Source organism: Scyliorhinus canicula, chromosome 2 (assembly GCF_902713615.1).
Source record: "Scyliorhinus canicula chromosome 2, sScyCan1.1, whole genome shotgun sequence".
NCBI classification, from domain to species: domain Eukaryota; kingdom Metazoa; phylum Chordata; class Chondrichthyes; order Carcharhiniformes; family Scyliorhinidae; genus Scyliorhinus; species Scyliorhinus canicula.
Window position 1 is genome coordinate 163,932,615 of NC_052147.1, and position 114,450 is coordinate 164,047,064.

A 114,450-nucleotide genomic window follows, 5' to 3' on the forward strand; every position below is an offset into this window, starting at 1 on the left:
TTTCCATTGATTTCAATTTTGACAAGGTCCATTATGCCAAATTTGAACAATTGCTGCCTTTATCCAAGGACAGTCACGCCCATCTCACCTCTGAAATTCAGCTCTTTTGTCCATATTTGTACAAAGGCTGTAATGAGGTCAGCATTCACATGGCCCTTGTGGAACCCAATCTGGGCCTCAGATAGCAGGCCCTTGCTGTGTAAGTGCTATTTGATAGCACTGTTGACAAGGCCTTACGTCACTTTGATGATCAAGAGGAGGTTGATGGGGCAGTAATTGGCTGGCTTGGAGTTGTCGTGTGGACAAATTGTGTGAACAAAACATACCTGGGCAATTTTCAGCACTGTTGATTCGATGCTGGTATTGTAGTTTGGCAAGGAGCATGGCTAGTTCTGGAGATAAGCGGCTGGATTTCAGCCAGCAGGATTTCTCATTGTGCCGGCAGCCCATGGGTTTCCTGGCGGCATGGTAACAATGGCTGATGGTGGGAACGCCGAATCCTGCTGCCAGCGAGGGTGCAAGAAAATGTGGACCGGAAAATCCCACCCGAGGTTTTTAGTACCTCAGTGTAGATCCCTCGAACCAATACCAGGACTCAAAAGATTTAAATTATGGAACTTGTTGCTAAATCTGGCCTGCATTCCTTTGAGTTTAAAGATTGTGTGGTTATCTGAGATTTTTTACATATAAACATAGGTAGATAAAAAAGCTCTTTCCCATCGTAGGAAAATTCAGAACAAGGAGCCAGTCTTAAAATTGGAGATAGGCCATTCAGGAGTGAAATGAGGAAGTGCATTTTTAGAAAGGCAGTGGAAATCAGGAACTCGTTCCACTAAAAGGCAACTGAACCCGGTACTGGGTAGCCGACATTGGTATTCTTTTTTTTCCAATTGAAAATTCTTATTATTTGTGTTTAAATCTCTTCATGGTCTCACCCCTCCTTTCACCCAATTTACAGTTGTCCTTCAGCTATTAAAGTTCTATGCTTTTCCACCTTCATAAAATTAACATCTTTGACTGAGCTTTTGGTCACCCTCCAAGAGTTCCTTCTTTATTTCAGCAATCATCTGATCTGTTTAAACCTCTGTGAAGTAGCTTGAAATTTTCTTTCTACATTAAAGGTAATGCATAAATGTAACAAAAGCAGAAAATGCTGTAAAATCTCAGCAGGTCTGACAGCATCTGTGTAGAGAAAACAGAGATAATGTTTTGAGTTTGGATAACTCTTCGTCAACATTTAATCCTTTGTTACATGTAAGTTGTTGTTGGAAGTATTGTGCTCATTTATATCTTTAATCAATGCTGTATGATTGATTGTCCTTTTCATTATTATTTGGTCTTGAACCCATCTGTTATCCAGATTATGTCTCAAAATGTATTGAAGTAGCTGTTGAAATTATTAGGCAACATATCTCTTCTGATTTTTTAATTGTAATTTTAAAAAGTGCTATCAAACAGCACTTACACAGCAAGGGCCTGCTCTCCGAGGCCCAGATTGGGTTCCACAAGGGCCACGTGATAATTGTTTATTAATGTCAATCCAATGGTAATCAGCCCGTAGCATCCAGAATCTGTCCCCAGTAAGAATTGTGTTTTAATTTTTTATTTATTAAATTGTTCCATTTCCTCACATTGTCAAGCTCAGTCAACATGGCAAACACTCGCTGTTGGAGACGATATGCCTGTCAAGTTGGCTCCCTTACATTACTCAACTCAACAATTCCGTCAATTACGTTATCAACTTCATCACCATTAATCAATAATAAAGCAAGAAATGGAAAAATATTGTAGTTTTGATTCTTAACATCAGTCAGCAACGTGACAGTATTGAAAGGGGAGTGTTTCTGGAGCAGTTCAATATGGACAAAACATTATTATTCCCATACTGGTGCATACTAGATAACTGAGACCTGCTTGGTTCTGTTGCATTTTTGACATGAATGTTTTTCCCTCGACTACTTAAGTCAGATCCAGCTGCAATGCTGATGTTACAGATTTTATGGCCTCAAAATTCAATTTGCAGCATATTTGTATCTCCCCGGAGACACAGCTACGAATCCAGCCCAGGCTCTCATGAAGGATTTAATATATTTTCTGGTGGCTACAATGTATTAACTGAAATGAGTTTTCCGTGTTTTCAACTCATCTACACCAATGCTTGGAGGTACAGGATTCGGCCAGTTAACCACACAGAACAAAATATCCTCCCACAATTCACCTGAGAATGATATCGGTGACATCGGAAATCGCTGTTCTGAGTGAACTGGTAAGCTTTCAAGTCACAATTTAGCAGCAGAAATTGGTAATCTTTCAGGGGAACGGTGATACTGAGTATTTGCCCAGTTTAGACACCAAGGGTTGTGATGATATGCACAAGCAATCTTGTATATAATGATGTACATGACCTCCGACCAGCAGGTAGCAGTGTAAATCTACCATGTGACTGTACCTCAAGGAGTTGGGAGGTAGCTGTGTTGGTGGATAGTCATACTTGCAGTACAGTAAGAAGTCTTACAACACCAGGTTAAAGTCCAACAGGTTTGTTTCAAACACTAGCTTTTGGAGCACTGCTCCTTCCTCAGGTGAATGAACCACCTGAGGAAGGAGCAGTGCTCCGAAAGCTAGTGTTTGAAACAAACCTATTGGACTTTAACCTGGCGTTGTAAGACTTTATTCACCAGTTCATTCACCTGAGGAAGGAGCAGTGCTCCAAAAGCTAGTGTTTGAAACAAACCTGTTGGACTTTAACCTGGTGTTGTAAGACTTCTTACTGTGCTCACCCCAGTCAATGCCACCATCTCCACATCATACTTGCAGTAGTTCTAGGATAATTTATTTGTGTTAGTAGTTTGTTATACATTTCTTCTAGTTATCTTTACCACGCATTTGTTTTAGAATAAATTACTTTAACTAGTGAAGGACTAGATGTTCTATTGTGCATCATTGCTATTGACCATGGCACAAGAATATGGCAAGTGGCTCAATATGGCGCTGCAAACAACGCTCAGGAAAGATGTCGTTCTTCCGCTCTTCACAGCAAAGCAACCAAGTTTGCTCCGCCAGCTGGCCTTATTTCCTCAAGATTAATGAACCCATCCGTGTTTATCACTCGGTCGGTGGAAAATAAGCTCACCGAGTAGCCACTGATGATTGGCCCCTGCCCGGCGGCGCTGCGCGCGCCCGGTGGGGGCAGACCGGGGTTTGAGCGGGCGCTGCAGGCCGGCCTGAGGACCGCGCATGCGGCGTGCCGGCGCCGGGGCTGGGCGGGCGGCGCATGCGCGGTGTCGGCGGGCCGGCTCTCCATGGCGGATGTGTTGGAATGAAGACGAGGTTGAGTAGACTCGTTCCGGTGTTTTCCTCGCTGTCTGTCTGTCCGGCCGGCCTCTGTCCCGCGCTCTCGCTGCCTTTCAGCCTCTGGGACCCGCTGCACCCGGGAGGATGGGGGAAAAGGGAGAGGAGACGCGGACCTCAGACGAGCCCTCACTAAGCGCTCGTTTAATCAAAGCTGCAGCGCGACAAAATGGCGAGAATTTGCTGCAGGCTGTCAAATGGGCGGGGGGGAGAAACCCACCTGGTCGAGTGACGGAGCATGCAGTATACAGAGTAATAGTGCTACATGTTAAAAAAGCAACATTTTTAACATTGATTGTAATACATTAATATTCAAATAAGCATTCGTGCAAAATGTGTCCCCCTCCACAGCAGGCGGTGTGGATTTTCACTATTGAGCCTCTGGGTACTGTGGGATGGTGACTTGCTGTTCGGTTGGATATTTGCAAAAGCTTAATCCATGGTTTATTTTAAAGAATGTCAATAGTGGGTGACTGTAGAAAAGCTTTAACCCTGAAACTTGCAGGATGACTCATTTCTGTTTCTCTCGTCCTCGTCAGTGCAGCTTTTACGAAAAATGTGCAGAATAGTAAAATGCAAATCCAAACGCACTGGTAAATTTACATTTTGTGATAGCAGTTTAATTTGTATTTCCCCGTAAAACCAGTTAGGCTGTCCAAACTGACCGTCCGTCTTCTCCCCAAAGGGAGTTTGTATTGAAATACTTGAATAATTTTGACCTACCTAAATAATTCCATTGAATGAATTTAATTTGACCAGGATTAACAAAAGTCCTTGCAATATTTTTTTACCAATATGAGCACTGGGGAGAGATCTATAAAATGTATCGGAGCATATGCCGGGAGGGTTTTATCTGAACCAATGTTTTACTTATCAGTTACTGAATTACATTTAATTACATTAATGTCAGGTGTAGGTCAAGTAATTTTGCATTTATTTATTTTGTGTGTTTATAAATAAATGTGAGAATAGTTAATGGTTTTTCTGTAAAGCTAAAGTTGCAGGAAGTAAGTGACATTGCACAAGAACTTTCCGGCAGCAAGTTTGTTTGCATAAGGGGTTCCAATTATCTTTTACATATTTGAAAAGCTTTATGATAAATCACCAAGTACAAGTTGTTTTATGTTGGTCTATATTACACCTGAATGCAGTTATCATTGTTAATAGTTAATCTTGAATTACGTTTTTTAAAGGTAGCACTTGCAAATTCAGCTATGAGCTGGATGAAACTAATACAGGGAGACTGTCTCTTGATTTACTCTTTAGAGAAATACCTAGTTTTCACTATCCCCACACATTGTCATGGTTGTGATCAGAAACTCAACATGTGAAGAATTATATATTTGCATCAGGCATGTATTTTTGTACTTGTGTCCAAACACCTTGAGGCAGTGTGTGTTGAGACTGACATATTTGTAGGTTTTTGGCGTATGGTTGTCAAAGTGCTAATCAGAAATACGTAAAATGAACCATACCATCAAAGCTTTCCATCTTGCGCTCAACAGGCAGCTACGAAAGATAAAACAGCAGTAAAGGAAACAACTTTTACTGCATGAGAAGAGAAGTCTGCTTGGTTGGCAAGTGGACTCTTGTAAAGACATTGACATTGACATGGAGCAAAGAACAGTTAACTACCAAGCAATTGTTTCAGATTCAAACCAGGCAGGTTGGCACTAATTGGTCAAGGCATAGCCTTTGGGAATGAACCAGGAAGTGGCAGTCCTCTGAACTTTTGCTTAGTTGGAAAATACATAATGTGTGGGTGCACTCCTGGTTGCAAAGGTCAGTGCCCTGTGTTTGAATGTATGACATCTAGCACCTGTAAGTGAGCCACACTTGCTAACCAATGAGCACTCCCTCCTTGTGCAGTATAAATTGTTGTTCCCTTTGCTGTTGGCTTATCTTGCGTAGCTATCCTGATGAGTGCAAAATGAAAAATTCAATAATATCTTTTTCAAGCAATACTCAAATTCCATGCTCCCACACGACTTTCAAATGAAGCACTTGTGTTAAATGTCTTTGCTCTCAAAATGGCATTGTGGATCTGAAATTCTGATATCTGCACGAAACACCAACACTAGTAATGAAAGAAGCTTTGAAATGAGGATCAACTTTAAGAATGAGTGCTAAATAATGAGCACATAATACTGTGTCAAAAGTTTTACAGGCACCACCTTTTCTTCATTGTTAATGTTATTCCAGCTGAGAAGCCAGTGGCCTGCTTATACATGACTTGGTGGTAAATCCCATGAGAGAAGGGAGTTAATTCCCAGCAGAGGTGGCTGAGTTTCAGATCTCTGAAGTTGTGAACCAACTTCTCGAGGGCTCTGTTTTATCTCCGCTTGTTGGTATTCTCACCAATTTTTGTCCCACTACCTAAACAAATTTTTTTAATGTATGTCAATAAATTTCACGCCAGTGCAGTCTCACACCACAGTGAAAATGTACAACAGTTTGATGAAATATGTGCCAGTTTACAAACTATTAAAAATGAAATAAAAGTTATTTTTTTATAACAAATCATTACAGTGAGCTATCATGAACATAGTTCTTGTTTGTCATGGTCTTTTTTGTGATCTTTTTTGTTTTAACCAGAGTGCCGTGAGCAGTGTGAGAACTGGTTGAGACCCAGTGGTTTCAGGGAACTGAATTAGCATAAGTAGAGATACAATTATAGACACATGTTGGTTGGGAGAAGTTACTTAAAAAGGTGTGGCAACTAAAGTGACATTAAGAAGTGCACATAAACCTTGGGCTTTGATTTGTGTAGGGTGAAACAACATTTGTGTTTATTTAACACAGCTTAATTTTAAAACAAAAATTCTTCGGGGGGATTGTTATTCATGGGAATATTTTAAAATACCTTGGCGAATGAGATGCGTTGTTAGAAATGACTATCATATCACCATAAATTCTAATCAGACTGAAAAATAGCTCTGGTTGCAAATCCAAAAGAATAATGTATTTTTATATTACAATTGGAGTATATTTGATTTTAAAAATATTTTTGTCTCTCATCATTGTCTCATACGTGTTTGCTTGGGAGGTATGGTAGTGAACTTTATCATGTCTATCCTTGTTCCACATGCACCCAGGCAAGTGAGATCAGAGGGCCAATGCTAATCTAATGCACTGGTTAGTATGGGTGATAAGGTGGTAATATCAATGCAGTCTAAAATCAGAAAAACTGATCTATGCTTAATATGTTCACGTGATGTGTTTCCAGTGCTGGTCTTTAAGCTGTTGGGAATGCTCTTGAGGGAAAATTAGATTGAAAGTGACTAGAACTGTTCTTGCCTACTTCCCAATGGCCAATTTCAGAGCAATATTCACTATTGCCTAGGATCATGTTGGCTGCCATCTTGGCCATAATGGTACATTGTAATCAAAGAGCTTGAAGGAGAAAACAAAGATTCACTCTCCATAAAACAAATTACTGGGCTCCTATCTACAGTTGGTGTGGATTTTTTAAGGACCTTTGAAAGAATGATATCTCTTTTCCTCGTCACATCTGTTTCAAGTCCGAATGTAGCATAAGGGGATGCTTGATTTTGCTTCTGGTTGTAAACTTATTTCCTCAGCGTAATTAGAGCAGATGTTAATTCTAGTTTTGCAGACCGCCTGCATGGAGAACTTTTGCCCATGAGTAATTAAACTGTGTATTTGGGCTGTACTTCACTTATCATTTTTTGGAAGGGTAAGATTAAATCTTCTGCATGACAATATGGCATTAAGGTGGGGAAGGAAATAAAATATTTTTAAGAACATGTCTGCGTGGGTTTCCTCCGGGTGCTCCGGTTTCCTCCCACAGTCCAAAGATGTGCGGGTTAGGTGGATTGGCCATGCTAAATTGCCCGTAGTGTCCTAAAAAGTAAGGTTAAGGGGTAGGGGGTTGTTGGGTTACGGGTATAGGGTGGATATGTGGGTTTGAGTAGGGTGATCATGGCTCGGCACAACATCGAGGGCCGAAGGGCCTGTTCTGTGCTGTACTGTTCTATGGATTTCCAGAAGTAGTTTTACGATTTCATATGATCTTAAAAAAAGTTGGCCAGCTGTTGGCAATGCTACCTATTGAAAAGCATCATATGGTAGTTTAATAGTGACAATACCTTTGTTTGCCACTTTGTTCCAGTTTGTTTCTCTTCTCTTTATAAACATCCTCATTCATTTTAATGGATACTTCATTAGGAGTAATAAAATACACTTGGGTCAAGCAGCAGCTGTAGAGAAAAAAAAAGTTAAGATGCTTCCGGTTGTTGACTTTCATCAGAGATACCAGTTGCCTTCTGGAACTCTTTCCATGTGGCCAATCTTCTTAAGTATGTTTGGACAGTGAGTATTGGTAATTTATTCAGCCACTGAAGACACAAGTTAAGGTTCACTATTTTAATCTGGAAACCACATATGAACCTTCCAGAATAATCTTTAGATAAAAGTGCAAACATATCCCTCCCCTCCTTTACTCCGAGTTACTGTGTCCAGCCTATCTATCAATTAATTCAGCACAAACCAGGAATTGAACTTGTTTGTGATTGTGGCTTAAGTTCATATTGGACATTGAATTTAGAAATGGAGCTGTCAAGAGGTGCCATAGTGAGAAAGTGCTGCTTTTTGCCTCTACCCACCTCTAGGAGAGTTGACATTATAATTAAGAGAGGAAATTAACAGCTTGAATGATGCTTCAAGTGTAACAGCAATTTTAAAAAAGTTAATAAATTTCAGGCAACACATTTTGTTGCTATTACTGGAGTAAAAATGCAGTATATACTGTTGAATTTAGAATTTATGGCAAAACACGTCAAGAGCAAATACAAATGTTCAGCAACATTGCATACTGTATTTATTCAATTTATAGATAACTTTTTTGTGCAAAGTTAAAAAGAACTTAATGCATTTTGATAAAATGTAGGTTGCTTCATCAGTTGGCATTTGGTTGTTGAAGATGAAGTGATTAAGTACAAGTGAGCGGGGTTTTAGGAAGGGAATGCTGTGATGAAACATGAATGGTGGTTGTAGGAAGAGAATACAGTGCAGTTATTCATGTGCTTTTAGTTGCTAGTATACCGGTTGGAAGGCTTGTTTGTTTGATTCATTTATTTAGGCAGCATGGAAAGAGAGGCCCTTCTGCTCATTGTGTCTGTGCCCGCCATCACGCACCAATTTACTCTAATCCTATCTAACCCCTGTGCTTATGAGTGTAAGTTTTCTCATAAGTTAATTTTTATACTGTTATTTTAAAATACAGTCACAATAGAAGTCAGATAATAAGAATTAGTTTAAAACTGTGAAATAAAGTTATCTTCTTGGTCAGTTATCTCAAAGAGGTTAAATTCGTCCAAGCTACAGGCAGTTAAACCTTTGTATCACACTCTACTCTTCAGTCATGCTTCATTAGTCATGAAAATGAACCTTTTACAGGATACTATTGATTTTCATTGAAAGAATATATGCACATACGGTAACAGAAGAAGTAGGTTATGATTTATCAATTTTCTAGATTTTGAGAAGATAATTTGCAGTATAGTTATAATACTTCTATAATATGTTGCCTAGGAGAAAGCTCTGTGCAATGTGCTTGCATATGTATGCTCCAAACACCAGGCAGTTGATAGAATCTATGGCATGGAGACAGGGCCTTCGGCCCTAACTGGCCCATGCCAACCAAAAAGCCCATCTAAGCTAACCCCATTTGCCTGCATTTGGCCCATATCCCTCTAAACCTTTCCTATCCACGTATCTGTCCAAATGCTTTATAGAATCATAGAAGCTACGAAAATGCAATTGGTGGGATACATAAATGTTGCAGGATATGAGACATTTGCACCATCGGAACTTCAAAATAATATTCCAAGGTCCGCTGAGCATCTTTTACAGGCAGGTTGACACAACACTTGTAAATTGCCACATACAAAGTTAAACCCAAGCAGTATAAAATTGCCTTTTCTCTGGTGCTTGACTTTGGAGTAATGCAGAATTTGTTTAGTAATGACACAATGTCATCCAAACACATTAATAGGCTTACAGTGAATATGCATACAGTCGGACATTCATAAGATACAGTCCTTCACTGAGTGAATGAGCTAATTGAATTGAACATTAGATGGGAGGGAAAAATTGATGAATGATTGTTGAATAGCAATTGCTTAGAACCCTGTGCTTAACTTATAAATAATAAGGGGAAGAGTATTTGTTACAATTTAATGTTTTATAATGTAGGTTACCATACAAAGAAGATTCAGGACGTTGCAAGGGAATTAAGTGGATTGGCTAACGAATAGTGAATGGATTTTAGTGTAAGTAAAATGCACATTGGTACAGGACATTGAAAAAAATGCACATTGGTATAGGACACATGGACACATCTGAAGGAGTGTCCATTTATGATATACAAAAGCATGAACAAAGAACCTTTTTCAAATGACCTCAATCGTACCTTTCACACATCATGTATATTCCATTCTATCTCGGACTCTTGTGTAATCTCTTGAAGAAAGGTTGTGCAAACTTTGTTTCACTTGCCAAAAAGATGAATCCATTTCAAATTTATTTAGACTAACTCATTCAACTATTCAGACCAAATTATTTTGAAAGCTATCTTTTATCTTTCGGTTATTCTGTATGCTGGACATAACTTACTGCTATCAGCCAGGTTTATGATATTTCAACTCTGGTCCATGTTTAATGAATTAAACAGAAAAAAAAATTAATGTCTCTATGTCTGACCTTTTAACTTGTGATTTTAAGGAAACCAACAGCCCCAAAGTACCTTGCCTGTTTAATCATTCACATATATGTGAGCCTTGATGGTGAATGTCAGCAAGCAGTTCCAACATGAGCATTACAGCTAAACACAAACCAATCTTCATCCAGCTTTTTATGATGCACTCCTGACTGACCAAAGGGAAGCTCTGATTGTTTCTCTGTTCAGTCTCGGGGACGCTCGGGTCAACTGTATTGTCCTGATTGAGATCCACTAGCTTCCCATAAGCCTGAAAGTCAAAGCTAGGTTATTCTTCATCTTTGGGCTCAGTTCCATGCTGAATAGTACAATGAAATACATTCCCCTGATATTTCTACATAATTTTCCATTAGAAAAAATGCCCTCTCTCCTATGCCTCTTCTGTGTATAAAGCTAAAAATACTTTGAATCACTGTTTGCCTTCTTCAATCTGCCTTTCTTTTAAATTCTTGTATCTTATGCATTTTGGTATCATTTTTCTCTGACTTTTGCATGAATTCTAGTATAACTGTTTGTTTCTCTGTATCTTCAGGTATTTCCACTTGGCTCTGAGTCTTTTGATTTCTTTATTCAACCATTAAGTATCATTTTCATTCTATTATTTCAGTGGTTACTTCTGAGATGGCAGAAGATGTCACTGAGGATGAGATTGGTATTGAGAGAAACACTACATTATTGGGAACAGATGCTGACATAACTGAGGACTCTGAGGCAGAACGTCAAGTTTTCCAGGTAAGATCACAGCTATCAAGAAAACGTTTGATCAAAACAGAAAATGATGGAAATATTCAACAAGTCTGTCAGCATGTGTGGAGGGAGCAGACAGATTAATGTTTCTGCGACTGATCTTTCTTCACAAGCAGTATGTGAGCGAATGTTGAAACTCAAGAAGATAGAATAAATGCTCAGTTGCAGGTAACAGATATTTCATTGAATTCCTTTCATAGAATCCTCAAAGTGCAGAAAGGTCATTCGGCCCATCAAGTCTACATCAACCCCGCAAAAGAACCCTACATTGGTCAACTCCCCCATCCTATCCCCGTAACCCCCGGCATTGATCACGGTCAATCCACCTAACCTGCTCATCTTTGGACTGTGGGAGGAAACCCACGCAGACACGAGGAGAATGTGCAAACTCCACACACAGACAGTCACCCAAGGCTGGCACTGTGAGGCAGCAGTAATACCATTGTGCCAACGTGTCGCCCTTCCAATGCTGCTGTACATGTAACCACTTTGAGGTTTGTGAGAATGGCTTGCCTTTTCCTTTTCTGTGAGTCTATCTGAGGATTTGCTCATCTCCAATTAGTGGCTACCCTACCTCCTAATTAAGAGGTCTCAGTCTCAGCTCCTGGTTACTGTGCCACCATGCCCTCAGATAAAGCTAAATTAAAAATTGAATGTGTCTTCAGTTAACCCCTTTCAGCTTGCCATCCTGGTGATGTTGAGCTATCTCTGCATGCTGCTGCTCAAATGCAAAGTTGCTAAATTTAGCTTTTCTGTTTGTTTAACTTTCAAAGCAATTAGCCTGGATCGATGATGGAGAATCTGCATTTGGAAGTAATGATCCCATCACTGTCATTCCCATCACAGTACACATTACAGATGACTCTGCTACTTCTCAGAATCCTACGGTACAAGTGTCCCAACAAGCACAGACTCTATCCACTGAGCCATTCCAGTTGATGGATCAGAACGGGCAACCTATCCAGTATGAACTTCAATCACTGGGGGATGCAAATACACGTATGGTTAGTAACAAATCAAACTGTGAGAAAAATTATACAAACTTTATGTTTCTCATTGACGCATGCAAGAATCTAGTGATGCTAATTACTGGACTCCACAAAATTGGCAGCACTTCCATAAGTTGATAATATAATAACCCCAAAATGTAACAGCTTTATTCTCAGTTAAAATATCGGCAAAAAATAAAACCCAAATGTGAGTGCATTTAACATTGGAGTTGAATAACCCAGAACTTGACACTGTTTTAGGTTTGACTTCCCTTTCAGAAGGGTCTAGCGAGCCCTAGTTGACCTAGTGGAAGAGGGTTGGACCTTTGATTCAGACTTCCATTCTCTTCGATAAGAGACTTGCACCAGGTGCTAGATATAGGTTAGGTGACATGAGTCACATCTCACAGAAATACTTATCCCAATTGCTTGATCATCGATTTTCAAAAAATGACATGGAGAATACTATTATATAGACTACATATTAATGCCCCAATAAATTAATGGCCTAATGAGTTTAGGTGTCAACTGTTATGCAGTATACAGTATGAACCATATGCTTTCAGCAATAGTGTCAGTTCGGCATTTGGCCAGGCTGCTGCTTGATTACGATGTATGTGCACTCTGTACAGTTACACACTTGTAAATCTTGTGAAAATCTTTAGAAATACTTGTAAATTATTCAACCTGAAAATAAAGGAATTATAACCCATAGGGGAAAAGCACTTGAGGCATCATCCTTTTAACAAAACTGATGCATTGACAGGCTAAGGGAAGTTCTTACTGTATTGTATGATCAATCTGAGGTAGAACTTTTAAGAATTTTGGTGTTTTTAGACATGTATCTGTTACATATTAACATTTTTTATTTTTGGTGTTAAGATTTTAAATTCTCCTTTCCAGTATTTTTAAGGTATAAAGAATAACTTTCACCAAAGGTTTTGAGTTCTAGTATTTAAGCCTTCATTTTTGACTGAAAAAGTTTGCAACCACTCACTTGATACTGCCTTGAATTATGCCTTTGCAGGCATGCCTTGATCATGTAAGTCTAAGTCAAACTCTGCATTAACTACCACTGTTACTTTCCAATAAGGATACTTATCCAACTGTGTCTTAGCATGGATGTAGGTCCTCCCAGAGCAAGGGAAGAAAAAATATATTATATAATGCATGTGGGTGCACGATAGCACAGTGTGTAGCACAGTGTGTAGCACAGTTGCTTCACAGATCCAGGTTCAATTCGTGGTTTGGTTCACTGTCTGTGCCGAATCTGCATGTTCTCCCCGTGTCTGCGTGGGTTTCCCCCCGGGTGCTCCGGTTTCCTCCCACAGTCTAAAGATGTGCAGGTTAGGTGGATTGGCCATGCTAAATTGCCCTTAGTGTCCAAAATGGTTGGGTGGGGTTACTGGGTTATGGGGATAGGGTGGAGGTGTGGGCTTGGAAGGGTGCACTTTCCAAGGGCCAGTGCAGACTCGATGGGCTGAATGGCCTCCTTCTGCACTGTAAATTCTATGTTCATGTCTGAAAGGACAGGTTCAATGCAATTGAAAGGAAACCAAAAGTACTCAACAGGTCAGGCAGCAGGGACTGTTCCCTATCACCATCTTCTTTTGCCTTGTGTGATCTCCCCCTTTTGTCCTTTTCTCTCCTGCCCTTGACACAATCCTTTCCCTTTTGTTCTTCCTGGCCCCCTTTCTAGTCTCTGTATGAAAACCTGTTAATTCTTTAATTTTTTCCAGACCTGATGAATGGTCAACAACTTGAAACACTAATCGTTTCTCTGTCTTCAAATGCTGCCTGACCTATTAAGTAATTCCAGCATTTTCCATTCTTTTTTCTGATTTAAAGCTGTATTTTGCTTTTGTATTAGAGTAGTTTATTGAATTATTTTTGGAATCTTGGTCTTAAAAGCAATTAATTAATCTCCATTGATCTCGGGATCCATCTTGGTAAAGCACTCAGATCGGACAGAAATTGAATGCAAGCAGAAAATATGCACTTCATCCCAAAGATATACTGATAAATTATAATTTATTTCACATATCTGGCAAGAAAGCAAAGGAAGGGAGAGAGCTGCCACCGAATGATGGTCATGAGTAAGTGTCTGTTGGCGTCAAGAGAATTGTTACAAGTGCCATCTTTGGCACTACCTGGATTGGTTATCTTGTTGCTGAAATAGTACCGATCACTTTTCCACCATTAAGATGCTCCTAACTAGGGATGGATACCCTACTGCTAATATATTAATTCAGGATCCTCTTGCTTTGACCTGACTTCCAAGTGGTTCTGAGGTTGTAGTCATCATAATACTTACTCAGGGCAGCACGGTGGTGCAGTGGTTAGCACTGCCGCCTCACGGCGCCGAGGTCCCAGGTTCGATCCCGGCTCTGGGTCACTGTTCGTGTGGAGTTTGTACATTCTCCCCATGTTTGCGTGGGTTTCGCCCTCGCAACCCAAAAATGTGCAAGCTAGGTGGATTGGCCACGCTAAATTGCCCCTTCATTGGAAAAAATGAATTGGGTATTCTAAATTTAAAAAAAAAAATCATAGTACTTACTCCCTTGCAATTTTCCCCTTAAAAGCTGCATTCTTCCTTTTTGAATAGATCTCCTGTTTTTTCCATCAAAGTTAAGTTTCTTCATGTTTACAGGTTAGTAACCTCCAGGACAGGATAAAAGAATTTTAGTCAATCCATGCAGTTGTTTCGTCACTTCATTAAAATTCCCACCACTAAGGAACAGTTAATACACAATATATTAGAGTACTAGTATTAGAAAATCACAGTAAATCTAATGTTTTTGACCAACACAGCCCAGGCCAATGATATCTGGAGTCTCTCCACTCTGTGTTACTTGTTCAGGAAAAGTAGTTGCTTATTCTGCCTGATCAGTGGGCGCTTTCTGATTAACATGCAGGGATTTACCTCTGTGCCATTTACAAAGCAACTACTTGGTAGCAGCAGTATTATTTTAAATGATATAGTGGGCAGCACGGTGGCGCACTGCTGCCTCATGGCACCGGATCGATCCCGGCCCCTGGTCTCGGTCCGTGTTGAGTTTTCACATTCTCCCCCTGCCTGCGTAGGTCTCACCCCCACAACCCAAAAAGATGTGCAAGTTAGGTGGATTGACCACACTAAATTGCCCCTTAATTGGAAAAACAAATTGGGTACTCTTAAGTTTTTTTAAAAAATTGAAATAATACAAACAGCCATTATAAAGTATTTGTAGGTTGAACAAATGAAGATAAAAAGCATTATGCTGATCATAATATTTCTTTTTAAGATGCTCAAGTGTCTTCGTACAGTATTGTTCTCCCCCCCCCCCCCCCCCCCTCCAACAACCACCACCTGCCAGTCTATTCCTTGTTCTTTTCTAACTTTGTGCAGCATGGAGCTCTTTTTGACCAACAGTTTTACTGTATTATATGTCAGTGCATGTGCAGGTTCCTTTGGCCCCAGTACTGCAACCTCCAGGCAAACAATGAAAACCCTTTCTTGGACTTAGGCTGTGGTACTGTGAAAGTGGGGCAAATGTTATTCAATAAAATAGGAATGAGGCAGCCCTTTCTGATGCTTTTTTATCTACTGAATGGAAATGTGCAAATCTAACATGATCCATCCCATGTTGATGGTTATTTCTAGATGATTGTTACCAGCCAGTCAGAGAATGGCCAGGTGCTTCACGTGATTCCTTCCAACCCACCCGGTGTTGCACAGGTGCTGATTCCACAGGGACAGATTCTCGATGTCACAGACTCGCATGGTAAGGATGATTACCATATGTAATCTCCATAATTTGGCAATTCACTTTGTGTGGTTGAGTGTGCCAGTTGTTTAGCAAAAGATAATGAACTACTGTGACCTAGGTGTTCTTTTTCCATCCTTCAGAGTGAATTGTGCACTGATTGGGGCTATGGGTGAAAGTAACAAGATTTGTGGATGGGGAAAAGAGAAAAGAAAGTAGCTGTTATGCTTTGTTTCATAAGCAATTGGTTGTTCACACGTAAAATTGTGTACTTTCTAATTTTAATCATTCTTATGTTAAGTAAAATATATATTTGCATTGTTATCCATAAAAAAACAATGTAATGTCCAACTAGAATTTCCTTTGCTACAATTAATGTTTGATCAAAACTTTATCATGCTGGTGAATGGCTGGCTATCAGGCAAGATTTGTTCGATGACACATTCTCTCTGAAGCGCAGAGTGTTGTTATCTTTTGTTACAATCTATAAAGTATCTTGAGACTTGTATGAAACTATATGTTGAAATAATTGTCAGAATAGTTATTCTTAGTATTTTCAACAAGATTCATTTGTCTCTGCTCGTTTTAGATCAAAATTCTTTCAATAAAAATACAAAATGACTACCAAGACATAGCAATCAAATACTGGGATTGCGTACCTGATGATTATGGTTGCAATGCAACTTGTTTAGCAGAATAAAGGAGAGGACATGTAAATCAAATCACTACATTTCAAAAAAATCTAAATTTTGAAGATGGGATCTGGCTATCAGAATGTTCTCATTATTATAATATTTACCTTACTCCACTAGGTTTTGCTTTATTTACTGTCTGTTTATTATGCTCTGGTCATGCTGTAATTATTTAATTTCTTAAAAGTTAACTCTTATTTATTGCCAGATACAATAGATGGCAAACCGCTAAGTGATGAGCTTCAGACAGTGACCGTAGCTGCAATAACAGATAACACCGGTTATGTTTTGCCATCTTCATTAACACTGCCCAAAAAGGCTTCACTCAGGTATGTATGAAACACATTTTGTCATGAAATCTAACAGAAAATTGAGTGGTATCCAAGGAAGCGATGGTTTAGTTACAGGCGAGATACATTTCAACAGGGAAATTCAGAGAAACCAAAGCTCCTTTGATGATCAGGGCGAAAGATAAAGCTATGAATCAAAACATGCAGATGCATGGTGCACGTTAGGTGAAATCTTCATGCGAGAATCAGACCAAGTACCATAAGTTTGAGAGAAAAAGTGAAGCAAAAAATAAGACTGGCAAAGAGGGAATATAAGAACAGGCTAGTGGTTAACATAAGAGGAAACCTAAAAAACATAATCTGGCATGTAAATACAATGCAGCTAGTAAAAGACAGGGTGGGGTTTATAAGGGATAACAAAAGTGAAATATGCTTAGAGGGACAGAGCAAGGCTAGAATACTTAATGAGTAATAGAAACAGAAAATATTGTTAGACCTGAGTTTTTCCAGCATTTTCTGTTTTTATTTCAGATTTCCAATATCTACAATATTTTACTTTTCTACTTAGTGATTGTATCAGAGTTTACGAAGGAAGAAGATGCTTACAAAATATCAGTTGGCATGGTGGAGGTAGAGAAAATGGATGTGGTAAAAATTGATGGCTAGAATGTATTGGAAAGGCTGGCTATGCTAAGACTGGATATCTCATCTCTGGATCACTTGCATCCTAAGTTGCCTAAGTCAAGGAAGTGAGAGCGAAAATAGCAGAAGGGCTTGCCATGAATCTTCCTTAGATACGGGCAAGTGCCAGAGGATACGGGTGACACAGTGGTTAGCACTGCTGCTTCAGTGCCAGGGACCCAGGTTCAATTCCGGCCTTGGATGACTGTCCGTGTGGAGTTTGCACTTTCTCCCCGTGTCTACGCGGGTTCCTCCGAGTGCTCCTATTTCCTCCCACAGTCCAAAGATGTGCAGGGTAGATGAATTGGCCATGCTAAATTTCCCCTTAATTTAAAGTAAATGCAGCAAGTAATTAATATGTGTAACTTCTAGTACACATACATGTGCCACACTTCAAGAGGGCCCTGCTCTTTGCAAGCAGAAAGAACACATATGCACATTGCACTGTTTCAGCTAAACAAAATAAGTGATAGCTAGTTCATTCCTTAGGACCTCAGGACAACAGGGGCTGGTTTAGCACAGTCAGCTAAACAGCTGGCTTGTAATGCCAGCAACGCGGGTTCAATTCCTGTACCGGCCTCTCCGAACAGGTGCCGGAATGTGGCGACTTGGGGCTTTTCACAGTAACTACATTGAAGCCTACTGTGACAATAAACTATTATTATTATTATTATTGACCAATCAGAGTCAAGCTGTCTGGTTTAAATCTCCAACCAATGGTTGGCATTTAGCTGTCAGTCACCATTAATGATTTGTTGGACTCTACCTGATTGTGTCCAATTCTGGTTATTTAAACATAAAATAAAATTGCAAGGAAATGCAACCCATATATATGATTTGATGTACTGGAATTTAATGCAGGAGAAAGGTTAATGAAGCTTTAATAATGGGAGATTTCAAGCTAACATCATTAAAGGCAGGATTGTGAGTGACTTGGAGGGGAATTTCCAGGTGGTGGTGTTCCCATGTGTCTGCTACCTTTGTCCTTCTATATTGGTAGTAGTTGTGGGTTTGGATGGTGATGTCTAAGGGGCCTTGTGGTGAGTTCCTGCAGTACATTTTGTAGATGGTACACACTGCTGCTATGGTTTGTTGGTGGTGCAGGGAGTGAATGTTTGTGGATATGGTACCAATCAAGCGGATTACTTTGTCGCAGCAGCAGCCCTAGGGTTGCTGGCGCCCCGGGCAAGCTGATCTTCGGCGCCCTTGTAGTGATCCTACATAACAGCCCTTACAAGTGCCAATTTTAAAGGCCTCCAGCGCTGCGCTCCATCACCTTTCCCCGCTGCGGATAGCCTTTTCCTGCTCCCCTCGGCGGCCCTCCTCCCGCCGAGGACCCTCCGTGCAGCTACTGCCTCACACAGACACTGAGCAGCCGCCAGCGGCTGAACCAGACCGGCAGGCGGCCGAGGCCAATCAACATGGCGGCCGCACAGGGGCCGGGGCTGAAGGAGCACCCCACGTGACTCCGGGCTGCGCGTGGGCAGCTACTGAGCATGCGTAGCTGCCATCAAGCGGAGGCAACATGTTGCAAATGCGCAGATCGTCCTTAGAATCTTACAACCTCAGTACTGATGGCGCCCCCTAGCACATGGCGCCCCGGGCGACTGCCCGAGTTGCCGGTACCTTGAGCCGGCCCTGCTTTGTCGTGCATGCTGTCTAGGTTTTTTTTGGGAGCTGCATTCATCCAGGCAGGTGGATGGTATTCCTTCACACTCTGGACTTGTGCCTTGAGGCTGGTGGACAGACTTTAGGGAATCAAGAGGTGAGATGCTTGCTGTGGGATTCTTCGCCTCTGATCTGCTCTTGGAACCACAGTATTTATATGATTGAACCAGTTCAGTTTCTGGTAATTCCCAGGATGTTGAAAATGAAAAAATGAAATGATCCCCATGGGGGATCCAGTGATGGTAATGCAATTGAATGTCAAGGGTTGATGGGTGGATTCTCTTTTTTTGGAGATGGTTGTTGGTTGCCTGGCCCTTGTATGGCACAAATGTTACTTTTCACTTGTCAGTATTACAATTCCATTCACAGCAATTATGTAGAAAAATGCTTTAAATATTTTCTTTCCTTGTATTTCAGAATTGTTGAAGACAATTTTCCTGTTCCATTGCAGCCACTGCCCCACAACACCCCTGCCTGGGCTCGACGGCTTCGGAGTTGTGAGGTTGATTAATTGCTTACGTATCTGCTTTATTTAAGATATTGCTCCATGTTGATCTCTCTTTGAGTAGCATTGACTTTCAAATATTATTTATCAGTTGGTGCAATTTATACTCGGGTGCCAAATAAGCTGCACTGCTTAAATTTTTCAATACCGTTCAGGAGAGCACAGATTTTCATCAAAAGTTCCGAACAGTCGAGATACAATAAGAGCATACATCTGTGAAAGATGTAGGGTAGAAATTTAGGGATCAAGAAATAATCAAGTGCAAAAATTCTAAGGAAAGGTTAATATTTCTGGAGAGACCCATTTTTCTCTTTCAGATGCTGACTGAACTGTGTGCATTTCCTGCGACTTCTGTTTTTATTTCAGATTCGCAGGATTCATTTTTTATTACCTTTTGCAAATTTTCACACCAAGTGGAAGGAGGATTTATGTATTGGTTCGTGTTCATACAACAGGAGGCTGCATTCCCCTCTGGCCCTCCTGGACTATCCTGTAACTGGCCTAGTGTATTGATCTTAACCCCCTACTGGAGGATTTGCAGGAGCAACCCAAAGTTATCTTTCTTCCCTACCCTTCACTGAAAAGTAGCCAGAGATTATAGGTGATATACATGTATAGATGCTCCATAACCTTTATTGGGAGTGGATATGTGTTGTGCACTGAATTAGAATTTCACAGTAAGAACAAAGAACATTACGGCACAGGAACAGGGCCTTCAGCCCACCAAGCCTGCCCCGATCCAGATTCCATATTTAGACCTATTGCCCAAACGATCTGTATTCCTCCATTCCCCGCCCATTCATGTGTCTATCAAGAGACATATTAAATGTTGCTATCATGCCTGCCTCCACCACCTCCACTGGCAACATGTTCTAGGTACTCACCACCCTCTGCCTTAAAAACTTTCCCCCTCACACCTTGAACCTGTGACCCCTTGTAATTGAGTCTTCCACCCTGGGAAAAAGCTTCTGAGTATTCTCTGCCTGTCCCTCGTAATTCTGTCGACCTCAATCATATCTCCCCACAGCCTCTGTCTTTCCAACAAAAATAATCCGAGTTTATTCAACCTCTCCTCATAGTTAACATCCTCCAGACCAGGCAACATCTTGGTAAACCTTCTTTGCACTCTCTCCAAAGCATCTGCGTTCTTCTGGTAGTGTGGCGACCAAAACTGCATTCAATATTCAAAATGTGGCCTAACTAAAGTTTTATACAGCTGTAACATGACCTGCCAACTCTTGTACTCAATGCCCCAGCGAATGAAGGCAAGCATGCCATATGCCTTCTTGACCACCTTATCCACCTGCATTGCCACTTTCATGGAACAATGGACCTGATGGCCTAGATCCCTCTTTATGTCAATGCTCCGAATGGTTCTGCCATTTACTGTATAATTCACAACCGAATTTGATCTTCCAAAACGCATCGTCTCGCATTTGGCCGGATTGAACTCCATCTGCCATTTCTCTGCCCAACTCTCCAATCTATCTATATTCTGCTGTATTCTCTGACAGTCTCCTTCACTATCTGCAACTCCACCTATCTTTGTGTCATCTGTAAACTTGCTAATCAGACTATCTACATTTTCCTCCAGCTCATTTATATATTACAAACAACAGTGGTCCCAGCACTGATCCCTGTGGAACACCACTAGTTACAGATCTCCATTCTGAAAAACTCCCTTCCACTGTTACTCTAGCACACTCCAAATCCCATGCAGCTTTACCTTCTGTACCAGTCTGCCATGAGGGACTTTGTCAAACGCCTTATTGAAGTCCATGTAGACAACATCCACAGCCTTTCCATCATCAATGAATTTTGTCACCTCCTTGAAAAACTCTATCAAGTTGGTAAGACATGCCCTTCCCCACATGAAACCTCGATGCCTATAATTAACAAGTCCATTCGCTTCCAAATGTGAATAAATCCTGTCCCTCAGTATCTTCTCCAACAGCTTCCCCACCACTGACTAAGGTTCACCGGCCTGTAATTACCTGGATTATCCCTGATTCCCTTCTAAAACAAAGGAGCAACATTGGCTATTATCCAGTCCTCTGGAACCTCACCTGTGGTCAAAGATGATGCAGATATATTTTAAGGCCCCAGCTATTTCCTCTCTCGCCTCCCACAGTAACTTGGGATGTATCCCATCCAGCCCAGGGACCGGTCTATCTTAATGCATTTTATGATATCCAACACTTATTCTTTCATTATGTTGACATGTCCTAGAGTATTCATACATCCATCCCTAACCTCAACATCCGTCATGTTCCTCTCCTTGGTGAATACCGATGCAAAGTACTCATTAAGAATCTCACCTACTTCCTTTGACTCCACGCAAATCTTCCCTCCTTTGTCCTACTGAGACTTTGGTCACCTGGCTGGGCTCATTCCCCCCAATACTAAGTCCAGTAAGGCCCCCTTTCTGGTTGGACTATCAACATACTGTTTCAAAAAACCCTCTTGGACAAACCTAACAAATTGCTCTCCACCCAAACCTCTGGCACTAAGGGAGCCCCAGTCAATATGGGGGAAATTAAAATCACCCACCACGACACCCTGCTATTTTATAAAGCCAGTGCTAACTAGATCGTTAACATGATTACAATATTTTGTAATTTGTGTTTGAGCAGATTAGCTTTCCCAACATTCCCTGTATGAATGTAGGGGTTAAAGAGTTTTTATTCTAATTGGGCAAGCTAAAATGAACCCTCTCTTTAGAGTATTTCATGACAATTGCAAGGATAGAGTTGAGTGTGGACATTTTGTCCATCTATTTAATTTGTTGACAGAAGTCTAATCTTACCCCATAATGGCATCTAACCATTTCATGAAAGATTCAGGAGTTGTTGCTTCCATGAATGTAATTTGATTACTCTTTATTTGAGAAAAGTTTTTTGGTACCAGTCCATAAATTACCTTCTAGTTTTCTGCACTGAACTCATGACTTAAATTATAGTAATGCCTAAGATTAATTTTGTCTTCTGTAGTTAGCATTATACTTCGCTGTAAGGATTCCTCCGATTGTGTAACTGCAGATCAGAGTTTAGATCCATAGAATTTCTACTGTGCAGAAGGAAGCCATTTAGCCCATTGAGTCTGCATTGACTCTGAAAGAGCACCCACCTAGGCCCACTCCCCCGCCCTATCCACATAACCCCACCTGATCTGCACATTTTTGGACACCTAAGGGACAATTTTTTTAGCGTGGCCAATCCACAGCTGGGTTGCACAATACCACAGTGGTTACCATTGTTGCTTCACAATGCCAGGATCCCGGGTTCGATTCCCTCTTGGGTCACTGTCTGTGCAGAATCTGCACATTCTCCCCGTGTCTGCATGGGTTTCTGCCCACAGGTCCGGAAAGACGTGCTTGTTAGGTGAATTGGACATTCTGAATTCTCCCTCTGTGTACCCGAACTGGCGCCGGAGTGTGGTGAATAGGAGTTTTCACAGTAACTTCATTGCAGTGTTAATGTAAGCTTACTTGCGACAGTAATAAAGATTATTTTTATTTATCTGCACATTTTTGAATGTTTCTCTTGGGCATAATTTCAAAATTAGATGACAAATCCTGGCAATATAGTGATCTGTGAGGAGAGTGACAGGCTACAAGAATGTATGAACATATGACATAGAATAGAGGGCCACTCTACTCCTCGAGCCTGCACCACCATTCAATAAAATCATGGCTGATCTATTTGTGTTTTGAATTCCATAGTCCCATCAATGCCCGATAACCTTAGATTCTTGTTAAGCAAAGGAATCAATCTACTGCCTTAAAAATATTCAGTGACCCTGCTTCCTCCGCCTTGTGAGGCACAAAGTTACATAACACTCTTGAGAGAAAAAAATTATCCTCATCCCTGTCCTAAAAGGGCGACCCTAATTTTAAAACAGTGCCCCCTAGTTCTGGACTCATCCATAAGAGGAAACATCCTTTCTATGTCCACCTTGTCAAGACTGTCAGGATCTTATATACTTCAATCAAAAACCCCTCGGTCTTCTGGGAAACAAGCACAGTTTATCCAACCTAACACATAAGACAACCTACCCATTCCAGGTATCAAATCTAGTAAACCTCTGAACTGCCTCCAGTGGATAGTGACAGGCTGGTGGAATGTGCAGGCAGTGGCAGCTGAAATTTAATGAAAGAATGCGTAGGAATAGGACAGAGACAATATAAACTAAATTCTCAGGGTGGTGCAGGAATATATATGCACTCAAGTTGTTGAATAATAGCGCAGGTTGAGAAAATGGTTTAAAAAGTCATCTAGTGTCCTGGTCTTTCTAAATTTAGATGGAGTACAAAAGCAAGGAAATTATGATGAGCTTTGCAAGACACTGCTTCCATCTCTGCTGGAGTATTGTGTTCGATTCTGAGCACTGCACTTTTAGAACGATATGAAAGTTTTAGAGGGCAGAAAAGATTTTAGAGAATGATTCCACGGATGAGGGTCGTCTGTTACAAGGATAGATGGAGAAGCTATGGTTCGTAGATCAGAGAAGGTTGATAGATATGCTCAAAATCAAGAAGGAGTTAGAAGAATAGATAGGAAGAAACTTCCCATTTGCGGAAGGGCCTAGGACACAGATTTAAAGTTCTTTGCAACAGGATCAAAAGAGACGAGGAAAAACACTTTTAGCAATGCGGTTAAGATCTAGATTGCACTGAGTGTGTGATGCAGGCAACTTCAATCATGGATTTCATAAGGGAATTGGATATTCACCTGAAAGGAAAATAATTGCAGGGCTTCAGCGTAAAAAAAACTGAATGTACTATTGAAGGTGTGGATTGACCGGAATGTCACACCCTGCTTGATACCATCAAGCTGAAGCTATAAAGAGATAGTGGGGGTGAAAGGAACAGAGCAAGGCAAGAAGAAAGCAGGAACTTTAAAAGATGTCCAAACACATAATTGCCGTACTTGCTCATCTTTCTGTTCTTTGTTCATATTCCAGAAAATTGGAGACTCCTATCGTGGATACTGTGAGAGTGAAACCGAATTGGAAAATGTATTAACAGTTCATAAACAGCAAACACAAAGTGTCTGGGGAACACGGCAGTCTCCAAGCCCTGCTAAACCTGCTACACGACTGATGTGGAAATCTCAATATGTACCATATGATGGAATTCCATTCGTTAATGCAGGTCAGAATATGGTACTGGTTAGAAAATGGTTACCTTCCACCAGAGATATTTTGTTGGCAATTATTAGAGAAATATATTAACACCTTTCACACTTTAAAAAAAAAAAAAAAAATCCTTGACCCATTTAAAAATTCCCGCTCACAATAATAGAGTTCTTCTTGTTCCAACTTGGTTAATACACCTGAACAGTAGTACTGGGCCTTTGTCAATGTCACCATTGTCCGAGGTGAGTTAAAGTAGAGTGCAACAGGCTATTTTTTTTCCATCTTACATACTATTATAGGAAGCTATTCAGTTCATGGTGCTTGTGCTGGTTCTCTGAATGAACTATCTATTTAAAGTGATTACTTTTCAAGTATTTGTCTGCTTTCCTTAAAGTTATGTATTCTGCTTCCACAAATGTTTTTGGTTTGGCCATAATATTTGAATTAAAAAGAATCTCCTGAACCCTCCCTTCATTCTTTCATTGCTGATTTTAAATTTGTGCTCGCCACTCACCAACCAATAAAAAGTAGTTTCATTTTTTTACCCTCATCAAACCCTCTTAAAGAAAGACCCTATTAGATCGCCTTTAAACCTCTTCTATTGTATTGTGGGGGTGGAATCCAGTTTCTACAATCTCATAATTGAAGCTTCTCATTCAGGATCTTTTGGGACAGCACGGTAGCACAGTGGCTAGCACTGTTGCTTCACAGCTCCAGGGTCCCAGGTTTGATTCCCGGCTTGGGTCACTGTCTGCGAAGTCTGCAGGTTCTCCCCGTGTTTGTGTGGGTTTCCTCTGAGTGCTCTGGTTTCCTCCCACAATCCAATGATGTGCAGGTTGGGTGGATTGGCCATGCTAAAATTGCCCTTAGTGTCCAAAAAAAAAAATGTTAGGTGAGGTTACTGGGGTATGGGAATAGGGTGGCAGTGTGGGCTTAAGTAGACTCGATGGGCCGAATGGCCTCCTTCTGCACTGTAAATTCTATGATCCAAGTGAATCTTTTCAGTACTTTAGCCAATTTTCCTAAAATAATTGGATGCAGTTTTAAAATTGTTACCCTACATGTTTTCAGTAGGTTTGGCATTACTCTTTGTATTTGCATTCTAACCCATATTTATGAATTTTTTTTTAACAGCTTTACTACTTCCCATTCAAAATTTCTGTCTGAATCCCCAAGTATCTTCTTTGCTGTTTTATCCCATAAAGTTTACCATTTAGTGTACTTTTTTTCCTTTTTCTAAATCTTCACCAAATGTATCATAAAATTGAAATGTCATCTAAGATTTGGTTGCTCAACCTTCTACTAGGCACAGTCTTTCCCCCTTGAGTTGCTTCCCCTTTGATTCTGTAGCGCAGTATACGGAACAAGATAAATGAGCTTGTTGCGCACATTGAAATCGGCCTGTACGATGTTGTGGGCATCACAGGGATGTGACTGCAAGAAGATCGAGGCTGGGATCTAAATATCCAAGGTTATGTGTCCTATCGAAAGGACAGGCAGATGTCAAAGGGGGAGGGGTTGCATTGAAGTTAAATCGATAGGAAGAAACGATATAGGATCAGAAGGCATAGAATCTGTGTAGTTAGAGTTGAGGAATTGCAAAGGTAAAAAGACCCTGATAAGAGTTATGTACAGACCTTGGCAATGGTCAGGATGTGGGGCAGAAAATAAATCAGGAGATAGAAAGGGCATGTAAAAAGGCAATATCACAATAATCATGGGGGACTTCAATATGGGTGGCATGGTCGCACAGGGATTAGCACTGCTGCTTCACAGCGCCAGAGACCCGGGTTCGATTCCCGGCTTGGGTCACTATCTGTGCGGGGTCTGCACGTTCTCCTTGTGTCTGCGTGGGTTTCCTCCGAGTTCTCCGGTTTCCTTCCACAAGTCCCAAAAGACATGCTTGTTAGGTAAATTGGACAGTCTGAATTCTGTCTGTGTACACGAACAGGCGCAGGAGTGTGGCAACTAGGAATTTTCACAGTAACTCATTGCAGTCTTAATGCAAGCCTACTTGTGATAGGAACAAAGATTATTATTATATGCAGGTGAACTGGAAAAATCAGGTTCGCAGTGGATCCCAAGAAAAGGAATTTGTGGAATGTCTAAGATGTTTTTTTGCAGCAGCAGCTTGTGACAGAGCCTACTAGGGAACAGGCAATTCTGGATTTGGTGATTTGTAATGAGGCAGACTTGATTAGGGAACTTAAGGTGAAGGAACCCTTGGGGAGCAGTGACCACAATATGATAGAATTTACCCTGCAGTTTGAGAGGGAGAAGCTGGAACCAGATGTAATGGTACAGTATTACAATTAAATAAGGGTAACTACAAAGACATGAAGGAGGAGCTGGCCAGAGTTGATTGGAAAGGGAGCCCAGCAGGGAAGACCATGGAACAGCAATAGCAGGAGTTTTGGGTTATTCGGGAGGCACAAGAGAAATTCTTCCCAAGGAGGAGGAAACATGCTAAGGGGAGGGTGAGGCATCCATGGCTGACGAGGGAAGTCAAGGACAGCATAAAAGCAAACAAAAAAAGCATACAAAGTGGTGACAGTCAGTGGGAAGCCAGAGGATTGGGAAGCCTTTAAAAGCAACCAGAGGACAACTAAAAAGGGCCATAAGCGGGGAGAAGATGAAATGAGTGTAAGCTAGTTAGTAATATAAAAGAAGATAAGAGTTTTTTTCAATATATAAAAGGTAAGAGAGAGGCAAGTGGAAAATGAGGCTGAAGAAGTAATAGGAAATAAAGAAATGGCAGAGGAACTGAATAGTTACTTTGCATCGGTCTTCACAGTGGAAGACACCAGTGGGATGCCAGAGTTCCAGGAGAATCGGGGCACAGCTGATTGTAGTGGCCATCACGAAGGAGAAGGTTCTGGGGAAACTGAAAGGTCTGAAGGTGGGTAAATCACCTGGACCGGATGCACCAAGCCCTAGGGTTCTAAAAGAGATAGCTGAGGAGATTGTGGTGGCATCGGTGGTTATCTTTCAGGAATCACTGGAGGCAGGGACGGTCCCAGAAGACTGGAAAGTGGCTAATGTTACACCATTGTTTAAGAAGGGAGGGAGGCAGAAAACAGGAAATTATAGGCCGTTTAGCCTGACTTCGGTCATTGATAAAATTTTAGAGTCCATTATTAAAGATGAGATCGCGGCGTACTTGGAAGTGCATGGTAAAATAGGACTGAGTAAGTACGGCTTTGTCAAAGGGAGCTCATGTCTGACAAATCTGTTAGAGTTCTTTGAGGAGGTCACAAGGAAGTTAGACACAGGAGAACCAGTGGACGTGATTTATTTAAATTTCCAGAAGGCCTTTGACAAGGTGCCGCATAGTAGACTGTTAAATAAGTTAAGAGCCCATGGTGTTATGGGCAAGATCCTGGCATGGATAGAGGATTTACTGACTGGCAGAAGGCAGAGAATGGGGATAAAGGGGTCTTTTTCAGGATGGCAGCCGGTGACTAGTGGTGTGCCTCAGCGGTCGATGCTGGGAACACAACTTTTCACAATGTACATCAACGATCATCAACAATCTGGAAGAAGGAACTGAAGGCATTGGTGCTAGGTTTGCAGATGATACAAAGATATGTAGAGGGACAGGTAGTATTGAGGAAGCAGGGGGGGCTGCTGCAGAAGGACGTGGACAGGCTAGGAGAGTGGGCAAAGAAGTGGCAGATGGAATACAATGTGGAAAAGTGTGAGGTTATGCACTTTGGAAGGAGGAATGGAGACAGAGACTATTTTCTAAATGGGGAAATGCTTAGGAAATCAGAAGCACAAAGGGACTTGGGAGTCTTTGTTCAAGATTCTCTTAAGGTTAACGTGCAGGTTCAGTAGGCAGTTAGGAAGGCAAATGCAATGTTAGCATTCATGTCGAGAGGGCTAGAACACAAGAGCACGGATGTACGTCTGAGGCTCTGGTCAGACCCCATTTGGAGTATTGTGAACTGTTTTGGGCCCCGTATTTAAGGATGGATGTTCTGGCCTTGGAAAGGGCCCAGAGAAAGTTCACAAGAATGATTCCTGGAATGAAGAGCTTATTATATGAGGAACAGTTGAGGACTCTGGGTCTGTACTCATTGGAGCTTGGAAGGATGAGGGGGGTTCTTACTGAAACTTGCAGGATACCGCAAGGCCTGGTTAGAGTGGATGTGAAGAAGTTGTTTCCACTAGTTGGAAAAACTAGAATCAGAGGGCCCAAACTCAGACTAAAGGGACGATCCTTTAAAACAGCGATGGGGATGAATTTCTTCAGCCAGAGGGTGGTGAATCTGTGGAACTCTTCGCCGTAGAAGACTGGAGGCCAAATCAGTGTCTTTCAGACAGAGATAAGTAGGTTCTTGATTAATATGGGGATCAGGGGTTATGGGGAGAAGGCAAGAGAATGGGGTTGAGAAAATATCAGCCATGATTGAATGGCGGAGCAGACTCGATGGGCCGAGTTGCCTAATTCTGCTCCTATGTCTTGTGGTCTTATGGAGATAACCACACTCCTTAATCAAGCTGTTTATATGAGAGATTGTCAAACAGCTTTTGAGAATCATGAGTGCAATATTCATTAGGTTCCTAAAGAATTTTAATGTCAGCTATAACCTGACTTTACAAATCTCTGCTAACGGTCCTTAATCAACATCTTTTTTAGAGAGTATTTATTTCACACCACTACTAATATTGTTACTCTTTATTCCTTCTTGAATAGAAGTGTTGACCTCTAGTCCTGTAGAACAATTTCTATATGCATAAATGTTTGAAAGATTTGTGACCAGACCTACTGGTGTTTCGTTCTGATTTCATAAACATTTTATGATACATGCCCTTTTTGAAAGTGGTCTTGCTCCTCTTCCTGATTGAGATCTGGACCTAATTATGGATTTGGTTACATATCTTAATGTTCCTTGGGTTAGAGATATAACTGACACTGCAATAGCTACTAAATTTTCAGGTACATTCCTCACGGTGCATTAAAAACCTATCTGAATTTGCAATCTATTAGTGTTCATTTTTTTATAACTATCTTGTAGTTTGGGAAATTACTAGATTGACCAGTGAAGGCTACATGAATTATTATTAGAATTAGAACGCAGTTGTATCATGGTTATGATACTTGGCTAGCAACCTGCCGGTTCAAATCTCATACATGCAAGTTGTGAAATTAAATTTACCAAAGTAGAAAAATGATCATGAAATTGACTGGATTTTGGTAAACTCAGGGCAAATTGGGGGCCGCACGGTGGCGCAGTGGTTAGCACTGGTGCCTCACGGCGCCAAGGTCCCAGGTTCGATCCTGGCTCTGGGTGACTGTTTGCACATTCTCCCTGTGTTTGCGTGGGTTTTGCTCCCACAACCCAAAGATGTGCAGGGTAGGTGGATTGACCACGCTAAATTGCCCCTTAATTGGAAAAAATTAATTAGGTACTCCAAATTTATTTTTTAAAAAAGACTCGGGGCAACTCGTATTTAAGGGCAAGCTCGATAAGTACCTGATGGAGAAAGGAATAAAAACAGCAAATGCTGGAAGCGCTCAGCAGGTCTGACGATACCTGTGGAGGGAGAAACTGAGTTAATGTTTTAGGCCTTTGATCAGATGAAAGGTCATAAACCTGAAACGTTGACTGTATTTCTCTACTGATACTGCCAGACTTGCTGAGCATTCCTGGTATTTTATGCTTTTATTTTGGGTTTTCAGTATCCACACTTTTTGAGGGAATAAAAAGAATTATTGATCAGGTGCGATGTATGTGGGGGGACAAAACTCATATGGAGCATTAACACTGGCATAGACCAGTAGGGCCAAATGTTGTGGTTTCTGTTATTCCCTCAGTCTTATAACACATCCGTCATTCCTGGTACCCTTGGGGCAATATTTTTACATTGAAGCTCTTGCAGCTTCACGTTTACCCTTTCTGATGACACTGATTTTTGAACCAGTCGTTGTAAGCATTCAGTTTATGCCTATTTCATGAAAGTGTAATTTAGATGATTTATAACCACACTATGTACATATCCCCATTCAGGAAGTAGGGCCATTGTCATGGAATGCCAATTTGGACCAAGGCGAAAAGGAGTTCAACCTAAGAAAATAGAACAAGAGAACATTTCAAATCCGCATTATAAGGCAACTTGTGCTGCACGGTAAGTATCCCCTTGAATAATAGGGACAAGTAAGCAGTCATTTTGATATTGTCTGAAACTGATCCATTCCGTAATTTTTGTGGGCTTCCTGGTTCCATTTCACTGCATTCAGCACCAAGACTGGAAGCAACATTCTATCTAGCTGCTCTTTTGGAGTGCTGACATTAAAACTGCACACATAAAAACTGACAAGTTTGTTTAGATTCACTAGCTTTCGGAGCTCAGCTCCTTCAGGTGAGTCGTGATGAAGGAGCAGTGCTCTAAAAGCTAGTGAATCCAAACAAACTTGTTGGACTTTAACCTGGTGTTGTAAGACTTCTTACTGTGCCCACCCAGTCCAACGCTGGCATCTCCACGTTATCACATAAAAACTGCACACATACTCCCAAGTGCGGCCAACTTATCGGACTGTTTATTTGATAGCCAGTATGAAATGGAAATTGCTTATTGTCACAAATAGGCTTCAAATGAAGTTACTGTGAAAAGCCCCTAGTCGCCTGTTCGGGGAGGCTGGTACGGGAATTGAACCCTCGCTGCTGGCTTGCCTGGGTCTGCTTTAAAAGCCAGCTATTTAGCCCCGTGCTAAACCAGCCCCAGCACTGGGTGAACAGAAATTTCTTCCAATTAAATATTGGGAAGATTGAAACCATTGTTTCAGTCCTGGCTCCTAATTCCTTTCCCCAGCTAAAAATCCCATCCCTCTCCCTGGCAATCGTCTGAGGCTGAGTCAGGCTGCTCACCATTTATATGTCACACTTAACACTGTGATGAACTTCTAAACCATGGATTTGTGCCATGAGTAAGACCATCTGTTTCTACCTGTTCACCTTTGTAACATTGCCTAACTTTTCCCCGTCTCAGCTTATGCTGCTGAAACACTTGTTCATGGATTCTCATCCTTGTCCGATCCTTAAGAGTGTAAACTGTGGCTGAGTTGGTGGCACTCTCCACATCGAGAGTCGCAAGGTTCTGGATTCAAGTCTCATTCCATTGATCCCAGCTTCATCCATGAGTAGTTAACTTTGTTCTTTAAATGGAAATAACTTTCACTAGAATAGAGGACTGTGTGCCGGGGGTGATACATGAAGATCAGACGGGTTTTGTGAAGGGGAGGCAGCTGAACACTAACATGCGAAGGCTGCTAAATGTGATAATGATGCCGGCAGCAGAAGGAGAGGCAGAGATTGTGGTGGCATTGGATGCGGAGAAGGCCTTTGATAGGGTTGAGTGGGGGTACTTGTGGGCGGTGTTGGAGAGGTTCAGGTTTGGGGTGGGGTTTATTAAATGGGTGAGGTTGCTGTACGAGGCCCCGATGGCGAGTGTAGCGACAAATGGGAGGAGGTCCGAGTACTTCAGGCTCCACCGTGGGACGAGGCAGGGGTGCCCCCTGTCCCCCTTGCTTTTTGCGCTGGCAATAGAGCCTCTTGCCATGGCTCTCAGGGAGTCGAGGAGGTGGAGGGGTTTGGTGCGAGGTGGGGAGGAGCACCGAGTGTCGCTGTATGCGGACGACTTGCTGTTGTATGTAGCAGACCCGGTGGGGGGAATGCCGGAGGTGATGGAGATTCTTGCTGAGTTCGGGAGTTTCTCGGGATATAAATTGAACCTGGGCAAGAGTGAGCTGTTTGTCGTACACCCGGGAGATCAGGAGGAGGGGATTGGTAGGCTCCCGCTAAAGAGGGCAGTGAGGAGTTTTAGGTACCTGGGGGTTCAGGTGGCTAGGAGCTGGGGGACTCTGCACAAGCTCAATTTTACTAGGTTGGTGGAGCAGATGGAGGAGGAATTTAAAAGGTGGGACATGCTGCCGTTGTCGTTGGCGGGTAGAGTACAGTCCGTTAAAATGACGGTGCTCCCGAGGTTTTTGTTTTTGTTTCAGTGCCTCCCCATTTTCGTTCCAAGGGCCTTTTTTAGGAGGGTGAACAGCAGCATTCTGGGATTTGTTTGGGCGCATGGGACTCCGAGGGTAAGGAGGGTCTTTTTGGAGCAGGGCAGGGATAAAGCGGGGCTGGCGCTGCCCAGCCTATCTGGGTACTATTGGGCGGCTAATGTCTCGATGGTACGCAAGTGGGTAATGGAGGGGGAGGGGGCAGCATGGAAAAGGATGGAGATGGCGTCCTGCGAAGGCACGAGCCAGAAGGCACTGGTAACGGCACCGTTGCCGCTCCCTCCAACGAGGTACACCACGAGCCCGGTGGTGGCTGCCACCCTCAAAATTTGGGGGCAGTGGAGGCAACACGGGGGAAGTGGGGGGCTCGGTGGAGGCCCCGCTGCGGGGGAACCACCGGTTTGTCCCAGGGAACATGGATGGCGGGTTTCTGGGGTGGCACAGGGCGGGCATTAAGAAGTTGGGAGACCTGTTTATTGACGGGAGGTTCGCGTGCCTTGGTGAACTGGAGGAGAAGTTTGAGCTCCCCCCGGGGAATATGTTCAGGTACCTTCAGGTCAAGGCGTTTGCTAGGCGACAGGTGGAGGGGTTCCCTTTGCTGCCCCGCGGGGGGTAAGGGATAGGGTGCTTTCGGGGGTGTGGGTCGAGGATGGGAAGGTGTCTGACATCTACCAGGTAATGCAGGAGGTGGGAGAGGTGTCGGTAGAGGAGCTGAAGGCTAAGTGGGAGGTAGAGCTGGGGGAGCAGATTGAGGAGGGGACATGGGCGGACGCCCTGCAGAGGGTGAACTCCTCCTCTTCATGTGCGAGGCTTAGTCTCATCCAGTTCAAGGTGCTGCACCAGGCCCACATGTCCGGATCTAGGATGAGTAGGTTCTTTGGGTCGAAGACAGGTGCGTCAGGTGTTCGGGGAGTCCAGCGAACTATGCCCATATGTTCTGGGCATGCCTGGCACTGGAGGAGTTCTGGAAGAGGGTGGTGGGATCCAGGGTCAAGCCAGGCTGGGGACTCGCGATATTTGGGGTTGGGGTGGAGGAGGGAGGGGAAGGGAGGGGGGGAAAAGGGGAGGGGGGGGAAAGGGAGGGAGGGAGGGGGGGGGAAGAGGGGGGAGGGGGGGAAGGGAGGGAGGGGGGGAAGAGGGGGGAGGGAGGGAGGGGGGAAGAGGGGGGAGGGGGGGGAAGAGGGAGGGAGAGGGGAAGAGGGGGGAGGGAGGGAGGGGGGGAAGAGGGAGGGAGGGAGGGGGGGAAGAGGGGGGAGGGAGGGAGGGGGGGAAGAGGGGGGAGGGAGGGAGGGGGGGAAGAAGGGGGAGGGAGGGAGGGGGGGAAGAAGGGGGAGGGGGGGGAAGAGGGAGGGAGGGGGGGAGGGGGGGGAAGAGGGAGGGAGGGGGGGAAGAGGGGGGGAAGAGGGGGGAGGGAGGGGGGGAAGAGGGGGGGAGGGAGGGAGGGGGGGAAGAGGGGGGAGGGAGGGAGGGAGGGGGGGAAGAGGGGGGGAGGTAGGGAGGGGGGGAAGAGGGGGGGGGAGCGAGGGAGGGGAGGGAAAGGGGGAGGGGAGGGAGGGGTGGGGGGGAGAGAGGGGGGAAGGGGAGGGGGGGAAGAGGAGGGAGGGGGGAAAGGGGGGGAGAGGGAGGGGGCAAAGGGAGGGGGAGGGGGGAATGGGGAGGGGGAGGAGAAGAGAGGGGGGGGAGGAGAAGAGAGGGGGGGTTTAGGGAGATAGTGTTTAAGTTAATTTGCTTATTAATTTATTCTGTTGTTTATTGGGGTGGGGGGGGGGGGGGGGTTTGTTATATGCGTTGTTACGGGTGCCAGGGGGTGTTTATTGTTATTTTTGTTTTGATATATATTTTTCAAAAAATTTCAATAAAAATTATTTTTTTTTAAAATGGAAATAACTTTGCAACACTGTGTTTACTACCTTTTATTGTTTGATTTGAGACTGTGCTAGTGAACAGCCTTTCAAACCTCTGCAGCTATTGCGGTGATCATGTAAAGTAGGCATTTCAGTGACAACAAAAAGTGCAAGTAGAGATTTATGTATGATTGCAGGAGACCTTCAAGGAATGATATTTCCACAGTTATTGGATACAAAAATGTAAGGGTTATTGTACTGGATCAGCAATTCTGAGATCATAAGCTCAAATCCCACCATGGCAAGATTTGAATTTGCGGAAATGAGCCTGTTGTGATTATTTTGCCTTGCAATTCTGGGCATACATTGTGGTTGATTTTTAATGCCCTTTAAATTGACCTAACAAGCTACTCAGTTGTTACTCTTACTCAGTAAGTTGAGTAATGGCGCACAAGAGGGTCAACATTTTTCAACTTGTCTTGAATGCTCCACCCTATTTGTCTTATTTGAACCAAATTTGTGGGGTGTGAAGAAGCTGACAGTCTCATGTTTTGAACATGAACCTGATTTCTGACTTTCTGAGCGCTGCTACATGAATGAATCAAAGCTGTCAGCACAATTTGGTAGAACACATTTGAAATGAGAGTGGCTTACTTTGCCATGTACTCATTAGCAATTTCACACCGAATATATTTTCAGATTTTATCTGGTCAAGTGAATTTGCTCTATCTTTAGTTGAATGAAACTTACTGGGGCAGCATCCTGTGTTTGGCTGTCATGATTTAGGTTTGTGCACTGCCACACAACCATTGTGGTTTCCTGTAATACCTGACTTCAGCTTTGTGTTTTAAGAGCTTAAAATTTGATAAGTTGAATGTTTTGATTGTGATTTACTAGCATATGTGAGCCTATGCAGTTTGAAAGCTGCAAAAATAAACAGTATTTTATAGAAATTACAGTGCAGAAGGAGGTCATTCGGCCCATCGAGTCTGCACCAGCTCTTGGAAAGAGCACCCTACCTAAGCCCACACCCCCACCCTATCCCCATAACCCAGTAACCCCACCCAACACTAAGGGCAATTTAGCCTGGCCAATCCACCTAACCTGCACATCTTTGGACTGTGGGTGGAAACCGGGGCACCCGGAGGAAACCCACGCACACATGGGGAGAACATGCAGACTCCGCACAGACAGTGACCCAAGCCAGGAATCGAACCTGGGACCCTGGAGCTGTGAAGCAATTATGCTAACCACTATGCTACCGTGCTGCTTTCGTGCTAATACCGTGGTTATTGCAAGGCTGTTTTAGGATTCACATACTATTTATCGGCCTCAGCAGAACATTCGGCCTTAGCAGAACAATCTTTGAGGTTTACTAGTTGCCTTAAAGATATCTGCTATGAGAACTGATATTTTCATATTTTCAAGAGCCTTTTCATAGACAGGATGGGTTCAGACATGATTTAATGATTTCAAAAATAATTGACAGACTTTGTCCTCCATGAATTCCCTATCCTTATTCTGGGCTTGGTTTGAAGAAGATTTTGACGAACTATGTCAGCCTTGATTGAATGGCGGAGCATACTCGATGGGCTGAGTGGCCTAATTCTGTTCCTATGTCTTATATTATTATTACAAGAGAATGCACCTTGTCTGCTCTTTATTTTTTTGCAGAATCTACATTAAAAAAGTACGAAAATTCCCAGAATACAGGGTTCCCATAGATCCGAAGATTGATAAGAAGGTTATTCGACAAGAGCAGGAAAAGGCATTCAACATGTTGAAGAAGAATGGATTTGATATAGGAGGAGTTGTCAGGTAGGGATTTTAAATATAAGAAGATAAATAACTCATGATTAGCATGTTAGAACATACCATTAAAAACCTTAGCAGCAATCTGTTACTCCATGTGACTTATTAATTTATTTTCTCCTGACTTAAAACCTTTTCCTACTATTTAACAATTTGTATATGTATTAGGACTTCAGGTACAAAGCAAGATATTGTGTTTGACGGAAGATTGTGTTTTGATTTTCAGTTGCAGTTTTCTGAAACAAAGGGTATGATTTTCACTCATGGTTTCTGAACCTTGCTGTCATAGATAGATAGATACAACATACAGTGCAGAAGGAGGCCATTCAGCCCATCAAGTCTGCACCGACCCACTTAAGCCCTCACTTCCATCCTATCCCAATAACCCTTCCTAACCTTTTTTTGGTCACAAAAGGCAATTTATCATGGCCAATCCACCTAACCTGCACATCCTTGGACTGTGGGAGGAAACCGGAGCACCCGGAGGAAACCCACGCAGACACGGAGAGAACGTGCAGCTCCGCACAGACAGTGACCCAGCGGGGAATCGAACCTGGGACCCTGGCGCTGTGAAGCCACAGTGCTATCCATTTGTGCTACTGTGCTGCCAGGCTAAAATGGGGGACAGAAGCCCGCTCTGTGTGGGGAAACAACTCAGTGATTTTCCCAATTTAACCATCTAATTGCCATAGTGTGGGTTGCTAATTAAGGGTGGTTGGTAGGCTCTCAAAGTTCAGCAGTGTACATGACTCCGATATTAAAGCAATCTGTGCCCATATGCAACAAGACGGGGATAACTTTCAGGCATGGGCAGATAAATGGCAAGAAATATTTGTGCCATACAAGTGCCAGGAACTGACTATCTACAACAACAAAAAAAATTGAAAGGCATTGCTATCACTGAATTCCACAAGAGACCCAGATTACTGCTCTGGGGACCGAGGTTCAAATCCCGCCACTGCAAATGGTGAAATTTAAATTCAGTAAAAATCTAGAATTAGAAGTCTAATGTTAACCATGAAGCCATTGTCAATTGTCATAAAACCCCATCTGGTTCACTATTGTCCTTTAAGGACCTTCAACATCACCTACAACATCCATTCCCTACACCACCACATTGGTAGCAGTGTGCATCATCTACAAGATGCACTTCAGCAAGTCACCAAGGCTTCTTCGACAACACCTTCCAAACCTGCAACTTCTAGTAGGTCAAGAACAGCAGATGCATAGGAACACCACTACCTGCAAGTTCTTTTCCAAATCGCATACATATCACTGTTCCTTCGCTGTCCCCAGGTCAAAATTCTGGAAATCAGTCCCTCACAGCACTGTGGGTGTACATGCTCTACGTGGCCTGTAGTGGTTCAAGAAGGCAGCTCCTCGCCACCTACTCGAGAGCAATTGGGGATGGGCAATAAAAGTGCTAGCTTCGCCAGCGATGTCCACATCCACAAAAGAAAACTTGTACTTTAGGGAAGGAAATCTGCTGTCCTTGCCCGTCTGGCTTGCACATAACTCTAGATCCACAATAATATTGTTGACTCTTCACTGCCTTCTGAAATAGCCCGGTAAGCTACTCAGTTCAAAGAGAATTAGACAAGGACAACAAATGCTGGCCTTGCTGCAACACCTGCATCCCAGCAAGACCTGGACAAATGACCGAGAGACATGAGCTCAAATCCCGCCATGGCAGCTCGAGAATTTGAATTCAGTTCATTAAATTAAACTGGACTTAAAAAGTTAGTATCCCTAAAGTATTGTAAACTGCCAGATTATTGTAAAAACCCATTGGTCTGTTAATTTCCTGAAGGAAAGGAAAGCTGCTATCCTTGCGCAGTTTCCCATATGTAACGCCAGAGCCACAGCAATGTGTGTGACCCTTACCTGCCCTCTGGAATAGGTGAGCAAAGCCCCTCCGTTGTCTTTGAAAAGGCTCACTGTTACCTCCCCAAGAGAATTAAAGAATGTAAAATGAATGGCGTGCTTGTCAATGATGTCCATTTCCCATGAATTAATAATTAAAAAGAATGCCATTTTAGAGTTGGATCAGCTGACGGTGGACTGAATTGTCCAAGAATTCCCCAGTAAAGCTGAAGTTCTTGCCATTCAACAAGGCTGAGAGAAAGTATGGGGATCTTCCAGGGTCCACAAAATCCTTTATTGCACTGATCACAATATTCATCCTATGGAATGGTACTGTTCTGCTGTCAACCCAGCCATGATCCAAGCATAAAAATATTTTTGTCTCCCAGTATTGAAATCCAATGCAGCTTTGGTGCTGGACATATAAAGGTCAGGATATGAAGGAATGTTCCCTTTTCAAGAACCACATCGGTCAATATTTGACAGATCTAGTGATGCTGTTGAATTTATGAATCCAGTGCATTTTTGTTTAGGTTTTTGTACATTTCTGCTTCAGCCTATTGTCATTAATTTTTAAATCATTTAACTGATCTCAATTTAATATAATTGGTCATGATCAATGTTGGCTGGTTTGATTATATCAGTTGAAAACTGTCTCCACTCAATTTAGCTGTGTATCTCCCCTTGCACGATTTCTAATATTATGACAAGTGTAGATTCATTGAATTTGCCATTTTTATGTTCATCGATCATAAAATTTACAGTGCAGAAGGAGGCCATTCGGCCCATTGAGTCTGCACCAGCTCTTGCAAAGACCACCCTACCCTAGCCTACACCTCCACCCTATCCCCAGCAACCCCACCCAACACTAAGGGCAATTTAGCATGTCCACCTAACCTGCACAGATTTTACTGTTCGTGCTCTGATTTACAGCACCAGCAGTATTGAAAGTTATTTAAAAGTATCATTTGTTAACATTTAAAAATAAGATCAAGGGACACATAAAATGGCGTTCAGTGTCACCAGAGGTAACCAATTGTGTAATTTTACCACCTTTATCACCTTTCTCAACTCCCTTAAGCACATTCCTTTACCCTCCTGCAATCCCACTATTCTTACAATTTAGCTGTTGTGCTTCACTTGCCAAAGCCAAAACTGCCAGGGTTATCTGCTCTTTTTTTCCCAATCCCCTCATTTAGTCCCTCAAATCTTGTCAAGCAGCAATAGCAGATGGAATGCCAGATACCAAAACCATTTTTGCAGCTGCCTCTACTTCTTCCTCTTTCCTCTTGACTGCTGTTGCCACTCTTCGGAGTTCTCTCCTTGAACTTCTTCATCTCGCTCTTCCCCACTTAAAATCCTCAAGACATATCTCACTGTTCAACTTTCCAGCAATCGCTAATTTCTTCTCTTCTGGCTAGGACACCATTTTCCTTGCATTCATTTGTGATGTAAACTTGGGACCTTTATGTGAATGCATATATTTGTTTAAGTTATTTTCTCCAAATTATGCTTTGCCGCCAGAAATCCTTTGAAAATCCACAAAAGAGGTGGACGTTGATGCCTTTGGGGAGACTATCGTTATTAATTTATATTAAAGCAAAGTCTTCAATATATAATACAAATATGGCAGTGGTAGTCAAGCCCACCAATTTTTCAGTCATTTTTTCCTTTATAGACTTCAGCAAAGGTTAATTTGACAAATCTGTTTCAAAACAGTCTTGACAGACTTAGTCGCCAAGGAACCCTGTGTGTTTAAGGAGCTTTTCCATCAGGTTTACTTGTCTTTTAAGTTACCAGATATCAAAAATATTGTCACCTGTGATAAAGCCAAGCGTGCCCAGAAAAAAATAAAATTGTAACGGTTTGCCGTTAGCTCTTCAGAAAGGCATGTTGAAATTACTGAAAGAAGTCTTACAACACCAGGTTAAAGTCCAACAGGTTTGTTTCAAACACGAGCTTTCGGAGCACGGCTCCTTCTTCAGGAGCCGTGCTCCGAAAGCTCGTGTTTGAAACAAACCTGTTGGACTTTAACCTGGTGTTGTAAGACTTCTTACTGTGCTCACCCCAGTCCAACGCCGGCATCTCCACATCATCGAAATTACTGAAGATTTGTTTGACATGGGTAGGACACTTGCTTCAAAAAGCATCATTAGTCACACACTATTGTGAAAATCATTCTGAAATGCCTAGCTTTGGCAGTTAGAATACCTAGCTAGAACCTCAATCAGTAAACAATAGTCCTCTCAGATCAAAGGAGGGTCTGCCACATAAGGTGAACATTGAAACACCAGAAAGCTGGCCTTTATTCTCGCATTCTTTTCAGCAATGCAGCAATGACTGAATCACTGTCTGCCCTAGTGCTGAAGGAACCTCAATGGAGGATTGTATCTGATTATTTTTTTGAGAAATACTACCTAATATTGTCAGATACTTGGGTGAGAGAGACTGTTGAGAAATAGAAGGTTTAGCATTTCACAGTTGCCCCTCTAAAAAGAAAAGAGTCTTTGGGGCACTTGAGGAAGGGCATAGAAGTGACTACAGTATCTCTGGCATTGAAGATTATCATCAGGAACACTCAGGGTTCTACTTCCATGACTTTGTAGTTTTTTTAAGTATAAGAGTTGCTTGCCTAACTTGTATTTCAGGGCCTCTATTATCCTATCCATGCTTGGATAAGGACATTCCACACCCAATCTCTACTTTTTATTACAGGATTGAAGATGATGTACAAATCGTGTCTGTAGAGTAAATTACCTCTATTGAAGTTGCAATTGAAGCATCCAACAGGACATTGCAGTAACTGGTTCTTGCTTTGATGCTGCAACCCAGTTATAGAATCTATTCTTTTACATTAGAAATGTTGTTCTTGGCAAACTATTTTATTTAGCTACATCTGTGACATACTACAGCGTACAAAAAGCTTCATAATGACATGGTGCCCAATACAGTACACTGATAAATTTTAGAATTATAGAATCATAAAACAGTACAAAATAGAAGCAGTGCATTCAGTCTGTCAAATCCATGCAGCTCTTTTGTAGAGCAATTTTGTTAGTCCTACTACTTTGTTTTTCCCCATATCCCTGCATTTTATTCTTCAGTATTCCTTCAAGTATTTATCCAATTTCTATTTGAGATCTGTGACCGAATCTGTACCCGTCAATTTATCAGGCCATGCCTTCCAAATCTTCATCTCATGTGGCGTCTGGTTCTTTTGCCGATCATCTAAAATCTTTGGCCAGCAACCTTTGGAAGTTTATCTTTATTTACTCTTTCTAAACCCTTCATTATTTTAAACAGCTGTATCAAATCTTGTAATCGTCTCTGCTCTGAGGAGAACAGCCCCAGCAACACCAGTTTATCCATGTAACTGTAATCCCACATCCCTGGAACCATTCTGGAAGAACTCCTGGGAACCCTCCCTAGCGCCTTTATATCCTTCCTGACGTGTAGTGGCCCAAATTAGACACAGTACTCCAGCTGGGGCTGAAATAGCATTTACATAGGTTTTATATAATTTCCTAGCTCTTGTAATCTATGCCTCAATTTAGAATTGCATAGTTTAGGGATAGGAACTATTGCATTTTAATTACATTTGAGTACATGATTTTCTTGCAGCACAAGGTTCATTTTCTGTTGAGAATTTGAAAAGGTCATGCTTCGTTTTGCCTAATGATCATAATTGTTACCTCTTTCAATTTGCAGGTGAGCTGATGAAATATTTTGGGATTTATAGAAACTCGAGCGTGGGTCCTGGCTGGGAATTGTTTCCAGAATTGTATTCTGTCCACTGACAGGTTTTACCCACAATGTTAGTGACCATATTCATGTTGCCACAGGTGGTATGTCCAATTACCCACACCACAGGCTCACCAGTACCATGATCAAGACGGTTCCTATTTACCACCACTTCCGCCACCACCACCTCCGCCATTTGTTTCCATTGAAGAGGAAGATGTTGGAATGATGGATGAAAATGGGATATTGCCTTCTCGCCTGCACCCACGTGTCACTGAGAAGATTAGAGAACTGGTTGTTCAGGGAATTGACCAAGTCTACATGGTCCGGAAGCAGTTAAGGTACAACTTTGTTTTCCAGTGCTTCAAGAAAATTTAGACTGGTATAGAAAATATACTTGCAATGCAATGATGATAAAGTTATATATCAATACAGTATGTAAAGAATCCCACATTAATAATTCTCCTGATCTGTACAGAAGATTTGTATTATCAAATGGGAGTTCTTGGTCACAATACAAAAGCTCTAAACACGTTTCCAAAAGTGAAAGGTTAATGATTTTAATGTGAATTATGTCATATTTACTCTGTTATGTTTTACCTTCAGTGGAAATCCAGCATTCATATGTAGGAATTGAATTTATATTGCATGTTAAAGCGTGTTCTCCTGTCAGCAAGATTTATTTTGCAAATTTGGATGCCGAGATTTGTGATTAAAATCCATTTGCTTACTTTTGTTTTTTCTGAAGATTTTCATTTACAAAATGAATACTGGTGACATCAGGGAAAGTGTTTGGAAGAAAACACTGAGTCTGACATTGTGAGGCATGTGGATTAAAAACCATAAATTGTTTTTGTATTTCATTCCATAGAATAGAACAATATAATTCCTACAATGCAGCAGGAAGGCCATTTGGCCCATCAAGTCTGCACCGATTCTCTGAAAGAACACCCTACCTAGGTTCACACCCCCACCATATCCCCGTAACCCCATAACCTCACCTAACCTGCACATCCCTGGAAACTAAGGAGCAATTGATCATGGTCAATCCAACTAACCTGCATATCTTTGGACTGTGGGAGGAAACCGGAGCACCCGGAGAAAACTCACGCAGACACAGGGAGAACGTGCAAACTCCACACAGACAGTCACCCAAGACCGAAATTGAACCCAGGTGGATCCCTGGCGCTGTGAGGCAGCAGTGCTAACGACTGTGCCACCCATTCATGGGACGTGAGTGTTGCTGGCAAGACCAGCATTTATTGCCCATTCCTGATTTTCCTTGAGATGGTGATGGTGAACCTTTGCCTTCAACCGTGGCACAGCTCTGTCCAAAGTGCTGTTAGGGAGGGAGTTCCAGGATTTTGACCCAGTGACAAATAAAGTATTCAAAAAAAGTAAGAGTTAATGATTGTTGGCGACACTCTGTTTCCTCGCAATCCATTTTTTTTCGATATAAATGGATCAGAATGGGGAGAATTCACAACCATTCAAGCAAATCCAAACCCAACCAGTTATCATCCAATTTGTGGCTGGTTGCAAGCAGTCATTTGAACCTCAGATGTGTGTTTTATTTGGTTAAGACTTTCCCAGTTGGATCTTGCTTATTTCGTCTTTGTCACCAATGTGTGGCATGGACTGTATAAGGTTGTTTTATTTCCTGATGCTCAGTGGGCTAGGCCTTGTCCCATTGGATTTTGAAATGCTGGTCTGTAATTGATAACCTGTTTTCCTTTGTGCAGAAAATTTGTGGAAAGGGAATTATTTAAACCTGATGATGTTCCTGAGAGACACAACCTCTCCTTCTTTCCGACTGTCAATGACATCAAAAACCACATTCACGAAGCACAGTTAGCACTACAGAGAGGCGAGCTGGAGTACATATCTGGATCGATGACTGCAGCAGTAAGATATATGTTTGTTCTGATATGCAAGTAACTATTTGGTCTGAGGACATGGTGAAAGATTCTTCCTGATTTGTTCAACCTTCACACACAAGTTGGATTGTTATTGCATATGGAACAAATGGTCTTCTCCCTCTTTTCCCCACTCTATTGGATATGTCTGCAACAGGCCTTCCATTCCAGACATGTCATGAGTAGCAGACTTGTACTTTTCGCTCTCACGCAGAAGAAGTTCTATCCCTGGTTATAGTTTTTTCTGCGAATTAATACTTTTTTTTGTCATTTACTTCATTGAGATGTTTTGTTTAATTTTCTAGCTTAGGCAAAATATTGTTTGATACATTATAGTCGATGTAGGTATACAGCAGCAGCTGTAATTTTAGTTGCTTGAGTATTGTCAAAAAAGAGACATGCTGTCAAAGCTTTTCATCTTCCACTCATCGGGAGCTGATCAGTTGGCAAGTTGACTAGTTAAGGTGTTGCCAAGGAGGATGCACCCAGGAAGCTATTGTCTACCAAGCTTTTGTTTAATTCAAAAAAGGCGCAATGCTTGGACATATTCCTGTGGTGGCAGGGGACTGTTCCCTGCATGTGAATATATGTGGTTTCCAGCAAACGTGAGTGAGCCACATTGCAAACTCAGCTGACAAATTTAAATTGGTTGTTAATGTAATTCTTAGCACACTTGGTATTGGTTCCGTGAAAGCTGCCCAATTGTGGAATTGCATCTAATGTTCGACATTATGTTTGGAGCTTTGAAAACTCGGGTTGGATGAGTATAGTCAGTACTCTGCCTATTATAAATAACTGAAGGGACATGCTATTTGAAACGATCCACCAGTTGTTGAGAAATATGGCCTACATATCTGGTAACGCACCAACACTGAAATTCGTATACAACATAACTTATTTGTTTGGTAGGCATAACATCTTTTGGGCTTGACTGCAGCATTCTGTTTGTGGGAAAATCACTTGTGCTGTTACTGCATAGCCACAGCTTACCCCAAGTAACTTCACTTGTTGCTCAAATTTTAAAAATATTGTATGCTTCTGGGGTAATTTGAAGTATACTGGGCACTTCTCAGGCCCAAGTGTAATAGCATTCGGCCATCCCTGACTGAGTGATACACATCAAGCAGTGATCTGATCATGGTAGCCATCAGCCCACAGGATAGCTTTGATGGGCCTTACTTAATTTTTTTAAAATTCCTTAAATGGATATTGACTTTCTCCGACGAGGCCAGCATTTATTGCCCATCACTGATTTCCCTTGAGAAGGTGATCAACTGCCTTCTTGAACCGCTGCCGACCATGTGGTGTAGGTACACCAACAGTGATGCTACAGATGGAGTTCTGGGATTTTGACCCAGTGACAGTAAAGGAATGGTGATATACTTTCAAGTCAAAATGCTATGTGGCTTAAAGGGGAACTTTCAGGTGGTTGAGTTCAGGTGAGTTCCTGCAGTGCATCTTGTAGACGGTGCACTCTGCTGTCACTGTGCATTGGTGATGGAGGGAGCGAATATTGTGGTTGGGGATCCAATCAGGCCGACTGCTTTGTCCTGGATGATGAGCTTCTTGAGTGTTGTTGGAGCTGCAATTATCCAGGCAAATGGAGCCTATTTCATCACATACTTGACTTGTGCCTTGTAGATTGTGGGCAGGTTTTGGGGAGTAAGAAGGTGAGTTATTCACTGCAGGATTCCTAGCCTCTGACCGGCTTCTGTAGCTACAGTATTTAAATGGCTCGTCCAGTTATGTTTCTGGTCAGTGGTAACTCAGCATGTTGAAAGTGGGGAATTTAGCTATGGTAATGCTAGTGAATGTTAAAGAACAATGGTTTGGACCTCTCTTGTTGCAAATCGTCATTGGCCTATGTGGCGCAAATGTGTCTTGCCACCTGTCAGCCCAAGCCTGGATATTATCTGGGTACTTGCTGCATTTGGGCATAGGCTGCTTCAGCATCTGAGGAGTCGCAAATGGTGCTGAGCATTGTGCAATCGTCAGCAAACTTCTGACCTTATGATGGAGGGAAGATCATTGATGAAGGAACTGAATGTGGTTGGGCCTAGGACAGTGCCCTGAGGAACTCTTGTAGTGATGTCCTGGAGCTAAGATGACTGATCTCCAACAACTACAACCGCATTCCTTTGTGCGAGATATGACTCCAACCAGCGGAGCGTTTTCTCCGATTCCCATTGAGTCCTGTTCTGCTTGGGCTCCTTGATGCCATTCTCGGTCAAATGTAGCCTTGCATTCAAGGGTAGTTACTCACTGCACCTCTTAAGCTTTTTGCCAATATTTCAGCCAAGGCTGTAATGAGGTCAGGAGCTGAGTAGCCCTGGCAGAACCCAAGCTCAGCATCAGTGAGCAGGTTATTCTCACGCAAGTGCTGCTAGTATGTTGCCAATTCGCACCGGCGATGCCAATAATGTTGCTCTTTTTAACTGGATACTGATATGACAGTTATTAATGATGTTGTTTTTCAGAGTCACCAGGTATCAAATGATACCACCACAAGGTTTTACCGGATATCAATCAGGGACCAAACAACCAGTTAGTTAGTTCAAGCTCAATGATAGTTTATTTACACACAAGAATTACTTTGACATGCAACATAAAACACTGCAAGCTAAATTACACCTAACACTACAACAACCTGTACTCGACTTCAGGCACCCGGCTTTATGCAGAGGAACAAGGCCTTTGTTCGGATCTTGCGTGGCTGGGTCTGGAGAAGTGACCGTTTCTGCTGGGCTCGTCCGTCTGGTACCGATTGTCGGTCTTGAACTTGTCTTCTGGTCGTGATGTTGCACTTGGTTTTAGGCGTAGATCGGAGCCAAGAGAGACCGAGCGCCGGGGTCAAGAGGGACCGAACACATGGTAGTGTCTCTTTTTATCCTTTGGGGGTTTCGCGTTCTTTTGGGCGGTCCTTAGCTGTGGACCCAATAATTCAGCAGGCTTCAATTACTGCCTTCGATTTTAGCCAATAAAGGGGTGGGTGCCTTGATGGCTGGGCGTGTCCTTGACCTTGGCTGTTTGGGCTTCCTGGGTGAAGGGAGTGACGCCGATGAGTCTGTATCTATCTGATACCTGAGTACAAGTCTTTTGTTCTGGTGAAATGGGTCATTCGAATGCAAATCGGCTGGGGGTTTCGATAGTGTCTGGTTATCTAGTGGCAAATATACACTTAAGCTCTGAGTTTGTCTGGATCCTGCATTGGCCATATTTCCCGTGATTCTTTGCAAGTGGCCATACTTCCCTTGTAAGTGGCCATCCCAGATGGCTACAGATAGCACAGTTGATGAACCCTTCCATCACTTTACTGATGATCAAGAGTAGATTGATGAGGCAGTAATTGGTTAGGTTGGATTAGTGCTTGTTTTTGTGTACTGGACATACCTGGGCAATTTCCACATTGCTGGGTGGATGCCGTGTTGTAACTTTATTGGAACAGCTTTATTAGGGGGATGGCAAGTGCAGGAGCACAAGTCTCAGTACTATTGCCAGAATATTGTCAGGGTTCATAGCCTTTGCAGTATTCAGTGCCTTCAGCCATTTATTAATGTCACGTGGAGTGAACAGAATTGTCTGAAGACTGGCATCTGCAATGCTGGGACCTCAGGACGATACCGAGATGAATCATTCCCTCGGCAGTTCTGACTGATGATTGTAGCAAATGCCTTATCTTTTTCACTGATGTGCTGGGCTCCCCCATCATTGAGGATGGGAAAATTTGTGGAGTCTGTTCCTCCAGTGAGTTACTTAAATATTCGCCACAATTCACGGCTGGATGTGGCAGGGCTGCAGACCTTCGATCTAATCCGTTGATTGGGGAATTGCTTATTTGGCATGCAAGTAGTCCTGTGCTGTAGCTTCACCAAGTTGGCATTTTTACATATGCTTGGTGCGGCTCCTGGCATGCCCTCCTGCACTTTTCATTAAACCAGGTATGGTTGTGATGGTAGGGTGAGGGATTGCTGGGCCATAAGGTTACAAATTGTAGTTGAGTACAAATCTGGTGCTGCTAATTGCCCACAGTGCCTCTTGGATTCCCAGAGAGTTGCTAGATCTGTTCAAAATCTTCCATTTTAGCATGGTGATAGTGTCACACTACACTGAGAGTATCCTCAGTGTCTCCACAAGGGCTGTGTGGTGGTCATTCTTACTGATACTGTCATGGACAGATGCATCTGCGGCAGGCAGGTTGGTAACGATGCATGTTTTTCGCTCTTGTTTGTTCCCTCACCACCAGTTGCAGGCCCCGTCTAATATAATGTCCGTTAGGACTCTGATCTCATGTGCCACTGAGCCACTCTTGGTGATGAATATTGAAGTCCTCGAGTGAATTCTGCGCCCTTGCCATCTTCAGTGCTTCCTCCAAGTTGTGCTGAACATGGAGCAGTACTGATTCATTGGGTGCGACGGGATGACCTCTATGTGGTAATCAGCAGGACGTTTCCTTGCCTATGATGCCTGTTGATATCATGGGGTCCAAAGTCAATGTTCAGGAGACTCTGGGCAATTACCTTCCGACTGTATACCCCTGTGTCACCATCTCTGTCCTGTTGGTGGGACAGAATGCACCCAAAGATGGTGGTGTTTGGGACATTGTCTGTAATGTATGATTCCATGAGTATGACTACATTGGGCTTGATGAGTGTTTGAGACAGCTCTCCAAACTTTGGCACAAGCCTCCAGATGTTAGCAACAAGGAATTTGCCAAGTCGACAAGGCTGAGTTTGCCATTGTCATTTCTGGTGCCTACGTTCATGCTGAAAATGTCTGTCCAGTTTCATTCCTTTGAGACTTATTAATGATTTGATACACCCAAGTGGCTTGCTAAGCCATTTCAGAGGGCAGTTAAGAGTCAACCACATTGCTGAGAGTCTGGAATCACATGTAACCAGACTGGGTTCGGCATCCTTCCCTAAAGGAAATTAATGAACCTGATGCATTTTTACAACAATGGTCACCACTGGACTGTTAATTCCAGATTTGTTGTTGAATTCAAATTCCACCACCATTCAAGGCCATGTATCCAGAGCACCACCCTTGGTCTCTGGATTACTAGTCCAGTGGGAATACCACTGTCACCACTACCTCCTGGAATGGGACTCAGTTGGGGAGGGGGAAGTGCGGTCCTATTTTTGAGATTGCTGATAAGACAAATCTTATAGCATGTGGAGCTATGGGAATCACAGCACATATATTGAGCAGTAAAGTAGACTTTCGGCAGACAGTGGTCGAGATTCCAAAGGAATGCTGAAGAGAACAAAATTAGATGAGCACAGGATTGTGAGCCTTGTGGAGATTACGGAGTTAAGGAGAGGCAAGACCATCGAAGGACTTGAAAACAAGGATGCAATTTTTTAAATTGAGGCTTGTACAGGTGCCAGTTTGGATCAGCAAGCACAGGGGCTAAGGACATGGGCAGCAGAACTTTAGACAGACTTTTGGAAGACCTCCAGTTTACAGTGAATAGAATGTGAGGGCAGCCAGGTATGCCAGGTCTTTAAAGTGATGTTGAACTGTGTCCAGAAGAGTCATGCCCTTGAAGCCCAGTGTCAACAAGGATTAAAATTTCTCAACTTCCATTCCTCAGCCTCCCATTCCTCTTTATTGGAGGTGGTCCAAATTCATCCCACTGTTCCTATTGGCTATAGGCCACAAATCATCTTGTGTCACCCCACCTTTACAACAACCCTTGCTTTATGGGTCATAAACTCCAGAAGTTTACTTTCCATCACAAACAAATGTACATTTCCTTCCAGATACAGAGAAGCCATAAATAAAGTCACATTCTCTTGTCAGCATATCTTAACCCAAGCCCCGCTATTAAAAGTAACAGTTAAGATCACATCCTATCTAAGGGCTGCACGGTGTGCAGTGGTTAGCATTGCTGCCTCGTGCCGCTGAGGATCTGGGTTTGATCCCGACTCCGGGTCGCTGTCCGGGTGGAGTTTGCACATTCTCCCCATGTTTGCGTGGGGGTCTCACCCCCACAACCCAAAAGATGTGTAGGTTAGGTGGATTTGCCATGCTAAATTGCCCCTTAACTGGAAAAAAAATAATTGGGTACTCTAAATTTAAAAAAAAACACATCCTGTCATAATATCAGGGAATAAAGGTTTCCCTCTCGTACAATTAAAGCAAAGAATAATTTGTTTAAATGTAATATCATTTTAGGCTGATTTTAGATATTCCTTCAAACTGCTTTAAAAACAAACCCCTCATGGTATTGTGGCCATTAAGACAGCTTCACTCAGGACTCAAAAGAAACTCCGACATAAAACAATCTTTCTTTTTTTTTGGAAATAATTTTTATTGAAAAATTTTGAATTTATACAACAATAACGCACCATAGTAAAATACCAAAAATAACAATAATATTAACAATCATAAACATTCGCCCCGCCTCCATGAACAACACAGCATTTTAACAACAATGCAAATTAACACAATATAAAGTTGCAGAATAGACACTACAATAAGGAACCTCCCCCCCGGTTGCTGCTGCTATTGACCAAGTTACCTATCTTTGAGCCAGGAAGTCCAGAAAAGGCTGCCATCGTTTATAGAAACCTTGTATTGATCCTCACAGGGCAAATTTAACCCTTTCCAATTTTAGAAATCCCGCCATGTCACTGATCCAGGTCTCCACACTTGGGGGCCTTGCAATAAAACAATCTTTCTTTATAAACAACTGCTTCCTATTCCCCAACTATCTTGATCGCTAATTTTCTAACAGAAGTTCCATCTGACCATTTTAAAAGTGGCTAGCTTAAAAGTTCATAAACATTAGTCCATCCTATACAAAACTAGCTAGAAATATTATGCCAGAATCAAAATCTTGGGAGTGGTTGAAGCAAATAGTAAAGATGCATTTGAGGGCAAGCTGGATAATATATGAGGGCGAGAAATGGAAAATTATGGTGCTAGAGTTTGATGAGGATAGGCGGAAGGAGGCTTGACTGGATCATTAATTATCCTGTACAATCCAATGAATTTATTTTTCACAGAGAGGTCTTGGGCCTGCACAGATTCATTCAGCAATGGTTGACATGACGCTAGTTGAGTGACTAGTGCTTTTCAGTTCATGACCAGTACCCAGTTTGTCCCATTCCCTGAAAAAACATTAATTCAGGTTGCGTCATATCATGCCGCAGCTAGAAGCGGTTGAAACTCTTGTATTTTTTTTAATAAATACTGAATGTCTTCTGCTCAGTGCCAGTATGATTTCCCATCTGTACTGAACTCCGATGGAGTAACAGCTGCGGCAGATTTCAGTGATGTTGCACAAGAAAGGGTAAGGATAAGTCAAGAGTTCCTGATCCTGCCTGTATTTATGGGCAGCACGGTAGCACAAGTGGTTAGCACTGTAGCTTCACAGCGCCAGGGTCCCAGGTTCGATTCCCTGCTGGGTCACTGTCTGTGCGGGTCTGTACGTTCTCCCCGTGTCTGCGTGGGCTTCCTCCCGGGTGCTCCGGTTTCCTCCCACAGTCCAAAGACGTGCAGGTTAGGTGGATTGGCCATGATAAATTGCCCTTGGTGTCCAAAAAGACTAGGGGGGGTTATTGAGTTACGGGGATAGGGTGGAAGTGAGGGCTTAAGTGGGTCGGTGCAGACTCGATAGGCCGAATGGCCTCCTTCTGCACTGTATGTTCTACGTTCTATTACGCCTACTGGAAGTCCATGTGAACTTTGGGCAGCATATAACCAATTGTGTTGCTTTCTAGTCAAATACCCACTTGCAGTCTATTTCCTTGGTACACATGCAGAATGCCCATTTGAACTCAACATACTGTAAATGTGTAACCACCATTCAAACTTATCGTAACCAGAAATTTAGTGCTTTTGGAAGAGAGGGGGAGAAGTTTAACCAAAAACAAACAGTACCCGAAGAGTGCATTAAGTTTAACTTGATGTCCTCAAATATCAAGACTTTATTTCTGCATATGGTCACGATTGGCAAACTGCATATCTGTTTTGTGAAATCTTTGCAATGCTAGCAAGTAGTCAGCATCAACCAATGAAAGTCACTTAGGACAGGTGTCTTTTTGCTTGATGAAGTAAGATGACCTTCTCTTCTGTTGTAGGGAAGAGACAGAGGAGTGAGATATGAAAATGGGAGCAGTTGCCATTCCAATAAAATCCTCAGGTCTCGATGTGAGATTACAGATGGACTGCTGACTTGATTATATACATTTTGATGAGCAGAGCACAAGGTTTACATCTAGGGATTCAGCCTGTAACATGGATGAGCAAGGATACCATATTGGACCTAGTGGATATGTGTACCATATTTTTGCCCATCCCCACGTAGGATGAAACAAAGATAATCTAGGAGAGCATGATTCAGGTAATGGCTTATAGCATTACACCTAGACATACCTTGTTCTCCAGATTTTTAAAATGTCTTGTTGCACTTGATAGACAGCCAATCTTGGTAGTCACCCAGCAATTGCAATAACAGGTTCCATTTATATAGTACTTATAACATAATAAAACATTCAAGATGTTCACAAGCAATATCAGCCCAAATTTGACAAAGTAGGAAAGGTGACACAAGCTTGGTCAAAGAGGAAGGTTTTAAGGAGCAACTTAGTGGATAGAGAGGGTTAGGAGGGTTGTAGTTCCAAAGTCTGGCGCAAGCAGAAGCTGGTGGTGACTGGCCACCTTGAATAACAATGGGTGGCCATTTCACAGGACAGTTAGGAGCATTCCCCCATGCTGTGGGTCTGGAGTCACATGTGGGTCAGAGCAAATGAGGGTAGATTCCTTTCTCTAAAGGAGGTTAGTGAACCAAGTGGAATTGTATGACGAACTGATAATCTTATGATCACCATTACTGATACTATTTTGTTCCAGATTGTGTTTAATTAGTTGAATTTAAATTCCCCAGATGCCTTGGTGAGGTTTAAACTCATTTTTACCTATCATTTGTCTGGGCCTCTGGATGACTTTGTTCAGTAATGTAAATACTATGCTACTATACCCCATGATTCAAACACAACGATGAGATTTTAAAATATAGGCGTTGCCTGACTGCAGACCACAATGAGCACAAGGATGAAGAAGACGGTATGAGTTAATGTATGGGCATCAGAGTTTTGGATGAGCTTGTGATTGCGTTGAATGTTAGCAGGGAAGCTGACTGGGAGAGCATTTGAGGTTCAAACAAAAATACAATACTGTTTCTTCTTTGAGCTTATTTGAAAACATTGGATACAGGTTAATCCAATTTTTTTTTAAAAATTCATTAGATGGAAGCATCGCTGGCAAGGCCACCATTGGCTGCCCACTACTAATTATTATTGAGAAGGTGCAATCCATATTGTATAGGTACACCCACAATGCTATTCAGTAGAAAGTTCCAGTAATTTGACCAGTGATGGTGACTAAAATGATGTTGCCAAGTAACAATGTTGTCATAGATGTTTTAGACTTGAGCAAACTGACTGCATTCTGAGGCCATTCCATTACTATGCATGGCTAATAATCTCCTTTTTCTGGCTGATTTCTAGAAATGGTTCCATTTCCCAGGCAAGCATACGGAATGACAGATAGGAAAATGTCAATCGTCCATCAAATCTGTCTCATACAGTTATGTTGCAATTGAGTATTATAACTGTTGGTCTTTTCCACAAGCTAGCAGCCCATGTAATCCCCTAGGGCAGGCACAATTCAGGAAAATAACTAATTCTGGGAATACTACTTCGATCCACAGAGACGATTATAACTAGTTCCATGGGGCACAAAATCCAACATCCTTCACAGGATTGAGGATATATTGATAATTTTCTAAAAGCATCACTTATGTGTTCCCAGAATCAGCCCAGATAAGCATGCTACCTAGTCATATCTTCCTTGTTGAAAAACATGCATTCTTTGTGAATTTAACATAAGGTCTTTACTCTTTATTACTAAATGTATCTACCAATTATTGAATAGCTGTATGTGAGAAAACCAAGCAAATAACTCAAATTATGGTGGCCTCATATGTGTATCAAAGCTGTTTTTAGGTTTACTACTAGGAAGTGCATGAGATTGGCATGACTTTATTCACTCTTGGATCTTTTGTGTGCTTTTCCTCTCCTCTCCATATCACTGTTCTTTGTCCACTAACCGAAATTATACTCGGTGTGGATTATTTATTGCTTGTATTGGGATTAACAAAATAACAGGATTGTAGTAGGTTTAAAGTCAGTATTTGGTGTGAATGAGTGTTGGCAATTCGCTTTTTAAAAGATTAATATTTGAGAGTAAAATGTTGATGTTTGACAAAAAAACTCATCAATTGTAAACTATAATCTGATGCCTTGTCTTTTTATGGTGGTTCAAATGGATTGTAAATAGCCCATATGATTTGAAGATCTCCCACCATTCTGGTCAACATTCCTCTCATATTAATAGTGGCCTTCCTATTTATCTTGATGTCTGTGGAATCTTAGTGTATGACTTTGTTGACTATTTAACTACTTAATCACATTAATGAATTGTAAAGTGAATGTATGTGTGAAGCCTTGAGACTTTGTAATGACGTTTTATAAAACTTCTTTAGCACCCTGCATGTTGAGAGTTGATGGAAAAAGATTTACTTGCCCCACACACAATTTAGGCAAGCTGCCTAGTTGAAGCCGTATGCCATGGACAAGCCACTGGCCTCCAGAGGCAAAATGACAATGTAAGATATTTAGCTAATCTGAACGGGCCTTGTATCTTGAAGTAGCCTGTACAGGAGCATCATTGGCTGAATCACTGACTTCTGTGCTGCCTCAAATCTATTTCTGTTTAACTTACAAAGACTATTTTTCCAGCTGCAATGGACGGCTTCTAATGGGAGTCTTCAAACAGAGACAGTGACAGTCACACTTGCATCTACACATGGAGATGGTAAGTTATGGCACAAATTCTATATAGCATTTTGGCCTCAAAATTTATAACCTTATTGTGAAGCAAGAGTTGACAGTGAATACTTCAGCTTTTATTTAAGATGTAAGAATATAGCAAGAACAAAATTTTAAATGAACTGACACATTTTTTAAAAAGAGTCTCCGTTAGGAGTTTTAGCACTCTATCCTCTGACTCAGGAACTTGTGTGTTCAAATCCCGCCCTAGAGGCTTGAACACATAATCCATGCTGCCATTTTAATGCACTGTTGGAGGTGCAATCTTTCAGATGAGATGAGAACACCTTTTGCCCATTTAGGTACGTGTAAACGATCCCAAGGTACTGTTCAAATAAAGCCAAGGGAGCTTTTGCCCAATATCCTGCCCAATATTCAGTCTGTTAACTAACATCAGTAAAACATTATCTGATCATTATCTCATTGCTCAGTTCTAGGGCTGTTTGCACAGGGCTAAATCGCTGGCTTTGAAGGCAGGCCAGCAGCACGGTTCAATTCCCGTACCAGCCTCCCCGAACAGGCGCCGGAATGTGGCGGTTAAGGGCTTTTCACAGTAACTTCATTTGAAGGCTACTTGTGACAATAAGTAATTTTCATTTCATTTCTGCACGAAGACTGCCACAATTCCTACATTACAGCAGTAGCTTCTTAATTGGCAGTAAATTGAAATTATACCATGTTATTCTCTTTCAGAATCTTAACACAGCAAATCTAAATTTAATATCATAAACAATAGGCAGCATCAGTCAGGGAAATTTGGAATTGTTAATTTAAATCTGATGTCTTGAGGTAACAAAAGGCAATATGTTTTATCTTCACGTTAATGCAGTGCTGCACATTCTCTGGCTAAGAGGATAGGCATATTCTATTTTTTGAAAATTATTTTTATTGCCGTTTTGCACTTATTATCCAAACTCTGCAGAATAATACAGAAACAACCATAACAATATCAGTACAGGCACCACAGGTTGTTCCACGTCCAAGACGGTTGCCCCCGTTCTATTCCTTTACTTATTTACAAAGGTGTGTATCTCGTAGTTTAAAAAAAAATGTTGTTATTGGGACTCTTAACATTTAGTGATACGGGTTACACACATCTTTACATATATATTTACTGGGTGACACAGTGGTTGCACTGCTGCCTCAGTGCCGAGGACCTGGTTTTGATCCCGGTCCCAGGTTACTGTCCGTGTGGAGGTTGTGCAATCTCACCATGTCTGCGTGGATCTTACCCACAACCCAAAGATGTGCAGGGTAGGTGTATTGGCCACGCTAAATTGCCCCTTAAATGGAAATTTTTAAAAAACCTATATGTATGTACAACTCTTGCCAAGGCTCTTTACATAATACTTTACATTAGTTTTGCTGGGAGGGAGATCCTTTTCCCCACTCAAGTTCTCAGGGGAGGGTGGGTTGGACAGGTCTGTTCTCCCATGTGGGAGGGATCCATGACCCCTCCTGTGGGTGGCCTCCCTCCCCACTCCGACTCTATCTGCACGCTTCCTTTCATCCAGCCGGTTTTCCATGCCACCTCCACCCCAGTTAGTTGCTGGTTGCAAGCAGGTCTGTAAAGAAGTTTATTTCATAGAATTTACAGTGCAGAAGGAGGCCATTCGGCCCATTGAGTCTACACCAGCTCTTGGAAAGAGCACCCTACCCAAGCCCAGACCTCCACCCTATCCCCATAACCCAGTAACCCCACCTAACACTAAGGGCAATTTGGACCCCAAGGGCAATTTTAGCCTGGCCAATCCACCTAACCTACACATCTTTGTACTGTGGGAGGAAACCGGAGCACCCGGAGGAAACCCACGCACACACGGGGAGAACCTGCAGACTCCACACAGACAGTGACCCAAGCCGGGATTCGAACCTGGGACACTGGAGCTGTGAAGCATTTGTGCTAACCACAATGCTACCGTTCTGCCCTATGAACTTCTTCCATGTGATGTGGAGTCTCTCCTTGGATCCCCTAGTAGTGAATGTTATTTTTCCTAGCCTCAGGAATTCGGCCAAGTCTGAGAGCAAATCTGAGACCTTGGGTGATGCTGCCAACTTCCATCCCAGCAGAAGTCTCTGCTTCGCAATCAGTGAGGCGGAGACTAGGCGTCAGCACCTCTTCCCTGTCCAGAGTTCTGGATTCTCTGACACCCCAAAGACTGCCACAGATGTGAACGGTTCCAACTCCACCCCACCACCTTGGACATGGCCTCAAAAAAGGCTGTCCAGAATTCCCCAAATCTGAGGCAGATCCTGCACATGAGTGTGGTTGGTCAGACCACCAGCACAGCTCACACTTATCCTCCATCTCCGTGAAGAACCCACTCATGCATGCCTTAATAAGGTGCGCTCTGGCGCCACTTTGAGTTGCATCAGGCTTAGCCCGGCACAGGAGGAGGTGGAGTTGATCCTGTGCAGCGCCTTGATCCAGGGTCCTCCCCCTATCTCTATGCTCAGCTCCTCCCATTTCCCTCTGGACTCATTGAGTGGGATCCTGCCTAACCTTTTTCACGAGTCGTCTGTAGTTGTTGCTACATTTGTCATTGCTTAACCACCAGTCCAGCCCTACCATTATGTACAAAAATGTGTTTCCAGATCTCGGGAGGGGGGGAATGTTTTCATCTACTTGCAGAGAAAGTCGTGCAGTTGAAGGTACCTAAGCTTGTTCCCTTTCGGGCGTTGGAGTCTCTCTCTCAGTTCCCCCAGGGTCACCAGTCTGTCATCCATATACAAGTCCCTCACTCTGTGTCCCGCTATCTTCCATCCATATCCCAAATGTGGCATCCATTTTTGCCGGTGTGAACCCATGGTTTTTTCAGAAGAGGGCCACCACAGACATCTCTCCAAACTTGAAATGGCACCTGAACTGGTTCCAAATCTGTAATGTGGATACTACCACCGGGGTCCTGGAATATGTTTGTGGGGGGGCCGGGAACAGTGCGATGGCCAGTGCTTGAAGAGATGTCCCCCTGCAGGAGGCCTCCTCCATATGGACCCAGTCTGCCTCTGATTCCCTGAGCCACACCCTCATCCTCTCTGGGTTTGTCGCCAAGTGTTAGTAGAGAATGTTCTGTAGGGCCAGGCCCCCCTCATGTCGCCTTCGCTGTAAGATGGTCTTACATATCCTCGGGGCTCTTTTCCCTTCCAGATGAAGGCCATGGTTAACTTGTCTACCCTGATGAAGAAGTATTTGGGGACGAAGATTGGGAGTGATCTGAATATGAAGAGAAACCTAGACATCATATTCATTTTGACCACCTGTATCCTTCCTGCTAGTGAATGAGGGAGAGAGTCCCATCTTTGGAGGTCCCTCTTCACCATCTCCAGCAGGCTGGAGAGGTTCCATTTGTGGAGCATCGTCCACGTATGGGCCACTTGGATCCCCAGGTACCTGAACTTGGTCTGGGTTGCTTTAAATGGTAGTTGTTCCAGCTCCACTCTTCCCGCTCGGGGTGGGGGGCACCGGGAAGAATTTGCTCTTTTCCAGGTTGAGTTTGTAATCTGAGAAGGCACAAAACTCCCTCCTGTTATCTTTTCCATGTTAGCTAGGGGATTCGCCATGTAGAGGAGCAGGTCATCTGCATAGAGTGAAACCCAAAGTTCTCTTGCCCCTCTTCAAATGCCTGTCCACCATTCCGCCAATTTAAGGGTGATGGCCTGTGGTTCGATTGCCAATGTGAACCCTGTTCACCTGTGCAGCTGAAAGTATTCGGAGCTGGTAGCGTTCATCCGTACGCTCACCATGGAGCGCTGTACAGGACCTTCACCCACATGGTGAACCTTGCGCCAAACCCAAACCATTCAAGCACCTCCTTGAGGTACTTCCACTCTACTCGATCAAAGGCTCTCTCAGAGTCCATGTTGATGACCACGTCTAGTGTCCTCTCCCTGGGTGGGGTCATTATTACATTCAGCAGGCGTCTAATGTTCGCTGTCTGACCTTCCGCGATCACTTCTGCAGTGAGCTCTCTAGGCGCCTTGGCAGAGCTTTCGCTAGGACATTTGCATCAGTGTTTAAGAGAGAGATGGGTCTGTATGTTCCACACTCTTTGCCCTTTTTGGGGATCAGTGAGATCGAGGCCTGGGCCTGCGTGGGCGGCATGGCCTCCTTCGACCGAGTCATTCGACATCTGCAAGTGTGGGGCCAATGCTGCTGTAAATGTTTTGTAAAAGTCTACTGGAAACCCGTCTGGTCCCAGCGCTTTCCCTGACTGCATGGAATTAATGCATTCCACAATTTCGCCCAGCTCTAGCGGTGCTTATAGCCCTTCTTTCCTGTCCTCCCCCACGTATGTCCAGTCCGTTGAAGACCTGTTCCATCCCTGAGCCCCCGTTCAGGGGCTCGGAGGTATACGTTCCTCGGTAGAAGTTTACAAACCTCTTTTGGATCTGCTACCATACTACCATTTCTGTCTCTAACTTGCACAATCTCTTTCGAGGCAGCATGCTTTCTCAACTGGTGTTCCAGCATGCGGCTGGCCTTTTCGCTGTGCTCGTAGAAGGCCTCCTGTGCCTGGCAGAGTTGGTGGACTGCCTTCCTTGTGGAGAGCAGGTCAACTTCCATCTGCAGCTTTTTCCGCTCCGCCAACAGTTCCACGATTGGAACCATGGAGTACGACCATCCATCTCCAAGGGCCCTAAATGCTATGATTTTGTCCCGAATCAGCGCCCTCAGTACCTCCCAGAACTTAGAGAGTGAAACCTTCCCATTCTGGTTGCAGGTTACATATCCAGCGATTGCTTGGGATATCTTTGTGCAAAATTCCTTATTGGCAAGGAGAGCTGCATCCAGCCTCCATGGGGACGTTGGGTCTGGCTCTTCGCCATCTTCACGTCCATGTACCATGGCATATGGTCTGAGATTACAATTGTGGAGTATTCCGCATTTGATACCCCTGGAAGCACCATCTTTCCTACAAAAGACTTTGTGCACATGGGAGAAAAAGGAGAATTCTTTCTCTCTCGGGTGGTTGTACCACCAAGGGTCCAACCCCCCATTTGCTCCAGCAAGTCGTTTAAGTCTCCGGTGGGTGTCTCAGTCCGGGATATCGGCCATCGTCTTCATGACGAATTCTGCATCATCCTAGTTTGGGCCTTATATATTTACCAATACTACCCGGACACCTTCCATGGTCCCACTGGCCATATGTATCCCCATCGCCCCCTCCCACCGGGTCCGTCACTGTGCTCGTCACCAGTGAATGAAACTGCCCTAATATGAATGGCCACCCCCCCCCCCCCCCTCCCCCCCCTTGCCCTGGTATCAAAACATGAATGTCCCACCCAGCCCTTCCTTACCGCAGTAGGTCCCTGTTTCTTAAGTGTCTCCTGTAGGAAGGCTACGTCCACCCTCATACGCTTAAGATGAGCAAGGACTCTGGATCTCTTCACCAGCCCATTGAGGCCACTCACATTCCATATTATAATCCGGATAGGGGAGGGCTGCCCCCTCCTTTCTTGTGGGGTCAACCATACTCACCCTGTGGGCCTGCCCCTGTTCATCCGGGCCTGCCCTTGCTCATGTGCCATTCAAGATGGCCGCCAACTACTTGATCGTCGTCATCACATGCAACCTGTTGCAACCAACACTCTACCCTCCCTTCCCTATTCCATGGGGTTTCTCTCCTCCGTTTCCTCCGGCAGCCCCACAATTCATTCTCCGGTTCTGCCAATGCGATCAGTTCTCCTGGTCATCAATTTTGTCCTTTAGCACCTTTGGGCCCTGACCAGGCTCGCTACCTTGGCCTCGAATGCCGCGATCCGGTCCCCTTGATCCTGTAGGCTTTTTCAAGGTCCCTAGTCGTCATCTTCTGGGCCTCTAGTCTCCACTCTATATTGTCCATGCCTGCTTTATGGGGGCTGTCGCGCCTCCACTGCCAATTCTCATCTCCCTGTGCCTCTGGAGTTCAGAGGTAATGAAATTTGCCAATTTGTCAATCAGCACCTGGGTCTGCACTGGGAGCTCTGCGGGGTTGACCCTCACTCTGCGCCTCCACATGTGGTGCCCCGCTCTGAGGCTGAGGTTTCCCCCCCCGTTCGTCTCTGCTGACTTTTTGACTGGACGGTTGGCTTTTTGCCATCCTGTTTGGCAGTGTGGTCGATGGGGGGGTTAAACTGCGGGGTTATAAGCACTCTTGGTGCCCGTCTGTTAGGGTTAAACGCCCGTAGTTGTAGTTCTTGGACAAGAGCCTCCTTTCGTGCGATCGCTCAGCTCATGGCCACCACCAGACGTCGGATAGGCATGTTATATGCCTCCATGTGATAATGTAAAAGTTAGCTGTTAGGTGTAAAGAGATAATAGGTTGGCAAAAGTGGGATTTTGGTGAAGCCCTGGATTAATACTTCTATTCTTATTTCCTTCTTTGTAGGAAGTGATTTGAATTATTCTGATATCATCTTGAAAGGATAAAGAACTTTTTTTGTGCAATTAACTTGTGTGTCCATTTCATTATTTTTCAATAAGAAACCCCAGTGTTCCCTGAAGAAATGTCCTAAATAGCACTTGCATATTTCTGTCTATCCTAATAAATATTTAACTCCTTAATACAGAAATTTAATGCTATGTCAAATCAAAATTTATGTATTGTTGTCTTCCACAAAACGGAACTTTCAGAACACAGCTAACTGAAGCTGTGTAAATTGACAATATTTTATCTGCAGAAACCAGATGAAAAAAATGTAGAAACCTTTACTGTTGAATAATTAATGAATTTCTGCTTCTGTCACCCACTTTCAAATTGTTGCTAGGGTGGAAATTCATATAAGAATGCACAATATGCATTCCCTCAGATTGTCTTTATTAAAACTGATTGGGATTTTCCCCAGCAGTATTTTGTGAGTGCTGCCTTTCGGCCAGTACCTAGAAATGAGACACATGGGTTTGATTAGCTCCACTGTAGACTTTCCCCGAAATTTCCCAGCTATTGGAGTTCTCTTTTCCTGCCAACAGTGCACCCTGATGGTGGGTTTCCCAGCAGTGTGCAGTGGTTTTGGTGTAAAATTCCATTGATAAGTGGCAGGAGTAGAGAATCCGATCGCCAGCGAATGGCACTCCGCGAGAAACATGTGGCTGTGGGACAGGAGAATCTTGCCCTGTGTTTCACTGTTCCTGCAGGCTAATGAGAGGCGGTTGTTTCAAGGCCTCTCAGCATGCTTTTGGCAAGATGCTTGTGATATTCATGGACTAGCTTGCTTCATTCCACTACCCTGCATAGTAGCAACCAATGCATTTGGGGAAATCTTGGAGCTTAAATGATCGTATTAAAAACATTAGTGGCATAGTGGTTAGCACTGCTGCCTCACAATGCCAAGGATCTGGGTTCAGTTCCGGCCTTGGGTGGAGTTTGTACATTCTCTCCATGTCTGCATATGTTTCCTCTGGGTGCTCCGGTTTCCTCCCACAGTCGAAAGGTTTATAGTTTCATAAGATACTGGAGCAGAAGTAGGCCATTTGGGCCATAGAGTTTGCCCCGCTATTCAATCATGGCTGATCTCATCCTGACCTTAATTCCACAATCCTACCCATTCTCCATAACCCATTGTTATGGGGGTGGGTGGAGGAGTGGGCCTGGGCGGAGTGCTCTTTTGGAGAGTTGGTGCAGACACAATGGGCTGAATGGCCTCCTTTTGCACTGTAGGGATTCTATGAAAAAGTGTAAAATAAAATGTGCATTTCTTCACATGTTGTCAATCCACAGAAAGTACCATAGCTGATTCAATCATCACAAAGGTGGAGTCAGCCCAGGTGGCAGGTGCGCTAACTTCAGAGTCAACCCAGCTTCCATCTTCACTTTCCTCGCTGCAACCAAAGCTTTTTGCACAATTACAGGTCAGATCAATAAGTTGTTTTTCAAAAGGAAACCTAGGTCTCCACTTGTCTGAGCTTGCAATTTGCATTCTTCTAATAATTTCCTTTTTCTTCAAAGTTCTGCCTTTCAAGCTTATTTTCACAACTCATTATTGACATTCTAATGCTTAAGTCCATTTACTGCTGAAACCCTCATCCATGCTTTGGTTACTTCTAGAGGCTACTTATTGCAATGCTCTTCTGGCTCATCTTCCATCGCCATAAGCATGAACTCCTCATGACCTCTGCTGCCAAAGCTTAACTTTCACCAAGACCTGATCAACCATCACTTCTGTGCATACATTAGCTTCCAGTCGTAATGCCTCAAACTTAAAATACTCAACCTTGTGTTCAAATTCCTCTCAAACCTTGCTCTTTCTTGTCTCTGTAACCTCTTCTAGCCATACAACCTTAAGAGAAACGTGTGTATTCCTCTTGTGTGTTCCTCACCTTTGGCAAGTGCTGCCAACTGTTAGGCCCTAAACTCCGGAACTCCCTCCACCCTTTCACAAATCTCTTCACCTTTCTACCTCTCTCCCAATCCTTTAGACACAACTTTAAAACAAGTGTTTAGTCACTTTTTCTAATATTGTCTCCTTTGGTGCAGCATCAGTCTTTGTCTGATTACTCTCATGCGAACATCACATTTTACATGGTTAAACCCCATTTACTAATTGTTGCAGTTGTGCACATATGCACTTCAACATGGCAATACTTTGTATACTTGTATGTTAGACATCAGTAGAGCTCCAATTCTCCCCCCTTCATTGAACCTCAATCTTTGGAGTTGTCATCAAATATAGTGAGGCATTGTTTCTTTTTCTCTCTCCGCCTCCCTTGAAGATTTGACTCTTGCTGGGGACAGTTCCATGTTTCTAACAGCTGGCCATTATGCAAGTGATCATTCTACAGCTGCTATTGTTAGGTTGTTGAGCCACAAAGAAAACCACAGTGAGATCCAAGCATGTTTTTTTTAGTTAATGGATGACTGAATGTTTAACTTGAATTGGCTTTTTTATTCCTTTGGAACCTTTGCTGTGGCCAATAATAAATAACACCTCAAATTCCTCAATTCACGGTAGCATAGAGGTTAGCACAGTTTCTTCACAGCTCCAGGGTCCCAGGTTCGATTCCCGGCTGGGTCACTGTCTGTGCGGAGTCTGCACGTCCTCCCCGTGTGTGTGTGGGTTTCCTCCGGGTGCTCTGGTTTCCTCCCACAGTCCAAAGATGTGCGGGTTAGGTGGATTGGCCATGCTAAATTGCCCTTAGTGTCCAAAAAGGTTGGGTGGGGTTTCTGGTTTACGGGGGTAGGGTAGATACGTGGGCTTCAGTACGGTGCTCTTTGTAAGGGCCGGTGCAGGCTCGATGGGCTGAATGGCCTCGTTCTGCACTGTAAATTCTATGATTCTACGAAATACTGGCCTGAATCGGGACCCTGGATTCATGTCTCACTATATTTAACTACATATAATCCCCCACCATCTGGCCTGGGCTTGTGAAATCCTACCAACTCTCCTGGCTTGAGACAATTCGCACCTCTTTGACCTGTGATTATCACTTTCCAGTCACACCATCTGGACTGTAAAGACTTAATTACATGCAAAGACTCACATTCAAAGTATCATCTTGCATCATTGGCTTTGTCTTTCTATGCTGTGTTTATGTAAACCTCTTCATTCACCTGATGAAGGAGCTCCGAAAGCTAGTGATTCCAAATAAACCTGTTGCACTTTAACCTGGTGTTGTAAGACTTCTTACTGTGCCCACTCCAGTCCGACGCCGGCATCTCCACATCACCTCAAATATTGTTTGGAAAGTGTGACTAACTCAGCAAGTTTGCGTATTATAGATCAACATATAATATACATCAATTAAGTATGAACATCTGTTTTTAAAGTACTTCGTCAAAATAATATATGAACATCTGTAGCTTTCAGCAAGCTATTTATATTCCTAGTTATAGAAGATTCAGTGTAATCTGTAATCAGCCCCTTTTCCCAACACATTGCAATCAGTCCGTCTCCCGCCCCACAACACACAATAATCAGCCCATATCCCCCTGCTCCCACACAGACTAACTAGCGCCTTTTCCAGCACCCCACCCCATAAACACTACTGAGATCCTTTTCAAGCGCCATCCCCGTACCATGTGACTGCCACCTTCACTTTTTGTATAGTTGCCAATACACCAATGCAAAGCAAAGCCATTGGCCTGGGGTAAGGATCCTGTGCACAGGGAGGCAGGAGCAGAGTAAAATTTGCAGCCTCCACTAGCCTTCCTGGCTCAGCCACATGACCTCCCAGTTTTTTCCATACACAGTCAATCACCGAGTTATATTCTGCCTGTGCAAAGGTGGCACACGGAGATCCCAGTTCTGCGTTGCCCTTTCTGCTAGAAATGCTTTGTAAGGTTAAAGACTACTTTAGCCTCACTGTCCTCTCCTTTGCTATTTGGTGACATTGATCCAGTGAGTCTAGGACTATTGTTCCAGAGCACTTCTCTATAGTTGCCGTTGTTGCCTTGGTGGAGAGGGAGCCCATGACCCCAAATGCTGTTTCTATGACTCCCATCAGGGTCACCGCCCACAGTTTGAAAACCACTGCTAAGCTATCAAGGTAACTAGCATCCACTTTGAGAACATTTATGCTTTGGATAGTCAGATGATTTCTCTCTCTATTACTGAAGGGCGTCTCTGATCTGACTTTTTTTTTCTACTGTAAACAGCAGACCTGTGTCCCATTTCCCAGAATAAAGAAAATTCCATATGTTATTACTGTGGTTTAAAAATTAACCGGTTTTGGTCCTCCCTCTGAGCACATATAGAAAGGAATTTTCATCAAAGCTTCAACTCGGAGCCTGAAGGTAAGCATGCAGGTACAGCACGCGGTAAAGAAGGCAAACGGTATGCTGGCCTTCATTGCAAGAGGATTCGAGTACAGGAACAGGGGTGCCTTGCTGCAATTTTACAGGGCCTTGGGACGGCCACACCTGGAATATTGTGTGCAGTTTTGGTTTCCTTATCCGAGGAAGGATGTACATGCTATAGGGGCAGTGCAGCGAAGGTTTACCAGACTGATTCCTGGGATGGCAGGACTGACATATGAGGAGAGACTGAATCGGTTAGGATTGTATTCGCTGTAGTTCAGAAAAAAAAGGGGGGGGTTCCCCATGAAACCAATAAAATTATAACAGGACTAGACCTGGTAGATGCAGGAAGGATGTTCCAGATGGTGTGTGTGTCCAGAGCCAGGGGTCACAGTCTGAGGATACAAGGTAGACCATTTAGGACCAAGGTGAGAACTTTTTCACCCAGAGAATGGTGAGTCTGTGGAATTCATTACCAGAGGAAGGAGTTAAGCAGTTAGACATAGCACCTCGGGTGAAGGGGATCAAAGGATATGGGGGGGGGGGGGGATTAGGCTAGTGAGTTGGATGATCAGCCATGATCATAATAAATGGCAGAGCAGGTTCAATGTGCCGAATGGCCACCTCCCTGTGCCTATTTTCTATGTTTCAACTTTCCCATCCACTCCTCATAGGCCCTTGGTTTCCCTGAGAGGACAAAATTCTTATATCTACTCAACATGAGAGCATCCATAATCCTCTGCATTAGAGAATTCCAAAGGTTTACAACACTTTGAATGAGGAAATAGATAAAATCAAAGACATTTTTGGCACGGTAGCCCAGTGGTTAGCACTGCTGCTTCACAGGGCCAGGGTCCCAGGCTCAATTCCCACTTGGGTCACTGTGCGGAGTCTGCACATTCTCCCCATGCCTGCGTGAGTTTCCTCCGGGTGCTCCGGTTTCTTCCCACAAGCCCCGAAAGACATGTTAGATGAATTGGACATTCTAAATTCTCCCTCTGTGTACCCAAACAGGCACCCTAATGTGGTGACTAGGGGCTTTTCATTGAAACTTCATTGCAGTGTTAATGTAAGCCTACTTGTGACAATAATAAAGATTATTATTATGATAAGGATTTTCATTGATCACATCATTTCACGCTGTATATCGCACAAACTAAATTTGAGCAGCAGGTTAAGCGAGCTGTTTCCTGCTGCTGTTATGCAGAAGCAGCACCGGTGGTGTTTGCTGTCAGCGGATGCTGCTGTCAAGCTGAAAAGATGTTCTGCCCATCACACAAATGAGTCATGCGCTATACGAGTTTGTGTGATGCTAGATATGTAGGCCATACATCCCAAAAACTAGTGGATCGTAATAAACAGCATGTCCCTTCCTCTGTTTGCAACGGGCAAGGTACAGAATGTACCCAAATAGCCCCTGTATGCAAAATCCAAAACCATGTTCAACATTAGATGTGATTCTGCGATTGGACAACATTTGCTAAATAGTGTACTAAAAATTATGCTGACAACCAATTTAAGATTGTCAGCTGGCTCGCAGGGTGGTGCATTTGCTTGTACTGGAAGCATGTGCACACTTTGCACCTATTACAGCTAAACAAAGTAACTGATAATCATTTTCTGGTTCACTTCACAGGGCAACACCTTGATAATCGAGAGTCAAGCTGCCTGGTTTAAATTTCAAACAATGCTTGGCAGTTAACAGTCAGTCACCATCAACTGGTACACTCTCCATGGCAATGCCTCTATCAATTAGTGCCACATGCCAACAAACCAGCACCCTCTTCTCTTACAGTATAAAGTTATTATTTCCCCTGGTATTGGTATTCTTGAAGTTGTCCTGATAAGTGCGAAATAAACAGCTTTGACAAAATCTCTTCCTGTCAGCAACATTGAAAATGCTTTTCTTCCTCTGAAGTCTTCAATTATTAGCCCTTATCCTTTGTTCTAGAATTCCTAGCCAGGGGGAAACAACTTCTCAGTACCTGCGCTGTCAAACAACTTCAGAATTTTGTATGGTTCAATGAGATAATCTCCAGAAAGTCGAGAACTAATTCCTCAGCTTTTCATCATTGGACGATCCTCTCAGCCCAGGAATCAATCTAGTGAATCTTCACTCTACCTCATTCAACCCCACCCAGGGCAAAAATTCGATAAATGGATTGTAACTTTCTTTCCCTTCAGCCATATCTTACATGACTTGAACTTCTTTCAAATAATTAGTTATTTTCTGTAAGTCATTTCCTGTTTGCAATTTATTTTCTTTCTTTCTCTCAAGGGCTTACAGTTACAGTCAGCCTTTGGTTCTTCTGACACCACCACGGCAGTTGTTACATTGAACTCCCATCAACCAGGTATCAGCAGCCCTTCTGCAGTGCTGGATTCCAGGAACCCCACTGCCCAGCAACACCAGGTTTTCAGCCAAACTCACTTTCTGCAACTCGGCAGCTCACTCTCGGAGTGCGACTCTGCAGCTTCCACCTTGCTTGGTGTGTCAGGGGCTGAGCAGAATATGGTCAGCATGGGGCAGCTGGTAACAGTAGGAACATCTATCGGTGGAGACACGGGCCTTGATGGAGGAGTTCACCAGATCTTGCTTGGATCTGGGCAGACCATCCCCATACAGATCATGGAAACCTCAACATCTGCCACAGTCTGTAAGTTTTGTTATTTTGTTTGTAGTGAAATCTAGTGCTCTAATTTTAATACAAAAACAAAATACTGTGGATGCTAGGAATCTTAACTGAAAATGCTGGAAATACTTAACAGGTCAGGCATTATCTGTGGAGAGAGAAACGGTTAATGCTTCAAGTTGTGACCTTTCATCAGAACTGGGTAAAGTTGAAAGTGCAATAGCTTTTAGGGACATAAAATAGAGGCGGGTGGGGGTAATGAAAAGGAGAGGTCCGTGATAAGGCAGAAGACAGGGCATTAAATGCCAGCAGGGTTGATGGAGCAGAGCCAAAGTGTCAGGTAAAGGTAAGTCCAGAGGAGGTGTGAATGGCATGAAATCAAAAACAAGGTTAAGACTGACACATGAAAAGGAATGGTGGTGGGGGCAGAGATAACATTCTGAAATTGTTGAACAGCAGTGTTTCTTGCCAACGGGGAAAGTTCCATTGGATTGGAAGATAGCAAATATTCAAAAAGGGAGGAAGACAAAAAGCAGATAACTACAAGCCATTTAACCTAACTTGTGATATAGGGATGTTAAAAGATATTATAGATCATATTGTAGGGCAATCGGACAGAGTCAACGTGGTTTTGTGAAAGGGAAATCATGTTTAGCCAGTTTATTGGAGTTCTTAGAAGGAGTCACGTGCTGTGGAAAAGGGGTAACCGGTAGATGTACTGTACTTAGATTTCCAGAAGGCATTTGATAAGGTGCCACATCGAAGGGTATTGCTTAAAATAAAAGCTCATGGTGCAGGGGGTAACATATTAGCATAGATTTAATATTGGCTAGCCAACAGGAAACAGTTGGCACAAATGGGTCTTTTTTTTAGTTGGCAGGATGTGATGATGGTGTGCCATAGGGAATCAGTGCTGAGGCCTCATCTTTTTACAGTGTATGTAAAGAAGTTGGATGAAGGGACTGAATTGCTGACAACACAAAAGATAGGTAGGAAAGTAAATTGTGAAGAGGATGTAAGGAGGCTACAAAAGAACATAGGTTAAGTGAGTGGGCAAAAACCTGGCAAATGGAGTATAATGTGGGAAAATGTGATTTTTTTTTTATGTTGGCAGGGAAAATAAAAACATGCTTATTATCTAAATAGTCAGTGAAAAGTTAATAGAGTGTTATTGTTTATTGTGAGGGGAATTCATTACAAAAGCAGGGAGGGTATGCGTGTTATACAGGGCATTGGTGAGACCACATCTGGAGTATTGTGCACTGAATTGATCGTCTTGTTTAAGGAAAGATGTAAATACGTTAAGAAGTAGCCCTGAATAGGTTTACAAGACTAATACCAGGAATGGGCAGGTTTTCTTATGAGGGGAGGTTGGAGAGGTTAGGTTTGTATCCGTTAGAGTTTAGAAGAGTAAAAGGTGATTGATCGAAATCTTTAAGATCATGAGGGTTTTTGACAGGGTGAATGTGGAGAGGATGTTTCCTCTCATCAGGAATCCAAAACTAGGGATCATTTTTTTTAAATGAGGGGTCACTCAGTTAAGACAGAGATGAAGAGAAATGTTTTCTCTTAGGATTGAGAGTCTCTGGAACTCTTCCTCAAAATGCAGTGGAAGCAGAGCCTTTGAATATTTTTAAGGCAGAGCTAGATAAATGCTTGATTAGCGGGGGTGAAAGGTTATCGGGGGGAGCGGCAGGAATGTGGGTTTGAGGTTACAATAAAATCAGCCATGATCTAGGGCAGCATGGTGGCGTAGTGGTTAGTACTGCTGCCTCACTGCACCGAGGACTCCGGTTCGTATCCGGCCCCGGGTCACTGTCTGTGTGGAGTTTGCACATTCTCCCAGTGGGCCTGACCCTCGCAACCCAAAATGATGTGCAGAGTAGGTGGAGTGGCCAACCTAATTTGGAAAAATAACAATTGGCTACTCTAAATTTTTCTTTTCAATCAGCCATGATCTTATTGCATGGCAGAGCAGGTTCGAAGAGCAGAATGCTCTGCTAATTTGTATGCTCTGACCATGCACAGTGCATGCATGTTACTCTGACGCCATTTGGAGTGCCCGAGTAGTTAGCTGCCAGGACCAAACCTGGTGCTGCTGAAATCATCCTTTAAAATACTGAGTAATTAATAAAGGTTTAAGGCAAGGCACTGTACTCTCTCATTTGTGAACACTAGCATACTGCAATGAATCATAGCTGCTTGTAACCAGAATTCATAAAGCTAGTCAGCCTGAAAAATGTATTTTTGCAAGTAATTATTGCAGAGTTGCCTGTGGAACCAGAAGTGATAGTGAACATTGGGTTTCACTGAAAACTGCACACTCTGCCATCCATAAAACCTAAAGAAAGCAAACGGCAGCATGTGCTTGATCAACAATTGCCATTCTATAAGCAAGCATTTACAGGGGATTCCCCTAGAGCAGGCATGTCCAAACTTTTTGTGTGAAGAGCCGCATTGGATTTTGTTTTGCACTAGGGTTTATGAGCAAATTTTGAAATGATAAGGTTTGGCACAACATTAAACAAAAATTTAAATAAAATATTGATATATGATACAATTTAAGGTAGTCCACCGGGCACACATGACAGCAGCTAGGATGAGTAAGTTCTTTGGGGTTGAGAATAGGTGTGCGAGATGCACGGGAAGCCCAGCAAATCATGTCCACATGTTCTGGGCATGCCTGAAGCTTAGAAAGTTTTGGCAGGATTATGCTGAGGCAATGTCCATGGTACTAAAAACACAGGTAGTGCCGAGTCCGGAGTAGCGATCTTTGGCGTGTCGGAAGATCCAGGAGTTCAGGGGGCGAAAGAGGCCGACGTCTTGGCCTTTGCCTCCCTGGTAGCCCGGAGATGGACCTTGATGATGTGGAGGGACTCGAAGCCCCCGAGTGTAGAGACCTGGGTTAGTGACATGGCTGGGTTTCTCATTCTTGAGAAAATAAAGTTCGCCTTAAGAGGGTCAATGTTCGGGTTCACCCGGATTGGCAGCCATTCGTCAACTTTCTCCGGAAAATTAAAATGTCAGCAGATGCAGTATGGTTGAGGTGTGTGTGAAGACTGGGCCTGGGGGGGGGGGGGGATGTTTATTTTACCATGTTGATGTCATTGTTTATGTTACTTTTTTAAAAATTTTCAAATACCTCGATAAAATATTATTAAAAAAAGATTTATATATGAAACAACTTGCTGAGTAACAATAAAGCAATGTCAAATCACCAAATTGATAATTTAAAATAATGAGTCATTCATAAAGATGACCATTACAGTATGAGAGCAGTGTTAAATTGTGTACTTCCGATTTATTCTCAGTCTCAGGGTACTAACCCACTCGCCCAGTCCTATGAGTTGGTGTGACTGTGTTGGTCTGTAGCGGTAAGGGCGAGTGCAAACCCTGAAACTGCCAGTGAACCATATTCCCACTCACTCGCTCTCACATACACGCTCGCTCACACACATGCACACATACACACACTCACTCACGCCCACATGAACACGCGCACACCCTCACGCCCACACACTCGCCCGCATGTGCATACCCTCGCGCGCACTCGCACATCCTCGTGTCCGCCCACACACACCCTCCATGCTCTTGCCCACATACACACCCTCAGCGCTTTGCTCTCACACACCCTCAGCGCTCTCGCCCACACACACCCTCAGTTCTTTCGCCCACACACACACCCTCAGCACTCTCGCCCACACACACACCCTCAGCACTCTCGCCCACACACACACACCCTCAGCACTCTCGCCCACACACACACACCCTCAGCACTCTCGCCCACACACACACCCTCAGCACTCTCGCCCACACACACACACCCTCAGCACTCTCGCCCACACACACACACCCTCAGCACTCTCGCCCACACACACACCCTCAGCACTCTCTCCCACACACACACACCCTCAGCACTCTCGCCCACACACACACACCCGCAGCACTCTCGCCCACACACACACACCCTCCGAGCTCTCGCCCACACGCACACACATACACGCGCGCGCGCGCACACACACGTGCACATGCACACACACACACACAAACACACACACTCAGTGCTCTCGCCCTCACACCCTCAACGTTCTGCCCACACACACACCCTCAGTGCTCTCGCGCCTGCATACACCCTGGCCCCAACCAGCAGCCAGTTTCTTCTCCATCACCTCATCCCAGCAGCTAATTTGTCCTCTCTCCGCTCTCTACCCCCCTACCCCACCACCACCATTGCAAACTGCAGCCATCTCTTCCCTTCTGCCCATACCTGCTAGTTCCTCTGATCCAATGAATTTCAGACATGGTCAACGTTCAGGAATCTGTTCCATAGAATAATTTTTAAAAACTAACCAATGTCTGTGAGCTCTTGCAAAGGCCTTTAAATTTACTTTGCCAATGTTGTTTTATGTTCCTTAAGGTCTCTTCCCTCTACTTGCCATTATCAATTTTGTCTCATTTGAATTCAAAGCCAAAATGTTTGTGAAAGGGGCTGTTTTAGTTGCATTGCCAAACATTCTCGGCAGCATCCAGTGGAAGGATATGGACCTTAACTTTATTTGGCATGTAACATTCTTGAAAAATCCTTCCTACTATTTCTGTTTTAGTGTTACTGCCTGATTGCTACCACACCACCAAAAGTAAGTTTGAATGACATAATTTTACATTTATTACAAGGATGCTGATATCAATTTATCTATCACACTTGGCAAAAAACATGGTTATTCATAAACGTCTGTTGTTTCGATCAATATTGTTGCTCTGCTTAACTTTTTTCCCAATGTAATTATAGCCCAGGAGAGATGTATTAGCCAGGTGAAAGAGGAGTCTGAAGATGGGAGCCTACCTGCAGCTGGGTCCTGCCTGCCCGAGATAGCTGGACCAGGAGACTGAACATCTTCATCTACTTTGTGTATGCAACCAAAGAAACTGGTGGTGCCCAGTGACTAGAACCCTGGCGTGGGAGATTCCTGAGCTATCATGGAACATAAGGGTGAATCTGGTGGTAGACAAAGACCAGGTTGAAGCTTCCATTCCAGTAACTGCAATAGGTTCACCTATTTTGCAAGGAGAGAACTTTTTAATTTTTGTCATATGCATGAACCTTCTGCTCAGCCTGCTTTGTAAGAATGAACAGTGAGGGCATTTGAACATGTTAACAAAAATTAACTGCTCAGAGCTGCTAAAAGAAATATCTCCGTTTTGGTGGCCTACCTAATATGTATCCTTAAAATATCAACAAACGCAACAGGTCAGCACTTTGTCACGAGCTGGTATTGAAGCCTGTGCCAGCAACGTAAGGATCATTATCCGTACCGATTTCTACTACAAGGCTGCTGCTTATTGGTGTTATCTATAGATTTTCTGGTGCTGGTACCAGACCTACACTAATGAGAGTACATGAATTAAAAGCATGCTGGATCTGAACAGACTATATTTATTCACAAATTGTTGGAAACACATTGGAAAATTTGGACTGCTTTGTATTGGCTTTGATGCCAGAGATGGAGCCAGATTTGAAATCTCATGGTATCTTCAAACTGCAGAGGAGTGGCCACTCAGGATTTTCTAGTACACATACAAGTAGCTTGCTGAGCTTGGAAATACAATTAATTTTGAGCTCTGGGCCCATAACCTTTGAAAATTCACCAGCAAGTATTCTTCTCAAGCCTGACATATGATTTGATGCATAGTCACAGATTGCTTTGCTGGGTTCCTGACGGTAGCAGTCCATAATGTATTTTGAAATGTTTGCTAATGACATAAAGTAGCAGTGATTCAGAGATGCAAAGTTACAGTGAAAGAAAACATTTGTATTTCCTGAACTCGTTTTCAAAGGGAAGGACATTGTAAATGAAGATTATTTTGGGAGGGGAAGAACAGTTCTAGGAGAAATGAACTGCTCTTACCAGTAAGCCAGTGTAATTGTAATTGTTATTTTTTAATGAGGCGCTGGGATCTGGTGGACACCTCTAACAGACCATCTGATTATGAGGGCATTATTCCATGTCTCACGCACCGGCCTTTAATTAGTGATGAACAATGTAAGTGCAACCATGGCACAGCTATCATTAGAAATTTTTCACATTTTCAGGGTGTGGGTCTCTTTAATGGTGAGGGGCAGGGAATTATGACTCTACAATCTTTTATTTCCGTACTATTCCACCTTTTGACTGAGAAACTTTTACCATTATCTGATTAATTGCAAAATTAAACAGATAAGCAGGCCTAGGTAGGGTGCTCTTTCAGAGGGTCGGTGCAGACTCAATGGGCCGAATAGCCTCCTGAACTTTAGGAATTCTATGATTCTATAACTGAATGTAAAAAACATTATGTATTTATCTTTAAATACAATTGCTATGGCATTCAAAATTGCCAATTTTTCCTTATTTGGGAAGCTTTGAAGACCTCCAGAATGCACAAGTTAAAACACTTAAAAAGAAATGCATCTTGTGAGGAGATGATGTTCAAACAGTTAAACCCAACGGAACATTTTCAATAGAAAATTAGTTACTCCAATCGTGTGAAACAGATAGAATGCCCTATTAGCAAGCTAACTGAGAACTGCCAGTACACTCAACCATGATTCTTGCACAGGTGCATACATTGTGCTTTTCTAATTACACAAATCTACCTGATGTGAACCATTAAACAGAAGTACACTTGCTTCAGTGAAGTTTGATCACAGACAATGTTTATACATCAGTGTTTGCAGAAGATTGGAATGTTTTACGAAAGCTACCAACAGAAATAAAGTCACTTTTAATTGTAATTTGTCTGTTTATGTCTTTTCACTTAAACACAGAGTCCTTTCTTTTAATTTCCCTTTGTTCCCATTTCTTTTTTATTTTATTATTTTTGGTCCATGGACTCATAATCGGAATGCGCCTTTTAAGCAGTGGACATAAACTGAGGCAGCCTGTGCCTGCGAGCCAGGACAGTGTGTTCCAGGATTTGTTTTTACAGAGGAGAATATAGACTTGTCGGTGCCAAGGGAATCATAAGAACCAACTTTGGAGGATGTTGGTTCGATTAGCTAGCTGGCAACCTGTGGGTTGGCCTGGGGCAGTGTTCTGGCTGACAACAGCCAGTAATTGGTTCATGTGAGATGATTCTGAGAGAACTGATCAGAAGTGATTATGATGTGGAGATGCTAGTGTTGGACCGGGGTGAGCACAGTAAGACGTCTTACAACACCAGGTTAAAGTCCAACAGGTTTGTTTTGAATCATTAGCTTTCGGAGCACTTCTCCTTCCTCAGAAATGATTAGACCTTGAACAAAGAAGGAACTATCGCTCTCTCACTGCTGTTGTAAACAAGTGCTTTACTGTTCTAAAACCAGTGCATGCCCGGCACATCTTTACTATACAGTTAGGATGATCTTGAATCTACAAAGGAAGTTGACAGCCTTGCCAGAGTAAACCCTCTCAAGCTTAGAAGGAAGTAGAATCAAAGCAAAAGCTTGAGCTCCTGAAACTTTTAACTCAAACCATTATAGTGCATTGGAGATTTTTTAATCTTTAACCTTTTTACTTTATCATAATTTTGCTACATGGCCTCAGAAAGGCCCTGTTAAAAACCCAGTCAATTCATCTTCATAGTTGACACACTTGCTTTTACCCTTATGCTTGCTTAACTGCCATGCATTTGTACAAATTTACCCCCCCCCCCCCCCCCCAATGAAATTTATCTTGTATCTGTTACATACCTTGCCAACTACATTTTGGAAATCTAACTAAAACGATTGACGCGGTTTTTGGTTCAGATCAATCAATTTGGTGGAAGTCACTGTGCCGCCCCATCCTCTGTTCAAACAATTCTAATATAAAGCAAAAAATGCTATAAACACCAAGCAATCTTCGAAACAAAATGTGCTTATTGTTTGTCCTGATTAACTCGTAAACGGCTAAAGTTGCACTATCGGACCAATACTTTTCTGCCCTAATGGTTATAGTTTTTTATTGAAGTGACGTGTCCTGTGACAAAGATTATCTTTCCATAAGGATGCTCAATAGCCGGGTCTGGAAATGTTCAGTGCACCGGCAGCTGCTGTATACATTTTCGGAGACAGTGTGCCTTTGGGAGTCTTGGCCAATGGCTCGCAGAAGGTCTGATTGGATTGGCGCGGCGATCGATTGTTGTGGCTGGCATGGTCACGTGGTGCTGGAGGCTCTGTGACAACGCTGAGGCCGGCAGGCAGTGCGCAGGCGCGGAGAGCGCTGTTCCACCATCCAAGATGGCGCAGGTACAGGCCAGGTTTTATACGGAGGACAGGAGGTGAGTTCACCCGGCCTGGCTCGGCTCCTCAGCCTTATCCCACTGCCAGTAAGGGTCCGCACTGCAGCGGCGACGGTTGTGGGTCGGGAAACATGCCCCGAGCGGGTTAGTTCAATAAAGCCAGACTTTGTAATTGAACCCTTCGCTCTCGCATGTGGAGTCCATGCTGGCACAGGGAGCCCTGAATGTTACCAGGTTATTCAACTGCACGGGGCATCACAGCTCAGCCCAATCCAGTTCGAAGCTACATTATTATTATCCAGTTAAGGCAGGTCATTGACGCTTCAGGAGCATCCATACCGACCTCCCGTATACATCTGATGGACTCTGAAGTCTGTTGAAACAAATCTATCTTCATTTCAATTAATTGTCTACCATAGTATGTGCCAAGGATCTAGCCAAGACCTTCGTGGACCAGGTGCATCTTCAAACTGAGCCGGGGGGTTGGGGGGGAATGAGGTCATTGACTTGATGCATTTTTTTCTCCTCCCTTTGTAACCGTCCAAGGGTGCATCAACAACATTTGGTTTATTACCTAAATTTTGAATGTGGACCACAATCCATGCAGTTTTTTACGTGAGAATTGTGCTGCATCATAGAATGAAGGAATCCCACTGATGTCCCTCTTGATGAGCTCTTTGTCTCAAAAACATGCCCCGAGTGGGCATCTAACCTAAGGGCAGCACAATAGCGTAGTGGTTAGCACTATGGCTTCACAGTGCCAGGGTTCCAGGTTCTATTCCCGTTTGGGTCACTGTCTGTGCAGAGGCAGCACGTTCTCCCTGTGTCTGTGTGGGTTTCCTCCCGGTGCACCGGTTTTCTCCCACAGTCTAAAGATGTGCAGGTTAGGTGAGGTTGCAGGGTTACGGGGATAGGGTGGAAATGTTGGGTTAAGTAGTGTGCTCTTTCCAAGAGCTGGTGCAGACTCGATGGGTCGAATGGCCGCCTTCTGCACTGTAGATTATATGAAAATGATGTCTGGGAAGATGCTAGTTGGAAGTTAGACACTATTACATGGCGTGGGAGGATTACTTCCTCTGCTTCCATCAGGACAATAGGCAGTAAAGCTCTGCTACCAGACCTGTTCCATCAGTCTCTTTTGCTGCAGCCCAGGTGGTGTCCCACTGTTGAAGGTCCTCCTTAAATGTATTTTGCCAGGGCCGCCCCATTGTTGTCTGCCATCGGGTGGTGTTCATTCTCACTGCCCCTCTGGTACATCTGGAGGCAAAATGCATGTCCTACCAACCTCTCTGACATCATGATCCACAGGCTCCTGACCAGTCATCTGTAGCACTGGATGGGAGGAGAGGGAACGAAAAAGTGCTTGAGTAGAGAGGAAAGAAACCAAATAAGTTGAATGGCAGCTTGGGTTCAACTGCTCTGCTTTTACTGACTCATGATGATTTGGTCATTTTAATCCCATGGAGGGTTCTCCTTTAGCCTCTGCCCCCTTTTATTTTTATTACTTGCTTTCCGTTGTATCTCTTCTAATTTCTTGAGATTTTTAATGTTCCTGCTACTCGGATTGAGGGTTGTCCCTCTTATTGATCAGTGAATCAACACTTGGCAGCTCAAACTATTCCTGCCTCCCTAGCAATGTCCAACACTCTCCACCGGGGGATGTTCACATAGCAATGATAAAAAGATAATCTTTTCATTACTGCTGTGTAAACAATCCCCAATAGGGTGTCGGGACATTGCAGGCAGGTCCATTCTGTTTCATCTAAAGTACTTCACAACACAAGTTGTTGCTGGACAATGTGATCAGCATCATGAATTCTGCCCAATTTTCATCTCATTCGTCCAAGTTCCTTTTGAAGTGAGATTAATTATCAGAATAACATATTTGTAAAACAAGCATTAAATTAACAAGCGGGTTTGCAATTCCCTGTGCATGATGGGATTTCTACGTACCATGTGTTATCAGACATTCCATTATACGGTCCTAATGCATTTGAAGCGAGCCTGTTGGTGCTGTTCAATATGAATTTGATTGATCTTCAGTGGCATCACTTAGCCCCTCCCCCTCGGTGCACCCCCATGGCCTTTGATTCCTTGAGAGGCCAACCCATCTCAGGCTTAAATATATTAAACAATGCAGCAGCCACAACACTTGAATAGAGAATTCCAAAGATTCACAACCTTTTGAGTCAAGTTAATAATACTACCTTTAACTTCGTGAGTAAGCCACAAATAGGTTTTTGTTGCTGAGGTTTTGTTTTTCAATGGATTGTATTTTTGTTGAACATTTTGAATTGTTTTTTTAAATGTTTCCCGCTGTTTATTTATCACCATATCGGTGGGTCTGTTAACACAACCAACCAGCTGTGCTAGTGTATTTGTCTTTATTTAAAAATTTTGAATGGGACTGGAATATGTTGCTTTAAAACTTAATATGGAATTCAATTATACTATGATCAACATTACAGTTTACATTGTAAAATTGTAAAATGTTAATTAAACATTACGGGTGACATAGTGGTTAGCACTGCAGCCTCACAGGGCCAGGGATGCGGGTTCATTTCCAGCCTTGTCTGTGGCGTTTGCACATTCCCCCAGGGTTTGCTCCGGTTTCCTCCCAGAGTCTGAAGATGTGCAGGTTAGGTGGATTGGCCATGCTAAATTGCCCCCTGGTCTCCAGGAATGTGCAAGTTAGGTTATGGGGATAGGGTGGGGAGTGGACCTAGGTAGAGTGCTCTTTCCAGTAGTTGGTGTAGACTCAATGGACCAAATAGCCTCCTTCTTCACTGTTGGCATTCTATGATTCTAAGAATGTCTGATTTTTGAATAAAAATAGTTTAACATAAATAAAGAAAAGTGTATATTGTAACTTTAAAAGAGCAATATACAGTAGATTAATTGGTGGATATGTGTGCTGAATTGTGCAAAATCTGGCTCTGCAACCTGTGCGATTTTAAAACTGAACAGAATTAACCAGCACAAGTTATCAATGTTAGATGGAACAAAAAAGAAAACAACATTTTTGAGATTTTGCTCCCAACATAAGTGAAAGAAATTCTGGAAACTAAAATAGAAAGGCTGACAGCTGGTTTTGGAATATTTAAACTTTGTGACTGACCAAAACATTATGTTGGACGACTAAGAACTCTGGAGTGTGGCCTTGCAGTTGAAATAGTAACAACTTAAATGAGAATTAAAAGACCGTTGGCAAAATTTTGCCTCTTTCAAGTTATATAACTTTTTTTAATGTTCTTTTTTTAACTTTACATCACATCACTTCCTGAGGATCAAGTGTTAACCTGGTTGTGGTTAGTTGATTAGACACAGACAGATAATCTAAATGTTTTGATGCTTCTTGTTCATTGCTGATTAGTGCGTGAAACCTGTGCCTCAAAGAATGGTGTGGCAAGGAAGGTTTTCGATTCATGGGCCACTGACTGTGGTACTTGAAAGCAAGGGAGCTGTTCTTTTGGGACCAACTGACCTGGCAAATTGTATAATTAGGGCTTTAAACTAAAAGTGAAGTGAGATTTGGAAATCTAAAAGGAAAAGTCAAGATAACAGAGCGAGTTGGTTAAAGACCAGCAGAGTTGGACAGGATTGTACAGGGAGTTAGTTGGGCATCAATGAGTAACGTCCATGGAAAGGATAGTAGTCAAAAATAAAATTAAGTCTTTTATCTGAGTATGTAGTAAGGTAGATGATCTGGAAGCACAATAGATGATCTGGAAGCACAAATAATCGTTTAGATATAATCACCATCTTTGAGACATGGGTCCAAAGTTCGAGAAATAAATAGTCCAAGATACACAACATATCGAAAAGGCAGGCAAAATAGAAAAGGAGGTATAGCCCTCTTAGTAAAGGATAACTTTGGTACAGTAGTGAGAAATGATCTTGGCTCAGAAAATCATGAAATAGAATCCGAATGGGACATGGAATAACATGGGTCAGAAAATGGCTGAGCAATTGAATACATTCTTTGGTTCTGCCTTCACAAATGAAGACACAAATCAGATCCAAGAAATGTTGGAGAATGAAAGATTTAGTGAGAGGGAAGAACTGAGGGAGATCAACATTAGTAGAGAAATGGTGCTGGGAAAACTAATGGGATTGAAGGTGAATAAATCCCCAGGGTCTGAGAATCTGCATCTTGAGGAGGTGGCTCTGGAAATAGTGGATGCATCGGTGGTCGTCTTCCGGGATTCTATAGTCGCTGGAACTATCCCTGCAGATTGGAGGATAGCTTACGTCACTCCGATATTCAAAAAGGGAGGTAGAGAGAAAGCAGGGAATTATAGACCAGTAAGCCTAACATCGGTAGTGGGGGAAATGCTTGAATCCATTATCAAAAACTTTATAGCGGAACATTTAGAAAGCAGTGGCAGGATCAGTCAGAGTCAGCATGGATTTATTTTTAAAAAATAAATTTAGAATACCCAATTATTTTTTCCAATTAAGGGGCAATTTAGCATGGCTAATCCACCTAACCTGCACATCTTTGGGTTGCGGGGGTGAAACCCACACAGACATGGGGAGAATGTGCAAACTCTACACGCTCAGTGACCCAGGGCCAGGATTCGAACCCGGGTCCTCAGCGTCAGTATGGATTTATGAAGGGAAAATCATGTTTGACAAATCTATTGGAATTCTTTTGAAGAGGTAACCAGTACAGTTGACAAGGAGCCAGTAAATGTGGTATATTTGGACTTTCAGAAGGCGTTTGACAAAGTACCGCAAAAGAGATTATTGTGCAAAATTAAAGCACATGGAATTGGGGGAAATGTATTGAGGTAGATAGCAAACTGGTTGGCAGAGAGTAGGGATTAATGGGTCCTTTTCAAATTGGCAGGCTGTAAGTAGTGGGGTACCACAGGGATCGGTGTTGGTACCCCAACTATTCACAATATAAATGATTTGGATATGAGAGAACAAAATGTAACGTCTCAAAGTTTGTAGATGATACCAAATTAGGTGGGAGGGTGAATTGTGACGAAGATGCAGGGATCCTAAGCAAGATCTGGACAGGTTAGGCGAATGGGCAAATCAATGGCAGATGCAGTATAATTTGGATAAGTGTGGGGTTATTCACTTTGGAAGCAAAAACAGGAAGGCAGATTACTACCTGAATGGTTGTAAATTGGGATAGGGGAGTGTGCAGCCGGACCTGGGTGTCCTTGTGCACCATTTGTTGAAGGTAAGCATGCAGGTGCAGCAGGTAGTAAAGAAGGCTAATGGTATGTTGGCCTTCATTGCGAGAGGTTTCGGGTATAGAAGCAGGGATGTGTTGCTCCAATTGTACAGGGCCTTGGTGAGGCCACACCTGGAGTATTGTGTGCAGCTTTGGTCTCCTTCTCTGAGGAAGGATGTTCTTGCTCTCGAGGGAGTACAGCCAAGATTTACCAGACTGATTCCAGGGATGGCAGGACTGTCATATGAGGAGAGATTGACTAGTTTGGATTGTTCTCGTTGGAGTTCAGAAGAAGAGGGGGGATCTCAGAGAGACTTGTAAAATTCTAACAGGACTAGACAGTGTAGATGCAGGGAAGATGTTGCCCATGATGGGTGTGTCCAGAACCAGGGGTCACAGTCTGAGGATTCAGGGTAAACCATTTTGGAGAGATAAGGAGACATTTCTTCTCACAAAGAGTGGTGAGCCTGTGGAATTCGTTACCGCAGGAAGCAGTTGATGCTAAAACTTTGAATATATTCAAGAGGTGGCTGGATATAGCACTGGGGAGAATGGGATCAAAGGCTATGGGGAGAAAGCAGGATTCGGCTATTGAGTTGGATGATTAGCCATGATCGTATTGAACGACGGAGCAGGCTCGAATGGCCAAAAGGCCTCCTCCTGATCCTATCTTCTATCTATCTATGTCAGAAGTTTATAGGCCATCCAACAATAGTTATATTGTTGGACATAGTATTAAGCAAGAAATAATTGGAGCTTTTAACAAAGGCAAGGACTAATGCATTAAAATGGCAAAAGTGTCTGGAAGATGAATTTGTAGAATGCTTTCACAGTTTCCTGGAACAATATGTGGTGGAACATAACTGTTAAAGCTATTTTAGATTTTGTATTGTGTGATGAGGCAAGGAAATGAATAATTTCATAGTAAAAGATCACTGGGAAATGTGATCATAATAAAGTAAATTCCATATTGGGAAGTTTGAAAATGAGCTACTCCTGTCCCAAACAAAAATGTCCAACTTTTTTAAAACAGTGACATAGATGGAGAGAGGAGTTAGCAAAGATTGTTTGAAGAAATAGATGAAAAACTCTGGTAATTGAAAGAAACAATTCAAAATGTTCAACAAAAATACATTCCATTTAAAAATAAAAACTGCAGGAAAAATCTACCCATGGCTCATTAGTGAAGCTAATGAGAATATTAGATAAAAGAAGAGATTTCTAATATGACAAAGCATCGTAGTTAACTTGAGAATAGGGAGTGTTTTGGAAACCAGCAAAGTTGATGAAAATTGAAAAATTAGACCATGAGAGTAAACTAGCCAGGAATATAAAAAGAATCTTAAGATCTTAAGAGCTTTTGCGGGTATATACAAGGGAGGGGAGTAGCTAAAGTACATGTTAGTCCTTCAGAGTTAGTGTCAAGAAAAATTGTTATGGAGAATGATGGAGTATGTCAAAAATCCCATTTCCAACGGCTGGACCACCGGCGTACGGTGAATAGCCATAGGCATCATAGGAAAAACATTTCCCACACCAAATGATTAGGATTTGGAATGCGCAGCCTGATGCTGGAGACAGATATAGTTGTAGCTTTCAAAAGGGAATTGGATATGAACTTGGAGAATTAAATTGCAGGGCTATGGAACAAAAGTTGGGAGATTGGGCCAAACTGGATTATTCCTTCAAATAACCAATGTAGAATTAATGGGCTGAATGGCCTTCTTGTATTTTTCCGTCTATAATTCAATGAAAAGGTTTTACAATGGGGTGGAAAGGAAAGTAGTCAATGCAATAGTCCCTCTGCTCAGTACAAACATTTGTACTATTGATCGCACCTGTTGTCTTGGCTGCAGTGGGTACATGCTATCCGGGCCACAAAGTAGAATGAGACTTAAGATAATATATTTAAAAACTGTCTTTCTAATACTAAGAAATGTGTTTCTACACATAGGTATGAATTGGATGACATACCATTCTCTGTACCTGCTTCATCTGAAGGTAATGACCTCAGTAAAGTTATCAACAAGCTACTGGATGCAAAACATGGTGAGTATATGCTATTTGTGAGTGCCAGACAATTGATCCAATTTATATCTGCCAGTTGGCACTTGTTATGATAAACCGGATTGTGATTCAAAACATTTTCCCATGAACTAAATCTTCTGGGAACTGCATCCCTTCCAGATTCAAATCTAACCCAAATCTATGCCATATGTGGGTCCTTGTGATGAGAATCCTGGTTTGAGTCCATAGCACAATACTGCCCAGACTGCCATTTGACTGAGATGGCAAGGATGGATTGTGTGGAAAATGCAAAAGCCTGGCATTAGTCTAGTATGGGGTGCCCTTTTAATGTTAACATTGTATAAAAGGAGCTTTACGCTGTATCTTGCCACAATATAATAAACAACTCACTATGTGACAAAAGTAATATGTGGAAGATGTTCACATTTCCAGCATTTATCATGGTCTTCAGGCCTCAGTACTTTGAGTATGATTGTCTATTTGAATTCAGGGCTAAGGAAGAATTGTAGATTATGATCAGAAGTCTGGGTGGCTTGTTTAAGGGGGGGGTGCTATGTATGTTTGTTCTTTGTTTTATATGTGAACTGACTGATATCAGGTTTCTTTCTTGCAGCTAATCACAAGCAGACAGACTTTGATTTCCTCATTAAGGACCAATTCCTACGGCTAGCACTGGGTAAGCACATGGAAGTGGAAAACATTTCAACGGTAAGTCACCACAAGCCGACTTTCGTGAAAATTCATTAATGTGGGGCTCCCTATCACCCAGCCTCGGAGAATACAGCATATAATGTTTTTCTGGAAGCAGCAGCAAGAAATGTAGTTGGTTAGTGACCAAATTGAAGAAAGAGCATTAATGTAATCTTTTTGTCCCATACTAGGAAGAGGTGGTTGAAATTGAATATGTGGAAAGATACAGTGCCCCTCAGCCAGAAGAGTGCTTGTTCCATGATGATTGGGTCAGTGCAGTGGAGGCACAGGGAGAATGGTAAGAACGGTATTGATCAAATTTTGTGCTGGGACACCTGAAAATAGTGGGAAATTGGAAAGTCTGTTGCTGAAAATATAAACAGCATTTTTGGTAATAGGGTCATTTGCCATCAGAGCTTAAAACTTTGCAGAGCAGCTTGGTTATTTGTCATTTCCTTTTTCAAACCTTTTAATGTTTCTACTGGGGTTCAGTTTGGTTCGAACAATGGATGGTCTCTGTCTGATCTAACTGATCCATAGCACCTAACATATGACAGCAACAGTGGGGAAACTCACTTTTTCAATAGTACTGCTAGACTGTGCCACTTGGGCTGAATCCCATCAGTTGCAAATGTTCCGGTGTTAGAACATAGAACAGTACAGCACAGAACAGGCCCTTCGGCCCTCGATGTTGTGCCGAGCCATGATCACCCTACTCAAACCCACGTATCCACCCTATACCCGTAACCCAACAAACCCCCCCCTTAACCTTACTTTTTAGGACACTACGGGCAATTTAGCATGGCCAATCCACCTAACCCGCACATCTTTGGACTGTGGGAGGAAACCGGAGCACCCGGAGGAAACCCACGCACACACGGGGAGGACGTGCAGACTCCGCACAGACAGTGACCCAGCCGGGAATCGAACCTGGGACCCTGGAGCTGTGAAGCATTTATGCTAACCACCATGCTACCGTGCTGTTGATACACATGTTTTTGGATTGGTGATGATTCTTCATCTTTTGCCTACCCCCTTTTTCTGTTCTTACCTGGCTACACTCTAGAAACTAATCCTGGACTCCGTTCCTTTAAAGAGTACTGCATTTATGGAGATCTTTAAGATGAGAGTAGGATGAGAGAAGTGAGTATTGTTTGCATTAATATGACCAAGTAAAGTATCAATACCTGCCAAACACCATTCAACGTTGAGTGGTATATTTTCAAGCAAATAAGTTTATTAAGCACAATAAAAACAGAAAATGCTGTAAAAACTCAGCTGGCCTGGCAGCACCTGTGGAAAACAGAGTTAATGCTTCAGGTTAGTGACCCCTTTGTTCATTCTGAAATGTTAACTCTGTTTTCTGTCTCCCAGAGACTGCCGGATCTGCTGGCCATTTCTAGCATTTTCAGTTATTTTAGACTCCCAGCATCTGTGGTACTCTACTCTTATACATTTGTCAAGCACTGCTGCTTGGAAATAGTGTCATTTCATCAGCTAATGTCTAGCTTTTAATAAATTCAAAACTTAATGTGGTTATTTTATGTTCTTTCAGGATTCTCACAGGATCGTATGATAAAATTGCTCATATTTGGACTTTAGATGGCCGACCACGCATGGCTCTTTCTGGACACACTGAAGTAGTCAAAGATATAGCGTGGATCAGGAAAGGTGAATTTCTTGATAGTCTTAAGTTAAAATAACCATAGCCTAATGGGGTCTATTTTTAAAGAATCTGGATCTGCAAATATTCTTGATATCAGTTGCAATCATTCAGTAAATTGCAAGATTATGTATTTTATGCTACTCGAGGACGTTTTAGAGTATTGTGTAGCTCACTAGGAGTCTCTTGTGGCAGTAAAAGACCGTGCAGTACAGATGAAGGTGTAAACTGATTGCATGTTTGAATGCACTGCCGGTTGTTGATTAGTAAAGATCGTTCTATTAAGTCTGTCTGATTTGTATAACGTTTAATTGTGTAATGGTCTAATTTTGAACTTCACCATCTGAGTAGCTATCATTAATGCATGGTTTGTGATATTATCTATCAAATGTATAATTTGCATTAGATTTCTCATACCATTGTGTCAACTATTCTGGTTCCCCTGATTTTTAAATACAAAGTAGATTTTTTGAGATTTCTTTGTAAATGCTTGACTTTAGGGTCTAGGATGTTCACACAAGTTTTGAGTTCCTTACTTAACGTACATCGAAAATTAGGAGAGTAATAGAATACATCTTATAATAGTTGTTATTTGGAACATGAATGTGCTGAATCTACTCATTTGAGTTTCATTCCCAAAGACATTTCTGTTGTCTTGACCTCATTATGCCCACATTTTGTGGTTTTAATAATAGTGATAATGAACAGTGGTGATTTCTCTACTTTTGTAAAACTGACAATTGCATCCCCAGGCGAGCAATTAAATGCAGAAATTCAGACGTTGCTGTCAGTAATTACCAGCTCCTCCACAGGGTGCACTGTTAAAGTATTTGCCAATATAAATCAATTAGAAATCACTGAATTGAAGTTATCTTCCACTTTCTATACTGCTATTCTTGCTGTAAATACCGTTGAAAAGGTTATGCCTTGTTAGGTGTAACTGGATGATTTACAGCAAGGTCAGTCAAAATTACTTTTAAATGACATCTCTGGCACTAAAAAATGAATATTATGTTTATGAAATGTAATTTTTTCCCATTCCATGATAGCCTTTTAAAATCTATATTTTTAAGTTTATGATATTTCAGATTGTACTGTAATCCTGTATGTCTTGACCTTTATTTCGCTTTCTAGAAAACATGAATGATAAAAACCTACTTGTTTCTTTCTGATGTTCTGTCTGTGGGCATTCTTCAATGTGATTGGCTATTAAGCCTACTTGATGACATCACTATTACTGGTTGCAAGAGGTATCCCCTACAGCTGGTGCCAAATCAAATTAACCTCGGCAAAGATAAAATTTACGCCATAAGAGCTCTAAGGAAACATTTATGTAGTTTTCTTTGACAATATTTTCTTTGGGGTCACTTTGCTTTGGTTCATAGTTAGAATAGGTTTAAAATTATTTAATGGGATGTAGGCAATGCTGTGGAAGAGTCCTTTCTGCTGTTTCCCTTATTTCCCTTATTTCCCTCTGTTATTTTGATCCATGGAAGCTTAATGGACATTTATTAAGTCAAGCAGCAGAAAGAAGGAGGAATTGAAGAAGTTGTAACATAGGATCTGGTACTGCTAACCTTGGACAGCAAGTACCAGACTTTTTGGCACCCGAGAGATGATGGGGGTGCTTAATGAATTGGTCAAAAGACCGTATTCTGCCAGGTAACAGTGGTGATTGGGTCCTACTTGAGTGGAATGATTTTCAGAGACCCTGAAAACTCCAGGAAGGGCCTGCCTTTGTTTGTCTGTATGTCTCTCGCTCTCTCTCTCTCTCAACCATAACGCGTGGCCAATCCAGCTGATCTGCACATCTTTGGATTGTTATAGGAAACCGAAGTGCCTGGAGGAAAGACACGTGGAGAATGTGTAGACTCCACAGTCGACCAAGGTTACTGGGTCGCTGGTGCTGTGGGGCAGTAGTGCTAACCAATGTGCCACCATGCCATTTTTACTTATGGTTTTCTCCCATCTCCTCCCACCTGTGCTTGTCTGACTTGTGTGTAGGGGGGGGGGGGGGAGTTAAAGTGGGGGTTAGGAATTAGTTGATAGTTAACCAGTTTTTGCTGCACATTTTGTTATAGTTATTATAAATGAAAAGTAATTGCATTTAAATTTACAAACCTAATGACTAAATATTGGGCGGCCAAAGACTTTGTTTATTTTTTCAAGAATTATTGGTTAATTCCATTGTTTTGCGACTCCAGGTCACGTGGGGCTGGAATTGACCGTGCACCAGCCCAGGGTGCCGTAACAACTGGCACGGCCAGAATTTATTGCCCATTCCTAATTGCTCAATAACTTGAGTTATTTGCAATGCCATTTCAGGGATAAATTAAGAGCCAACCACATTACCGTGGATTAGAGTGGCATGTAAGCCAGACCCGATTAGGACGCAGATTTCCTTCCCTAAAGGGAATTAGTGAACCATATGAGATTTTACTGCAAGCGATGATAGTTTCTTGGTCCCATTGCTGTTTCTGGTCATTTGATTTGAAATGTGCTATTTTGGGGCACAGCAATGTTCTTCTTTGCTTACTTAGTTTTACTTTTACACCAACTCAAGACCTGGCCACACGTTCATCATTCTTTGGTAAAATGTGCTTTCATGTGCTGTCTTTATAAATGGGATGTATGGCTTTATTTAACTAAGTGTTGTTTTTATTAGTTGGTTCCTGCAACTTGCTGCTCAGTGCCTCTCAAGATCAGAGTGTTATTTTGTGGGAATGGAACTCTGAAAAGAACAAAGTGAAAGCATTGCACTGTTGTCGAGGACATGCTGCGAGTGTAGAATCAATTGCTGTGGACAACACCAAAACCAAAGTGAGTTGCTAAATTCTGAGATTTTACCTCTGTGTATACAGGGTTGTTATCCATTTAGATCTACAGATTAGCATTTTTGTCTGGTTTAGTGTCCGGTAATCCTATTCAAAGGAACCGTAAAAGTCCAGCAGATTGGGAAGAGCAGAGTAAGCCAAAAACGTGATGCATGTATTTAATCTTTGGACAAAATGAGAAATTCTGGTATCCTTATTGTGAGTGTGTTCTGTTCATTCTTTTGTCTTTTTCTGCCCCTTGTTAATGACAATCCAGTTATCTACTCTTAGACTTTTAGAAGTGTTGTTCTGAAAAGCTTATTGAGGAAAGCGGGATCAGGTATATCTACGTATTGTGTTGGATCTACATTAATCAGGAACTAGTACTTTTTATTTTCCTTTTCAGGGTGGCTTGCCAGATAAAATTAGAACTCGTATGTGATTGGCAATAATAGCATGGATTGAGGATTGGTTAATGGACAGAAAACGTGCAATAAACATTTCATTTCAGATTGGCAGGTTTAACTAGCGGAGAGCTGCCAGGATCAGTGCTTTGACCGTGTCTATTTATAATCTAATGTCATGACTTGGATGAGGAAGCCGAGTGTTAAATGTGCATACTGACTGATGGTACAAAGTTATGGGGAAAGCTTGGAGGAGGGTGCAATGAGGCTGCAAAGGGATAGGGCTGAAATGTGGGAGATGAAGTATAATATGGGAAAATGTGAATGATCCATTTTGGTAGGAAGAATAAAAAAATCAAGATATTTTCAAAAGGTATGAGACAACTAAGTTTTGTGTTCAGAGGGATTTGGATGTTCTTGTATGCAAATAGCAGGACATAGAGTTGATCAAGATGGTCAGTCATGGTCCTATTGAATGTTGGAGCAGGTCCAAGGGACTTTGTGGCCTAATTCCGTCAAGAAGGAATTAGATATAGTTCTTGGGACTAAAGGGATCAAGGGATATGGGGGAAAGGCGGGATCAGGGTATTGAACTCTATGACCAGCCATGATCATAATGAATGGCAGAGCAGGCTCGAAGGGCCATATGGCCCCCTGCTTCCATTTTCTATGTATGTTTCTATGTATGTACTCCTATTTGTCTTGTTTTTTCCGTAGAATGGTGTCAGTGTTGGTCATTGACACTTCAGTCAATGATTTTCACCAGAGCCTCTGGAATAATTTTGCACCACTGCAAAATGTCAAATCACAAATGTTATTAAAACTTCCTTTTCAAATCACTGGTTGTACCTCATCTGGAGTATTGCATGAAGTTCTGGACAGCATGCTTTGGGAAGGATGTTCAAGGCTTGGAGATGGTGGAATGAACATTTATTGAAGTGTTACAAAGGATGAGTTAGTTCAGTTATGTGGAGAGGGTGAAAATACTGCAATTATTTTCCTTGGAGCAGAGAAGGTTAAGAGAAGATTTGATAGATATTCAAAATTACAAAGGGTTTTAATGGAGAAACATTTGGCAAATGGGTTTGATGTACTTTCAATCCACAGGGAGGCAGAGAGAGCGAGTGAACAGTAGGTTTTATTGGTCATGAACTTGCCTAGCCAGAGTCAGTAGTACAGATGAATGCCACCCACAGGCGGCCGGCCTATCTATGGCCCACACCGGAGTTACAGTACAGTACCTGGAAGCAGTTCATATCACCACTTCCAGGTCATAGGTTACAGGTTATGGTATCATGCATGCATTATGGTGAATACATTCACCACAGGGTTGGTAACTGAAGATCATAGATTTAAAGTAATTGGCAAAAGAATTAGAGAATGTGAGAGAAATTTGCCCACACAGGATCATTAAGATTTGGAATGCACTACCTGAAAGTGTCAGGATTGTATTTTGTATATCTTTAAAAAGGCAACTTACAAAAATGTATTTAAAGAGGCCTAAATTTGCAGAGTTATGAGGAAAAAGCTGGGCTATGGGACTCATTGGGACAGCTCTTTCAAAAAACCAGTCTATGCACAATGGCTGAATGGCCTCCTGTGCAGTATAAATTTGATTAACTAAAGACACTGCAGTACTCAAGTTTATTTTAGATGCAGATTACCTATGTTTCCATGTACTTTACCGCCACATTTTCTGCTTAGTTTTGCAGTGGCTCATGGGACAAGATGATAAAGATTTGGTCGGCAGGTAATGTTTTCTGTTTCCTTTCACTAAATATTTGTCCACAAACTCACATGTCTGAAGCCCAGCTCCCAAACTGTCACTTTTTTCTTTCAGTGACCAATTTCAAGGTCCAAATTGTCAATCAGCAGCTTTTGTTAAAAAATAATCAAATGTCTGATTTGCTTCAATTTTCTTTTGGTTTAGTAAATTAATTGTATAATATTTTGTAGCATCATTATTTCCATTATTTGGAAGCATTGTCTTCATTTTGGCACCCTAAATGCCAGACAGATTTGCAATTTCAAAGCAATTGCAATTATCTAACTCATCAGAGCCAAGCTGCTCCATGAGGATCTGGCAATATGTAGTTTTTAACATTTGCTTGTTGAGATTTAGATGTCAGGAATGCATTTGTTGAATCCGATGTTGTGTTCTACTGACAAAGCAGAGTAAGCATATCCCAGAATTGGATATCATACCCTCTGCTTGTCCCTGCCTTATCATAGAATTTACAGTGCAGAAGGAGGCCATTCGGCCCATCGAGTCTGCACCGGCTCTTGGAAAGAGCACCCTACCCAAGGTTAACACCTCCCCCTATCCCAATAACCCAGTAACCCCACCCAACACTAAGAGCAATTTTGGACACTAAGGGCAATTTAACACGGCCAATCCACCTAACCTGCACATCTTTGGACTGTGGGAGGAAACCGGAGCACCCGAAGGAAACCCACGCACACACAGGGAGGATGTGCAGACTCCGCACAGACAGTGACCCAAGCCGGAATCGAACCTGGGACCCTGGAGCTGTGAAGCCATTGTGCTATCCACAATGCTACCATGCTGCCCTCAGGACCATGCACCATATCTTGGCTAAGGCAATTGATAGGTAATCTGCCATCACTAGTGTAACTCAAACTTGCTCAAGATGATCTTTTCCTCGGGTCTCTGCTGTTTCACTTTGTTACAGCACCCAACACGAGGAGTTTGCCATATGGTAGAGTTGAATGTGTACGGCTCTATTCTGCCACTACAGTATGCCAACCTTTACTTTCTCAACAACCTGAATTTTTGAACATTTAGTTCCCAATGAGGATGAAGAAATGGCGGAGGAATCTGAATCCAGACCAAGGAAAAAACAGAAGACTGAACAGCTGGGATTAACGAGAGTAAGCAGTTAATTAATATTGTAATTTTTTGCGTAGGATCGTGGCAAAGGAAAAGGAAGGGAAATAATCAGGTTGTCACAGGAAGTGATGACGTAAGAGTGTACACTACGTCCTTATCCAGGATCTAAAATGAATAGTGAGACTGATGTGTCAGGTGAAGCACTCCAGTGAGAGCTTTTGACTTGAATTCCAATTCCTTCTTTTCATCATACTACTGTACTAGGAGGAAATGATGGGTTTCCACATAAGGGTAAAATGAAAGTAGAGATGATGGTGTTTCCAAGGCATTTGCAAGACTTGTATTGTGACAATGAACAAAAGATTTAGCATAATAGTCCCCATGTATAGAAACTGGTGGATGTTCATCTTGAAATCTTCATAGGTTGGAAATCGCAAGCAATGGGATTGCATTTTCAGTCCACTTTGCAAAGGAAAATTACTTATTGGGTTCCATGGGTTAAATTTATTTATACATGTGTTCGATTGGTTCAATTATAGCACAAACCTCTGTGATGATCTTTAACCTGGAAGCAGTAAAGAACATTTTTAATTTCTTTAAAATGTCTAGAATCAGATTTTAAGAATATTTGAAAGATTATTTGAAATATTAGGAGATTTCATCAATTGTAAAAGAGTCACTTATAGTTTTCTTGGAGGATAAGAAATACTGATCCCTGCCACTTTGCAACTCTTCATCTGAAGCAGTACCAATAGGAAAGAAGTTAACGTATGAAAGCTGTGTGGCTGGCAGACACGAGGGAGAGCTACAGCAGTGTGGGAGAACAGAGATGGGACATTTACAAGGAGTAGTGTGTGTTTAATTCAATTAAATGGAACAGAAAGCTGAAGACAGTTTTCAGGCAGGGATTATGAATTGGACAGTTACAGCCGCTGCTTCAGTTTTGCCAAAGCCTACTGGACTGTTTAACAGGGTCTATTAAAAGGGTGGAATAAATGAGTCTTTGGGGAGTCTGTGCCATCACAATTTCATGAACCTAAGGATGTTGTACAGGAGTGTACCATTTGGGTAAAGACAGTCTCTCAGACAATATATGGCTGCTGGAGAGCATGACTTAAGGGCCTAATCAATTGAATGGGATAGTGAGTGACCCTGTGTACCAGAGGCCAAGTTAGAAAAACACGGTGCCACATGTTTGCGGGAGGTGTTGTTTGTGGTTGTTAAAGGCGTATTTTTGTTACATTGGCTATTACTTTCTTGTTTGAAGTATCATTTGCTTGTTAATTCATATTTGATTTGAGTTAAAGTTACCAGAAATGAAAGATTGTTGGAATTTGTATTATCATATGAAGGTCATTTGGTTACTTTGGTTTACGATTCCCAGTGGGGATCATAACACTTTCAACAAAAAATAAACATTTGCCATGTTATTTCAGATGAGTAAAAGCAAATATTGAAGCAGACTTTGTAAATTTCAGCTTTACTTCCTGCATTAAGTGAAGTTCGCCTGCCATTTGGGTCCTGTTTCTGCACAACCCAAGTAAGATCCCACATAAATAGATAAAATCCTCAATATTTGCCAGCCTAATGTACAACCAAGTTTAAACACAAGTCCTGAGGTTTTAAGCTTTACTTATGCTTTCTTGCCATTTCATGTGATATATATAGAGCTGCATAAAGATATAGAGATGGTTATAACACCATGGGCGTGTGCACAGCCAGTTCCAGCCCCACAGTCATTGGTGTACCAACATAAGTGAATTAACCAATAATTTGTGCTTTCCTGAGATCCTTAACCCCTGACTGATCCAATGAGTTACAGACACCAGATTTACAAACTGTTTACTAATAACGAGAAAAGGATGAATATATATATAAATAAATAGCAGGGCAATGGTCTACCTAATCCCCAAATCCCGTGCCACGCAAACACACACAAGACAGACACGGTAAGGGTTGGAGAGGATTTTTTAAAAATGGGGATTAAGGAAAAAGGTTTGACATTAATCTTCACATTGTGGCCTCTGGGGAATAGATTCATTCCTGAGATTCAGGTCAATGCAGTTCCGTCCTTCGGCCACTGGATGGCAGTTTACACAAGAGTTCCAGGTCGGTGCAATTCTGCCCTTCTAATACCAGGTGGAGCTTTACACAGGATTCAGATTGATGCACTTCTGTTCCTCTACCACTAGATGAAGCCTCTGCGTCCCTGAAATATTACTGGGCTTTAAATCTGAAAGTTTGTAGACCTTTCATTTGCCTGATTTCTGTGTAGAAAATCCGGTTGTAGTATAAAGAATACTCTCAGTTTGGAAGTTTAAATATTTTAATTTCCATTTTTGTAAAATTAAAAACGTTATCTTTTAAACAGAACTTGTTGCTTAATGATCTGTCACTAGGAGGCACCATTGATAACTTGTATATCCTCTTCCACAGACTCCTATGATGACACTGTCTGGTCACAATGAAGCGGTTTCTTCAGTCTTGTGGTCTGATACAGAAGAACTCTGTAGTGCATCTTGGGATCATACCATAAAGATCTGGGATGCTGAAACTGGAGCCCAGAAATGTACTCTGGTGAGTTGGTAATCTTTACTTAGCAGCATAGATTTTGTAATTAATATTTAATGGAGGCCACAGTGGAATACATGCACGCATTATTCCCATAACTACCCTTTTGAGGGAACTTGATTAATTGGGTAGGACAGGGATGGTGATATTCGCTGTACTGTTCTTGGGCATTGAGAGCGTTATAGTCTAGAACAGATTTGTGTATATGCTTTTTTGTCCTCCCAGATGAGAAGAAATTGTCATCTGTGAAATCTTTCCTCAGATTCCTGGAGCAATCCACTCTTATATTGTGAATTGAAGGAACAAATCCTTTCTTGCCACTTTGGTGCATTTTGTTGATGGCTCATTGGTGTAATCCAAACTCTCCAGGAAAGCTACGAATAAAAACTGTTAAAGAACACATTTGTTGGATTATCACACAATTCCAAAGCAACACTTCCCAGGTGTAATAAAGTAAAATGATACAGATACTGGAAACCTGAAATAAAAATAGAAAATGCTGGACAGGGCTTGTGAAGTCTCTGGAGAGAGAAACAGTTATGTTTTGGGTCTTTGACCTTTCATCATTGATCTGAAACGCTAACTACATTTCTCTCACCACAGATGCTGCTAGACCTGTTAATTAATTCCAGCATTTTCTGTTTTTATTCCTTATTGTGCTTATGTTTTAAAGTTGTCATTTATGTAAAATTTTGAAATCTAATACCGATCCAAGTAACCATTCTTTACATGTGAATTGTGACAGTGTGTGCTGCTATGAAATGACCATTATTTCTCTTTTCCCACAAAAGAAAACAGTTTTGTTCTAATGCTGCCTGGTGCTGAAACTTTCTAACAGAACATGATTTGTTTTTTTCATTTTAAGTGTACTAATAAAATTTATAAACACGCTATCCCAGGCAAACTTTAATTTTTCTGCAAAGCACTGTGTGTATTGCTGCTTTTCGTTCCCTGCTCTTTTCTCAACTCCACACACGATCACTCTGGCTCTTCAAAAAGCTGTTTTCTTTTGGTCAGTAGATGCCTAAATGTCTGACTGATGTGATAGCAGATCATTGTTTTTCTATCTTTGTGTTTTATCCTGTCAAACAAGATGGGCAGCATGGTGGCACATTGGTTAGCACCGCTGCCTCACAGCTCCTTGGTTCAATTTCGGCCTCGGGTGACTGTGTGGCGTTTGCACTTTCTCCCCGTGTCTGCAAGAGTTTCCTCCGGGTGCTCCGGTTTCCTCCCACAGTCCAATGATGTGCAGGTTAGATGGATTGGTCATGCTAAATTGTCCCTGAGTGTCTGAAAGGTTAGATGGGGTTACTGGGTTATGGGGATAGGGTAACGGCATGGGCTTAAGTAGGCTGCTTTTTCCAAGAGCCGTGCAGACTCAGTGGGCCAAATGACCTCCTGCACTGTAAACTCTGATTCAGGTTGCCTAATTTGTGATATAGCAGTCTAATCACATCTGGTTTTGAAGCAAAGTATCTCCTCAAATGACTTGTATTATCTCATGGTATCTGAAACAGATTTTCTATGTTTCTTAGTTTCCTAACGGCTTTCTTTCTCTACAGAGTGGAAGCAAAGTGTTTAATTGCATCTCTTATTCACCACTGTGCAAAAGGCTGGCATCAGGCAGCACAGACAGGCACATCAGGCTGTGGGATCCACGCTCAAAGGGTAATTAAGAAATGTTTTGTGCTTTCTCCTGCAAGACACTAACTCTGTACCACCCTGTTAGCGCCATAGAAAAATTACAGCAGAGAAAGAGGTCATTGTGTTTGCGCTGGCCAAACAAAAAGTTATAAAACTAGCTGTTCATTCTAATCCCACCTTCCAACACCATAGCCTTGCAGGTTACAGCACTTTAGGTGCAGGTCCAGATACCACGTGAAGGTCTGCCTCCACCACCAGACTAGGCAGCGAGTTGCAAATACCCACCACGCTCTGGATGAAGATGTTTCTCCTCATCACCCTCTAATCCTTCAACCAATCTTATTGAATCTGTGCCTCCTGGTAATTGACCTCCCCGCTAGGGGAATTGGTGAATCCCTGTCTATCTTGCAGACACAAAAGTCAGTGAAGATTTGCCACCAACATCACCAAGGCTTCTTGGGCTGACTCAGTTGCAAATGGTTTTCTTCTTGCAGATTTAAGTAGATGCTCTAATCTTAGCTGGCATCTCTTTCTGAGACATCTAAACTCACGATTACTTCAACTGAAAAGCAAACACATGAGTTTCCTAAACTCAGTCCCCAGCAGCCTTGCAGTATTTCATATATGAGCACTTAGAACTCCTGTCTTCACTCTTTGGCATGTGTACTCTGAACTCCTGTATTTTCCCATATCACTGGACCCCTATCGCTAGGCAACTGCATAGTTTTTTCTGTTTTGTGCTTTTTTCCCCCAAACATCACTTAACCACTAAGCCTTTGTAACTCATCTCTTCACTTTTGAGGGTTGTAAAACCTCATTAAAGATACATCAATAGAAAACAAATCCAGAAAACCTGACCTTTTTGCTCGGAGGCCCTCCAGACTTCCTGGTACCAAACTCACTTCAAAAATAAATGAAAGTGCAATTATGTCCCACCTTTCTCAACGCACACAAATATAAATTAAACTTAAAGTTGGACATAATTACTCACAATTCTTACAACCAAATTGAATAACCTCACACTTAGCTGCCTGCCATCATATTACCCACAAGCTAACCTCTATATATCTCTTTTGCAGCTTTTGTGTTCTCCTCACAACTTGCATTTCCACCTAGCTTTATATTGTCAGCTTTAAGATGCATTACTCTCTGTCTCTTCATCCAAGTCATTAATATAGCTTATAAATAGCTGAGGCCCTGTTACTGATTCTTGCAGAACAGTCATAGTCATAGCCTGCCAATTTGAAAATGCTCCATTTATTCATACTCTTTTCTTCTTACCTAATTCCCAAATTATGCTATCTTTTGTGTGGTACTTTATCAGATGCCTTTTGGAAATCCAAGTATACAGCATCTTCTGGATACCCTTTATCTATCCTAATTGTTACATCCTCAAAAACTCTTAATAAATTTGCCAGTCAAGATTTCCCTTTGGTAAAACAATGTTGACTTGTTCAAATCATGCTATGCTTTTCTAAGTGCTGTTACAATCCCAGTTGATGTTATAACTGGACGGGAAGAACCCAGAATGAAACCTGGCTCAAAACAGTGCAACTTTTACTTTTTTTTTATAAAAGGTGGACGAACAGAGTCACAGGATCATTAATTAGTTTTGACAACAAGAAAAAAACATTTATTAAATATGAAAAGTTGAGTTATTAAGCAATACTCCTTTACTGACCACCCCCCATTTTAAATACACACATATTTTAAGATTAACACAGATTACAAAGTATATCTAAAGCCACAATGGCCTCATTCACACACAGCCCCTTATAAGCCAAATATTGAGAGGGTGCAGGGTTGATATGAGGGAAGTGCCTGCAGAGGCTCCAGTTTGAGAGCTTTGGTTACAGCTCCTCTGCTATTCTCTCCTGCTAAATGGACTTCCAGTCCAGTGGTGGTTACCATCTTGAGAATATGGAGACAGTTGAGGCAGCTGTTTTAGCTGGGGGCTATGCAATTGCTGGCCCCAATCTGTGAGAATCATTATTTTGTGCCAGCAGCCTTATACTGGGTATTTCGGACATGGAGGGAGGAGTGGTTGGAGCGTTTTGGTGTTTTCTTTAGAGATGCAAAGATCGCTGATTCTGACGAGTGGGTGGGCAAGTACCGGCTCTCGGGAGCTAATCTGTTTCTGTATATCAGGTAAGCTCATTTGTATGCAAGAAGATTTCTTACTTCCCCTTGATGCCTCGGCCCTCGTTGATGGAAAGGGTTCTTTCGGTGGTGGATTTAGGTGAAGGGAAGATGTCAGACATTTATAGACAGCTCGGGTCAATGGAGCAGCTTCCACTGGAGGAGGTTAAGTGGAAGGGGGTGCTGGGCGAGGTGTTTGGGGCGGAGTGGTGGAGCGTAGAACGAGGCAATACAGAGAGTCACTTCCACCTCCTGGTGTACGAGGCTCAGTCTGATTCAGTTTAAGGTGGTTCATAGGACATATTTGACTAGGGCACGGATATGCAGGTTCTTCTCAGAAGTAGATGATAGGTCCGAACAGTGTTCTAGGGGTCCGGCACATTATGCGCACATATTCTGAGCTTGTGGGTCTCTTTCTTCAGCACCATGTCAGAAATTCTTAGGTTTAAGTTGGATCCTTGTCCTATGGTAGCTACCTTTGGCATTTCAGATTTATCAGAGCTGCAGACAGGGCTGAAGGCAGATGCTCTGGCCTTTGGCTCACTAATAGCCCGAAGACATCTGCTGTTTGGATGGAAGTATTCGGTTTCGCCCAGCGCTGCAGAGTAAAGTGATCTGATAAAAAGATCTTACACTTGGAAAAAATTATGCAACCCTCAATTGTCTTACTGATTAAAAATCTGTCTGATTAAAAAACGTACTTTTTAAAAAATAGAATTTACAGTGCAGGAGATAGATATATTTCTGATTTTAAAAATGGGTTAAAGAGATATGGGGAACAGGCAGGGCAGTGGATCGGAAACCAGGAAGGGATTAGCCATGATCTGATTGAATGTCGGAGCAGGCTCGCAGGGCTGAATTGCCTACTTCTACTCCCAATTCCGATCTTCCTATGATCTTATTGAAACATATGAGACTCTGAGGGGATTTGATACAGTAGTTAACAGGTGGATGTTTCCACTCATGAGGGAGACTAGGGGACACAGTTTAAGATTGAGAAGTCTGAGAAGAGGTGATGTTTTTCTCTCGTGGAATTCAGGGCAGCAAGGTGGCGCAGTGGGGTTAGCCCTGCAGCCTCACGGCGCTGAGGCCCCAAGTTTGATCCCCGCTCTGGGTCACTGTCCGTGTGGAGGTTGTACGTTCTCCCCGTGTTTGTGTGGGTTTCGCCCCCAAAACCCAAAGATGTGCAGGCTAGGTGGATTGGCCACGCTAAATTGCCCCTTAATTGGAAAAAATTAACTGGGTACATTAAAAAAAATGTAAAAAATTAAGCTGTGGAATTCTCTTCCACAGAGAGTATTGGAGGCTGCGTCATTGAATTTATTCAAAGCTGAGTTAGATAGATTTTTGATGGACAAGGGAACCCAGGATTATGGGGAGCAGACAGAAAAATGGAGCTGAGACCACAGGCAGATCAGCCTAGATCTTCCTGAATGATGGAGCAGTGCGAAGGCCATATGGCCGACTCCTGCTCCTCAGTCTTATGTTCTTAATGTGGAGATGCCGGCGTTGGACTGGGGTGAGTACAGTAAGAAGTCTTACAACACCAGGTTAAAGTCCAACAGGTTTGTTTCAAACACGAGCTTTCAGAGCACTACTCCTTCCTCAGGTGACTCCTTGGTGTTGTAAGACTTCTTATTATGTTCTTAAATGTTACAATTTCTCCTTTTTATGATGTCACAAGGATGCTGATGATGGAGGGCAACTCTGCTGCCTTGTTGGTTATCTGTTGTTTTGACTGGATGTCAAACCATCCATTCACTTAAGGGGATTGCAAAATAACTTCTATTGTCTTCAAATGTAGACAATGACAACAGCTGAAGCGGCTGCCTAATTCCGTTCACTAAAACTATTCTGCAAATCCACGTCTTGGCATTGTACTGCCACCAGACTAAATAGTTCTTTCCCGTCTGCATTCATGAATTAGTTCTCTATAATATTTAAAGAAAGTACTTTTTTGTGTTTTGGGCAAAATGAGTTGGAACGGGTTAGTGTTGACACACTGTGTAATTACTTTCTCTTCTCTCTCCCCGCAGATGGATCTCTAGTGCTGCTGTCCCTAACTTCGCACAATGGATGGGTAACAGCAGTCAAATGGTCACCCACGCATGAGAATCAGTTGATTTCGGGCTCGTTTGACAAATTGGTCAAGCTCTGGGATGTAAGAAGGTATCTTGAGAATTTATTTTTTTGTGTCAGGTCAGAGATTCGCAGAAACTAGATTGAAATCTCAAAAGTTATTTCTGCAAAACTGAAATGCTATCATCTCTATAACTATTTCCACCAGTAGAACTACTTTAGCATGAGCCTCACTTTTACCAGGCAGGTATAGTTTCACAGTGGCAGCAAGAAAACCAGTCTCTAGAATATGAGTCTGTGCTAATCTTGAATATATTGTGGCAATTACAGCAAATTTTATAAGTGGACAGGAGTAAATGGCCTCGATTCAAACTTAACACAGCTCTGAAAAAAATGTTACATGCTCAAGTTAATTTCCCCAATTACATGCAGTTCTACAGGCTGTATCCCAGCATGTCAGACAAGTGGCCACTCTTGGGCCCTGGACCAACAGTGGAGGCACCGCTGAGTTGACTTTGCCCTTACTTGGTGTTCACACAAACACTCCTGACAGGGATCACTGTATATCAATCCACTCCACGCTCTATCTCCTTTTCCCTATCCTTTCCTTCCTAGCCCAGTTTGGCTTTTTCTAGTTGCAGCTTTCTACCCTGATTAACATTTGCTGACAGTACAGACTGCAGTATGGCCATGGATATGTATGAGTTGCTTTGGTGTAAGATTATTAAATGGTAAATTACTTTAAAATGCGTGTTCCCAAATGCTGCACATGTTTTAGAGATGTCATCATGATGACTAGTGTAACAAAGCCAGAATTCACCAGTGAAATGGCCCGGCACAAAACCATTCTACAGATGTAATTTTTCCAGAATTTTTAATCATGTGAAATTAATTTTAATGTTTATTTTAGAAAGCCCACACGAAAGGCCAGAAGTTAGAGGAGGAAGGAGAATCACATTTCTTGCGGTGGAGTGAACAAGCAAATATCCAAGGAGAAAGAGAGATGCAGTGGGAGTTAGAAAGTCAAACAGCCCAGTATGATGGTGGCCAATTTGGAAGCTTGCATCTAGAGAGCAATAGGGGGGAAAGTTGGGACAGAAGGCCTTGTAGGATCCAGAAAATTAAATATTCAGCCAATATTATAGAGACCTGATGTTGGTTATCTTATGGGAGAGTGACGAGAATTATCATTGCCAAGAATCTCTCCCGCTGCAGGATCATGTATTTCCCTCAGCATTAGATCAGCAGTGATCAATGCAAATTCCACTAATGCACTCGAGTCTTGATGCTGCTGTTGTTCTTGCTCCAAGGCCTTCAACAGTGCTGTTGTATTTGTGATGCCCTGGAGAGAAAACTTTCTTTCTATTTCTGTGGAGAGTCTGGTGTGTGCACTTATCAATTGAAACACCTTTTACGTTGGTTCTTTTATTCTGGGAGTCGCCAAAATCTAAAACCGGCTCTCCTTGGGAAAACACTGGTACACTACAAGAAATGGTCTGCAAATCTGCTATTGAAATAAATGAGTATGATTCAGTAAACACTAGGAGTAGGCACATGGATGCTGGTCTCCTGCAATCTTTCTTGAATAAGTGCCAATATAAACGTGGTTTTAAGTATGGGAAAATGGCTGGTCCGAGTCAATTTGCTAATGCACTGAATCTCAGTTCATCACGGTAGTTCAAACCCATTGATTGCTCGGTTAATAAATTGCTTCATGTATCGTTTCTGTTTCAGTTGTAAGGCTCCCTTATATGATATGAATGCACATGAAGACAGAGTACTCTGTGTAGACTGGACAGAGAATGGGGTAAGCATTGGGTGCCTCGGCATCCATTTTATTTCTTCTCCACATATTGTGCAGCGATACTGGCATGAAAAGAAAGTCCATGGATTAGCATCTATCATTCTCTTCAGCCTTTCTGCCTAAAAATGGTAGATATCAGAACTTTTTTTTTGCATGTGCTGATTATTTTTTATTTATTTTTTAAATTTAGAGTACCCAATAATTGTCTTTCCAATTAAGGGCCAATTAGCATGGCCAATCCACCTAACTTACACATCTTTGGGTTGTGGGGGTGAAACCCATGCATACATGGGGAGAATGTGCAAACCCCACGCGGACAGTGACCCAGGGCCGGGATTCGAACCCGGGTCCACAGCGTCGCAGACAGCACTGTGCCACGTGCCGCCTCTGCATGCGCTGATTATTATTCCTCCTGTCTAGTAACGTGTGATTCATGTGTGACATTGAAAGAAATAGCCACAGAAACCAACATTTTTGTGTCCCCTTATTGGTTTCCTCGTCTTACAGCATGTCCAATTGAATGCCAACATTTCCAAACCTGAGATGCTTTAATCTGTGGTGAATTGCAGGGAAACTCATTCTATCTGTCAAGATGATGGGATGACAGTTTTGAGCCAAATAAATTTGTTTTGGGTGGATTCAGGTCAGTTATTACTGTTGAGAACTCACAGCAGCAGTCAATGCACCATAAATAACAGTAAGAATGGATGTGATCATAGGATATTGTAATGCAAATATACAGCCCACTAAGTTCAAAACATTTTTTCTCATGAGGTGGGATAAAAGTACCACATTGACCAGAAAATTTTATTTGTGTCTATTCTTTTCTCTAGGCCTTTTCAGTGCTGTGGTGGAATGGAAACCTAATTGACAAGTTCCAGAGAGTTGTAGAAAAAAAAGGGCATGAATTTGGAAGTGTTATGAAGCCAGTTTGCAAGTGGGGTCGCTTGACTGAGTTTATAATCCACAAGAGACTTAGCAGAGCTTTGAAATCATGAAAAATTAAGCGTTGTTTCACTGAAGGAGATTTACTGCGGTGTGGGCAATGAAGATTTCAAATGCCATGAAATAGCGTGATCCCACGACGAAGGCTGCATAACTACTTCCAGAGAAGATTACTAAATAAATATTTAAATGGGAGGGGGTGCCAGTTGTCTCATCTGATGGAGGCTCTTCACTCTTGAAGTTGATTCTCTGCCCTTGTCCTATGATCTGAGATTGCAATAGTGGTTTAAAAAACTGGGTGATTATGCAGAAAAGACTTTTGAAGATACTGAGAGGTAGGAAGGTAACTTATAATATCAAAATATCAGGGTGGGAAGATAAATAAATTTTTCTTTTTGACCTTTTCAGTTGCTATTAAGTGGTGGAGCAGACAACAAATTATTCTCGTTCAGATATTTGACTCCCACTTCTGGCGATGGAGCATGAGGAAGAAATACCAATTTGTTAAATGATGAAGACCAAAACATCACCAGAGCATCCCATCGGCTACATTGAAATACTTCATCGGACCTTCTTGTCTCCCATTTATTTCTTAAACCACCATACAAGGAATTGAATAAGATTTGTTTGCCTGCCATGACTGTCCTGAGTTCTGATCTCATTTCTGTCAGCACTAGCCTTGCTGTGTTATAATACTTGACGGTTGTTTCAGTAAGATTATTGGCATTGGGATTTAACCTGGGATAGGAGGGGCTGCAGTGCACCTCAAGGAGGGCCAGGGTGAGAAAATTTACTGCTGCTCTAAGTTTTTTCAGTCATTTGTAATAATTCTGCACACAATTTCTGCCCTGTAGTTTCTAATTTTTTACTAAAGATTATAAATCTGTCCATGTCCATTCTAAATGTCGAACATGTTGTGGTTGATTTAATTCATTTCGAGCCATCTACATTGTTTCTTCCAGACCTCTACATTGTTGTCACCATCCAGATAATAGGATCCAGCAATTCACAATCATCTCATGCACCCTTGCGAAATCCTCCTGGGCCGTGAGGGTTGTGGTTGATGTAAACCAGGAGCTGAGTGCAGTCTTGGGTTGGTCTGGATGACTTAAACAACTCACTGCTCATAGCAGGTTTTCACCCTGGTGCTGTAGGCCAGTTAAGGTGTTGAGGATTTTCTTGCTTTGGATGAGTGTAATTGTTTTGAGAATATGTTTTATTTTCTTACAATTTCTTACCATTCTTAATGAAATTATAGAATTGCAGAATTGTTACATTGCAGAAAGGTGGTACAGTGATTAGCGCTGCTGCCTCACAGCGCCAGGGACCTGGGTTCGATTCCGGCATTGTGCCACTATGTAGAATTTGCACATTCTCCCCGTGTCTGTGGGTTTCAAAGAACAAAGAAAAGTACAGCACAGGATCAGGCCCTTCGGCCCTCGAAGCCCATGCCGACCATACTGCCCGTCTAAACTAAAATCTTCTACGCTTCCTGGGTCCGTATCCCTCTATTCTCATCCTATTCATGTATTTGTGAAGATGCCCCTTAAATGTCACTATCGTCCCTGCTTCCACCACCTCCTCCGGCAGCGAGTTCCAGGCACCCACTACCCTCTGTGTAAAAAAAACTTGCCGCATTCATCTCCTCTAAACCTTGCCCCTCGCACCTTAAACCTATGCCCCCTAGTAATTGACCCCTCTACCCTGGGGAAAAGCCTCTGACTATCCACTCTGTCTATGCCCCTCATAATTTTATAGACCTCTATCAGGTCGCCCCTCAACCTCCGTCATTCCAGTGAGAACAAACCAAGTTTATTCAACCACTCCTCATAGCTAATGCCCTCCATACCAGGCAACATCCTGGTAAATCTCTTCTGCACCCCTTCTAAAGCCTCCACATCCTTCTGGTAGTATGGCGACCAGAATTGAACACTATACTCCAAGTGTGGCCTAACTAAGGTTCTAAACAGCTACAACATGACTTGCCAATTCTTATACTCAATGCCCCGGCCAATGAAGGCAAGCATGCCGTATGCCTTCTTGACTACCTTCTCCACCTGTGTTGCCCCTTTCAGTGACCCCTTTACTCCAAGTGCTCTGGTTTCCTCCCACATTCAAAGATGTACAGGTTAAGTGGATTGGCCATGATCAATGCTCTGGGATAGGGCGGGGGAATAGGTCTGGTAGGGTGCCCTTTCGGAGGTTTGAAACAGATTTGATGGGCCGAAAGGCCTCTTACACTGTTGGGATTCTGTGGATTTTACGTCTGCACCGGCTCTCCGAATGAGTAATTCACCTAGTGCCAGTCCCCTGTCTTCTCCCCTGCACATTCTTCCTTTTCAGATAGTTGTCTATCCCTGTTGAATGCCTCAATTGTACCTGGCTTCACCACATTCTCAGGCAGTTCATTCCAGATTTCAACCACTGTTGCATGAAAATGTCTTTCCTTCGGTCATTTTTGATTTTTTTGCCAATTATTTTAATCTGCCCTCATATTCTTGATACTTTTACAAGCAGGAACAGTTTCTCCCTATCTACTCTCTCCAGACCACTCATGATTTTGAATAGCTCTATCAGGTCTCCTCGCAGCCTTCTCTTCAAGGAAAATAGTCCCAACTTCACCAAACTATCTTCATAACTGAGGTTCCTCCTCCCTCAAACCGCCTTTGTGATTTTTTTTTTTTTCCTGCACTCTCTCCAAAACCTCCACATCCTATAGTGAGGTGCCAATACTCCAGCTGAGGCTCAACTAGTGTCTGACACAAATTCAGCATCATCTCCTTGTTCTTCTACTCTATGTTCCTATTAATAAAGCCTAGGATATTGTCTGCTTTATTAACCGTGCTCTCAACCTGTCCTGACATCTTCAATGATGTAGCACGTATACACCCAGGTCCCTCTGCTTCTCCACCCACATCAGTGTATTACCCTTTATTTTCTGTTTTCTCTCCATGTTCTTTCCACCAAAATGAGCCACTTTTCATTTCACCACATCAAACCTCATCTTCCACTTGTCTGTCCAATCCAGCGTCTTATCTGTGTCCTTTTGACGTTCTACAATATTCTCATCACAGTTCACAATGCTTCTTCCAAGTTGTATCACCCATGAATTTTGAAATTTTTCCAAGGTGTCTTGATGATTAATATATATCAGAAAGAGCAAGGGTCCCACCACTGACTCCTGAGGAACTTCAGCACAAACCTTCCTCCAACCCGCAAAACATCTATTAACCACTACTCAGCCAATTTCATATCCTCAGCCAATTCATATCCATGTTGTTACTTTTTATTCCATGAGCTACAACTTTTCTTACGAGTCTGTGGTGCGACACTGCATTAAATGCCTTTTGGAAATTCATGTCAACCCGCAACAGGATTGCCCTCATCAACCCTCTCTGTTATCTCTTCAAAAAACTCCTCCAGGTTAGTTAAACATGATTTTCCCTTAACAAATCCATGCTGGTTTTCCTTAATTAACCCACATTTATCCATGTGACTTAATTTTGTCCCAGATTATTGTTTCTAGAAGCTTCCGGCCATCAAAGGCCTGACTGGCCTGTAGTTGCTGGGCTGATAATTGCATTCCTTTGTAGGTGTAACCTTTGCAATTCTCCAGTCCTCTGGAACCACTTCTGCGTCTAAGAAAACTAGAAGATTATGACCATTACCTATGCAATTTCTATTTACTTCGCTTCGTGTCCTTGAATACACCTCAAGACATACAGCCCTGGTTCTTAAACTATTCCTCCAGTATCTAAATGCCAAAACTTTACACAATATAAAGGATATATAGCAGTTAGCATTCACGCCTCATTCAAGTCTTCACCCATCTAATTCTTGAGCACAGCTCTGTTCCTTTCTCCCTCACGTGCTTATCTCACTTCATTTTTAACACTGAGTCTGGCGACAAGTTCCACATTCTTACCATTCTGACTCACCATCTCAAGGACAGTTAAGCTGGGCAATAAATGATGGCCTTGCCATTGATGCCACATCCCATGAATGAATCAAATACATTTGTCCTGAATTTCCTGTGGTGACTGTTATATTATGGTCTCTATTTTTGTTTCTCTCCTCAAATGGGGACACCCCTTTCTGTCCAGCAAAAACTGTTTTCTCTACTAAAGAGAAAAGAGATTTAGTCTATTCATATCTGTATCAAAATATTCATAGGAGGCATTTACCCATTGTTTTTATTGATAAATCTTTACTGTGACCTATCTTAAAGCAACAACCATTTAAACAACATTTGTCAGAAATATCTCTGAATGTGCTGATGGGATTTAATTAATTGCCTTGGATTCTGTAGGGTGTTCCTCTGGGCAAAGATTGATTAAAATTGATGTAAAGTATTGACTACACCATTTCTCTGGCATGGGAGATCGAGGAATCACTGGCAAAATTCTACTTGCTTGTTTTCCTTTGATTAGACAACCCTTACCATTAAGCCCTTAGATTTTGTTTAAATTAGGGCTTATTTTGCTGGGGTGTGTGGGGATCGTTTAAAGTAATATCAGTTGATGGATGAGTTTTTCCAGAATGATTGTTAATTTCAATCCCCCAGTGATAAACAGGTTTACAGTTATAGAGATTAGAGAAAAGAAAAAGAGGTTGTTTCCCTGTCAAAACCCTTGTGTGCCATTTCAGCTTTGGTGAATGTAGTGATATTGCAGGAAGTGCAAAAGTTAGAAAAATAATGAACACCTACTACTGTCTATAGTTCAGCAAATAGCCAAGGTTCAGTTAGAAAAGCTGAAACCTCTGTATTTTCGCATTTTATTATTGAAGTGAAAAGTACGTCAAACCTTTTTTTAAATTCAAGGTTCTGCGAATGTTTTACAAAAGTTAACCTGAAGAGCCCTAAAACGAATTATTGTAAATGCAAGCTGAAATGTCAATAACCTAGGAGTATGCCATTTGGCCCTTTGAACCTGCATTATCATGGTTGATCATCCAACTCTGGACACTGAGTTGGGGAGGGGCGGGGGGGGGGGGGGGGGGGGGGGGGGGGGGTGAACAGGGAACGGACCGTGTGGCTGGGTTGACTCCCCCCCCCCCCCCCCCCCCCCCCCCCGGCAGGACTGGGTGGTCCAGTCTCAGACTGCCATTGCTGTGGCCATCTTGCTGCGCACCCCACTGTCCAGCCATCTTTGCCACGGTTCTACAGAGTGATACCGGCTGCATGGGCACCCCCACCCTCTGCCATTCCCCACCAGCCTGCCACCCACTGGTTGGGTATTAGGCATCCAACGCAAGGGCAATGCCAACTGTAGCGCCTATGGGGACTGCAGAACGTACCACTGGCAAAGGTAGCGCCAGCTGACTACCTAAGGCAGCAATGATGGGCCAGGGGTGTGCATATGAGGGGGGGGGGGTGAAATGCGGAGCGATGGGGCCAGGGGTTGTGCAGGTGGGGGGGGGGGGGGTGAAATGCGAGGTCCCTGGGGTTGGCCTGCCCTGCAACCATCTGTCCCCTCGGGAGCTCCTACCTTCATCTGATGTACCAGATCAAGTGGGGGGTGCGAACCAGGCAGTGTCCCAGGAGCCTCTTCACTAAAGTGCCCAACCGAGGTGAATGTTTCTGGCATGGTGGAGAGTCCTCAGTAGGGACACCACGTAGACAGGTGGGCACGGATGTCCGCACCATGCTAACATGTCAGCCTTTCACCCCCTGCAGATGATGGATGTTAGAATTCAACCATCAATGGTGGCCTCCTGCCAGTTGCGGCAACCCTGGGGGATGCTCCAAGGCTGTACGAGCTGAGCTGCTTGAGGAGGAGGAAGCTGCAGCAGCGGAGCATGCCCCAGAGGAACAGGAGGTAGCCGCCCAACAGGCTGAGGAGGTGCAAAAGAGGCGTCGCATGAGGCCTCGTTTGTACAGCAGTGCCTGTCAATTGAGGAGCTGCCAAACCAGGCATGCCACCAAAGACATGGCTGAACAGGGAGACAGTGCAACATATCTGTCAGATCATGGTAAACCTAGCACCGTTAGGGTATGGGGGAGGGCACCCGCTCCCGGTGAAACTCACCCTGACCTTTTACACGACGGAATCCTTCCACGTGCCAAGTGGGGACCTGTCTGGAGTCTCACAGACCTCAGTGCACAGCTGAATTCCCACCGTCACGGAGACCCTATATACCCAGTCGGCTCAATACATCCATTTCAATATGGACTGAACCCACCAGGATGCGCGAGCAGTGGGGTTGGCTGACATGGGTCCAATGAGTGATCAATGTGGTGCACGTTCCCCCAATGAGCACCTGCAGATGACAGGCTGCTTTACAACCGAAAAGGGTTCCACTCAATGAACGCACACATCAGCTGTGCATAATGCATGTGCGCCCGATACCCAGGCAGTGCACACGATACCTTCATCCTGGCACACTCAATGATTCCTGACATGTTCGAGATGTCCCCTGGCTGGGAGGTTGGCTCCTGGCAGACGGGTATCCACTGCAATCGTGGCTCATGGCACCTATCCGAAGGCCACAGACCAACGCAGAGACCCGATACAACGATGCCCATGCAGCAACCAGGAGCATGATCGAGGATGCTTTGGCCTCCTGAAGATGCAGTTTAGAGGAACATCAGGCCTTGTCTGATGAGGGGGAGGGTGGGCGGGTCATGTGGCCTGGGAGGCTGCACGGCATGTGCATCAGGGCCAATGCGAGCGAGACGCTTTGATCGCCTCCAGGTTCACCATCGGCGGGGGAGGGGAAGTGGTGGAAACTGGCCTGGGGCACAGACACAGCATCCCACACCCCCGTCCACCCCGCCGCTTGCAACCCCATCTGTGACACACGCCTGCTGCACTACAGGGTGTGGGCCATGGGTTGGCAATAACACCGGGTCTGGTCCATGGGATGGAGGATGCTGACAACCCACACTGCGGGTTCTGATGCTCCGCATTGTCTGACCTTTGCACACGATAACATTTTCCACGGTCCACCTGGGAGATATCTGCATGTGAGCTGGAGAATCCATCATACCGTCCCATCGAATCCCTGGGGTGACGGTGGTGTTGACAGTCAAGGGTGCGGGCGAGGGAGCCCAGCCCACCCACAACATCCGCCGATTTTCACCCCTCATATCCATCTGAGAGCACTGAGGCAGGTTGTAAAAGTGTAAACGGGTGTTTAATGTGACAACATATATACAGATTAGTGCCCTAGCCTCTATCACTAAACTGCCCTGCAGTCATGCCAACTTAACTGGTGTCTGTAGCCACCTAAAATGGCCACCCGCAAAGATCGCTGGGAAAATGGTCAAAGCTAGACGCAGACAGGCTGCAGCTTGCAGATACACAAAAAGCTGCAGCCCAGACTTTGCAGAAACTAACAGGAAACAGGCCTTTAAAAAGCCATTCTGGGACAATGGACTCCAGGTAGAAACTGACAATAAGTGGCAGACTTGGTGGCATCTGAATTCCTATTTGGGAAGACCTACGTGCATCGACCACTTAACGGCCATGGCTGACCGGGACATGCCCCACCATCAAGGTGTCAACCCTTAATTGGTTGGGATCGATCAGGATGATCAAACTCTGATCGATCGATTGGACATCTACCTGGGACCACCCAAAAGCATGCAAAACTTTCAAGAGATAAAGGTGCTGCGCAGCCCATCACTCGCTCTCTTGACTGCAGCATTCGACTGACAAGTGACCCCTTCACCAGACAAGAAGAAGGCCATCCACAGAATGACCAGAGACGAGGACACCGATGACCAGCACCATATTTCCAACACTGCCAGACGACGGATCCCAGATAAGGCCATATATGCTCTGTACTTGCTGGTCACCTGGAAGTTACGTTAAGGGGCTGGATTCTCCACACCCCGACGTCAAAATCGCGTCCAGTGTTTGGGCGGAGAATCCTGTTCCATGCATGGAATCGGGACCGGCGCCAGTTCCTCGATTCTGCGGCCCCCGAAAAGCAGCGTACTCGGGGAGTACGCCGTGTATCCTCTACCTGCGGCCATTGCCAGAGGCCCGCCCAGCTATTCTCCATCCCCGACAGGCCGAAGTCCCGACGGTGTGGACCACTCATGGTCCTGCCGTTCGGGATACTCGCATGGCGGTTGCGGACTCATGGGGGTGGGCCAATCGAAGGGGGGGGGGCTGATAAGGGTCGGAGTATTTTCCAACGAGCGGTCCGGGTCGGGTTTGCAGCCGATCAGGGGCACTATGCGTTGTCTGAGTCGACCATGGAGCACGGCGCAATGGCTGGAGGCACGCACGGCCTCTAACCCGGAGGTGCGGGGGCCCATATCTGCAGCTGGAGCTGCGAGCCTCACGGTGGCTCCCTGCTCGCCCCCTGCAGGTCTGTGAATATGTTGCCTTTTGAACATAGACCCTGAAACAAAGAATCCAGCCCAAGGTCTTTCTTGTGTATTATCTTAGAGTTCAACTTGCATGTGTGTGTGATTGATTAACATTTACTTTGTGTGTGTGAAATCAAGTATTCTTGTGTTAGGTCATTTGCCTATCGTATACGGGTTAAAGACTCACTGTGGGTTGGAAGGTACAACATTTAAAAATTCCTAGCTTTACAGGCCCTAACACGACTACTTGGTGGATCCCCAGACAGTACAGCAGGAATGGAGATGGCATGCTGTTATTCCCACCCTGTGACTAGGTCCCCGTTGGCGGCCATCGTCTGGGGCGACCAGGCCTGGATGGGCCCGGCTGCTGCTCGGATGTCCCAGGTGGCGGTGGTGCCACCCTGTTCTGCCTGTTGCCCACCAAATGCATCAGGAACAGTACGGGGCGGGAGGGGGTAGTCCGAGGTTTTGTGATGTTCCGGCACCTCCCCTGCGGAGTCATCGGCACGGGTCCCATCACCTTCTTCCTTGGGGTGCCGCCGGGCTACTCTTGGGTAAGGGGGTCTGAGCAGTGCTATCCCCTGAGGCCCTCCTGCCACTTGGCACTGCCAGTCCTGGAGGTCCACTCTGGTCTCCACTAGGGTCTGCATGCTCGCAGACATGGAGCACAGTGAGTGGACAAATTCCGTCTGGTACTGCACCACGTGACGCATTGACTGTGCTGTAGTGATCTGAATCACTGTATATACACAAGGCGTTAATGTAAATATACTACAACTAAGTAACCACTAGAGGGAGCACCAGAGATGTATATAATAGACAGACAGGAAATCAGGAGGGCACTCTTCATAGGAACAGCAGCTAATGAGCAGGACACAGACAGACAGCTCTCATGTAACATCTAGTATAAGCTCTGAAGAGAGAACAAACTTGCACAATAAAGCATCCACTTCAACTTTAAGACTACGAGCTCTACTCAGACATAAGAAATAATTTATGTGTGGTGAACCACTGTGTGCACCCGTATTAGGGGATGTAAGGTAAGACCTGCACTACAGGTTCGCCGGTAGCCCCTGCTGGTTAGCTCCGCCCACAAGGAACCATATAAATATGCGTGTCCTCCTCTGATCTGCCATTTCGCCAGCTGCAGTAGGAGGCCACGCATCTGACTGTAATAAAGCTACAGTTGTACCAATCTGAGTCTTTTGTGCAATTGATCATGCATCAATATGTGCCACTCTCTCTGGGACTGGGCCACCTCCTGCATCTGCGCTATGTCGGCCAGCACCTGGGCAATGCCGATGAAGTTTGCAGCAATCGCCTGCTGTAACGGGGCCACGCTCAGACACACTGTTGTAATTTCCAGGTGGCTCTGGCACTTGGCTACCTGTCAGGTGGCAACCCCGTCCTGGGCCTTGGCCAGCGCCTGTACAGAATGCCCCAGGCCTCGCTGCCAGTGCCTCCACTGCAGACACCACATGTGCGATGTTGGCCTGGGTGTTACGCATGGTTGGCACCACCTCCTGTTCCTGCACCCGGTTGTACTCCCAGAGTTAGTGGATGCTCGCCTACAATCCCTCACATAGTCCTTGGCACTGCGACTGCATTTCCTCTATGAATGGGACTATTCCAGTAGCTTAAAACCTGTCTGGATGGCAGCTACTCCCTGGGGTTGGCCTACCTCCAACCATCTGTCCCCTCGGGTGTTCCTACCGTCACCTGATGTACCAGATCAACTGGGGGGTGCGAACCAGGCAGTGTCCCAGGAGCCTCTTTACTAAAGTGCCCAACCGAGGTCAATGTTTCTGGGATGGTGGAGGGTGTTGGAGACAGGTTTCATGGGAAATCCATGCTCTCTTTGACTTGAGCTCTGGGTTGTCAAGGACCTCCGTCCGAGCTGCTCTCCTCGTCACTGCTCAGCTTACGGGGGGCTCCGGCTGTGGCACTGGCTGGGGCAGGGGCCACTGGATCGACCTGACCCATCACCAGGAGGTTCTGTAAGACACAAGATACGACGCATGATTAGAATGTAGGCCTGTGGCGGGAGGGGGGGGAGGGGGGGGGGGGGGTTACACACGTGGTATAGGAAACCACAAATCAGCAGGGTCTCCCTTCATTATCCACGACCGACTTCCACCACAGTGACGTTCCTTTCCTCAGCGCTGCCAACCATGTCCCGAGCCCTCTGCTTGCCACCATGAGGGGCCGCAGGTCCTGCGGTCCCCCTCCAGTTTGCTGTCTCTCCTGGCGGTTATGAGCGGTCCTCCCCTGGGGGAGGGGGTGTGACAGAAAATGACAGTGATAGGCAGGCTGAGGCATGCAGCCCTAGGGGGATGGAGGTAGCTGGTGGCCTCAGTGGCCATGGCAACCAATCATGGCAGCAGGCATGTGGTGCAGGGTGGTGGTGTGGCTGCTTCCGGGTGGGGGAGGGGTCAGGTTACGGGAGTGTGGGACGCGGGTTAGTGCTAGGGGCACGGTGCTGTGCTGCTACTCACCCTGGCCGCTCTGAAGAGGTTATGTAGTTTTTTCTGGCACTGCTGTACTGTCCGGATGGTGTTGCTCGTGGTGCTGATCGTCTCTACCACTTGCGCCCAGGCACACCAGATAGCGACGGCTGGCAGCCTCCTTCCTGGGCCGGGGTGCAGGGTCAACCGCTTCTCCTCCACGGAGTCCAGGAGGATCTCCATATCGGCTGGGACCGTGTGTGTGGGGAGGTGCAGTGTGTAAATGCGTCTGCAGCTTTTCAGCCTCCTGAATGTCAATCTCGGACCCAGCGAATCCAGCATCGTTTCTCATTGGAATCTATTGTGTTCCATGTGGCACTGGTGCTAGCCCCTTAACAGTAGCTGAATTGGGCAGCACGGTGGCGCAGTGGTTAGCATTGCTGCCTCACGGCACAGAGGTCCCTGGGGCAGCAGGGTAGCATGGTGGTTAGCATAAATGCTTCACAGCTCCAGGGTCCCAGGTTCGATTCCCGGCTGGGTCACTCTCTGTGTGGAGTCTGCACGTCCTCCCCTGTTTGCGTGGGTTTCCTCCGGGTGCTCCGGTTTCCTCCCACAGTCCAAAGATGTGCAGGTTAGGTGGATTGGCCAT

The 114,450-nt window shown here is 43.3% G+C and overlaps 2 protein-coding genes across 8 annotated transcripts; both read left to right on the forward strand.

Annotated features, from left to right (window-relative positions):
- The first annotated feature begins 3,251 nt into the window (after nucleotides 1–3,251).
- LOC119960907 (calcium-responsive transcription factor-like) lies at nucleotides 3,252–74,746 on the forward strand. 6 transcript variants are annotated; one of them, XM_038788496.1, is made up of 17 exons: nucleotides 3,362–3,603; nucleotides 6,447–6,486; nucleotides 9,568–9,644; nucleotides 10,698–10,822; nucleotides 11,611–11,841; nucleotides 15,470–15,590; nucleotides 16,473–16,593; nucleotides 19,321–19,405; nucleotides 24,371–24,560; nucleotides 30,559–30,676; nucleotides 36,077–36,220; nucleotides 41,920–42,159; nucleotides 43,561–43,723; nucleotides 54,543–54,618; nucleotides 62,330–62,460; nucleotides 67,623–68,001; nucleotides 72,767–74,746. In XM_038788496.1, the coding sequence occupies exons 4-17, from the start codon at nucleotides 10,712–10,714 to the stop codon at nucleotides 72,865–72,867; spliced, it is 2,211 nt and encodes a 736-aa protein (XP_038644424.1). In that variant the 5' UTR covers nucleotides 3,362–3,603; nucleotides 6,447–6,486; nucleotides 9,568–9,644; nucleotides 10,698–10,711; the 3' UTR covers nucleotides 72,868–74,746. The 6 variants fall into 6 exon arrangements, with proteins under 6 accessions (XP_038644416.1, XP_038644440.1, XP_038644439.1 ...); XM_038788488.1 differs by lacking the exons at nucleotides 3,362–3,603; nucleotides 6,447–6,486 and adding an exon at nucleotides 3,252–3,330; XM_038788491.1 differs by lacking the exon at nucleotides 6,447–6,486.
- Nucleotides 74,747–76,103: 1,357 nt separating this feature from the next.
- Nucleotides 76,104–103,941, forward strand: wdr12 (WD repeat domain 12). Of its 2 annotated transcripts, none has more exons than XM_038788513.1 (13): nucleotides 76,104–76,251; nucleotides 83,358–83,452; nucleotides 84,045–84,139; nucleotides 84,313–84,419; nucleotides 85,677–85,792; nucleotides 88,450–88,604; nucleotides 90,706–90,751; nucleotides 91,808–91,893; nucleotides 94,289–94,429; nucleotides 95,986–96,091; nucleotides 100,243–100,375; nucleotides 102,020–102,092; nucleotides 102,923–103,430. In XM_038788513.1, exons 1-13 carry the CDS (start codon nucleotides 76,124–76,126, stop codon nucleotides 103,085–103,087), a joined length of 1,446 nt encoding a protein of 481 aa, XP_038644441.1. In that variant the 5' UTR covers nucleotides 76,104–76,123; the 3' UTR covers nucleotides 103,088–103,430. The 2 variants fall into 2 exon arrangements, with proteins under 2 accessions (XP_038644441.1, XP_038644442.1); XM_038788514.1 differs by lacking the exon at nucleotides 102,923–103,430 and adding an exon at nucleotides 103,443–103,941 and having other exon boundaries at nucleotides 76,105–76,251.
- The last annotated feature ends 10,509 nt before the right edge of the window (nucleotides 103,942–114,450 follow it).

What these genes read in the sequence shown, in the direction of transcription:
- LOC119960907 (XM_038788488.1), top strand. Translation starts at nt 10,712, where the DNA reads ATGGCAGAAGATGTCACTGAGGATGAGATTGGTATTGAGAGAAACACT. An exon ending in CAGAACGTCAAGTTTTCCAG is followed by an intron (nt 10,823 to 11,610) that starts GTAAGATCACAG and finishes TAACTTTCAAAG; the next exon opens with CAATTAGCCTGGATCGATGA. An exon ending in CTCAACATCTGCCACAGTCT is followed by an intron (nt 68,002 to 72,766) that starts GTAAGTTTTGTT and finishes ATGTAATTATAG; the next exon opens with CCCAGGAGAGATGTATTAGC.
- wdr12 (XM_038788513.1), top strand. Translation starts at nt 76,124, where the DNA reads ATGGTCACGTGGTGCTGGAGGCTCTGTGACAACGCTGAGGCCGGCAGG. An exon ending in GTGGAGGCACAGGGAGAATG is followed by an intron (nt 84,420 to 85,676) that starts GTAAGAACGGTA and finishes ATGTTCTTTCAG; the next exon opens with GATTCTCACAGGATCGTATG. An exon ending in GATAAAGATTTGGTCGGCAG is followed by an intron (nt 90,752 to 91,807) that starts GTAATGTTTTCT and finishes TTGAACATTTAG; the next exon opens with TTCCCAATGAGGATGAAGAA.